Source organism: Tyto alba, unplaced genomic scaffold, assembly GCF_018691265.1.
Source record: "Tyto alba isolate M040663 unplaced genomic scaffold, T.alba_DEE_v4.0 Super-Scaffold_48, whole genome shotgun sequence".
In the NCBI taxonomy this organism is placed as follows: domain Eukaryota; kingdom Metazoa; phylum Chordata; class Aves; order Strigiformes; family Tytonidae; genus Tyto; species Tyto alba.
In genome coordinates, this window is record NW_024881324.1 from 13,572,802 (window position 1) to 13,716,980 (window position 144,179).

At 39.9% G+C, this 144,179-nt stretch overlaps 2 protein-coding genes and 1 long non-coding RNA gene across 11 annotated transcripts; 2 read left to right on the forward strand and 1 right to left on the reverse strand.

Moving 5' to 3' along the window:
* Nucleotides 1–16,109: 16,109 nt before the first annotated feature.
* ECI2 (enoyl-CoA delta isomerase 2) lies at nt 16,110–53,722 on the forward strand. 3 transcript variants are annotated; one of them, XM_042806853.1, is made up of 12 exons: nt 16,144–16,205; nt 32,776–32,831; nt 33,303–33,494; nt 37,002–37,164; nt 40,552–40,650; nt 42,293–42,484; nt 43,305–43,374; nt 45,191–45,293; nt 46,910–47,030; nt 50,107–50,196; nt 52,214–52,357; nt 53,176–53,722. In XM_042806853.1, the coding sequence occupies exons 3-12, from the start codon at nt 33,478–33,480 to the stop codon at nt 53,329–53,331; spliced, it is 1,155 nt and encodes a 384-aa protein (XP_042662787.1). In that variant the 5' UTR covers nt 16,144–16,205; nt 32,776–32,831; nt 33,303–33,477; the 3' UTR covers nt 53,332–53,722. The 3 variants fall into 3 exon arrangements, with proteins under 3 accessions (XP_042662786.1, XP_042662788.1, XP_042662787.1); XM_042806854.1 differs by lacking the exon at nt 33,303–33,494 and having other exon boundaries at nt 16,143–16,205; XM_042806852.1 differs by lacking the exons at nt 32,776–32,831; nt 33,303–33,494 and having other exon boundaries at nt 16,110–16,205.
* Nucleotides 53,723–68,064: 14,342 nt separating this feature from the next.
* PRPF4B (pre-mRNA processing factor 4B) lies at nt 68,065–93,722 on the reverse strand. 7 transcript variants are annotated; one of them, XM_042806670.1, is made up of 19 exons: nt 93,616–93,722; nt 89,014–90,207; nt 85,465–85,638; nt 85,045–85,200; nt 84,244–84,325; nt 82,453–82,663; nt 79,914–79,987; nt 78,369–78,459; nt 77,860–78,007; nt 76,478–76,615; nt 75,109–75,262; nt 74,028–74,142; nt 73,366–73,517; nt 72,800–72,886; nt 71,319–72,100; nt 70,760–70,805; nt 70,151–70,234; nt 69,286–69,331; nt 68,065–68,249 (listed from the first exon to the last, which is right to left on the reverse strand). In XM_042806670.1, the coding sequence occupies exons 1-15, from the start codon at nt 93,651–93,653 to the stop codon at nt 71,897–71,899; spliced, it is 3,018 nt and encodes a 1,005-aa protein (XP_042662604.1). In that variant the 5' UTR covers nt 93,654–93,722; the 3' UTR covers nt 68,065–68,249; nt 69,286–69,331; nt 70,151–70,234; nt 70,760–70,805; nt 71,319–71,896. The 7 variants fall into 7 exon arrangements, with proteins under 7 accessions (XP_042662604.1, XP_032847845.2, XP_042662601.1 ...); XM_032991954.2 differs by having other exon boundaries at nt 70,151–71,453; nt 71,823–72,100; XM_042806667.1 differs by having other exon boundaries at nt 68,065–69,331; nt 70,151–70,236.
* A 44-nt stretch (nt 93,723–93,766) lies between these two features.
* LOC116961335 lies at nt 93,767–117,826 on the forward strand. Its single transcript, XR_006166874.1, has 5 exons — nt 93,767–94,076; nt 94,530–95,674; nt 102,053–102,188; nt 113,228–113,352; nt 117,044–117,826. It is a non-coding gene; the product is annotated as an uncharacterized LOC116961335 (long non-coding RNA).
* Nucleotides 117,827–144,179: the final 26,353 nt, after the last annotated feature.

Sequence of the window (144,179 nt, forward strand, 5' to 3'; positions counted from 1 at the left end):
TTGTTTTTTTTTTGTTTGTTTGTTTGTTTTTTCTTTTTAATATATTGTATTCGATTATCTGTGCTGCTCCAGTAAAAAGAATACTGTTTTAACATCTTCCTTGTGCTCATTTTGCAATGCTTTACCACCAGGAGGAGCTGTAAGGTGCCTTGTAAGGAGGTAGAAAACTGGAAAATTTATCTTTGAACACAGGTAGCAAGCATTTGCTCCACACTCAGCCACTACTGAAACAAGTATTTCAGCCAACTGCTTACAACAACATTTATAATCAGATTACTCAGCAGGGCTGAAAATCAAAGCCTGTTGCCTCCTAAAATTATCCAATGTAGATCCTATTCTTTAAAAAAAACACTTTCAGGTTACTAATAAAAAGAGATAGCTATTATTCCTAGCTTCCACTTCTTCTCCCAAATGCAGGATGAGTGCAACTAACTGTTAGCACCCGGGTTCACACATAGTCATATGTGTGTGTGCGTGCAAAGGTCCCTTCTGTACAGGAGGTGGGTTTTTTTTCAAGCAGGCAAGTCTACCACAAGATGAAGCCTATACTAAACTGGCTGAGTTGTCTCCAGAGAAGAAGGGAAAACGGATTAGCATATATTACATTCTAATGTCTTCTAAAAATTTAGTGTACACATTATTTTTAAATCCCAGAGGGGAAATTAGTGAAGAATTTTGTTTGAAGCCTGTGGAATTTTATGTTATTTCCTGCTCAATTTTACAGCAGCTTTACTATTTCGTTATAGAGATGTAAAACACCAACAGCATACTGTGAACATGCTATTCAAAGCAACAGTCATAACAAATATTTTACAAGCCAACCATATTTTGAAATGTTTTAACTTTTTTCCTAACTCAGATTGACACATTATGAAGCAGAAAATGATGAGAAAATTACCACGATTTTTTCACCAATTAACAAGAAGTATATAAATTAAATAATACCACTATAGCCTTCTTTTTTTCATCTTATTTTCTGTGTTTCAGCATCTAGCCTTCTCTATCCTGAATTACATACTTCAGTCATTTGCTGGCATTTCTTCTGTCCCGACCTTTCCTTCTTATTATCTTCCTCCCAATGTACAAGCAGTAGAAATCAGTTCACTCTTCACGTCTGCTCATCCTTTTGCTTCTCTACTGCACGATGCTGTCTACCAGCATGACAACTGGTGCTAGTGACTGGTACGATCTGGACACCTATTTGCTAGGAATCAGAAGCAAGCTTGATCTAATTCCATCATATGCCTCTTTAGGACTGCATTTTACTTTGCAAAAGAAATCTCTAATTCCAAGCGCAACATGTTCAAATACACTATCCTGGGACATTCAGTCAATAACAAAGTTTCATTTTAATTGCAGGAACTTCACAATTTTGCTTTCAGTGATATAATGAACAGGATCATTTGGAGCACTGAGATGTTTTAGTAATAGCTTTCATCACTCATGCTCAGGGTCCCTATGCCCTCATATGAATTGGAGCTATGCGTAAAGAAGCTGCTGTCACAAATATAACTGCATACACCACGTACTCTTTCAACAAACTAACACTCTATTTTCTTTGTGTATTGCCAAAACAAATCCAAAATCCACAACAGATATATTTAGGGTCTCCAAAGATAAAGCAGTTCAAATCTTCAGAGAGTCATACTATGGCTCTGCACCTTCCAAATAAATAAAATGTCCATGTTAAGGCAAATAGCTGGAAAACATACTCCACACATGACTAAAAGCACGTTTTAGAGCTGTACAACTCCACTGTATATTGGAGGAAGATTGCCATCATCCTTTCCTCAACCAAACATTTCCACCATGAGAAAGAGAGTAAAATTCTACTGATTTACTGCAGAAACACTAAATTCTTTGTCAGGCATGGTTTTGCCCATTTAAGAATGAGGCAACGCTTATGGCTCACAGTGTTTATAGCACTGGTGGGATGCACAGATTGGGTGCATATGTGCAGGAAGGAGGCACTGTGTTTTTCAGGAAACTTTACCCAATCGTTTGAGAAACAGTCTTATTGGAACAAAACGGGTGACGTTAGACTGAAAGACGCTAACTTCTACCCTCAGCTATGCTAAATCCATTTCATGCAGCTTGGGCTTCCCTTTCGAGCAGAAGCAGTCTTGCCTTTCATTTCACCTACATCTCAAGGCCATTTACTGGTGATGCTCAGGCTCTCTCAATGGGAAATACGGTGCCTCAGGATTGACCCAGTTCATTCTGTAATCAACCTGGAGCCCAAGTTCTCTCCTCATTCACAGTCCCTGACTTCATTAGTGGTGCTCCTATGCAACAGAAAGGAAAGTAGCAATGGAGGGTCAGATTATTGCCAGATGGATATACACAGGTTAATGCTTTGGTCTCCATTGCAACTACACAATTTAAAGGTTTTCTCCATGATCTTAACAGCCAGAGATTTGCATCAAAACCAAAATATTCTAAAACCTAATTGGGAAAAGGCATTTTCATAAACACTGCCCTCTAAGAAAAGTATCTCCATAATGTAGATTACCCAGACTTAGATTATTATTGACTGAATTGCTTTAAAACCACTAGTAACACAGGGGCAAGTCTGAGGCTGGGGAGTGGGCAGGGGGGAAAGGGGAGTGCAAGAGAATAAAGACTGAGAGGGTAATTTGAGAAAAGGAAACAAGATAAAGGGAAGAAAAAGCTACAGGAAGAAAAGAGAGAAATCACTTAAGAGAATGAAAAGGGAAACTAGATTTTAATTATTGAGATTTGAAAATTTTGACGAAGTGTGGTAGTTTTTACTTGAATTGACTCTCAAGTTACAGGATTCTTCAAGAGGGGGGGCAGATTTCCTCTAGGAAAGTACTGCTATTATTCTAATGATTAATAGATCCCTTTATACGAGCTGCTTATCAACCCAGTGTAAAAAAATAAAGTTTTAAAACAAATGAAAGAAAACAGTCAGATTAGTTACACTTTAGTTCAGAGTAACATATCCCTAGTATGAAAGCATCTAGGTAGCAAACCTCATAAGACGCATATGATGTAGAGGCATTTTGATCCAATTCATAGAGATGTGGAACAAAGATGCATAGAGTTAGCTCAGTGTTTTAATTCCTGTTTGGCACAAAATTGGTTACCACAGAACTATCTATTATGATTCAAATTTTGGCCCTGAGTAGAAATAAACACTTTAGCACCTCTCTATTCAAAATAACTATTTTCTTCCTCACAGCTATATCATTCAACATTTATCTGGACTGAATTAATCTGCTTTTCTATCATTCAGTCACTCAATATAATGACGTCCTTCTGTATCTCTTTGCTGCTGGCATGCATCGTTCCTACTGTGAGTAACTCCATCAGGAGTTATCGGGTCAGTGGATGAGGGAAGAGCAGTGCATGCTATTTATCTTGACTACAGTAAGGCTTTTGACACTGTCAAAAAGTGTCAGAAAAGATTTCTAACATCCTCATATACAAACTGACAAAGCAGAGACTATATAAGTGAACAGTGGATTGACAACTGCGTGAGCTGCTGGACTCGAGTGGTTGTGATCAGCTGTGTGCAGCCCACCTGGAGGCCAGTCACTAGTGGGGCATGCCTAAGATGGATACTAAGATCCAGACCGTTTAACCTGGGTGACAGGACTGAGCACACCCTCAGCAAGTTTGCAGATAATACAAAACTGTGAGGAATAGCTGATACACCAGACAGTTGTGGTGCCAGTCAGAAGGACCTGGACAGGCTGGGATACCAGGCAGACAGGAATCCTATGAAGTTCAACAAGGTTCTGCACCTGGAACCACACACCAAAACACACTGGAGGCTAAGAGGCTGGAATGCAGTTTTGCAGAAGGGGACTTGGGGGTCCTGGTGGACAAGTTGTCCATGAGCCACGGATGTGTCCTTGTGGCAAAGGTGGCCAACAGCAAGTTGGGCTTGCCAGCAGGTTGAGGAAGATGAATCTTCCCCTCTACTCAGCACAGAGGAGACACATTCGGAGTTTGTGCCCAATTCTGGACTCCCCAGTACAAGAAAGACGTGGACATCCTGGAGAGAGGGTTCATTGTCCAAGATGACTTAAGGGTTTGGGGCATCAGACATACAAGGAGAGGCTGCGAGATTGTGGATAAGAGAAGCCTCAGGGGGATATTATCAAGGTGTGTGTTGGAGAATGGCTCAGAGACAAGGGTCCTGAGCCCACCGAGCAGCTGTACGATCAGAGCCTGCTCTAGGGGCTGATGCTGCCTCGCTGATGCTGGGCCTCACTAGGGTTTGCCTGCAGCTGCTCGCAGCTGCTGATACATGAGGAATGTCAAGGACGCTTCGGCCTTGTGTACCGTGGTGTGTCGAAAACAGGTTAAGGGGAATTAGAAATAGTGGCATGAGAAACTTAGTGTTATGAGAAGCTTGTGCTGTTAGCTAACTGCAAGTAGATGGACCGTGCGAATACGACCTTTAGAGCTTAAGCCAATCTGCTAGTGACTAGTAGGCATAATAATTAGCGTTGTCTGTATAAATATATGTACCCTGGACCAATAAAGTTAGTTGATGCTCTATCACCCACAGTGAACCCGTTTCGGTGTGTCGTTCCTCCGTTGCCCGCAGGTGTGTAAATATCTGATGGAAGATGTAAAGACAATGGAGCCAGACCTTTCTCAGTGCTGTCCAGTGACAGGACAAGTGGCAATGGACACAAAATGAAATACAGGAAATTCCATTTAAACATAAGAAAATATCTTTTTACTGTGACAGTGGAAAAACACTGGCACAGGTTCCCCAAAGAGCTTATGGAGTCTCCACCTTTGGAGATATTCAAAACCCAATTGAACATGGTCCTAAACAACCTACTCTAAATTTACTCTGCTTTGAGCAGGGCACTTGGACTAGATGATCTCTAGAGGTCCCTTCCAAACTTAACAATTCTATGACTCTTGTCATGGTTTGAGCCTGGTCAGCAACCAACCACTGCAGCTAATCACCCTCCCTTCCCGCTTCCCACCTGGGAATGGGGGAGGGGATTAGAGGGGTGAAGGGAAACTGGCAGGCTGAGATAGGAACAGTTTAATAATGGCAATAAAACGAGAACAATGATGATGATAGAAAAAAAATATATATAAACAGGCAATGCACAACGTAATTGCTCACCACCCGCTAACCAATCCCCAGCCCGTTCCTGCCCAGCGACCCCGAGATACCAAGATCCCACAATCACAATCCCAGAAGCGAGAGAGCTCCTTCCCAACCACCCCTCCTCTATATAGTGAGCATGACATTCCATGATATGGAATATTTCATTGGCCAATTAGGGTCTGGTGCTCTGTCTGTTCTCCCTCCCTGCTCCCTGTGCCCTTGCGCACGGGCAGGACATGGGGAATCGGAGAGTCCTTGAAGTCTCGGTAGCAGCTGAAAACATCAGTGTGCTACCAGCATTCTTCTCATACCAAACCCAAAGCTAAATCCAAAACACAGCACTCCTAGTCCCTGAAAAGGAATATTAACTGTATTTCAGCCCACACCAGGACAACTCTGTAGAAAAAACATGCCAAAAGAATACATCATATTTATCTGTGTCATTATGAATTCTATTATTTGTTAATAATTTCTATCAATCTCACATAAGGAAGAGATCTTTTTAATATATAATGACTAAAATTGCATTTCAAAACTGAAGTTGCCTTAAAGCAGAGACAATGCAAAGAAGAATTACAAAGGAAAGAAGTATGAGAGTAGTTTCCAAGAATATCATCAATGCCCCCAAAAAATCACTAGCTCACATTTAAAGAAGGGTGACCAGCCTCTGACACCTGAACTTTGCAAGCAGTTCAAGTGCAGCTCCTGCCATGGACCTACATCATACCCTTGCCAACAGACTTGTGGTGGCCTGGAGTCTGCTAAATCATCTAAGCCCCGGGCTGTGGGAGGAAGTGAATTAGCAGGAGCCAGTCTCCAAATCACACTGGGTCGTAGCCAAACGCCCTGCCGTGCTTACCTTTAACCCAGTTGTGATTTACTGCTAAAATTTCTTCTTTCCCTTGCTTGCTGATACCTGTCTTCTAGCTCTTAGCTATATGAAGATTTTGATACATGACTATAGTCATGGGAAGATCAATTATCCCTATACTAGAAGGCGATTCTTATACTTTTGGATAAATATATAGAAAATATTGATAATAATGTAAACAATAAGAATGAGAGAACATAATTTTAAAACAGCACTTAAATAAACCTATGCCAAGGCTGCTATGCTGCCAGCACACATGTATTTTATTTTGTTCAGCTGAACAGTCCCACTGAGATCAGCAAAAATAGAAAGCATGTTACAGTTCCACACCTTACAGAATTGATGACCTAGGAAAATTAATCAATCGGAAATGATGATCTATACAGCACAATTACAATCAAAAGGAAAGACTTTTTCAATGAAAAAGGCTTAACTGAGATCTAGTGAAAATTTTGATTTTTTTTTTTTTTTAAATGAACACAGCAATCCTTACCTGGAAGGAAAACAAATAACAGTTCTCTTGAACTTGCAAGCCAGGCCAGACCTGAAGCAGCTACTACCGCCTGACAACTTGTTGCCATGGCCTCCAGCCAGCCCAGATGTGACTAATTTAATTTGTCACAGGTGCAGCAGAAATCAGCCAGCAGGAGCCAGGGCAGTAGCCACCGGCAACCTGCAGAAACCAGCTATTCCCTGCAGGCAGGGAGCTTGAGGAAGTCAAGGCTGAGAGGACACATTTGCAGCTACCTCAAGGTACAAAATTGTCCGGTTATTTTTTCCATCTGCCTTATGATAATTTTATTGCTATTAAAATCAATATAAGAGGACAGCCTGTACACGACTTAAGTGTTGTGGAAACTGAAGAACACTAGTAAAGCAACACTTAATTTAATATTCTTTTGTAAGAGTTGTAGGCTCAAACCTAAGCCTCTCAAGGCCTGGCAGGGTGCTTTCACCTGTAGGTAATGTGCAAAAGATGGGGAAAAGCCTACTTTTTCTGCTTCATCCCTTCCCTTACCATTTCCTTTATTCCTCTGTTAAAATAAGAACAAGGTCTTTAAAATTGTCTTAAGAAATGAAGATAGGTACGTACCCTTGGGGGAAATCCTAGGGACTCCATCCCTCATTGGACGATCCTCCTGCCTGCAACCCTATGTCAGCTCTAGAGAGAAATGGGACTGAAAACGTCTCCCTGAACTTAGCAGTTCATGCTGGTGAGCTTTAGGCAGCTCCCTAAAAAGCAGATAAATTTTAATGTCATCCTTCTGAGGTCTTTTTCTCTTGTACAAGTGCATGGGAAATTACAAGTTGGGCAACAATAGGAGGCATTTCAATCCTTTTGAGGTATAGATCTCTTAAATAACATGAAAGCAAGTTATATGCCACTTTTGAATACTGAACCTATCAGCAGGTACATAGACTTGTATGTCACTGTGACTGTGGTTATAGAGACTGAAAAAACTGTGAATGTTTTAGAAGATCAGGGCCTAGAATTTATTGTGTTGGCTTTTTTATTTTTCCATCTAGTTAAAAATTTGTGGCAGTTCAGGCATATCTACATGAACCTTTGTTTCACTAAGAACCCTTGTTTCACTAACCTTTCCTAGTATCATGACGAGTGCACCTCAGAATCGATCCAGTTCTCAATGCAAAATTGAGGCTACAAAAATTATAATAATTTTATAATTATAAATTTATAAAAAGAAAAATAAATTATACAATGTAAATATTGTAATATTTTGTTCTGTACCTGCTAAATATGAAGCACCTGACATGCTGAGACCATTGCCTACCGCTTTGACCAGTGTTGTTACTGCTAAGTCTTGTCTCACTCATTCATATCTGTATGTTGTCTCTTGATTTACAGTCTTACAAGACTGTAAACCTTACTACTTTTGATGTGGAATGTCTTGTTTTCTGTCTGTACAAAACCTATCACTATGGGGCCTATGACTTGTGCTACCACAAGGCAAGTGTTAAACAATGAAGAAACAAAACTTGGGCCTATCAACCCTCCAGAAGAGACAAATGCTCCTCACAGTCCCCTTGAGAAATCCAGAGCTGTTCTGTACTAAGCTCAGACTAAACCACGTATATGTATTGACCATAAGGAGCAATTTAAGCATACACCTGAATAAATCCAAGAGTAATTAAAAAGCACCTAAATCCTAAGAAGTAAAACAAGTATGAGCACTGCTATCTGAAAATGTCAGCTGGAATGCCATTCCTCCTTGAAAAAAAAAAAATAAACACCTTAACCAGAAATTCACTATCATTCAAGACCATTGCAAAGTAATAAATACCAAATTGGCTGCATTCCAGTAGACCGCACTGCAGTGGATGAGCCCAAAACATTCTGACAAACATTCTTGCTGAAAAAAATCCAAAAGAATTCACAGTAATAATTATTATTTTTCACATACATTGTACATATTTTGGCTACCTAACTAAACCAAAACAACATTTCTACCAGAATGCAGGAGAGATGCTATCAAGGAAGGTGAATAGCCTGATGATATCCTGGTCTAGACAAAAGCAGAGAGAGATTAAGGGTTGTGGAGGTGCAATGTAGATATTAATAAATAATCATCACAGCACAGTATGAAATCTGTTTACTGAAGTGACGTTATTTTATGGTTTATTTAAAACTTTTGGGTTTTTTTCACTGTAGATTAACTGACTGAATGTATTACCTAAGGTCTATGTCAGGAAAGCATTGTAACAGATCTAGATGAGTAACTGTCCATCAGATTTTGGGGGAGAAAAGGTGATAGTGGCATACACAAAAGGTCAAAGTGACACAGATGCATTTTGCTACACTGCAAAGTTACAGCTTGAAAGAATGCCAGCAGTTAAACTTTGCTAGGAGACAATGTAATTACTTATGACCTCCTAAAAGATAATAAGAAGGTTGGAAAGGGGTCTGCCTTCCCTCAAAAGAGAAGGACATGACTATCTTAAAGAGATACATAAGGAAAGTGTTGAGGCGAATTTTGTCTTTACTGGAACAGACTTGCCCTACATGAAGAAAACCAAATCAGAAATCCTCCTTTAGCAAGAGGATATATTAAGTAAGTGCTGAAGTATTTTGGGAACATGCAGACAAAAACCATGTTGAATTACTTAGCAATCTAATTGAGACCATCCAGAAGAAAACTCTGCGCTTGAAAAATAAACCAGGCCTGCAAAGCAAATTACACACTGAGCAGCCAAAAGGCAACACGTTCATCCTGCAGTCTGGATGCTCACTGGGCCAAACTGGGATTGCTGAAGTGCTGGAGTTATAGGAGGTGCAGTCCAACACTGGTAAACCCAAGTCATATGGTTTAACTGCTTTATGTTTATGCTGCCCAGAATTCAGCAGCTTGGTAGGAGTTGTTAGATAGTTGATAAGGTTTTCACTAACGTTCATGTTGTTAAAGCCAGGCAGAGATTTACCCCAGTTAGACTGTGGTCACCATATGGAAAATGAGATATACTAACCTAGTGAAGGACCTAAGTCTTACTAGACATAGGGATGTAGTCCAAATATAAATGTTTCAGCAGTCATGCCATCTTGAATAGTGTCTATGCTCTGAGCTGTGTCAGCTTCACTGTTTTTATGGAGAGAGTAAATCAAAACGGGAAACTGGTCCAACTGATGGGTTTTCTTGGGTGGGTTATTTTTTAACTGGATCGGTTATCTGATATGGTTCACTGTCCACACAAATAAATACTGGTGTCTTCACAGCACAACGGGCTAAGCGAGGGTGCACACGAACGAGCAGAGGTAGAGATTGCTACCACTTATAATACTTCAAGGCCCAGAGAATCCCACACAGGAGAAGCATGTTTACTATGACAATTGCTTGACAGAAGGTGAAGCTCGTGATGCAGTCTTGCTTACTAGGACCATTAGTAGTCTCACTGTCCTCTGTCAGCCAAAAAAAATGTGTAGGGACCTAATACCTTCCAGTACTCCCCTGTCAACTTTCCTTTTAATGTGCTAATAGATGCACATTACTATCACTTTATAACTCAGTTCCTAGAGGAGCAAGCTAACAGCCCCATTTATACCTACTTATAGATATATTTTCTGAGATATAAGAGTAAAATGTTTTAGCAATATAAACAGCCCAAGACAGAAAGCATACCAAAGCCCTGAGAGGCTATGACAGAAAGCGAAACAAATCCCTCAGAGGCAATGTGTTTAATGCTTTAATGTCTTAAGCTGATGTAACAAAGCACTGCTGCTGAAAGAAGCAATCCTACTGTCTGTCAGGCTCCCTTACATCTCCCTCCTTGGCACCGACACGAGCCTGCATTCAGCTGTGTGATGAAAAGGATCAGGGGTTTGATCTGGGTCACAATTAACCTTTATTCATTTACTTACTTGGTTTTGCCTGGTTAATTATAAATCAGATCAATTCCCTGAACCGGTTCAATGCTTGGCCATGAAAACAGCTATGTTAGCAGAAAAGAAGGCATAGGAGTGAACCAGGAGGGCCCGAGAAAAATAGAAAGGCTGCTCCTTTCAGTAGCAGTGTTTGCTTCTCCTGGCTTAAAGTTTAAATGGTGAAATGATGGCCCAAAATACCTTCTTTTTTTTTTTTTTCCCCTGCTAAAATGAAAGTACAAAGAGTAGCAGTGCCAGCTCTTTGGAAAAAGGGTCTGACAAGCCCACAGCCAACACCTGCATTGTTTAATAGTTCAGGAAACTAAAAAGGGCTCCAGTTTAGGAAGATTTCAGTTCCTTTAATTGACAACAATTCTGTTGTTACTTGATTCATATTTAAAATAAGACTCCTGTGACCACATCTCCTGATTGAACTCCTGTCAATAATGTTTCTTTTCCAGGTGCTCTTAATGTGAAAAAATGATGCAACCCAACATACCACTTCAGATACGTTCAAACAGTACTTTCTCATTTCCTACATTTTGCAGATAATTTTTAAGTGGATATCTTGCTAGTCCTGGCAGATAGGATATGACATGTAACCTTTCATGAATAATTGTAGCACTTCAGAACAGCAGGATGAGAATGTACACATTCCATAGATTGCTATTAGAAGTTGCAAATCTACAACATATTTAAAAACATATAGGTCTTTCAAAAGTTAAATATAGAGATTTGCAGATTACCAGGTAAACCTCTACAAAATATCCTTGAGGTTGTTCTGTATGTTATTTTCTCAAAAAAAAAAAAAAAAAAAAAATTTCTATTTGTAACTGCACTTTTGTTTCTATTCTGGTTAAATAGCTTAAGAATAATATTCCTATGCAGTTTAAATGTTCAGTCAGCTGAGCAACCTGCTGAGGAAAGCACACCAATTTCTGAACACCAACACACTAGTTACAGAGAGAAGCCTCAAAACTAGATTACCAAATAGTTTGTTTACACATGCAACAGCGACCTATAAGAGCACCTAAGTGTTGGTGATAATAAAGACAAAAGTTATTATAACTACAGAGTACACAGCCTTCTCCTGTTTCTGAATACTGGAAGCAAATGGTAAATGACCAAAGTAATAGGAATCTGCTCATGTTCTACGTAAGTAAACCTGCACAGCACAGACACCTCCTGTAGCTGTATTGCAAAGGTATCAGAAAGATTGTACAGTGAAATACTGAGAGAAAATATTGAGACACACTACAGCACATAGGAGGACTAAGCAATAAAAAAACAATGGGACAGCTAACTTTATGACGCACTTGAGGCAAGTCTTTCAATAGCAGCAAAGTGCCTGGATAATGAGAGTACTTTCCAGACATGAGACTTAGCCCTTCACATCCTCATTTGTGAAAATATTTCAGTGAGGTAGGCCTAAACTTGTAGGACAGCACATATGTTTTTAATAAAAATGATATCTGTTGTTCAGCTTTACTGAATGCTGGAAGTTTTGGAATGATTCATACTTCAAAATGGAGGAGACTATGTTTTTTATTAGGTGAGGATAATCTGAAACTAGATGGGGTAAATTAATTTGCATTCATGGTCAAAGAACTGCAATGATTTGGAGTAACAAGGATGATTTTAGATGGAACATTACTGCAGAGTGCAAGAAGAGAGAGACTACTTAAGGCATGCACCAGGTGGTCAGTGGAGGTGATTACCGAGAATTGTGCACTAAGAACTCAGTATTTTAGATCTAGATTAAGGACAATGCTGCAAAAAGGCTATTCCTCCAGAATTACTGATCACGTGAGAATGAATCAGCAATCCAGCCAAGAAAAGCAGAGTAGAGCACTGTATAATTAGTTAGGTCCTGATTAGAGCTCATGTTTATATTTCTCTGTCAATAAAAATCTCTGCTTAAGTAAATGGGTCCAAGTCTAATTTCTTCTTGGGTGTCGGGAACTGTGTGTATCTTTCATGCTGAGGTAAGAACATGACCCACATAAACAGAGGTTTCTAAAACCAGGTTTACAAAGACATCAGATTAATGTCCTCTGGTAACATAGTGGTTTCGTACATTGTAGCAGAGAAACTATGAAACCCCTTCTCCCACGTCTGAAATGGCTTGTCATCATCAGTGCAAAAACCATGGTAATATCATCACACAAGTAAGTCCTGCAGGATTTATTGGACTGATTTGCAAGGGGAAGGTGAATAAATCATCAAGATAACTTTCTGTTAAATATGTATTAAAGTTCCCTGTAGTGGTAATGCAAAACCATTTGCCATGGAAATCAAATTCTGAATAATAAAGCACCCAACACATCTGCTTCCTGGATAAACAATTTCTATCAAAGAGAGAACAGCTGCCTTGTCATGGTAAAGGATGACAAATATTCAACTCCTTAATACTGAGTTCAGTTCAGTGACATTACAGAAAGCATATTTTAGAAAAATCTATGAGAAAAACTGTCAAATACTCGACATAAAAACTGCAAAAATTATTGCAAAGATGCAAGAATTATCATTACAGAAAAAAATAAAAAGATGATTGTGCTTGTCAGATTGTAGGATATTTTGCAATATTGAAGAAACTGGAGATGCAGATGATAAAGCGATCATCTTGATGTATCAGAATCAGCTCCTGTGATGTCAGCACCATTCCTCCCTTTTTATGCAAAAACAGTTTTTGTGTAAAAAGTGTTTGTTACGCAACACACTTTTTGTTCAGGCTTGTATCAACACGTCAAAGAACCTGCAATTATGCTGAAACACATAGCACGCAGGTTTACATTACAACAGCCAAACCACTTATTCTGCAACCAAAACATCAGCATCCAGTGGTCTGGAAACTTACCGCGTGATTTTGTGTTTTGTAATAAGGGCACAATAGTTTCTCTAGCATATACACAGCTTATAGTTATTACGACAGGACACATATGGTAAAATTCACATATGCACATATATGAAGGTCCAGAACGAAAGCACGTAACTTTTGTATAAAAGTGTGTAAGCCACATTTAAATCTCATCCTGTGAGGTATGTGTCACTGTTCCCACAAGATCCCACTTCCAGGAGTAAGAATACATTGCAAAGAATAAACAGTTAAAATCATGCTAAGAAAATAAGTAATATCACATATGTAAGGAAAAGGTAATACCATCAGTAGAATAGAAAGATGTTCATGTGACATTCTATTCACAAAATGCTTTTTTAATATTTTAGCTCACCTGAGCAGTCAAATGAATGATAAGTAGCTAAGTAGTTGAAAGGAAAACAACAGAATTAAAAAGAAGAAAGAGGGGAGGAGGACATCTGGAGGTATAGGTTTCTTGAAACAGACACATACAGCAAATTGCGCTTTTGTAGACACATGGATTGTGATATGTATCTTACACAGGTCATGAGAAAAAGAAGTCACTGTGGTTACTATTTCTCTATGCCCCTCTCTGGTGAGCTCTGAATACTGCTGGTGTCTGTATTTAATTTCTATAGCATGCAATCCATCTTTGACTGAAGGCAGAGATGCCTTTTTGCTGTCTTCAGGTAAAACTGGAAAATGTTCATTCATTCTCAGATGTTCCAGCGTGACTTTATTAAAAAAATAGACCTATCTAAATCCACATACATTCAACAGAAAGAAATTTAAAAACATAAAATCTAAGATACTAATCTCAGATACTCAACAGCAAAAACTTTCTGCAAGCAGTATACAGTGAGAAGGAAGTTCCCCAAAAAAGCACATCTGCTGTGCTTTGTATTCACCGGCATAGAGGCAATAGAAAACATACTGCAAGAGACTATTTTGCCTTTGAATTGAAATGGGTGAACTGGGTCTAATGGGTCTCTTTCATTACTGTTAGTTACCTTCAACTAAGCAAATATATAAAAGGTTCTTATGTTTTTAAGAGGATAATATTTTAAAGGCAAGGAGAATTCAGGAGAAGTGTGGTTTTTTTCCTCCACTTGTAGGTTCTAGACAGTAGCACAAAATGTGAAGCTGTACTATTCTGAATTAAAGGAAAGAATATGAGAATTTTACACAAAGATAAAAATGCAGCCAAGAAAAACCCTTCATCTTACCATTAATAATAAAATGCTAGAGAGGGCATTGTCATTAGGGACTTATTTGTCAAACAATAAATCTGGAACAACTTACTAAATGAGTTCTCTAGGGAATTCTCTGTAGATTCATTACAGTGGTGCTAACAATACCAAAAATAACAAAACTTTCTACTGATGTTCATTATATTATATTTCTGTAATTATTTTTCTGGCCTTTTCAAACTACAAGACTAAAACTGTTATATACACAAGGTTTCAGTAGAAAAAGAGTTGTTATTTGACAGAACAAATGCTAGCATTTTAGAGCCAAATTCTCCTTTCTTATTCGCAGAAAACCTCATTCCTCTATCTTAGAGCAAAATTTACTCCATAGTTTGGTTTTATGCATTCAAAATACTGTCTCTGTCTAACAAGGTACATACTTGAAAGCCATGAGTTTTGCTTGATTAGTGCTAAGTAAGGATATAGAACCACAACAGCATTTACTACAACACCTTTGGGAGGGTGCTTTCAAATTTTTCTGCAAACATGAATTAATTTCACCTCACAGCCCTGTGTAGCAGAGAAGGAAAATGCCATAAAGAGGCTAAAACACAAATAAATACATATTTTAAGTAGGTCAGCTCGAGGTGCAAACCAGTAAAGGTAGTGTCTGAAATTGGGAAATACTAGGCTTTTGGATGTTATCATAAGTAAAAGTCAAGGGGTATCAAGTTCGAAGATCACCTGTACTTGAAATCCATGGCTATGTTAGAAAAAGTCAGCTATGTGTGATTTGACCAGGTTCATGCATTACAACTGTCGCAGTACGGGGGAAGAAAAGTGCTAACAGCTGTGTACATTTTTTGAAAACTGTAACCAAACATTTAAGAAAGGAGAACCCCACATTTCATTAACGACTTTGAAACATGTATCCTTGAGGATAAGTCTTAAATGCATCTAGTTTTGGGGAGAGGGAAAAAAAAAATCAAACCACAAAATAAATCCAAAAAAACCCCACCCCAGGACTAGAAGGTGATTTTATTGGATGTATTTTGAAAGGAGACTGACAGAGTCGATTATCCGAATCATGAAGATCTTTCCAGCACTTAACACAGAAACTTCTTTCACAGAGCAGATAACGTTGACAAGGAAAAAATAAATGTGCCTCAGGAGCTGAAGCTGAAAGAGCAAAAGCTTAGCAATAAATAGCGACGTCTTTTAAGTTAGATAGGGCAGGTGCTAGTGTTTATTCCACCCTCACAGAGCGGCAGCCCTGCTGAGGTACAGACAGGCTGTTCAGCAGCTCGCCAGGTGATTCGTGTGGAAAAGTAACGACACAAAAAATTGTAAGAGCTAACTAGCTCTTACAAATGCAGAAATAGAAAGATAATACAGGTAATGGCTCTGATTAATAACGTGATACCCGTTACATGGCACTTGTGGGGGGGCTGAGCCGAGCCCATGTTTCACGTCTGTTTTCCGCAGGCTGCCCGTCAGTGCTTGCACGACAGCCCGGTTTGATTTCTGACGCACCCCACACCCCACACACCCCGTCCCGAAGGGCGTTTTCCAGGGCACGGCTTCAGACCGCTGCCGGGGACGGCTGAGGGGGATGCGCCGGGCGGCCGCCCCCGGCCAAGCTCCCGGGCGGGCAGCCGCCATCTCCTCAGCCGAGGGCGCGGCGGCGGCTCCGGCGGGGCGGGGTTTTACCGTCCCCTCCTCCCGCCCTCCACTTCCCCTGTTATGGCGGCCGCGACGCTGACCTTCGTCCGCAGGTTGTGCTGGCAGCCGCTCCGCGAAATAAGGTGAGCCCCGCTCCCCATCTGGGGGCCCTGGCGCCGTCCTGCCGCCGCTGCTGCGCGGTCTTCCCGCCCTCACCGCCGCCTCACTCCGCCGGGCCGCTCGCAGGGTCGGGGAAGGCCGGGGGGTGTAGGGGCCGTGGGTGTCCTGTCATCTTCTCTCCTGCTGTGGAAACCGGGTGCCCTCCGGCCTCTGCCGCTCGGTGACCTGTTAAGGCGCAGGAGGGGATACTGCTTTCCTTCTCAGGTGAGGGGAGATCACTTTCTGCTGGAGGGGGGGGGAACGCTTCCAGCCGTACCGGCCGCCTTGGAGGTGGTTGAACGCACTGTGGAGGTGGGAGACCTGCGTTTGTTACCTTCCTCAAACAGGGTGTCATGTTTCTGTCTCCTGCAGCAAGTGTTTAGGAACCAAAGAAGTTGTCGGTCAGGCGGGGGGGTACGACATCTGAACTCTGCTGAAATACAAAGAGGAATGTGTGATTTTGTGCTTTCTTGTGGTTTCCCCCCATCAGTCCCACAAAAGCTTAATTGTGCGTCCAATTTATTAAGTCTTCTTGCGAAGCTGCTCTAGTTTTCCAAATATTGATACAACAAACACCTCCTGGGGTGTGCCGCTATTACATGTTGGTTTTAAGCTGTTTTCCAATAAAGTGTCACATACAGTAGTGTGCACTGCGGCATCTGTGGTCCTCCAGCGTGAATTGGGCTGTGGGAGGCAGGAAGGATGGATTGAGTCCAGGCTGGGAGAGTTGTGGGTGTTCTGCCTGGAGAAGAAAAGGCTCCGGGGAGACCTTAGAGCGGCCTCCCAGTGCTTAAAGGGGGGACAGGAAAGGTGGGCAGGGACTCATTATTAGGGAGGGATAGGATGAGGGATAATGGTTTTAAACAGAAAGAGGGTAGATTTAGATTAGATACAAGGAAGAAATTCTTCCCTGTGCGGGTGGTGAGACACTGGCCCAGGGTGCCCAGAGGAGCTGTGGCTGCCCCCTCCCTGGAAGGGTTCAAGGCTGGGTCGGACGGGGCTGGGAGCACCCTGGTCTGGTGGAAGGGGTCCCTGCCCGTGGCAGGGGGATTGGAACTACATGATCTCGAAGGTCCCTTCCATTCCAAACCATTCTATAATTCACCGACTTGCAAGTAGAATTAGAATTGCAGGATTAACATTTTTATTAGAAGTAGTGAAATTGGAAGTTCCACTGTAAAATTGTTTCTGTATGAGTAGAATCACAAAGTGTGTCCGTTTGTAGAATTTCCTCTTGCAATCAAAACCAGCTTAATAAATACTCAAAGTATTTGGTGTGTTGCATATACTTGTTAAGCAAGTTCCTAAATAGAATAGTGAAGCAGACATCATCGTATCAATAGATTGAAGACCTGTGATACTCTGATTGTTAACATCATGAAGATTCAACTGTTATAATGCATGCTTTCATAAGTGAAATGCTTTTACTCAGGTATCCAAGTATCTCCATTAGGCATGAGTGCATCTTGACCAGAAAACTGTAATTGTTTATGCATGAAGTTACATTTTTTTCCCAAGGCTTTGTGATAAATTATTTAAAGTATGTACACTTTAAGATACAGTAAGAAACAAAGAGAATGCAAATTGTGTGATCAGCATGACTTCTGCCCTCATTTAAAAAAACCCCAACAAACTCTTTAGGCAAGCTTTCTACAGATAAATAATATTAATTCAATATAGCAAAGTTGTTACAATGAGAGTGAGGGAAAGCAATTCTAATTTGGAAAACATGTAGAAAACTGGCCTGCTGGACATGATTAGGCTAGTGGAGTCAGATACATTTGAAATAGCAAGACTCTGTATGAGAAATAAGGTCATAAATCAATTTTAATAATACATTAATGTTTTTAGTATATAATGAGATACAATACAGAAAAAAGGTGCACTTTTTTCAAGGGTGGAACACCAGACAGCAGGTGGTCTTTATTTTCTATATCGGCGGTATACTAACAGACTTATATCAAAGACACTGGCAGCCTTGCGGTGCTGATGAATTTAGGAAGCTTTTTTTGTAGTCTAAACTTGAAAAAAAGAGGTATATCTTTGGAGCATTGGGAGAGGAAGACTCATACAAATATAAGGGCAAAATGCAAGACTTCCTCTTACCTTATTGTTTGTTTGTGTTTTTTTTGTTTGTTTTGTTTTTTCCTAAGACATTCCTAGTACTTTCAGACATGGACTTGTGAGTTCCACAGGCTCTTCTCCCACATGCCCACGTCTTCTCCTGCCCTGTTGCAATATGTAGTTTTTCCAAGTTTGAATTTGAGGAGGGGGGTTGCTGACACAAATGCCACATCAGAAGAGTCCTACCGTGGCTGTACCCATTTGACAGTCTTTGCCTTCAGCTGCTTGAGATCGGAGGCCCCACCACTCTGCTGCTGTGGGGCCGTATCTGTGTTTAGGGCAGCTCAGACCACTGGGTGCAGAACGTTTGCTGCTGGGAAACCTGCATTCATGCTATCCTTGTTTCAGGGGTTTCCTTCAGGCTAGCTGTAGTATGATCCCATCACTGAATGCCTGTCAGCAGCTGGAGGACATCTGATTTTATGTAATTTAGAAGGGATTTAACTTGTATGGGCAAAGACAGCTCTGCAGCGCAAACGCAGGGGAATGGAGTTGGCAACAACTTAGAGGCTTGCTCCAAGAGTGCTCTCCTGGTCCAAACTAAGACAACAACATAGTCACACCCTGACTTCCAAGGGTATTCCTTGGTACAGTTACCTCAGCAACTTTAAAGGGGGTCAGATCTTATCAAAGACTAATCTTTCCATGAGCAGCTACTATCATTTCTCAGCAGCTCTGAAGAGTCTTTTTCAGAGGAGCGATATTAAATGCTGGTCTTTCTTTAAAATGGATTGAAAACCAGTTAATTTTCTCTTAAGATGTTGTGTTGTCCTCCTTTATGTGGCCTTGTTGGTCTTTGCCCATGCCTGGAATACTGCCTGCTTAAAGTAAATCTGTCTTTACCACAGTATCTGCTCTTCAGCTTGGCAAGCAGCAGTCTTAAGGGTTTGAGTTTTCTTCCATCCTGGCTCTTAAGCAGTGTTCCAAATCTCTTCTTGGCTTCCCTGCATCATCTCATGAGAAGACATCTGTGTGTTTACATCCCATCCACACGGCAGGGGCTCAGGTGCTATTAAGTCCCAGCACAATTCAGTCTGTGCAGCCCTTTTCTACTTCTGTCTGGGAACTGATTGAACCTGCTCCGTGAATTGCTTATCCTTTACTCGGTAGTGCAGTTGCATTCTTTGGTCATTATATCAAGGGCCTGTTGATACAGCAAAGCAGGGCATTATAATCCTTTCATCTCCTCCTTTTTCTGTCTCTGCAGACCTTACAGCTCTTTTCTGCTTTCCCTCCCACCATGTTAACTAAGCCAGTCAGATGTAAGGCCCTCGGAAAAGCCCAGGGGGTTTGTCTTTGCGTTGGAGCTATGTGCCTTATGAAGAAACTCCTCTGTTGAGGGTGGAATAAGAACTGATCTCTTGAAGTTGAGAGATTACTTCTGGCTGTGCTCTATGGCCTCTTTCAGGGAGAAGAGGCTCAGTATTCCAGGTCATTCCCTGAAAATACTCCTTTATTGCTGTTAACAGTCTCTCAACTGTGTTATAGGTTTTTGTTTGCTTGTTTTTACTATGTGAGGAGGATGTAAACAGTCTTCCACTGCTACAGGTACACAAGAAAGTTTCTTGCATTTGGGGATAATTGCAGATGTCAGCACACCCAGACTGTATGTAAGCCTGGCCTTGCAGAAAACCTCTCTGAGGCTACTGTCATCCTGGAGATGACCAAGAAGTTCAGTGGTATCCCTTCTTCTGTCCTGTTTCTTTTTTCAAGGTTTGGCCACAAGGAGCTAATCAGCCTCAGAGGAAGTCTGCTTTGTAGACCTGTAGTGGGAAATGCCTAGTCCTTTCTGTCAACCCTATTCAGATAGCTGTGAATGGGTATGGACATACAAATTTTAGTAGTTTTGTTCTGATACTCCCATGCCAGCTGAGCAAAAAGGACGCTATTGCCTCTTCACTTTTCACCCACTTCCCTGCTGCCAGGCCCTATTTTTGTATTGTAGCAGCTGCTTTCCTTTTCTTTCCTACTGTTCACTGTCACCCCTAATCCAATCCCCTTTTACAAGGAGGACTGGATTTTTGTAGTGTTGCTCTCAGGTAGTATATCAGACTGTATTCTTAAAAAACCCTGTTTACTAACACTCCTGAGTCTTCTGTGGGTCTGTACCAAAACCTCTGGTGCTGGCAGTAGAAGTTGCTTTTATGCAGAAAGTTTTATAAAACTTTTGCCCAGATGTTAGGTCTTGCCTGAGCTGGATATGGTTTCCCTCCTGATCTGAGTGTGACATAGGCAGCAGGTTCCTGCAGCCTCCTGAGCATCTGCCCACCAACTTCCCCACCTGCTAGCAGTTGGGTGGGAATGCAATCCGGCACGTTGGCATAGGAAATGTGTCCATGTACAGGGCTGTGTTTTATCCACAGAATAAAACATATACAGTGATCCTACACCAGAGATGCACTATGGAGTATGCTTTTTACTCCATGTTGCTGTCTTATGTGGGCTCTTGTGTTTTGGTTTCTGAGTCTCTTAAGTCATGCCTCTTGGTGCTGTGTCTCAGGCTTGGCTTGCTCAGCTGTTTGCTATTCCCTGTCCGCCAGCCAACATGGGTTTTTTCTGTCACAGATTTCTGTTTATCATCTCTTCTTGCCCTACAATGGAATCTGAAGGTCTCAGGTACTCGGTTCTGCTCCTCCTGCTCAAGAAACTGTGCTTGTCTTTTCAAACTTCCCTCCAGTACACCAGGCCTCTGGCTGTAGTTGATGATTGTGAGCCAAGTTGTCTTGCTCAGCCTTTGACTAACTGTGGACCACAGATCCTTGCCTGACCACCAGTAAAGCAAGCAGAGCATGTAAATGTCTTGATTTTAAATATTTTATTTTCTTTCAAGCTCAGTCTTTTCTGTCTTGGTGCAGGTCAATAAGAAGTTTAGAGACCTCATGATATTTCCCTTACCTTTTAAGTAGTAATAATTTTATCTTTATATTAAAAAAAAAAAAAAAGACCTTCTTTCCTTTTTTGAAACCTTGCCTGATTTGATTTTTGCAGTAACTTTTTGCAAATTACCGGTAAAATTAGCTTCCCTTAAACATGTGATTGTAAGGTAACTTTCAGTCTTTAAGAAAGTGTTTCATACTACCGATGAATCTTGAATTTCTCTTTTTCTTTAAGGTTTGGGATTCTGAAATATAGCCGTTAAACTCCTCCACTGTTTTTTGAATACTGAACCGAACTAGTCAATGGAAAATGACCAATTAAATCTAGTAATGGTAGGCGTTTTCTACAAATACTAATGTTAATTGCATGAGTTACTACATCTTGTTTACACATGCTGGTTTAGCAATATGTGGTAGTGGTGAAATGATTGAACAGCTGTCCAGAAAAACATCTTAATAAACTCATGTCCTTATTTAAGCACCCTCTTAAACTGTTTTGAACAGAAATACATGCAGCAGTTAAAATCAGCAAAATTAAATCTGGAGCAGCAAGCTCACTAACTCTAATTGAGCTGGATTTGACAGTTCACAGCTAATATCAAGCCGGGGTGTCTTGAAGTCTTGAAGTCAGGTTGGCTTGGAACGCAGCTTTCTGTTGTAGTTAATTTGCTTTGAAGCAGCAGTTCATTGAAGTCAGCATGACCTTGTCAGCTTTGCCTGCTTAGGTTGGTGATCACTAGGTGGTTCTCTAGTAGCTCTGCTGCCGAGTTCAAGAGAGTCTGATATAATGTTAATGCAAATAAGGTGGTGGTTAACTACACTTTTTGTCATTGAATTTTGCTGGGCTTGAACTGCCATTCTCTCCAAAGTGGGCTCTCTGATAGCTTCCACTTGACATGAGGAGCCGCAGTTATGTTCTGCCCTTGCTTTTTAAGATTTCTCTCCCCTTTAGAAGTTAGTTATGAGTTTCTTGAGGAGAATGTAAATGCATTTTCAAATGTTTGTTTGTTTGTTTGTTGAATTTAATATGGTGCTAGAAATTAATTTTGAACTTTTGCTAGGGTAGCAGATACGGTCTTTGAGTAATACCATTCTAAGAAACTACTTCTTTCTTTCTTCCCTTGTACTTCTCCTCCATGCAAATTATGTTCTGTCTGCAACTGCAGTCTAGTGAAAAGAGCATGCAAGCTATACTTCATTCTTGCATAGCAGTCCTCATGAGGATGGAAATTGGTCTATTTATTTCTAGCAAAATTTTTGGAACACTGCACATATGAAGAAATGAAAAACACTTGAATGTCAGGAATTCAGACTTCATAGTGCAAAACATGACATTCTACCTGGGCTTGATATGCAAACTTAATTCCCTGTAATGAACCTTGTTTACAGATAACTTCCATTTACAGTAATGCCAAAGTAGACCCCAGAGGTTCCACTGGTAGTTATCTTTGTTAGAGTGAACACATACAGAAGATTGAACCACTTATGTCAGTTTCTTCCTTTTTGCCACTTTATTGTTGTATTCAGCATAAGAATATTTGTAATTTTTTTCATATTTCCTGACTATTCTATTTTAAAATAATAATTTAAATGTTGATCAATGTTAAACGATCTGCTTAAAACTATTATATATTGATATTCAGTTCAGATTGGATGTTTCTTCGTTATTCTGATGTAGTTAATGGTTGAGCCTTGCTATTGTGATAAGCCTACTGATTACAGTGGGCATTATTCAAGTTCCCTTGAAATTCATTATAATAAAATTTAGACTGTAATCAGTAAACTCCAGTGAAAACTGAGCTAAAATTTTAAAGGTCTTGTTAAACCATCCTTTATTTCAGAGCGAAACAGAAACCATTGCCAAGTAATTCAGTACTAGATGATCTACCAGAAAAGAGGAAGGAAAAGCTCTCTTGGAATGGGTTCTGGAAGGCTTCTTTCTGCCGTCAAAACTGGGGCTTTAAGTCACTGCACAAGTGGTGCTATTTGTTTGGTTTTGGAGAGCTCTGTCAGTGATTAACAAGTAACAACTTGATAATTTGCTGACATCCTGGGTTTTAAATTATCCTGGCAGTTATCTTTCATCACTAAAAGCAATGATATTAAAGAAAAAAAAATCACTCTTACAGTTGTTAGAATTTTATCAGCTAGTGCTTTTAATATGAGCAGTGTTAAGTAATGCAGGTTAGCCAGCTGCAGAATGGAGACCATAAGCATTGTCAGTGAGCTAGTAACTTCTAAGCTGTTTTGTTCACTACCTACAGACACTTCATGTTAATACCTACAGAAAGGATAACAGCACTGGATAGCAGTAGATTCAGTAGGCAGACAGATTTAATTTGTGCTGAAATGCAGAGAGAACTTGTGTAATTTTTTATGTTCTTGTTTTGGTGTGTGTATGAAAGCTACCTTTTTTTTGTGAAAATGAGGAGTACTCCAAGTGGAAACTTCTGTAATACAATCAGTGAATGAAGTCTGTTTTAACTGAAGATTAAATGGAAATTATCACTGTATTGGATTGAAAAGAAGTAAATATGACTTTGCCCTCAGTGCTGTCTGACCACATAGTTCATAGTAGCTTTTTGTCCACAGTAGTGCAACGCCACATTTAAAACCAAACAAATTTTAAAAACTCAACCCCCATCCCTAAACTTCCTCCTATCTGAATATAGTAAGTAGAGTTCTTTTAACCTGATCACAGAAGCATCATCTTCTATTGGCATCTGACTCCCCAGAGGGGAAAAAGCTTTTTTCCCTTCCCAGTCCTCTTTCCTCTTATTGTTCTGCCAAAAGTAAGGTTAGGTTGGAGAAGCAAGCCATACAAGAGCTGTCCCTTGTAGGTCCTGATGTGATTCTTGACACTTTATGTATTTTTATCTGTAGCTAGGGTAGCTTGCAGGTGAACGTCTTTCCTTTTGGCAGAGGGCATATGTACCCACACTTCACCCCAGCCTGGTCTGTGATTGTCTGGGTGTCGTGGTTTGGGCCTGGTCGGCAGCCAACCACACTGCAGCAGCTCTCTCTCCCTTCCCCTCCGGCAATGAGAAGGGACAGAGAGCCAGGCTTGGGGTCCGAGATAGGACTGGGATGGGGAGAAAATTCCCCTTTATGGTCACGAGCAAAAGGCAGACTCGTTAGGGGAAGAAAAAAAGAACATACATTTATTACAGACACTAACAACACATAACAGAGTAGGACAGTGAGAAGCATTGCCACATCTTGAGAACACCTTCCCCCCACACCTCCCTTCTTCCCGGGCTCAGCTCTGCTCCCGATATCTCTACCTCCTCCCCCAGTGGCGCAGGGGCAGGGAATGGGGGGTGCAGTCAGCGCTGCCACTTCCCTTATCTTCGGTGAGGGGAGTGTCCGGAACTTGTTCCTCCTGCTCCATCGTGGTCCCCCTCTCACAGGAGACAGTCCTCCACAAACTTTCTCCGACATGAATTCCTCCCGTGGGCCGCAGCGTTCCCCACACTGCTCCGTCATGGGTCACTAACTTCCTCTGACTGGATTCCCTCCCACGGCTGCGGCCCTTCCTGAGCTGCTCCGGCATGGGACCCCCCCCCCCCATGCTGCAATCCTCCCAGCGCTGAATTACAGCAGTGGGGCTACCTTTTCCCATGAGACCCTGGCCTTCTTTGGGCACAGAACCTTGATCATCCGAGCAGGAGCCACAGGCCATAAATCAATGTCTGCTCCACCGTAGGTCTCTATGTGTGGCGGGGGGGGGGCCGCCCTGCCATCTCACCACAGGATGGGGTCTCTGCTCCGGCACACCTCCCCCCTCCTTTCTTCCTCCATTCCCCCACTGACCTTGGTGTTCACGCAGCTGCAGCAACTCCTCCTCACAAGTCCCACTGCCCGTCACCACGTCCCTTCTTAAATACGTTATCGCAGAGGCGCAGCCAATTGGCTCAGTTTTCCAAACAGAGGTGGAGCTGGGGGAGCTTCGAGAAGCTTCTCACAGGGGGCCACCCCGATAGCCCCCTCCCCTGCCACCAAAAAACTCCACCACTCACTCAACCCAGGACACTGGGCAATGGCAGAGGGGGGAACTTTGCTTTTTAGCAAGTGTTAACAATTTCAATGAGTTCATGGTGTACTTTGCTCTGTGAAAGATCTTTACTAATTTAGGCAGTCATTAGTTTGGGTGACTTTTTTTTTTTCCTGTCATGAACCTGCAGATTGATCTTTGAGTGGACTTCTGGCTACAAAGACTGGATGTGTGCATTTATCTCAGTCCTGTTTTTGTCCTTGAATGCAGATAGACTTACAGAGTGAGCCTGCCAGCTGAGAATTTAAACAGTCACAGTTCAATAGCAAATGTAGTCTTCTGACTGTCCTAGAGCAGATCATTCTGATTCCTCCCCTGAAACAGACTGAAGGCTTTCACATGAAGGCTGGAATAGCTATAGCTTCAAAGTCCGGTCTAGAGATGAACTGTTAAAGTTAGTGGGCCGCTTGTGTACTGCCTCAGTATAGCTAGCAGGTTAAATGTGTTTGTGTTGCACAAACTGGTTGAGGTTGGAAGAGACCTCTGGAGGTCATCTGATCCAACCCCCCTGCGCAGGCAGGGCCACCAGGAGCTGGTTGCCCAGGACTGTGTGTGGACAGCTTTTTAATATCTCCAAGGATGGAGACTCCACCACTCCCTGGGCAACCTGTGCCAGTGCTCGGTCACCCTCACAGTCAGAAAGTGTTTCCTGATGTTCAGAGGGAACCTCTCGTGTTTCAGTTTGTGCCCACTGCCTCTGGGCCTGTCACTGGGCACCACTGAAAGGAGCCTGGCTCTGTCTTTTTTACATCCTCCCTTTGGATATCTTTATACATTAATAAGACACCTCTGGGCGTCTTCTCTAGGCTGAACAGTCCCAGCACTCTCAGCCTCTCTTCCTATGTGGGATGCTCCAGTTCTTTAATCATCTTCATGAACTCTTTCCACTAAGTCTGTGTGTTTCTTGTACTGGGGAGCTCAGGGCTGGACACAGTAATCCACGTGTGGCCTCAGTAGTGCTGAGCAGAAGGGGTTCCATTTCTAATTGGGAATTTAAATTATTTCTTAAGGATTAGATTGTGCATATGGATTCCTTGCTGACTCTTTGGCCCTCCAAAAAAGTGGCTACTGTTCTTGTAGTAAGGTGCTCTGATAATATTTATTCTGAATATATGGTATAAGAGGTATATAACTTGTAGAATGCATAATAATTCTTAGCTAATCTGGTCTTTAGAAGCCAACCATTAAAATGAAGTAAAATTTGTATTTCAAATATGCTGTTATTTTATAATGATGACAAATGTGCTTGTAAAATGCGTACTGCTTCAAACACATCAATATAGCAAGCCTGCTCCTGAAACAAAAGAATCTTTCTGGTTGGTTTTGTGTTGTTTTTCTTAACTGCCACTAATATGCCAGATGAAACACACTTTTATTCTGGGGAAGAACTTCTAAGTTACTTTCCGAGACCAATACTTCCTCATGATCTCTACAATGATAGCGGAAGCCAGTGTGACTCTGTACATGTTGCATCCCCACTAATAACTGCCATGATCCAGTGTGAGACTCTGACCTCTGTCTTGAGAGCTGCAGCCTTCTAAATGCTGTGACTTAAGCTTTTTACAGTGTTTTAGTAAGATATGACTTGCAGCCCCCTGGAACGTTTGTAATTTTCATTTCTAAAAGTGACAAACATTCTCAGTCGTTTTTGTCATACGCAAGACTTATTAGTGTGTCACATCTACAAGCTTACCTGTTTCTCTGATAAAATTAAGAGCAAGGTATATTAAAGAGAGTATCTAAAGAGGAAGTTATCAGTTGGAAATTGATAAAACTTTCCAATAACATTGTTATTCTTAGCAGCTGTAAATTCTGCTATGACAGAAATATACTTACAAGTCTTAGATATATGTGAGAACTTTTAGCTCTAAACCCAAATCACCATCAGATGTTTGTTGAGTAAATTTGCCTGGGTCTTTACAGAACACCTGTAAGTTTGCCTGGTTGTAGGTGCTGGAAGTAGTGTCAAAACCAAGAGCAGTGTGCTACTTTGTGTTTAGAGCAAATTTGTTTAATTCTAAATTATCTGAAAGAATTCTGGATTTGGACAGGATAAGCTATTGACAAATACTGCCTTGTTATTGCTATATAGCTTGTTCAGTATTCTTTGTGTCCATCCCCATTGTGTCTAGGTGTGATAGATTTAGGAGAGGAAGAAAGCCTTGGACAAATTGTTTGTCATCTTTATCTGGTTCAGCTGAACTAGCAGGAGTGTCAGTAGGTTTTCTAATGCAGATGGGAGCTCCAGCAGCTAGTTGCATCCTTGTCAGAAACCTACCTACCTTGGCCAAAAGCCATTAACATCAAACTTTCTTGCTCTCCATACAGTCAGCAGGATTTGTCCCCAGAAGCCAAATAAAAATGGCTTTTTCCTTTCTCCATTAGCAGCAAAATCATTTTGAGTATTTTTCCATGATTGTTTTGTTAAGGTCACCTTGGATAAGGATGTAAAAAGAATCTATTTCAGTTTGTTGCTCTCCAGATACTACAATAAACTTTGAGTGCTTCTCAGCAAATACCACGTGGTTGAGTATTACAGCTCTGTATTTTTTCTGCTAACATTCATGTTTATAACTTACTTTTGAGTGTGTTCCAGAGGATATTTGTCTGTAAATCTTCCTTGTTGCAGAGATGTCTTACGTGAATGGAGGATGTACAGGAAATTCTCTCATGCTTTAGCCTTTCACCACATCAAGTTAACTTAAGTCCACTGGAGAGAGCTCTTGCAGAGATTTCAGGAGATGATCGCAGTTTCTTTCCAGGCAGCTGTAATGAGAGAATATTAACTATGCCTGTATAGAGCACAAAGAGCAGACCATTTCAGATCTTGGTGAATGGTAATCTAGATCTTTGATTTTTAGCTATTCTTTAATATTGAAAAAACCCTCAGACTATCAAGCACAGCTGAGCCACTTACACTAAACAACAGTGATTCAGCACTTCAATTTGCCAACGGACACATCATTATCTTCTAGTTTTTATATGTCAAAACAGTGTAGGAGTGTAAAATAGCAAAAGCTGATAAGGATTTGTATGCCAAACTTGTGTTTAGAACAACTATTGAAATGTTCTAACATAGAGGAGGAAATAATTTGACTTTAATTTCTTTCTATTTATTAAATCAGCATTAAGTGAATTGGTTATAGAGTATTTGCACTCACCTTTTGTGCTAGTTAGATGTATTGGAAATACCAGAACACTAGAAGCATCCCCATTACCTGATAGCAATACATTTTAGTTACTCCACACTAGCTACAGTACAATGAGGTACTGCCAGGGACTGTTGTTAGAGCAGGGAGGGACAGTTATTTTCTTACGTTTTTTAGGAAAACTGGAGTTCCGTCTACTGAGTCATCAACACTTACGTGTTATCACCACAGTTAATAAAACCTCGTATTTCCTCAAGCAAACCAAATGTATTGGTTTCTAGAGAATAACCTTGGTTCTGATAAGCCTTTCTTAGACTACTGGATTTTGATCTAAGAGGTGATGTGCTTGTTCAGTAGATCTCTTTGGTAGCCTGGCGAACAGCAGCATTGCTTTGCCAGACAGACATGCACGTTGGTTCTTGCTGCACAAATAAATAAAATTACTTTGGCTGCTAAGCTGATGTTGACCTGCTGTGACCTACTAACTTGGATTACTACTAACCTACTGCCATGGTGCATGTGAGCAGGTGATAGCAATGCAGGGTTTAGCAGTAAGCCTGTGAGATTCTGTGGGGAAAGTACAGACTGCACTACAGGCAGTAGTTACTGCAGGTTAGTTGACTTGTTGATCATAAGGTGTAAAAGCTGCTATCATGAAAAGTGTGAGTGTTTGGTTTTAATTCAAAGGAGCAACTCAGCTATTTACTGTGGTTCCTTCTTTTCTAGTTGCTAGATATTAGAAAATGTACCAGGTACTGAGATTTGAACAGGCAAAAGTTGTTAGAGGCAGTCTCTGCTTCTTCATCTTCTGAATGAAGACTGAATTTCATCTGCCCATGTTTGGAATTGTTTTAGTTTCAATTAATGGCAGAGGATCTTGAAACTGTTGCGATGGTTGTAGAAGCAGATGCAGGCTTTTTCTACATGACACCAGTTGCAAAGGAGGATGTTCATGTGTCAAATATGGTTATTCTACATTTCCCAGTATAAGAAAAGAAACTTGAAAGGACAGGACTAGAAATTAACAGCTGAAGTAATTTGACTTTAGTGTAAGAACTGTCAAGCTGAGGTTTCTTTAGTATGACACTCTCACTGCCTACTACACAACTCCTATTTGTAAGAAAGTCTGTCTGTACAACTTACAGAGATACGGCTTTCCATCTAAAAGTCTGACAAGATACTGTAACAGACATCATCTTTGTTTGATAGACAGCCATGAAAAACAAAATAGTTCTGCAGGGAGAAAAAACAAACCTGAAAAGAGTATATGGCAAGAAATAATATGTATAGTCAAATAATCTGAAATTCTTTGGGAGAAGCCTGTAACAGGATGGCATAAAGAAAGAGTTGCTTTGTTTCTACAGCCAGAAGAACCTCTGCCCAGAATTTCCATATTAATTAACCATCCACCCCACACACAGAAGTGTTTTGTTTTGTTTTGTTTTTTCCCAATGGCAAAGGAAGAATGATTGTTCCAAACATGCCGCAGGCTGCTCACTTCGCTCTAGTACTGTGAGGTGCCTCTTTTCCCAGTTTAGCTCTGGGTAGCTCGTATGGAGAAAATAACTGGAGGACTGAGAAGTATGGCAGAAATTTGACGTGAGCCCTCTCCACCTTCAGGTATACAGGGAAAGCTCTTACTCCGCTGTGTAAGTGCTTGGGCTATGTGAAAATTTATGAATCCTTTATGTTACATTATTGTGTAGATACATATTGGTTTGGATTCAGTAGTATATGGCATAATGAATGGTGATTTGGGCAACCTACACATTAAAACTTCTAATGATTTTTATGTTAACAGCATAGTAGCTTCCTCTCACTCAGCAAAATGAAACAAAGTATAACTTAAATTTATTGCATGCAAAAAACACTGCAAGTGAATATGGAAAACATAGTTTTCCTAGTTATCAAGAAAGCTGCAAAATAGTGGCACTGCTGATGCTTTGTTCATGGGTAACGAAAAAATGACAACCCTTCTTTTTCCTTTTATTAATTGCCTTTTTAGAGGTTCTGATATGGAGTCTTGAGGAGGAAAAATTAAGGGAAGTCGGTGTCTCAGGTTGAATTTCTTTTTCCAGATGGTCCACTTATTTTCTCACAGTTACAGTTTAAATACTGGTTTCTATTCCCCTCACATGCCTCATTTCCTAACACTTGCTGCAATTGCCAACAGTGGCAACCTTTCCCACTAGCTGTGCTCCTGTGTCCCTTGATGTAGCTGAATTAATGATCAAAGGTTGTTATTCCTTCTCCAGATCCCTTTCTCCTCTGTGGAGAAAAATCAGGATAATTTTGAGGGAAGATCAAAATGGGAGAAGTGCTACTGAAAGAAGGGGACTGAAGCCTGAGACTCTGCTTGGAGTGGGCATACTTCCTGACCAGGCACGAGCAGCCAAGGACTACTCTGGTCACCCCACCAGGGAGAGCTCGTGGTTCCCCTGCTGTGGATGTGTGTGTCCCAAGAGCTGGAGGACAAGGAGTGAGGAGGTCTCATTTGGTTGTTCCCCTTCTTGACTTCAGAGCGGCTTCTCAGAGCAGTGATTGCTGGTGCTGGAGCAGACCCAGTGAAGCTTTTGGGACAAGTTTTGGGCTCCTGAACCTTGTAGAAAAGTTGAGGCTGTGGCTGGTGCCTCAGAAACAGTGATGGGCTGAGCTGGGCAGTGTGTGCTGTCTTCTAGTTGCAGGGACTCTGGAGAGGCATGAAATCAGAAGATTGTTATAGGTTATAGCCAAACACTTGGTGCCTTGAGGTTTGTAGGAATTGATTGCTTTGTATCTTAACTAAAAGAAAACCCAAACAACCGGTACAATTCTTTCTACAGTAGCAGCAGCAAAACAGTATTTTGTTTTATTTTCTCTTAAAATGGAAAGAACATGAGCAGAAATATTGCCACTTTATGATTCTGTAATACCAGGTCTGTGTGAAATGGTGGTTTTAGCCCAGAGGGCAACTAAGCACTGCACCACGCAGCTGTTCACTGACTCTTTTCTCTCTCAGGAATGGGAAGGAGAATACGAAGCAAAATGGCTCAGGAATCCAGATGCAGACAGGGAAGGGTATTCACCCCTTATGGGCAAAAGACAGGCTGGGTAGGGGGAAGAATAAACCCATCATTTTAATTCAAATGCTAACAAAAGGCAACCCTTAACAGACAAGGTGGGGCAGTGAGAAGCACCAGTGCATCCAAATAACACCTCCCCTGCCCTTCCCTTCTTCCCAGGCTGAGCTCTGCTCCCCATCTCTTCCCCTCCTCCCCCAGCAGCACAGGGGCAGGGGATGGGGGTTACAGTCAGCTCGCGGCTCCTTTCTTCTCTGGAGGGGGATGAACACTGCACATTCCTCCCCTGTTTCACGGGGCTCCCCTCTCACTGGAGACAGTCCTCCATGAAACTTTTCCGGTGTGGGTCCTTCCCATGGGATCCAGCCATTTCTGAGGTGATCTGGCACGGGTCACCCCCACATGTTGCAGTCTTCCCAGCACTGAACTACACTGGGGACTGCTTCTCCCCTCAGAGTCCCAGCTTCCTTTATGTGCAGACGCCTGTCCTGGTGTGGGATCCTCCATAGGCTTCAGGTCGGCCTCTGCTTCACCATGGACCTCCATGGGTGGCAGGATGAGCGACCCTGCTGTCTCCCCACAGGATACAGGGGTCTCTGCTCTGACACACATCCCCACCTTCCTCCTCTTCCTTCCTTCCACTTACCTCAGTGTTAGTCCTTGTCGTAACCCCTCCTCACAAGTCCCTGCCCCCTCCCAGGTTCCCCTTCTTAAATATGTTATCGCGGGGGTGCAACCACTGTCACTAATTGGCTCGGCCCTGGCCAGATGCAGGTCTGACTTGGAGCCGGGGGAGCTTTCAAGAAGCTTCTCACAGGGTGTCACCGCTGTAGCCCCCTCCCCTGCTACCAAAAAAAACGCACCACAGAAACCCAGCACAAATGGCAAGGGACAGTTATCATGCTGCTTGCTGTTCTGCATGAGGAATGTATGGAAAGAGCAATGCAAAAGGTCCCAGTACCTTGGGATAGTTGGTGATCATGGCAAAGAAGAGAGGTCATATGCATTATCTGAAGTATTGCGCATAATGTACAAAAGGTATCCACATCTTCTATTAAACATGTTCCAGGATTTATCTGAGTGACAGTTTAATGTACTGCTTATTTCTGTCTGATAACACTTCCTATTCTTTTTTTTTTTCCCCTTGTGTCTCTAAAGCTAGTGACAATAACATGAAATGAGCATTTTCCAGTTCTGTCAGGAGTTTTAAACCCATGTGTTTCTAGCACCACCCGCTGCTTTTAATCCTAATAGGATTTTTAACTGCTTTTGTCTGTGCTTTTTTTCCCCAGGATCTACTAACGTTTAAAAGAAAACCTTTATTAAATAAATGGAAGATGGAGTTCAGGTATATCCATCCCTTTCTTTTGCTGAGCATGGCTGATGCTTCCTGTGCAAAAAGATCTTTTGGCTTCTGTTTAGTCTTAATGAGGAAACTGCTAAGTTGCTTTAAAAGTTAGAAAATGAACAGTCAGCGTTTTACAAAAAGTTTGCATTTTTAACTATGTAAAGTCCTTATGCAAGTGTCAGACCTACACTGTAATGAGGGGCTCTGTCTTTAACAGGCTTTGCAGTCTTTGCTTAACTGAGAAATTACTTTCAGTGTAAATCTTAATTAAGTGCCTTATGTTTGTATGTTTATCGGGAAAAGAGACATTTATGTGAACAAGTAGAATGAATGGGATGAGCTTACAAGGTATCCAGAATGACTGAATGGGAACAAAGAGATGTCAAAGGGAAGGGAACAAATATGAAATGATTGTTGGCCTGGATGTTTCAGGTTCAGGCAGTGATGCCCAGGATTTATTTCCTTTTTCAGAGTGTGCAGCTTGCAAAGTGCCAAGTGAATGATCCTGCAGGAGTGTGCAGGCATTTGTTGTGAACTTTGTGGCTGCTCCGCCAAGCTGTGACTCCTCTTGCTTCTCTCTCTCTGGTGGGAGCTGTTTTTTCACCTGGCTGGGGGAGGTTGCCAGGCCCTCACCACTCTTCCGTGGATGCCAGTACAACAAAGGTAACTTGTACCAGTGGGGCAGTGGTAGCTAATTACCTGCAAGGTGCAGGGCAGTAAAGAAGTGAAGGAAATCATTTAGCATTGTTGCAGTGAGTAGCTGAGAAGGGGGAATATGCAAGGGCTTTTGATTGCCTTTCCTAGGCTCCTCTCTCTGCTTGGTTTGAAACAAGTGCAGGTTCGACACTGGTAGTTTCTAGGTCAGGTTCCAGGTTCTCTGCCTGCCTTGTGTGGTTTCGGCAAAACCATCTGCAGTTTCAGTGAGGCTGCTAAAATGGGGCATGGATTTGCTCAGTGAGGGAGTAAGGAGGATTCAGTGTCACAGCAAGGGAGCAGCAGACGGCGGGAGTAAGTGGGCTACAGCAGCCTTCTCCTCCTCCTCAGTCTTTGGGGATGCGGCACAGCGTCACTGTGTGGCCCCAGAGGTGGCCGTGCTGCTGCATGAGCTGGCAGGTGGCGAGTCATCTCCTCACTCTTTGTGTGATCTGCTTGGGGTCAAGGAGCTCTGTTCCTGCTGTTGGGCATCTCTCTGAAGAATGAGGTACTGCTCAAGATTAATAAATTGTGAAATAATTTTTCCCTTGCGTTTTCATCTGTTGGTATTTCAGTAGAGAAAGAGTAGCAGTCAGTTTAGCCTTAGCGTGTTGAGTACTGGTGATCATCACTAATGTATAATAAATGTCCTCTGAGATCAGGTGGCAGAGAAAGGAGTGAATTGTAGATATCCTGAAGAGAACTGAGCTATAAGCAGCAAGGAAGAGAACTAGAGGCCTTTTCTTATAAACTTTGTGTAACTTAGCTGTTTAATTATTAAAAGTATAATCTCCTATTACAAAGCAGTAAGTAAGAAGGAAAAGAAGAGTGAAAGATGAAGTATTTGAAGTGAATAGATAATGTATTTACCCAAACAGTAAAACTGGATATAATGAAACAGCAAATGAATGTAGCTCCAAGTCTGAACTTACTGAAAGATCATTCTACTTTTCCCCGGTCAGATTTTTTTTTTTTTTTTAATACTCACCTAATTGTTTTGTCATCTTCTTCTAATTTGTCCACTTTAAATCCTTAATAAGGAAGAGCACTTGTGACCTGCTAAATGCCAAAACTCTTTCACCCTGAATATATGCGCGCACATACCTTCAGACTGTCTGCTATACCGTTCCCCTCTCCCCAGCTGCCTGTCCTTAACTCTTGTTAATTTGTGGTCACTATTAAATTGTATATAAAAGAGATTCTTAAAGCCTATTTATAACATTGACCATAGTGTCACATAGATGGAGTGAAGTCCAGATTGTCAAACATGTTGTAAACCCAAATCTCCCTTTTTAAACATTGAATTCACTTCAGTATAGTCACTGCCTGGACTGACAAAAAAAAAATTTGTACCAGATACACAGATCATCTTGGGAACAACAGCATTCAAGTAGTTCCAAAGATGGCTAGCAAAATTGGAGGGGGGAAAAAAAACCCAAAACAACCCAAAAGAAAACACTAGTCTTCTTCCTGTACTCTCATTTTCTTCTTCTTGTAAATATGACTTTTTAAAACATGTTTGGGCATAGGTTCTGAAAGCAAGTCTCATGTTATGTGACTCCAGCACAGATTAATCAAAGAAACTCAGTATTAAAAAACTTTCATCCATTTAGGTACACTTCTTCCTGTCAAAGGACTTTTATTGATGCTGGAGGTGAAATCCAAAAGTTGGCTAAATAGGCTCCCAGTTGGTTAAGGGATAAACTTATTAAACTGTGGCACAGTCTTCTGAACCCATCAGTTTGAATGTTAGTTAAACTGGCAAATGGTTAACCTGTGTCTGTCTGGATGCAATGCTGTGTTAATGTTAATAAAGCCCTACAGATGATCAGTTTAAATAAGAAGACTTTCTGTTCCTGCAGCCTTCTCTGATAGCCTATTCCATTTCGTAGTTTTCAGATAGACTTCTTTTTATTAGCATAAGATTTTGAAGCAGATTCTGGAATTCTTTCTTTTTGAAGGAATTTCTTTATTTAACAGAAAATGTTCTTTCTGTTTCTGTTGTTCATACTCAGTAGCCCCAAAATACCAGGAACTTAGATTTTATTAATACAGAAGGGCTGTAATAAGACATAAAACCAACAGATCTTACAAGGTTTTAGTTGTCTTGTAAAAATGTTTGTATCTGCATGAAATGAAAGAGTAATAAAGTTAATTGGACACAGTTGGCATTCTTAATACTTCCTGACTGCAACTTTTAGGCTTGCAACAGAAAATAAATTTTATTTAAGAAATAAGAACAGTGAGGATGTTTTTGAAGTAGGGAGTAGCATTTCTGTAAAATTCTCATTAGGTGTGTATAAAAAGGCATAATTTTCATGTTATGTATGATTTTTAAATGATGGTTCTAGAACGGAGATGTTAACAGATTAAATTAATGATTAAACATTCTATCAGTCTGCACTTGAGATAATCATTAATTTTTCAAATGTGACTAGTTATGAAATCTATCATATATGATGTTCTAACATGGCAGCTGTGTCTGTAAGTTAGAGCAGGGAAAGTTTGGGATTTTTTGTTCTTTTACTAAAATAGAGAAGGAATGTTGATACATAAACTGCTAACGTTCTAAAAATAGTAAAAATACTTAATGCATATTGCAATTTAACCAAATAAAGTTGAACTAACATGCTCTTGCCCTACTGAAACAGGCCAAAATTATTAGACTTCTTGGCTTTTGACTCCAAACTCTGTTGAAGTAGACCTGCTTTTACAAAGCATTATAGAGTTGGTTTAAGTTTGGTTCTTTGGAGTGGGGTTTGGCATTTTTTGGATAGAATCACCTTTTTTTTCTGGTAGAGAGTTCTCTCAGAATATTGTGACCAACTCTTTTTTTTCAATTGTCTACAGGCTGTTTTACAGCCAGTCCTTTTCAAAAGTACATTTTGAAATTAGCCTTCACTTATGCTACCCTAAGTGGAGAACCAGGCTTTCAGAATGAAACATTTCTAGATGGAAGCACAAACTTGAAAAGATCACAAAAAACAGACAAGCTGCATACTCATTTTAATTCATAGACGTATAAGGCTCTTAATATTGTATACAGAGATTTAAACCATTAATTAAAATGTTCTGTTTCTTACTTGTTTATCATGGACAGAACCTGTAGGGCTCTGATTTATTCCAGAAACAGCAAAACTTTAGTTTACTACTACTGCCATTTAGTGGTCGATCATCTGGTATATTACTGTATAGTTACTTTGTCATTTGGCAGCATTAAATCTGACACTTTACATACTATAGAGAGATAATGTTATATTCTCCAAAGGTTAATAGTGTTGTGGCTAAAGCAAACTTCTAAAGCAACTTTCTTGTAATTTTTAGTATCTTGCTTTTTGTTGTTGTTCTAATCAGTGCAAGTACAAATATTTAATGTTTTACATTTCCTTTAAATGTCTTTAAAAAGCAGCATATTTGTTTTTCCTCTAGTCTTACACAAAAACCAAGCAATGGGATTTTTTTTCCACTCACTGACAGGCAAGCACAAGCTGTTCGCATTCCATCAGTTTACCTGCACATGACTGCAGCCACCATGCAAGTCAGCCAGCAAGACTTTGAAAAGGCTCAAGAACAAGTGAAACTCTTGAAAAAGGATCCTGGGAATGAAACTAAGTTGAGGCTCTATGCTTTGTTTAAACAGGTAAGGCTTGACTTACTTTGTTTTGTAAGGGGCATTTATAAGCCAAGGGGATGGACCTGTAAAATATTTACTTAAAACAGGTGTTGTTCAGATGTATTGTATCTTAACAAGACCTTCATTCCAAGTGCTCAGATTCTGTTCTTGAAATGCCAGCCCCTCAAACCCTGCCTGAATTCTGAGGGAGGCCAAACCTATTTCATCTTATAAATCATGTTTTGAATAGAAACATTTATTCAAAGAAATAGAACCAATTTACATTAATTGTGTGATGCCTTTCATATAATGTAGCATATATTGATGCAGCTCTGGATAATGGCTTATGCCTAGGAAAAAAAGAGTATGACACCTGCTTCCTCTTAAATCTGTTGTAGCTACAGTCAGTCAGTTGGGTTTATAATATAATGGTGTTGACATTTAAAGGTTGATTTCTGCGTTTTTTTCCCTTTCTTTTTTTTTGTGTGGTTCTTGCAGTCATATTTTTTTGTTGTTGTTTTAATTCAAGGAACTGTTCTTCCACACTTTGAGTGAAGGTTATTCTTTACTACAGCATGGAAGGAGACCTTTGTAGAAATAGCTGCAAGTCCTTAGCAGGGTTTGTAGTGCTATTTGGGGAAGTATTTGTGGATCAAGATTAGCTGCAGGGGTCAGTACAGACTGTGGCTTGTTATATTAAAGAAGACAATCAATTGCTTCTTTAAATAAAAGCTTAGACAGTTGACTGTTCCGGGTAGCTCTACTAATTAATAATAATGAGCTCATAAATGTATTCTTTCTTTCTTTCTTACCTCCCGCTTGAAATATTTCTCTCCAGTAGTGTACTTTTCTTCAGGAAAACTGATCACAGAATATGGAATAGGGGCTCAAAAAAGCTGGTTAATATTCAAAGATCACCTCCTCCATGCTCGGGAGCAATGCATCCCAACAAAGTAGTAGTCAAGTAAAAACACCAGGAGGCCTACATGGATGAACAGTGAGCTCCTGAACAAGCTCAAATGCAAAATGAAGCCTACAGAGGGTGGAAGCAAGGACAGGCAACCTGGGAGAGGAATACAGAGAAACTCTCCAAGCAGCCAGGGATCAGGTTAGGAAGGCCAAAGGCCTGATAGAATTAAGTCTGGCCAGGGATGTTAAGGGCAACAAGAAAAGCTTCTGTAGGTATCTTGGTGAAAAAAAGGAAGACTAGGGAAAACGTGGGCAATCTCCAGAAGAAAACGGGAGACTTGATTACCCAGGACATGGAGAAGGCTGAGGTACTCAGTGACTTTATTTGTCAGTCTTCACTGGCAAGTGCTCCAGCCACACTGCCCATGACACAGAAGGCAAAGGCAGGGGCCTGGGAGAATGAAGAACCACCCACTGTAGGAGAAGATCAGGTCTGAGACCATCTAAGGAACCTGAAGGAGCACAAGTCCATGGGACCTGATGAGATGCATCCATGGCTCCTGAGGGAACCAACAGATGAAGCGGCTAAGCCGCTGTCCGTTATATTTGAGAAGTCCTGGCAGTCTGGAGAAGTTCCCGCTGACTGGAAAAGGGGAAACATAACCCACGTTTTTAAGGGAAAAAAGGAAGACCCAGGGAGCTACAGCCCAGTCAGTCTTACCTCTGTGCCTGGCAAGATCATGCAGCAGAATCTTCAGGAAACTATGCTAGGGCACATGGGAAATAAGGAGGTGATTGGTGACAGCTGACGTGGCTTCACTAAGGGCAAATCATGCCTGATGAATTTGGTGGCCTTCTATGAGGGGGTTACAGTGTCGGTGGATAAGGGAGGAGCAACTGATATCATCTACCTGGACTTGTGCAAAGCATTTGACACTGTCCTGCATGACAATCTTGTCCCTAAATTGGAGAGACATGGATTTGATGGATGGACCACTCGGTGGATAAGGAATTGTCTGGGTGGCTGCACTCAGTTGTGGTCTATGGCTCCATATCCAAGTGGAGAGCGGTGACGAGTGGCGTTCCTCAGGGGTTGGTGTTGGGACTGGCACTGTCTCACATCTTTGGTGACACGGACAGTGGGACTGAGTGCACCCTCAGCAAGTTTGCTGATGACATCAAATAGTGTGGTGTGGTCAACATGCTGGAGGGATACAATCCCGAGGGACCTGGACAGGCTTGAGAGGTGGGCCTGTGCAAAGCTCGTGAAATTTAACAAGGCCAAGTGCAAGGTCCTGCACATGGGTTGAGGCAATCCCAAGCACAAATACAGGCTGTGGGTGATGAGTGGACTGAGAGCAGACCTGCAGACAAGAACTTGGGGGTATTGCCAGATGGAAAAGTGACCACGACCCAGCAATGTGCGCTCACAGCCCAGAAAGCCAACCACGTCCTGGGCTGCATCGAGAGCAGTGTGGGCAGCAGGGCGAGGGAGGGGATCCTCCCCCTCTACTCCATTCTCATGACACCCCACCTGGAGTCCTGTGTCCAGCTCTGAGGGCCCCAACGTAAGAAGGACATGGACCTGTTGGAAAGCATCCCGAGGAGGACCATGGAGTTGCTCAGGGGGCTGGAGCACTTCCCTTGTGAGGCCAGGCTGAGAGAGTTGGGGGTGTTCAGCCTGGAGAAGAGAAGGCTCCGGGGAGATCTTAGAGCGGCTTCCCAGTGCTTAAAGGGGGTGCAGGAAAGGTGGGGAGGGACTCTTTTATCAGGGACTGTAGGGATAGGACCAGGGATAACAGTTTTAAACTGAAAGAGGGTTGATTTAGGCTAGATATAAGGAAGAAATTCTTCCTTGTGAGGGCAGTGAGGCACTGGCCCAGGGTGCCCAGAGAAGCTGTGGCTGCCCCCTCCCTGGAAGGGTTCAAGGCCAGGTTGGATGGGGCTTGGAGCAACCAGGACTGGTGGAAGGTGTCCCTGCCCATGGCAGGGAGGCTGAAACTAGATGATTTTAATGTCCCTTCCAACATAAACCAATCTATGATTCTATGATACTTCAGAATAACTTAGACTCTTGCAGTTAACTGGTCCCGTGTCCTTGCTCATACTAGGGCAAACGTAGAAGAAAGATCCAGCTTAATAGACCATATGCAATGTTTTTTTTTGTTCACACAGTTTACAAGTCTTTAACTTTCTTTTTAAGTATTAAACTACCACAGTTTTGAGATAGGAGAACTTAACATGCATGGGCATTTTGGAAACTAGTATCTTGTATTGGTTAGGTGCTCCTGAAAGCCCAGCACCAGATATTAGGAAATAGGAGACACTGAGAACTTCATGGTATGTGAACTGTCTGAATATTGCCTAACCACTAGATATTCCTTCTGTCTCAAGGTTGAATTCTGTATCCTGATGAGATAAATATTCCTAACAGTCATCTTTTCTACCAAGGCATTTAAACTTTAATCAGAAGTTTAAATAAGTTTTGTTTCACTTTCTTTTCAGGCTACTGAAGGTCCCTGCAATTCTCCAAAACCAGGTATGCTGGACTTTGTCAAGAAAGCCAAGTGGGATGCATGGAATTCTCTTGGCAATTTGTCTCAGGTGACAATACCTATAATTTCACTTAGATACTTTGTAGATTACTCTTTCTTGAAATGCCTGGTCTGTAAGTGAATGGCTGATGTCTAAACCTGTTATATGCTAGTTGAGCAACTACTTCAGACACCAGAATGGTTTGCACTGTATTCTACAGGCATTTCATTGCTTCAATGGTCAGAGTTTTTTTCTACTGTGTAAGCTTAGTTCTACATTATTACTACCAGCTTGTACCAGTGTAAGATATCTTACATATGTGCTGACTTTTATTAAAAATAGTGTTTCTCACACGTTTTATTCTGCTCTTCCTTTTAAGAAAGATGGCTTGAGATTCTCATTTCTTAAAACAAAGAGCAAATTTGTGAATCCAGCATATTGATAACTTTCTCATTTTAACAAGTCAGTGCCTTATGCCACTGACTAAAAGATGAGAAGGAAGTGATGTATTTAGAGCCTCTCTTCTTTCTTTCTCAGTATATCTTAGCATCTTTAATACCTTTCATAACTTTTAGAGAAATCTTTACTTCAAGTGAAGCGAGCAGGAAGAATATAGATTCAAAGATACATAAGTGGGGTTTTTTCATGCAGGCTGTAGGAAGTCTGACATCACATACGGCTACCACAGTTTCTTCAGCTACTATTAAAAGAAAGAAACACAAGCTTTGCAAACCAGCTGTGTCACTGCTCCATTAGGCCTGCTGTTCAGGAATAGTTTCTGTGGTCAGTCAAAGATGTTACTTAATATAGAGAGGGTTTTTTTGCATTTTTTTTCTTTTAAAAGATGACATGCTTGCATAATTTCATGAACATAATATATTCTTGTCCTGCTTTGGGGTTTTGGGGCTGTGTTTGTTTTTTTGTTTGGTTGTTTGGTTGGTTTTTTTTTTTTTGAGATTACTCTGCAGCTTTTAGAATAGCCAAGGAACACTTAAGGAAAAGAATCTGCTCTTGAAGTTATGGTGGAGAGGGAATAGACAATTTCATGTGCTATAGATTAGAGATTATAGAATTGTTCAAAGTGTATTATCCTTTCAAGAAAATAGGTTGTAATAATAAAGAATTTACAATTCTTTTAAATCACTGCTTGCTGTAGAAATAGGAAGGCAAGAGTCTAGACTTTTGCATGTCATGTTTGTGCTAATGGAAAACTAGTGTTTTCAAGCAATTTTGAAATGCCCTAGACCCATTTCAGCACTCCTATTTTCAGCAATACATGTTCCAAAATAAAAACTTTTATTTTGTTGGAGAGATGTCCAACTGGAAAGCAGAGACAAAGGATCCATAGAAATGTGCAAATGCTGGACATATGACAAAGGTCCCCCTGGTAATCTTAGGTGTGGATGGGGGTACTTCTCCAACAAAATAAATGTCATCATCCCAGCCCGTATGCACTTTTATTTTGTGGATCCATTACTGCTGCTTTCCAGATGACCTTAAGCATGACCTGCAGTTATCCTCTCTTGTTATCCTAATTAGAATGCTAATTGATTTTTTTTTCCCTTTGATACTGAAGCACAGTTCCCTTCCCACTTTTCCTCCATCCCATTTTATGAATAACATAACAAACTGATTTCCATTACAACCTTGATAATCTTGTGTGATTTCTACACACACACATACACCGCCCCGCCCTTTTCTTTCATTACAGGATAATGCCAGACAGAAATATGCTGAACTTGTCTCAAGTCTGGTCGCTGCAGAATCTGCTGGCCAGAAGACAGATGCTTCTCCAGAAGAGAGCACACATGATGGCTATGAAACAATACTAGTTACCACCAAAAACAATATCACAAAGATAATGTTTAACCGGCCTGATAAGAAAAACGCCATCAACCACAAGGTAAAGAAATCAACTTGGAGGATTCATGATTTTTACTTTTCTGGGTAAGCTACTTAAGTTTTTGAAGAATCATTACTACAGGTTTAGCAGAACTGACTGAAGCATGGTGGTCTGAATTTTATGAGGGCTTAGTATCTTGACTCTGATGACAACCTAAGGAATAAATAACAAGTACAAAATGAAAGCATTCAGCTAAAATTATACTGATGGGGATTTTCTGTGTCTTTTGTTTTTTTTTTCAAACTCACAGGATTAAGGTCTGCACTAAACTAAAATGGCAAACTGCAGGAAGACTAGCCTGTTTTGTGGAGACAAGATTTGACTGTAGCCTTATGTATAACCAAGCATGTGTGCAAGCTGCTTTGGCTCAGCCCCGTTGTGTTGTATGTCTAGAGAGTCTTCTGGTTCCCATAGCTGTCTTCATGAGTAAATCTGTCGTGTTGGAAATGTGATCATCCTGTTTCACAACTGCAAAGATACAAGAACAGGGACTTCACCCCACTGCTGCTAATTCTTTAATATATTATTTTGCCCACTTAAACTACTTCTCAGGTTTTAAAATTAGCTGTTTCTAGTTAAGGTCTATTTTCCAAAGGACCTTATTTTGTCCTTCAGTTTGCATCAGAAGTCTTGAGTATTGCATGTGTCTATGGTCAGAAATACCTTACATGTAATACTTAACTTTCTGTGGATGCAAATTTTTTTCATACTTAAAAGGATCATAGCTAATCTGTCTCAAGTTCCTTGTCAGTGTGAAACTCCTTTTTATGATCTTCTGCAGCATCACATTTGTACTTTGTTGATTTTTCCTCTTATGCAGATGTACAGAGAAATTATGAAAGCGCTTGAAGAAGCTGGAAAAGATGATTCAACCATAGCAGTTATTACTGGTACTACATTTCATATGCTTCTCAGATTTGTTTTATATTATGCTGAAGTACAGTACTGACATGAACTCTCTCTACCTGTACTTAGACTAAGATAGAATTGTATAAGTGAGGAAATTCTTTCCTCTAGCATAGACCAAAGATTGTTTCAAAGTGTTTTGGCAATATTCTTTCAAAGTTGTGTTTCAAATTCTTTAGCAAACTTGCTGTTACATCAAAGCACTTTTCTGAGATGAGAAGATAGATGTGGAATACTCTGAAGGGCTTTATTACTTTTGAGTCGCTGATGTATTTACTCCACAGTGTCTTCACTACTGCTTTTGAAGTGCATTGGTATGGGTTTAGTTACCCTTCAAATCCTGCACTGACATGGCCAGTCAAGGGTTTACACTGCATATTTACCTATGGTCATTGGAAAAAACTTTGTCAATTTTTTTTTTTTTTTTTTTTTCCTATGGCTGCCGTAGGAAAGGATTGGCCAGGCAAGCTGCAACCTGGCATAGCTGTATACATCCCAGTCACCAGTTGGGCACAGCTGGATGACTGCAGCAACAGTGTGAAAGGGCAGCCCAAACTCCTGCTGCCTTTGAAGTCTAGCTGCTCTGGGAACATGTCATTTGGATTCCCCAGAGGACCCTTTGGTCTGTGTCTGATGCTGGCTGAAGAATGGGGTGGGAGGGACATAATGGCTGAGGGCAAGTGGTGCCTCTCTGGCCTGCTCTCAGTGCAGATAGGTGTAGTTTAGGAAATTAGCCAAAGACTGAGCTTTGACTGGCGGCTAAGTAGTGTGGATGCAAGGTGAATTTAGGCTTAAGCCCATTTACTCATTAATTATGAGGTAATTGTGTATGTATTCTTCTGCACTGTTTTCTTTACCAGCACCTTGTATTCCCAGGATGCTGAATTTCCTTTCAATAGCAATGACTAGGCACAACAACCCTTACAAAATGAGAAGAGTCATTCACACAGCCAGAACATCTGACGCCTGTATAGCTAGGAGTAAATAGCAAACGCCCCTGCGCAAACCTGTTCCATTTTACGTAGTTAGTAAGACCACTGCAGAGTGAAGTAATGGATGTGCTAACCAGTGAAAGGTCCCATCCTGTGCATGTCCTAGTGGAATGATTTAGACAATTAAATAATGCAGTCTAGCTTTTAAATACTCTTTGCTTTTTTGATGGTGCCTCAGACTGTCTTATACATTCACTAACAGGTTGTCTGTTTCTTATTGAAGAGTGCATCTTTCAGTACAGTGATTTCAGTGCAGTGCTGTCAGTCTTATCCTTAGAATACTATGCCTGTTACTTAATTGGTCATAAAAAAGGTGAAACTTCTACCATGTATTAAATAAGTTATTCTGTCTACTTTTGATTCCTTCATGAGTTTGAAAGGGGATGAAGGGAGGTGCATAAACTTATGTTTCCATTTTCCTGTTTTTTTAAAAAAAAAAAAAAAACCAAACCTCACTGTGAATGATTAAAACCTGAGCAAGTAGGCAGAAAAAGAAATAAAATGATTTTTTTTTTTCCATGTGACACTGTTACAGGAAAAAAAAATATTATTTCCCCCTCAGATATTTCAAATTTAATATTCTTTGGCTTTTTACCCATTGTTTTTCAGAGAATTGTCAGTCAAAACTTATTTTTAAACCATAGATGTCCTTTAAGGTAGTGTGTATATTTTGAGACAATCCTTCTAATTACTTAATAATGTTAGATACTTAGAATTAAATTATTTTGAACATGTAATAAATGAAAGCTTCTCTTCTCTTACCTACTCAGAAACTGTTAGTGCATTTAGTCATCTGTGTTCTCTGCAGGAAATGGAGACTACTATAGTAGTGGAAATGACCTGAATAATTTTGCTAATATCCAGCCTGGTGAAATGGAAAAGATGGCAAAAGATGGAGAAGTATTACTTAAGTAAAACATCTTGGTTTCAGATATGTATAAGTTACTATAATGGGTAAAATACAATTTGCAGACGTTGTTAGAAAACACAACAGCAGGTACCCAGTTATGCTATGATATATCCATTTAGATGATTGTGTCTAAGAGCTCACCATGTGCATAAACACAAATATCATGTGGGAGAAGTAGTATTAATTGTATGAAATAAGTGAAGAAATTAGATGAATAATAGAAATCTTTTTCATTACAGTGATGCTAAAGACTCAATTTTATTTTTTAGTCCCCAAAGTACATATAAATATAATGACAAAAACATGATTTTGAAAAAAATGTGGTTTTTTTGATATCCAACAGTGTCTACACTAGCAGGAGATGCCAAAATACCTTCGTTGTCAGACTTCTTTAGAGACTAGGTGTAATGGACTTGTTCAAAGTAACCCAGGAATTCTGAGATCTTGGTTGCATCTTGGAGTCTGAATCTACCTGTTCAACTAAGGCCAAGGAAATCAGTAGCATTATCTGACACAGTGGCTGAAATGTTGGTTTGGTTTTCTGGTTGTTTTTTGGGGTTTTTTTTGGACAAACAATATGTTTCTTTCTTCCCTATTTAGCAGATTTTGTCTTCTCTTTTACTTCTGTATGTGACAGTTACTTCTGAGAGATGCTTGCGAGTTGGATTACTCCCTCAAGCACTTGCAATTGATGGAAGTTTTAAATACGCAGAAAAGCAAACAATGTTTCTGATTTATGAGATGAACTCTGAGTACTCAGTTTGCAGCTTTTACTTAGGCAAGCTGTCTGTGGATCACAGTTGCCCCTACAAAGTGATAATGATGCAGTCCGAATCTGTTGCAGAGATGTTATTCAGTGGTATCTGGCAAGTGTTCCAGCCTGCAGTGTTTTGTAGGGTATTGGACACAATGCAGTCTCACGTGTACTTTATGGTCTTTCATCTCACTTTTGTGAGAAGACTGTATTTGCTGTGCTGTTCCTATTACACAACCACAGTGCTTCATTACAGCTGATGCACAGAGATGCCAGAGAAGTGGAGTTCATACATCACTGTTCACTTTTGAAAGACATTATATTTTGAGGAGGTGTTTTACACTTCTTGGATGGAGAAGTAGCTGTCAAATGAAACGCAATGCTGTTTCTCAAACCCGTTCAGAACAGCACTAGGAAATTCAATGTTGTAGTAGCATCACAATTTTGGTGCCTGCTGGGGCTTCACTGCAGAACAGCCTGTGAAGGGAATGGAAATCCCATGGGTGGGATTGGAGTGGATGTATAGGCAGATGGACCGGCAGGGCAAGAAACTTCTTGTTAGTGAGCTGTATCCAGTAACTGTAGCTGAAGAGAACAGCACTTTCGTGACTTGATTGCAGGAACTAGGAAAGCTGTGCTGACGTGTACATGTTTGATTCTTAGGTGGTAAGGAAATACAGGTATTTCAAATAGTTCTTTTCTTTGTCAGCACTCATTTGGGAAGAGGTCAAAACCATATGCTACATAGAATCTAGCTCATCATTTCTGTTACGGAGTATCTAATTGCGTGTTTTGAAAGTTGCTTATATTTGCTGAAAAAGGCTAGGATGTGTCTCTTACATTCCGTTTTTCCTTCTCTCTAGAGAGTTTGTGGGTCATTTTATTGATTTTCCTAAACCGCTAATTGCAGTGGTGAATGGCCCGGCTGTTGGAATCTGTGTAACAGTCCTTGGACTGTGTGATACTGTCTATGCTTCGGACAGAGTAAGTACATTACGTAGCTGATCCTAAGGCAGTCTTCAAGCCTCTTTATGTAGCAAATATTACTTGGTTTGGGGTAATCTGACAGAAAAGAACACACAAATGTAAAGTCTTCTTATATTATGTCAAGGAACACCTATATTAATTACCAGCACAGGGGTTTGTCAGCCAGTGGTTAACATGCATGGAATTTTCCTCCTGTAGTTATGGTTACCAAGCTACTGACTCCAGTTTAGAAACTCTTTACTGTATCAGTGGGTACAGTGAACAGTAGCTGAAGTGAAATGATGGTTGTAGGGTTCCTTTCAGGTGTGGGATGGGGAGCAGAAGATTGTTATGGAATGGAAGTGCAGATACTGGCATTTTATCTAACCTGTGTTCCAAGGTAACTTTGGAAAAGCTTTGATCTATTCAACTTAAGATTTCTTTTAAGGTAACTTGCCAAATACATAACCAAAAACTATATTGAGGCACAGCATTGCATCCCATTATATGGCTTATTTTTCATGTTCTCTGCTGTTCATTTGTATAAGGTTATTAAACAGATACAGAACTTAACCCAAAGTCTGAATTTTAGGCAAGCTTTGACTCCTGCTTCAGCACTGTGTCAGGTTTTTCCTCAAAGCTGCTGCTGGATTGGGTTTGTCACTGTGAGACTTGGGAAAATTGAGCTGTAAGGGACCAACTCAGTCAGCTTGCCCCATTACAGGATCAGCTGGGACCATGTCACTCCTGTCATGCTTGTATGATGTGCATGATTTATTCAGTCTTCTCCAGTCCCTAGATCTCTTCTTTTACTAGAAAATTGTTGGATTCTCACTCTTCATCCCCTCCCATCTGATCTTTTTATGCTGCAGGGTGAACCTATTGTTTCTTGTTCCTGAATTTAAAGAACAGCCTATTTTCATCTACCCTTACAATAGCCATAAGTGTGCTTAGCCATCAGTGTACTTAGACTGTTAGATATACCTCAGGTTTACATCCACTCTCTCCATTGTTCCTTTTTTTGAGCTAAACAGCTGCAATTCATTCAGTTTTTGCTCATGTGGCCTGCAGTCACATTCCTCTGGACGACTCCTAGCTGTTCTGTCTCTTTCAAGCAAACTGGACACATTGCTCCAGCTCATGTCTTACTGATGCAAAGTAGAGCAGAAGAACTTTTCCACATTCTGCTGATTGTATTTCTGTTTGACATCCCACAAGGTTATTTGATTTACATACTTGTGATCTGCTGTAACACCTGCATTCCTTACTGTAGAGTTGTCAGTTAAACAGTTGCTCCTATTATATACTGTATACCAAGTTATTCCTGCCAAACTTTAACTTGTCCATTTAAAATAGTGTTTTCTTACTCGTATCTCTCCATTTTAAGACTATTTTGAATTCTAATCACTTCCCCCCCTTGGCATAATATCTCCTTACAGCCATAAGTTAGTATAGATTTAGTTGAAGTTTAATCCAAATAAGTAATAAGTGTTTTGTCCTGTTACGATTATCCTTCTTTCTTGAATGGTTTGAGAATCATACTTGGAACTTCCTTTTACTAGTCATATACATATTGTATCATTGGTAAATGTATTTTATTTTTTCATTTCTATTTTTTTAATCTCTGCATGCTTATATTAGTTTCATACTCAGTTGTCTGATGTAGTTTTCACTTTGTGTACTGGATTTAAAGTCAGTGCCAAGCTCATGATTTAGCTCAGACAATCTGTTAGTACCTTCCTACCTGCACTGGAACAACTTTTGCTTGTGCTCTTGGTAACAGTTCCTTGAGGATTTCTGTAAGGTCTAAATTAGCCTTTCACTTAAGTTAGTCCTCTTCAAGTTAACAGAAGCCTTCTCAAAGGTGGTTGTTCTCTGTTCTTCCCTTTCCAGGATTGTGAACTCCCATGCAGTATGGTCATTTTCAGCCAAATTATTACTTGATTTCACATTCTCCAGTAGCTTGGTTGGAGTGCTTAGGCATTGACTGCCTACTCCAGAAGTGGCCAGCTTTGCTATGCCCAGGATTTGATTTTATTCTCAGCCAGGTATCCCTAGAGCAGATCATTACCAGCCACTTTTACGGGACACTGCACAGCCCAGTCTGACAACAGATCAGCATTTTGGGAAGTCAGTTAACGTTGCCTCCTGCACTGCATTTTGCTCTAGTTCTTGGGGCACCAGTTTGTACCCCTGGTATAGTTAATCTCCTCTTGCTTAAGCATGACTGATGCTAGCCTGTATCCTGGCAGCTGTTGTTTAGTCTTTTCTTACAATGATATAAATGTCACTTTCTTGCTAGGAAGTCTATTGATTTCTCTTACTGTATGGCCATCTGTTGGACAATAAGAGATGGTTACCTTCTGTTACACTGAAAGCCGCGTTGGCAACTTCTGCACTCTTTGCATGTTGGTTCATATTTTTAAATGAAGATAAAGGCAAGCATTTTGTCTTCCTTGCTTAAAGTTGACATGAGTTGTCAAAACATAAAGTTCTGTGGTTCAGTTCTAATGTGCAGTTAGGGTATTGTTTTATATGATCCCATGGTTCACTTTTGCTACAGGTTCTTTTTATATTTGCATAAAATTTGAGGAAAGAAGATTCAGTGAATTGAATTTTTCAGGAGTAGAATAAACTCAGTGTGCGTTCAGAAAGCAAAATGGTATTTACCTCCTGAGTTACTTGGGCAATATATTTAATAACTTTTGGAGCAGATGTGTACGAACATCCTTTCTGTAAAGATTTGGCACATGCAAATTAGTTTCTCTAAGTACTGTGTTCAAATAAAGTAACTTCATCAATGGGGTTGTTATAAGCGAATTGAATTATACAGGCAAAGTTAGCTCTTGGGTGCATTGAGAAGATGAAGCAGAGTTACCACATGGTGTTTAAAGCCTATTATGGTAACAGTTCAGATGTATTTCTGGTGTACTCTGTCACAGTAAAAGCTTTAAAATGAAAACTAAATCCTAGTGCCTTAGTCCTGTGTTCTGTTGTGAGGTTTGCTTTGGTTTGTCCTTTTTTTGTTGTTGTTGTTTTTCTTTGTTTTATTTGTTTTTTGTTGTTGTTTTTGTTTTTTTTTTTTTTTCCCTAGGCTACATTTCACAGCCCATTTAGTCAACTTGGACAGAGCCCAGAAGGATGTTCCTCTTACCTGTTTCCCAAAATTATGGGCTTTGCCAAGGTAAGAATGTCTGCACTGTATGTGGGATCATCTGACCTTTGTGTGTTGGTATCTTTCAATTGTAAGAGCAGGCACAGTCACAGCAGGAGTCCTCAAAGGAAGCTTCTGTTCATATCTTTTGCTCCAAAGATCAAGAAGTGTAATGACAGTGTCAGCACAGGCACCGTAACAGAGTAGGGACCACTTCTAAAGCCATACTGTTATACTGATGAAGGTTTTCTTTCTCCTGGCTTCCTCTACCTTCTTGAGACAATTTCTATATGGCAGAAGGTTGTATCTTTCTTCCAGCAGTGGGAGGGAATGATGTAAAGAAGGGTTAAAGAAAGGAAATAAGAGCAGTTGTAAGAAATGTCTTGGTTGGCTGCCTTTATCAGTCAAGGGAGCAAGGGTTGAAGGGCTTCTGCCAACCCTGTGGGAAACTTTTATTCAGCCATTGCTCCAATTGTGGACATGAAGCAATCCATTTATGTGTGTACCTCCAGACCTTTTGTGTTATCTGTTTTTTTCCTGATATATATTGGTCTTCTGTCCATACTCTTACTTTCTCTGTCCACTGTAGGAATAAGGAAGCTAGATAACTGAAAAAAAGGAGGGACAGTGGAATCTAAAGTTTCTTTTCTTGGAACAGCATAATTCCCTTTCTACTTCTTTTGATATCCCATAGAAAAAAATCTGGATAGTATCAAATAAGTATTTGATATTACTGCCTGTGTTAATATAATGTATTTTTGTTGAGCAGGGTTTAAATCTGTAAGGAGTAGTGCAAGCACTTCATAAACATTCAGGTATCAAGGGTAGGCTGTTCAGTGTGATACAGCCTACTGGTATATGTTCTAGAAATCTGGGAGCCACTGCAGGAAGCTAACACATTTATGATGAGGTAATTTCAGGTGACCAACCTTGGAGCTCTGCTCAAAAAGACATGCAGGCTTTGAGTGAACAGTAGGAGCTGGAGGCCACTCACTAGTGGTGTAGCCCAGGGGTTGATACTGGGTCTAATACTTATTTGAGCTCTTCACTATGGCTTGGGTGATGGGACTGAGTACACCTTCAGCAGATGATACAAAACTGAGAGGAATGATTGATGCATGGGATGCATTGCCATTCAAAGGGAGCTGGACAGGCTGGAGAATTGGAGAATCTCATAGACTTCAGCAAAGGAAAAGGCAAAGTCCTTTACCTGGGAAGAAATAATCCCACACATCAGTGCATGCAGGGGGCTTGCTGGCTGGGAAGCAGCTTTGCAGAGAAGGACCTGTGCATCATGGTGGACAACAAAGTGGCCCATGAGCCAGCAACGCACCCTTGCAGCAAAGAATGCCAACGCTGTCCTGGCTGGCGTTAGACAGAGCGTTGCCAGGAGGTTGTGGGAGGTGATTCTTCCTCTCTGCTCAAGGCTGGTGAGACCACAGCTGGAATGCTGTGTTCGGGTCTGGGTTCTGGCTAAGAGAGACGTGGACATATTGGAGCAGGCCCAGCAAAGAGCCACAAAGTTGATAAAGGCTCTGGAGCGTACAACATATGAGAAAAGGCTGAGAGAGCTGGGACTGCTGATATACCTGATGGGAGAGTGTAAACATGATGGAGACAGGTTCTTGTCAGTGGTGCCCAGTGACAAGACAAGGAGATACAAATTGAAACACAGGAAATTCCATCTGAATGTAAAAAAATAACTTTATAGTGAGGGTGGTGACACATGGGAACAGGTTGTGCAGAGATGCTTCTCCAAGTCTTCATACTTGGAGAAGTGTCTTTATCCTTGGAGATACTCAAAACCCAACAGGGCACAGTCCTGGGCAGCCTGCTCCAGATGACACTGCTTGAGCAGAGTGTCGGAACTACACAGTATCTGGAAGTCCCTTCCAGCTTCATCTGTTCTGTGATTCTGTGTTCTTTAGAGGGCAGGCATTAATGAGCAAGAGTAAAATAAATGTGACTTGGAAGCTTATACCTTTCCTGTCATATTACTCAAGTCTTGTGTCTTATTGAATCACGCTTTCTGCTTTTCTTTATATAGGCAAATGAGATTTTGCTTTTCAATAAAAAGCTGACTGCAGCAGAAGCCTGCGCCTGGGGACTTGTGACTGAAGTCTTCCCTGACAGCACTTTTCAGAAGGAAGTTTGGGCAAGATTAGAAGCTTATGCAACCCTCCCAAAAAATGTCAGTATTTTAGATCTTTCTCCACCTTGTAAGCCTGTAGCATTCCCAATACACCTACCAAAACCTATCCTGTTACTTGGTTTCACTTCATCCTTAATTGAAATAACAAGACTTAATATATCTTCCTTCAAGCACAGATCTGTTCATATCCTTCTGATGCTGGGAAATGGGTACCTCTCTTCTACCCAGGCTGAATCCAAGATAGTGAACTGTACACAGAGATTCAGTGGCTGAAAAACCTTAAAAATTAATTAATCCACCTGCAGTCTCTATGTGTGTGCCTTGGATGCCTTCTCTTAGATTTTTACTTTGGCAGTACTTTAGGTTTATGAGCCTTACCACTGGTTCTACAGTATTAATTGTACTGTGTGCACTGTGGGTGCTCAAGTTGATGCTGGGTGGCTTTACTTTTTGCTGAATTCAGTGATCCTGCTCACCAGTTTAGGTGTTGCAAAACTACTTGAGACACAATGGTATTCTGTTACATCGGACAAGAGGAGACGCTCGTGCCAACTGCTGATAACGTAGGTTGCGTTTGGCACTGCAGACAGTTGAACAGGTTTCGCTTTTTATCCCCATCTACTCTGATTGCAAGCACTTAGTGGACTGCTGTTTCGCTTTCTATGAACCTCCTCCACCCTATTAGCAGACTTAGTAATTAAATGCAATATTTACTTCCAGCAAAAAGGTTAACTAAAAGCTAAAAAGTACGATGTTGACACACAAATTCAGAGTTGTATTAATTGTGCTGTTTTCTGAAACATTAAATGAGGGTATAGAAAGCATAACTTCCTAATGTACCTGTCTTTCTCCTCCAGTCCTTGACAGTGTCAAAGCAACTGTTACGAAGTGTGGAAAAGGAGAAGCTCCATGCAGTCAACAATAAAGAGTGTGAAGTCCTGAGGGAGAGGTGGTTATCTGATGAATGTATAAATGCTATTGCCAGCTTCTTTCAGAAGAAAGCAAAACTCTGATCTTCACCAGCAGAATAATTCACCTTCTGGCAATAGCTTAATCTGCCCTTACTGTTCCAAACTTTCTCTTCAAATAATAATTCTTACACCTTTTGATGGAGTATATTTCTGTTCTGAGTACTAGGTTAAAACTGGTTCGTAAAATTAATACAATGTTATGTGCCTTGGATCCATTATGGATATTTCGGTTGGCGAAAAAAGGTTCATTGTTCTGTAGGCAGCAGTGATGTTTCTGAATAATACTTAAGCAGATGGTCTTCCAAAAGAAGCAACAGATTCAATAGCACCATATTTTGATAGCTCTTCAATAAATGTCTTATGAGTGAGTATATTATTCATTGGTGGGGAAGGAAATACGGTGTTAATGAAAAAAATAAATAGAAATATTTAATTACTGTTGTGCTGATTCTTATTCCTTCTGTTAAACATCCTCAGAAAGAAGGAAAGTAGTTCCTGGAGGTATATTAATATAATTGTCTTACAGAAAGTATTCACTTGACTAACTTGAAAATTCTCAGAGCTGCTTGTTGTGAGCTTTAAGGTTCTAGTCTTAAATATTTAATAATAATAATAATAATAATAATTCATATTGCCCTTTTTCTATGAAAAATTTCGTTAAAGATAATATGACATAATATGTAGCCATTCTGGAGTTAAATTAACCAAACAATTATTTTTCAACAGAAAATTTCTCCACTCTTCACGGATGTCTTTGGGTGGAGAGTGTACCAGGCACTGCAGAGGATAGGGTCAGGCTGCTGGAAGTAGGAAGGCATTTAACTCATGACAACAAAAGGAAATCATGGAGAAGCAGCAGTTACTCAACCAGAAAAGCCTCTCAATGACAAGGAGCTGATTGTTGTAAAAAAAAAACAAAACCCAAAACACAAACCAACAACAACAAAACCCCAAACTTTAATTTCTGTGCTCTAGACTCTGTTCCTCAAGAGCAGTGACAGTGAGAAACCCAAAAGGCAGCACTCCAGTCCTGGCCCCGCGTGCTCAGGCAGGTATGTACATAACAGCAGGGGCGCGGCGAGTGCAGCAGAGGTTGAGGTGGATGCTGGTTTCTTGTCTGGGAGTGAGTGCCAGAGCACCAGGGCTTGGCATGAGGCTTGGAGCTGCTGGAGCAAAGCACAAAAATGGATGGCTTTGGGTACCATCAGCACCCCTTGACTGAGTCTTGGGGTGCTGCTGCTGCTGGAAAGTTGCCTGTGCCCAGGCAGCATGGACATGCAGGATGGCTGCTTGGCCGTGGTGCCGCTGCCTCACAGGGCAGACAGGTATTTAAGTCCAGTCTTTGCCTCCGACATGCTACCTGGCCATTGAGATTTGACTACGGAGAAAGAAAAAGAGAAATGGGATCAGAGAAAAAGAGAACAGGAAGCAGGGGTAGTCATCACTCATCAAATTGAACTGCTGTAGCATAGCTGCTAAGAAGTACCAAATGGATTTAGAGTCCTCCTTAACCCTCTGTGGGAGTCTTGCTGGTAATCCTGCGTGGCAGCAAACCAACTCTGCTGTCATACAGGATGGCAGGAGCAGGGCCCACAGAAACAGGAGGAGAATGAAGTGGCAGAGGGGTACATGGGAGAAGGAGAGAGTAAAACTGCCAGGGAGGTCTGAGACTTGGATCCAGTTCATGGGAGAGGGAGACCAAAATAATTTCCTGTTACCATAAAATAACATGGAAAAGAGCTGGGGAGAGTACACTTCCAGCACATGTGAAACAGCCAAGGGGCAGCCAGGCTCTTCCCCCTTCCCTCCCAGCACCCAGAGAGGGGATCCAGCTCCAGGCCCCACAGTGTGCTGTAGCCTAGCAGCGGCAGGTGGGGGAAGCCAACAGCCCTGCACAGGTGCTGCTGTGGTGTCAGGAATGGCTGAGGCCCAGGGGGTGGTGGTAGGAGAGGCAGTGAGAGAAGAAGCTGGCGTAGAGACCTGGGTGGGAGCCATGTGCTCAGGGCTGCCGGGGCACCTGAGCTGTGTGAGGCGGTGGCCGCCGCCATCCCTCCTGGGGATGTCCCTGCTGTGGCCGGGACAGCACAAAGCTCAGCGCTGGCTGCAAAATGGTGGCAGTTGTGTGGGACAAGGAGGAGGTTGGGAGCTGTGGCCCTGGACTGGGGCAGTGTCGTGGTTTGAGCCTGGTCGGCAGCCAAACACCACGCAGCTGCTCTCTCTCCCTTCTGGCAATGAGAAGGGACAGAGAGCCAGGCTTGGGGTTCGAGATAGGACCAGGAATGGCAAATCACCCATTATGGTCACAGGCAAAAGGCAAACTCGTTAGGGGAAGAAAAAACATACATTTATTATAGACACAACACTTAACAGAGTGGGACAGTGAGAAGCATTGCTGCATCTTGAGAACACCTTCCCCCCCACCCCTCCCTTCTTCCCGGGCTCAGCTCTGCTCCCGATATCTACCTCCTCCCCACAGCGGCGCAGGGGCAGGGAATGGGGGGTGCAGTCAGTGCTGCCTCTTCTTCCATCTTCAGTGGGGGGAGCTTCTGGAACTTGTTCCTCCTGCTCCAGCGTGGTCCCCCTCTCACAGGAGACAGTCCTCCACAAACTTTCTTCAACATGAGTCCCTCCCACGGGCCACAGCATTCCCCACACTGCTCTGGTGTGCGTCACCAACTTTCTCCAACTGGATTCCCTCCCACGGCTGCAGCCCTTCCTGAGCTGCTGCGGCGTGGGACACCCCCCCCCCCATGCTGCAATCCTCCCAGTGCTGAACTACAACAGCAGGGGCTACCTTTTCCCATGAGACCCCGGCCTTCTTTGGGCACAGCACCTTGATCAACCAGGCAAAAAACACAGGCCATAAATCAGTGTCTGCTCCACCGTAGATCTTCATGGGTGGCAGGGGGGGCTGCCCTGCCGTCTCACCACAGGATACAGGGGGGTCTCTGCTCTGGCACACCTCCCCCCTCCTTTCTTCCTCCGTTCCTCCACTGACCTTGGTGTTCACGCAGCTGCCACAACTCCTCCTCACAAGTCTGACTCCTCCTCACCACGCCCCTTCTTAAATACGTTATCGCAGAGGCGCAGCCGATTGGCTCAATTTCCCAAACAGAAGTGGAGCTGACTTGGAGCTGGGGGAGCTTCGAGAAGCTTCTCACAGCGGGCTGCCCCGATAGCCCCCTCCCCTGCCACCAAAAAACCCCACCACTCACTCAACCCAGGACAGGCAGCACTGGAGACATGCCTTCAGGAGCCAGGGGTGAACCGTGGCTTTGTCTTGACAAGGCATTTGTGGCTCCTGTGCTTTTTTACTTTTTCACTGTGCTTATATAAGGCTCAGTCCCTGAAACGCTTTCTGTGGGTCATTTATGGCGCGGTGGTGGCGGCCATTGTTGGTGTACCCAGGGATAAACTGTAGTTGTTCAATCTTTTGAAAGCTCTTTACCAGTGATAATGTTTAGCAGATTAAGTAGTGCATCAGCTATGTTATCAAGCACATTTTCTGTGTGTGAGACATGTTTGTTTTCCTCAAGAAAAAATGCAGCCATTAATAATTTGTTGATGGATGAAATAGCAGAAATGGTGGATGCCAGCATATCACTTACAGCAATGGGAAATGAACCATTAGTGATTTTGTAATGAGTTAGATCTGTTGAAGTATTTATTTTTTTTCCTATTCTGACTCTCCAATGAATCAACGTTGCTTTGAGGGAATGGTGCTCCTGGGTGTTTTTAGCTAACTTTTAGAAAGGCAAATCATTGCCTCAGATCTCTAACAAAGTTCACTTCATAACTATTTTTGTTCACAAAACATTTGTTTCTGCCTAGCAGCATCTTTAGTCATTTTTACACATTCTATAGATGTCTGGTATTAAGAAGAACAAAACAAGTCTGATGAATCGCTTCAAACAATTTCTTTTTACTCTGTACATCCAATTAGCAATTTTGGATAATTTCTTTTGAAATACAGTTGCTTTTAAGTTACATTTATTATAATACGATCATGAGAACTACATCAAATGTTCCCTATGTTCCCTTTAAGGTATTACCTTAAAGGATGATGTATGTCTTGCTAACACGGAGGTGCAGTGTACAATATGATTCAGATCACGCTTTGCACAATTACACATGTGCTTAATAACCTGCCTCCATGTTTGTGTAGAGTGACAGGTAAATAATCAAATGTATCACACAGAAATGCCAGTGGCAAGATATCTGAACATAGTTTTGGAAAATAAGGTGTTCTAAGCTTACACCAGATATAAGGCCTGCAGCATTCATTGATTATATTCATTATAGTTACTGTTAATACACCTGTTTGACTAAAAGTAGCTTTGCAACCAGCAGTTAAAAACCCAAAGTCTGTCAAAACCACAAAACTCTGCATGTAAGGCCACTGTGAAACATTAATGATACACTTCATCTTTTTATCCTTAATGATTCAGGACATTGGGGCTGCATCACAATGCTACCTTTTGTGTTTCTGACACTGAATTTGTAATTCAGTTGTAATTACCCTGTAACAGTTCTGCTGTGTTAAAGCGCCTCTCCCTTACTCCATCTGAATGTGAACACATCCATGAAAGTAATGCAGTAGATCTCATGTCTAAACAAGGACTTCTACATTTTTCTGTTGTGGTTTGAATTTATGATGAAAAAGTAAACCATGGCCATTCTTGAAAGGCTTCCTCCATTTATAACCTTTCCTAGATACTGATGGACAGCTATGCACATGATATAATCTTCTTGTAGTAACTGAACAAAGTATTTTCTTGGACGATCAGTTTTCCTGTTTAATTTGCAACTGAGCAAACTTTAAAATGCATTCCATATTGCCTGTAACAGGTGAAATGTAGTATGAATACGTTTCAGCCCTAAGTAGGTGGAATAGGTCTAGAATGCAACATCTACAGCCTGGGCGGGGGGAGTGGGGGGAAACAAAACCAAATCCTTTTGTGGCTTATTAACCACTTCTCCATTCGATATAATCAAGATGCGTACAGTTGAAAGCAGTCTCTATAGAGTGTTTCACATGATATTTAATGCTTTAATTCAGTAGTTGCAGTGGAACACACCTGTGATAGCACTTCAGCAGCTTCTGGCAGAGGTGGTTATGCAGCACGAGACAACGACTAACAGAAGTGGCAGCAAAGCCTGCAGAGCTTTGGAAGGCAATCAGTTCAGGGTTTGCAGAGGGCTGGAGCAAAAAGGCTAAGATGGCTGCGTCATATTGTCTGAAACTTTGGGATTAAAATATAAATCTGTACTGCTGCAAATTCAGTAGTAGCTACTCTCGGGATCGAAGGGGGCTTTTCTCCTCTTCTGACAGAGAACACCCAGACTCTCCTCAGGCCTCCTGTCATTGCCACCCACCGGCCAGGCTGGGCGCTGGTGGGAGGCTGGTGAGGACCTCCTGGCTATTAGTCTGCCGGAGGTGAGTAGAGGTGAGGAGTGTCCTTTGGAGGAGTGCAGGTCAGCGCGCTGCTGCTGAGGGGTTGCAGCCCAGTGTTTGTCCCTGCGCGAATCCTGCGCCTGTCCCAGGGGTGCCCTCAGCTCCCCGCTCCACGCTGGGATGCTCTTTTCTGCAAACCTCCTGAACCAGCACTTCTGCTGAGTGCAAAGTTTACACGCACCTATATTATGTTACAGATATAGGGTGCTCAGAATATAAACAGAACAAGGTTTGTAGGAAGATATCCTTTATTAGAGTGGTTAGTGTAGTGTAAAAAGTTGAAAATTTTTCTGGCACATAGTTCTTTCTTCTGTCCTTAAAAGCAGACCTCTTTTCTCTGGCTGTGGTAGCTAGTTTTATAGAAGTTATTTCTCCCTACCTAAAATCCCTGTCTTTTTCAAAGTCAGACACAACATTTGAAGTATGTTGTCAAAAGCCCAGTTCAGCTCACTGAAACTGACAAATACATTCTTATAACAGGTTAAAACGTTCTAGTAAAAGATCAAAGAAAAGAAGTAAGTGATAATTTCTGAGAAATGTTTTCACATGTACTATATCCCAAGTTGGTTTGTTCTCTTTGCAGGACTCTTGCAGACTTCCAGTGGACCTATCTCTAGATTTGAGGTCATCTGAAAACAAGTGTAGCACAACGCAGGTGGGCTTTATTGGCCAAATATGTTAGGTATCATGTTTTATTTCTTATTTCTTGTCCTTATTCTGAAACACATTTCTGATATTTAAACAAAACTGTTTTCCTTACTTTAGCTAGCTCAAAATATCAGCAACAAAAGACTGTTCCATTCCTGGAAAAAGACACATAAAGAAGGCAAAATTGCTATGAGGAGATAAAATAATGTTTTAATAATTATATCAAATTAAATTAAGTAGTTAATGTCTTAGCCACCCAGCCAAGCTGAACAGGTGAGAGTAATGCATGCAAAGACATGTTAGCACTCTGTGGAATTACGTATCAACAGGTAATTTTCAGTTTATATATTTTCTATTTGGAGTGCTCAAAGGGCTTTTGTTAATGGACCTAGATTTGTTTTCATTAAAGTTAAGGAAGGGCACAAGGGAGGTAACAAACAGTACGTTCAAGTAAAAGCCTTTAGTCTCTTCTAGAGCATGTTGGTTTGTACTATAGTTATACCCTGAGGATGTTTGTAGATATTTAATATACAATTCATTAACTCCATTATTAGTGTAATTTCTTTGGTAGATTTTCTGTGTACCCTGTCTGATGGTGGTTTTCATTATTAAAGGAGTAATATACAGCAGAGATGAAGATTTTTGATTGGCTGTTTTTCTTTTATTGGTACTGGACTTTCTCTTCCAGTTTAGTTAAGACCCTAGAACTGTAAGACCCACATCAGTACTTTCAACTGCAAACACTATTTCTTATGCGCCGCATTTTCTAATGTATAGGAAATGTTTATGCAGATTGAAAACTTCAACCTGAACTTTGAATAATTCACTTACCTTGTTTTCCCTAAATGTATATGTAAATAAACTGGTGGTATCTCCAGTTTGTATCCCTCATGATAATATATGTTCACCTTAATTAACCATTTGTGATGGGTAGGGTTTAATATTTTTTCAACCAGTAAAATATCTATTGCAAATGTATTTTTTTTTTTAACCTGGTATTTTAAATAAAAGTAGTATGACTAATCTTACAGATATGAAACAAGGAATTCTTTACCTGCTTTTGTGAAGGTTAATTTAAAAATCTGGGAAATACTTGCATAGATAATTCCATGGAGTTTATAACAACATACCTAAAAGAATGTAATGAAACAATCTGTAAATTGTTACAATTTGCATTGACTGAAGGGATATTTTTCTGTCTCACAGCACTGCTAAATATTGTTCCATTTCTTTTTGACGTCTAAAGTGATTAGATTTGAGTAATGTTTAAAAACTTTAAAAAAAAAAAATCTATATGAGCAACAAAAGGACGGAAGCTAACTTTGATCATAATATTCCATTAGCCCTGATCTTCTAAATATGCGTGACTTTACCTTTCTTCTGTGGTACAAGGACAGAATGCTAAGCTTTTTTATCAAGGTCTACTATTGTACAAGGAGAAGTAGCAGAAGGTACAGTTAAGTACATAAAGCTAGTGGAGAGAGTTTCTTGGAAATCTCCTCCCTACTGTGCAGTAATAAAACAGAACAAAACATAGTCTGTATTTGTCAAGGACAAACAATATCAAACTGATCTGATTTCCTTCATTACTGTGGCTGGCTCGGTGTGTAAGTGAACAGTGGTGAATGTAATTTAAAGTTTAGTAAGATTTTTGTGCTATTCTGCTATGCAGCTGCCGTAAACAATTCCAGGAATTGTGATCTAGATTAAATCACAGTTGTGGAGTGTTAGAATTGGCCAAAACACTCCACTAGGCAGTAGTCATCAGGTTACCAAAGTGAGAGGGCAAAGACTGGTATCTGACAGGAGTTTATTCTGGTGTTGCTTTTGCTCAGTACGTTCATGAATGAATTGGATGTCAGAAGAGAACATTATATTATGAAATATGTGGCTAACCCCAAGTTTCAGGGTCATCTTGGTGAGTTGGATTGTTCAGGTTCAACAGGCTGAACTTCAGGAAAGCACCTTTCCATTCATGCTACTGCTGCTGCTGAATTTTCTCATGATGATCCTTCTGATGATTAGATTATCTTTTAGTGATGCTGAGATTAGATACCCCAAGAACTGTCCTAATTGCTCTCAAATGGTTACTTCAGAAATATTTCAATAGTGATTATCTTATTTTAACAAAACCTTAAGTATGTTAGTTTGAAATCTAGTTCTCACTAATCTACCCATCGAGGGATGACAAAATCTGCCATGTAGGTAAGAACCCAAACTAGATGCAAATCCACTTCTGTTTGTTAATCACTTCCCTTTCCTTTTCCCCTTCATAGTTCTTCATCTCTGAGAACGTGCTCTTCCTTTGTGCTTGTTGGAAAACATATAGAAAGGCACGTCTAATGAGGTGGAGTGGGGAATTGTCCCAAGTTTTGCTACTCTGTGCTGTAGCGAGCAGAGAGCACACTGGTAAGTTCTTGAAGGGTTTTTCATAGGCATTTGTAAGATTTTTGTAAACTACATATTTCAAAAGATTTAGGAAGAACCTTTGTGAGATTGCACTTGCCATTACAGGACATTCCTGTAGCAGTTGCACCATCTGACTCTATAGGAAATCAAGAAAGGAGTTAAAATATCTTTGATTGTCTCTGCTGGAGTCAACTGGAAACTAGGAGATGGTGGTTTCTGTCAGTCTCTCCTTCCCTACACCATAAAACCTCGTGGAAGACCGGTGGTTTAAGCAGTTCTCAGTGAAGGCAGATAACATTTTACTTCTGTGATGGATGATAAACCAAGAAACAATTCAAAGTTTTTAAAACTCCTTTCACTTGCATTTTGTGCAAAATCAGCTTAAAACAAACCAGTTTCCATTGTGTCTTTCCAGCTTTTTTTACCATTCCTATTGAAGATAAACATCTTGATATTGCTGTATTTTCTTATTCAGGGCAGTATCTTAACACAGGTATTCATCACAGGGCACAAGGCTTCTCCTGGTTATGGGGACAAAGGAGTTTTGAGCTAGAATACTTTCTAAAACAAAACCAGACTGCTCTGGTTTTTGTTATTTTTGCCCAGTATCTAGCTTTGTTAGAGCAGTTTGGATAGTTTTTAATTCCTAACATTGCACCACATACTCTGAACAAGACTGTGCTTTGCTCTTACATGGAGGGTCAGCTGGAAAGAAGCAGGGGAACTTGGTGGTAGTTTGTTACCTGGTTTGATGTCTTGGTCAATGCTAGCGTTTGCTTCGTTCTGTAACTGGTGTCTTAGAAAAGGAAAAATACATACCATAGTGTGAACCCTGGGGGAACGGTACAGAAGAGGCCCTCTCCTCCCTCAGCCTCCCCCTGGCCTGAGGAGCATAAGAAGCTAAACTGAGTGTGCACCTTCTTGTGGGAACCTAGAATAAAACTTGGAAGCCTGTTCCACAGTGTTGGTTTCAGACTCTGGAGCTGAACGTGGCTTGTGTAGACTACAAGAATGAATGTTTCTTTTGGGAATACCCATTTTCATGTAGAAGATAAAGAACGCAGGGTAACTTTTTTTAAAATAAAATCCACATTGCGTTTTTTTGGCAGTAGAGTGGATGAGTCACAAGTTGAATATGTAACACCCTGAAAAGACAAACAGTAGATGGGTAACTCAGCATGACATTCAGCTTTTGATATTTTAATAAAACCAGCAGTCTTGCATTTATACTTGAGTAAGGGAAGCAGAGTTGGTTTTTAGTTGCTTGTAGGCACTAAAAACCACTCTGAGCTGTTAGTCTGCGTTTATTACGTGCTTAAACTAGCAGCAAATTCCAAATAAATCTAGAGGAGTACTGCTTTCCTTCTTATGACAGGGGATATCAACCCTTAGCGTAGAGAGTACAATGACGGTCAAGATTTTTACTGGATTCAGCAGGGCCACTATTTCACCTTTAGTACGTTTTCTTCCTCTAAATGGAACCTCCGCTTTATTTCTGTCCTTTTTTTCCTTCCTCGGACACATCAGTAAGTCTCCAGTGGAAGCTCCAGCTCGCATGATAATTCTTAAACTTCTTTGCTGCCAATCATGCAGTGGGAGGTCACATCTATGAATACCGAACAGCATCTTACACCAGTCTTGGTGACCGTAACTTTGAGGTTGCGAGAAGAGCTGAGTGAGAGCCTGGTTCAGCAGCAGAGCAAGAGGAAGAAGATCTCCTCGCGGCCACGGGGCTCAAGTTGAACGCTGCGGGCGCCTCAGAGCCCTCTGGAGCGTCGCGCGAGGCTCTAACGTCTCTCACAGCTGACCTGCCAGTGCCACCTACTCTTCCTTATACCATTGCATATGAACAATACAGGGCCAAAACATCTTCAGAAAGAGCTTGGTAAGAAGTAAGCTTTTGTCTTGTCAAAAGGGTAGAATCTTTCTCTTGCCATGGCAAAGCTGAAATGCACTTGGACCGAAAAGCATTGATTTCTTGAATTCCTACTTGTTGTGAGTCTCAGTTAGCACTGCTGGTTTAGGGTAGTTTATAAGTTAAGTCACTAAGTGTTTTCTTACTGCTTAGAAATGATGGGTAATACCTCACTGGAATTGAACACAACTGTGTTATTAAAACAAACAACCAAACAAAAAAACCACACACACACAAAAAAAACCCAAACAAACTCCAAATTTCATTAATTTTATGTGCCAGGATCTTGAGACATCTTGTACAACCTCTTTACAAAACTAGACAGCACATAGCTCTCTTCCAATGGATTTATCCTTGTTACAATTACAGCTTCTTTTCAAATAGTCATAAAATAGTAATAAAATGTAGCACATAGGGTGCTTGTTAATTGCAATTGTATTACTTGGCAAAAATACATAGAAACAGTGTAAAAGTGGTGGTAGGACTTAGATACCTCTCTGGACCACGCTCCAACTGCACAAAACTGGTGTGGGCTGAAAGCCTTTCAGACTCCAGCAGAATTACTCATCTTTTACCTTGGTATAAATAGAATAATCTGTGAAATAGCTTACTGGTAGCTTGACTGTTGCCCAAGACAGAATGGTGGGTGGCCTTGTGAATCAAATATGTGTGTGATTTAAGTAGGTGCATTTATCCTTCTCTCAGAATGGAGCACTACAGCATCTTCCCGTGGACTCTCAGATTTTGGAGGATGATGACTATTCCAGGAAAACCTCCTTAAACTTTTAAGACTAAATTACATACTTGGATTCATCTTTTTGTCTGTAAGAGGGTTGTTTCCATTAAGTATGTGTTTAGACTGCATTTATTTCTTGGTCTGTGTACAGGAGCTTCCCACACATGAATTTTGCTAGTTTTGGTCACTTTAAAACTCATCTGTTGCTTCAGGCACACGGGTCTTCTGTGAGATGTCGTAAATCGCTCTTAATTGAATATAAGCATTACTGTGTAATTTACCACATGGTAAGAGAATTTCTGGATTAGTTTTAAAGAAGAAGAACATTAAGAAAAAAGCATGTTGAGCTAGGCGTTATTTGGGATCCTCCTGTAAACATAGCTGAATTTTTTGCTAAGCCTTTCTGAACAAAAATAGTTTAATTACTTGCAAATAGGAACAGACTTGGTATGTTAGCTTTAATGAGCTAGAAGAGCAATTTGGGCCAGGCTATGAAATCACCTGTTTCCTATCCTGTCAGAATGCCGGGATGTTCTGTAAAGGGGCAGGGAATTCCAAGCCTAAATTTGGTCTGCCAGATTTATTTAATTTAGGCCTCTTAGGGGAAGAAAATGGATAGGCATTGCGGGTGTTTCAGATTTCACTTAACTCCCAGAAAGAGCAACTCAACCGCCATTTCCCTGCAGGTGGGAGACCTCTCAAAGGAAGAGCGATTGCAGGCAGCCCTCTTGCTCAGCCGCGATGAGAAATCTTCATTCAAGAGGCTGAAGGAGCTGGTGCCTTTACTGGATTCAGCCAGCTGGCTTAACCTGTCTGGATATTAAATCCAGACTAAATTTTGTAAAACTGTGTATGGAGCAATGTGTGTTACCTTTCCAGATGCCTCACAGATACATGAGTAAGCATGGAATGAATGGGAGCTGGGCTTTAGTTGAGCAAAACTTTGTTCTTCCCTATGGAAAGTCTGCAGCCCAAACGTAGGGCTCGTCTATACAGAGTATCTCATCCGGCTGTTTTTAGGATGAGCTTTATTTTAACATAGGAGGTAGATTTGTAGAATGTCTGAGCTTTAGGTTTATTTAGATAAGGTAAAGCTCCTTTATATGTAGCATGTGAAGTTCAGCTTCCTCATTTGAGAATAAGGAGCAGAAAGAATACAGACACATGCACAGCTTGGCGAGTGCGACAGCTCGAAGTCACCAAGAGTATTTGCAGAAGAAACTTGTTTTCAATACAAAACATCAATATTCGTTCTGCTGCTCCTACTTGTAATGTGTTCAGCACCATTCTTACTCTTTGCTGGAGTTCAGCTCGAATTCAGTGAAACGCAGGAAGAATATTCTCCCATTTATGCTAATTGAGGTTTTTACACTTTGGGTGAGAATTGTGAGGACAGTGAGGTATGGGACTTATGAAGGGGTAAGACTTAAACATTTGTATTACTTTAGAACCAAAACCTCATTCATTGCAAGGAACTTAGCATAAAAATCAATGCTGCTAGTAAACGAGCCTTTACAAATGACAAAAAAAAAAAAAAAAAACCAAAAAAACCAAAACAACCTAAAAAAATCATAGCAGTCCTCTCCAAGCTATAGGTCATCTGATCTTGTTGCCCCACGCTCGAAGCGGGACCGGCTGCAGAGGTAAATTAGGTTGCTTGGCATCGCATCTTGTTCACTGCTGACTGCCTCCAAGGATGGAAATTTCACAGCCCGAGTAACCTGGTCAGTCCAAGCTGCTGGCCTCCCAGTACAGCACCATAATTTCCAGCAGCCTACAAGGCAGGCTGTCTCCTCACAGTGTTTTTCTTCTGTTGTTATTTGCAGAAGAAGCTGTGCCAATCCGTCTTTAGACCCTTATCCCACAGTCAGGATGCAAGGAAGGAAGCGGCTGTATTTCCAGCTTGTGCTAACTAAAAAACCCCACATTAGCTGGGGAGTTTTGCAAGGGGCAGAGTTAAGAGCAGCTGTGGAACTGTTAGACAAGTGGATGTGCAGAATGTCAAGATCAGAGGATTACCGTTTGTTCTGCTTAGGCAGCAGCTGTTCTAAGGTGGTTACCAGTCTTCCCATCAACGCAGAAATTCACCCACATCCTCTAAGAAATCGTACTTCTGGCCGGGAAGGTATCAGATTCTATGATAAATCTACCTACTCAAAGGGACAGGTCTGTTGTAGCTGCAGGTCTGAGCAGGCTTGCAAAGACTTGCAGAGCATGCCAAAGAGCCAGTTTAACCGTCAGTGAAAAAGATCCCGCTCCTGTCACCACGCGGGGTTTGGGCTTTGGCACGTTACCGGCAAGCAGAGTGCTTGCTTTTCGGAAGAGGACTGCTTTGCCCCTTGCGACCGCCGAGGCAGCTTGGGGCGGGGGCACCCCCGGCTCCACGTGCTGCCGAGGGGAGCGCTGGCAGGGAAGGCGCCCCCCCCCCCCCCCCCCCGGGCAGCACTGCCGAGCTTTCTTCACCGGGCCGCGCCTGCAGACACCGCCTCCCGCCCCGCAGCCTCCCCTGCCAACGCCGGGCTCCTCTTACAGCCCCGAGGACCTTCCCTGCTTGGTAGTCTGGGTAGCAGCTACCCGGCCCATTCTTTCCGGAGGGTGCACTGCGGGTGCCCTCCCTTACCCCCGCCTGGCTCCTTCCTCCAAGAGCACAAAGCCACAGCTGTTGCGCTCTCACTTGAAAAGTAACACGTTGGAGACTGAACCCCGACCAGCTACAGAGGAGACGCTGGCTGTAGCAGCAGCTACCCCCTGGGTTATGCCCTGTGTAGTTCTACCCACTCCTAAGTAGCTTTACATTATTTCTCATTAACTTAAACTGAACACTGAATCTTTGTAAATATTCTTCTATTTTCACTATCTTATGAATAATTACCTCGTACCTACTTTATAGGAAGATCTGGGCCACAATCATCAAAATCAGTGTTTATGAGGAAATAACTGAGACAATGAAGAACTTACAAGGTGTATCATGGACAGAAGGGCCAAGTTTTTTATTTAGAGAAAGTAATTATTTGTCCTAAGTTTAAATGAAGTTTTAAAGTATGGAGATGAACAAAACTGAGACGTAAAAGTCTAGGAGACATGTTTGGTAGTCGCACTTCTGTGTGCACAGGGTGAGTGTAACGAATACACTTACATTAATAATTCAATACATAATTTACAAGTTAAGAAGTGAATATACACACTCCATCCCACTTCACTGTGATGCTTCTCCCATTTGACTAGCCTTGGGCTTTCTATTATGATCTATAGAAATATCTGGCTTCCCTTCACTGTAATACAATGTAATTCTTTCATCCCCTGACTCACACGGGCTCGCACCTCCCTACAAAAGATTTAAAAAGCCGTGGGGAAAATCAAAGTGAAATCCAGATGAATTCTTTGGCGCTGACAGGGCTTCTGGAACCGGGAGAGAGGCAACTTAAAAGACAGCAGCAGCTCCATTTTACACATATTCGGAAATACTTTTTCACAGATTCTTTAACACCTCTGATACCTCAGCAGACAACCCCATTCAAAGAGCTACAGTTTGGATTTAGTGTATTTAAAAGTTGTTCCCCTAGCAGCTTTGCACTATGACGTTTCTAAACATGACAGAAGACAGGATGCAAGTAAGTTTTAAGCGTACTTTATTAATTTCAAGCAACTGCCACTTCCCAACATCTTCCACCCGAGTTACAATTTTACACACACTGTAGCAGATGGTTCTATCTCCAGCAGTATCACAGACTGGTCTGCCTTCTGTTTACGGGTCAATATACACATAAAGCTTCTTCAGAGGTTTAATGCCACTTACCCTATGTATGGAGATAAAGTATTATTAAAAAGGTTTTTTAAAGGAATCATTATATTCTATCAAAAGGTCTTAAGCAGTTTTTAATTTTTAAATTATAGTAGTATGCACCAAGGTAATAAAAACACATTCTAACTGCATAGGGCTGGCATCTTGATTTTTTCTGAACGCTTGGCAATCTAAGCACGTTAAATGTGAAGCTCCTTGTCACCATGAAGGAGGAGGAAACAGAAATTAGCACAGCAGATTGAGCCAAACTTTCTGCGTGTAGCCCCTCAGGTGAAGATACAAATTACACCTTCGCAAAGAGGAGGACAAGATAAATTATCCTCCCTCTTAGATCAGCTCAGAAACGGTTCTACACCAACACTCCCTCGCACAGCTGCTCCGTTTGCACTGAGCTGCGGCTGCTGGAATGCAGCTCACTGCAGGGGTGCTACCTCTCCTCAGAGCTACTGGGACAGGTACTGCCTCCCACTGGAGAGGTTCCGTAACCCTGTCAAAAAGTCCTCAACTCCAGAGGCTGCTGAAGCCAGAGCTAGAGGTGTCCTGTTGTTGCCAACAAGAAGCACTGGACGGCGGACTGAAATCCACCTGTCCCGAGGGGCCCCTGTCAGCTGGTCTCTGCATCAACAATCAGATCTGACAGAATCAAAATAAACAACGAACCTGCTGAAGTTACATCTGCTTAAGTATTTACTGGTTAACACACACGTATTTTAACCAAATACAACGGCAGATTTTTTCCTAAATTTCATAGGTTTTGTACTGATCTTTCTATCATTTTAAGAAAACTGCATCTGAACAGTAATGCTTATTTACCTACATTTAATCACAGTAAAAAAAAAAAAAAAAATATCTCTTCAACCAGAAATGAAAGAGACACGTCTATGTAACAAATTCTAATACAGTAAGTATGTTTCAGGAATTAATCAGTACTGCAGCAGTGATAATCAATTCTAAATTGGAATGCTGGAAACCAAAAGATTAAGACAGAACTACACGAAGAGTATTTTTCATATCTTTTATAGGACAGAAACCTTTGTTCATGTCTTCTGGTAGCCATCATCTTCTTTTGAGCTGCACCTACAACACAAAGAACAAGTAAACGAGCAACTTTATGCTTCTCCAGAATAGCTTAAAACAGTTCTGTAGGCATTAAGGGGCATCTTTTCTACTGCTTTGTTTCTGTATCACCAACTCATTTCATTGTTCTATATTCCTACTTTAAGGATAAAGTACAAAGCAACAGAAAGAATAGGCTATTACTACATCTGTGTAAAATTGCCCTCAGAAGTGCTGCCTAGGTTGTAAAAGTGCAAGTTACTTTCTGTATTTAACTATCAAGTAACTAGGATTTCATTAAAGCTTTTTTTTTTTATTATCTCCTGTATGAACAAGATACCTTAATATGTGGAAATAAGGAGAGATTATTTTTTTATTAAGATTTTTTACAATATAAATTGCGAAGAGACAGGTTGAAGGTTCCAAATAGGCATACAAAACCACCCATCTCCTGCTTGTTTTCGTAGTTAGTTCATTACATCTCCTCGGTGGGGTATTCCCCACCAGCAGAATGACTGCTTTGTGTCATTTTTCCATTCTTGAGTGCACTAAGAGTGCATGACTGTTGCCATTATGTACCTAGATGGATACAAAAACCCTTCTTAGTTCAAAGAAGTATTATAAAGTATGTGAAACCAGTGGGGTTTTCACAGCTTGTCAGAATATATTAATAAAAATGAAGAGCTGAACCTCTTAACATTGTCAAAGAGAACACTAAAGCAGCAGTATGGACCTGAAAAGTTTGATTCTGTTTTCCTCACCCTGTATAACCAACTCAAATGTTTCAAGCTCTTTTAACTTGTTGCTAAATGTTTATCTACACATGCTGTCAGAAATAACCTTGTTAGGAAGGTGAAGTTGGTGTCTCAGCAAATCAGACCCATGGAGTAGGCGTTGAGTGGCCTGTGACTCGCTTTCCTTTTTCTCTTTCAGCACCATCAAAAGGAAAAGTGAGAAAAACAGCACAAACATTAGTTAAAGCCTGAATTTAATCCCATGTCCTATAGGAATAATTTCATTACAATGAAAGCAGACAGACAGTATCTGTAGGGTTTTTTGCTTTGCTTTTGTTTAAGCAGTGATAATTATATATCTAATTAACATAGCCTACAGCTCTCCCAAAGATCATAATGTTTAATAATCCCTTTAATTAAATGATTAATAGGAAATGCAGGGGTGGTTCTTATGAATTACCTGATTTACCATCACTGAAGACAGATTCTTTTAAAAATGGCTACAAATGCCTTGTTCACAAAAGACTTTATTATCTAATGATGCATACTGAAAACATACAGAAATCTGCATGGTCCACTTTACATGCAGCAGAACAATCTTCACTTTACAATAAGTAAGTGTCAACTGTTTTATGCAAGAGACAACACTTTAAAGTCACATTTCTTAAAGAAAAGCTTCATTTACAAAAGAAATAAAAGGTAAAGAAGCAATTACCGCTTTTAAAAAGCAGCTGCTTTGTTCAAGAGTGGAAGGTTTATGCCTGTATTGAAAGACAACATGATCACAAATAATGAAAACAATGAACAAATGAAACACTTTTAGCATAAAGCAGTACACTTTCAAAATGACATACAAATAGTTAAAAATTTCCTTATGTTGTCTATCTATCCTTTAGATATAAGGTCTTTCGAATGAGATCCCAACATATGTAATTACTAAATGAAAACTCTTCTGTAAGTATTGGTTCTATGTCATAGTGAACTGTATTTAACAAAATGTATACAAAGTCTATAGCAAGTTGATTAAAAAAATTAAAGTAATAAGAAACAGTACACTGAAGGCGCTCTATCCATCAAGTGCGCACTCTCAAGGTTTTAAATGTGATGAACAGAACAGAAGTTGTAACTATGCCACGGTTGCAATGCCAGAAAATAAAACAGGATCATTTATCAAACATGCAGGGAATTCTGCCACAACGCTATTGTCTCTCATTTGTCAGTTGTTCCAGTAAAATAACAGCTTAAACACCGGTGATGTTGATGGGTTAGCTTACCTTCAGTGTACTGAAAGTTGTACACAACCTGCTTTAAAAGAGGAGACCATCCCTGCGGGCAGGCTCAAGAAGGAACAGACCCCCTTCGGCACTGACTACACCAAGGGCATGCTGCTGTGGCCTGCACACACACACCTAGGAAAATGTGAATATAAACAGCATTTATGCTGGCCATTTTTTAAAGACAAAAATGAAGCCAAGTCTGCTAAAAACAAATCAACCACCCAGTATTACTGCTCTTTTTTTTTTTTTTCTTTTTTTTTTTTTCTTTTTTATAACAGATGCTTTTTTTCTTTTTATAATATATACGAACTGCAACCATATACATTAGCATTGTACTTCTGTGCAGTCTTGGCAATTAAAACAGTTCTACAGTGAAAATTTTCACATAAGACACAAAACAGAATTACTCTAACATTTCTAAAAGAAATATCAGCCTTGATGTTAATTCAAATGTATCATTTCTTCCTCAACTTTGCAGGGGAAATATTTATGTTTATATACATTAATAACTGCTGTGAAATTTCTTCAGTCTTTGTATCTTAATTACTCAAACCCTTTGAACTTCTTCATCTGGTTTAAATTTTTTCCTGGATGAAGGCGTGCTGCAGAGCCTGGTTGATGCTAATCCGTTTAGCTGGGTCTAACATTAGAATCTGGTCCAACAAGTCCTTTAGCTGGTGTACTTTTTTACGCTGGTCTTCCGGGAGTCGTTGGCACCCAATCAAGTCTGCTAACAGGTCCTTGGTTGGATTAATGGTGCTCATAACAGTAACTTTCTCCTACAAATACAAAAAACGGCAACCTTGTAGAGCGGAAGTAACGCACAAAAGCCCTATCCCTCTCACAGAAACTTCAGCAGCAACTTTTCCGCAGGGTTCTCTCACACCTGACCAGCAACGCCCCTCCGCATCATCCGGCCTCCGAACTCCTCACGCAGGCACGGGGGAAGAGTGGAAGTAACGTGGCCAGGGGTAGGCCAGGCTGCATCTTGCGCCAACAGCAGGTGCGTACCTGAACCTAACATCCCAGCGCACCGAGACCATCAAAATCCCACGTGGAAAGTTCCCATGTCCGCCCCCGAATTCTGTGTTGCTTGATAAATACGCTATGCTAAAATGATACAGAAAGTCACAGTGACCTTCTACAGCACAAGCACATCGTACTGAAGTCGGACACCCTTCTCTAAAGTAGAGGCAGAATTTCTTTTATTAGTGATTTAAGGATAATTATGTGGAGATACTCTGTACACCTACCAAGATTAAACTTAAGAGTTCTCTTAAACGCGTTCCTAAACCACAGGAAAAAAATCTGTTGGCCGTTTGTAACTATGTAAGCTGTCCATTGTGCTGCAAAAGGACATTCTAATAGTTTATAAAAATGCAATTTTTGATTAAGATGTCAAGATACGTTTGAAAGACCGTAATAGTAGGAAAGCTTGGGAAAAAACCAATAGGTTAGTTGACACATAAAGGACTTACCCTTTCTGTCACTTTATCTACTTCTATATACATAAAGTTGAGATTTTGATCAAAGTGCTGATCTTTGAACACACCTTTTCGAATCATCTGGAAAACGAGGGAGAGGCAAATGTTTCAGGCAAGTTCTCAGTCTCTTACAGCTTCCACAATTAGCATCAATGTCTACTAACTTATTGGAACATGAATAATTTAATACTAATGAAAAATATATCAAAAGAACAGTAAGAAATGTCTAGATTGAATACAAGAAAAATAACAGTTCAAACCAGTTGAAAAAGAACACAGGATCTTCCATTGACTTACGTATTTTTTTCAGGTCAGTGCTTAGAAGGTTTCTGCTTTCACTTTATACTTAGTCTATGAAAAAGAAGCTGTATACTTTCACTTCATAAGATTTTAAATCAATATAAATTATACAGTCAGAGCGATGCCTGATATTTACTTGCTGTTAAGAGAAGATGTATATGATAAGAAACAGAATTCAGGGAGAAAAAAGAAAGTGTGTTCTAACGTTCATTACAGCAGTTTCAGAAATTAATTAGAAATCATACACTTATTTTTCTTACCTTGTTTGGCATCTTTCCTTTGAGATCCATGGCTAGTTTCAACATATGGTTATTGGTTTTGCCAGGAAAGAGTATTTTTCCTGTATAAAGTTCATATAATGTGCAGCCTACAGACCACATATCTATACCATAGTCATAGATTTTTCCTATAACTGAAACAGAGCAATTTCAGTTAATTCCATAAAGGCAGTCTTAAACGATGTAATATCACAAAAAACAGACAGATGAAAAAATTCTGATATGTAAACTGTATTGGTGCTCCTTCTCTTAGGAATATGAAGTCACCATAAAAGAAGGATGCAAACCTTTCAACTTTTACAGTATCCCTACTTTAGAAAGGGAGGTTTTTACCTAATGCCCAAACCAATTAGCACAAATTAAGTTAGTAAAAAACAAGAAGTCAGAACAATACCTCCAAATTAAAACATAACTATAACCAAGCAGAATGACTGCTCCCTGTCCTCACTGAGCTGACCACCAACATACATGAGGAGTCACACAAGCATGCTTTCAAAGTCTGAATTTTTGACTGTCATCATATTTCCAGAGTGATGTTTTGCTAAGACCAAACAGAGAGTAAATTCAAGTCAAATTCTCATTTGCTAGTACTGGTGTATCCTGCTACTGCTCATGGTACGTGTAGCCAACCCAAATGTACTTACTGATTTCTGGAGCTCGATAAAATCTACTAACTAGATATGGTGTGATGTCATTATCTGCAACATGCGAAGCTGATCCGAAATCGCAAAGCTTTAATATCGTTTTAGACTCATTCACCTGAAAGTTAAACATAAATGTCCATTAGCACTATTTGTAGACAGACTCGCCAGTAGCACGGTGGAAGTGACAATACGTTTAAGTCAGAGATTAAGAAAAACATTCAGCCTTTAAATTGGAAGTTCTTCCCATATTTCAATCTTTCCTCTCTGTATTCTAAAGAAACTGTAAAATTTTATTAAATTGAAAGTGACAGTTCGTGTCTTCAGATCCTACAAAATACACAAAAGGTCAGTTTCACATACTCTTCCCTTACCAAACTATCCTTGGTGGACCTGGATTTCATTCCAGATACTGAAACTGTATTGCTTTAGTCTTCCAACTCTAGTATCCAGAGTACCACTCATAAAACAGCATTATTATTCACTTATCTCACACTCACATAATAAATTTTACTGCTGTGATGGCAAGAACATTTTAAATAAAATACAAATCTGAGTTTGTTACAGGGATGACCACCAAGAAAACCAAAGGAAACGTGTTTGATTCCTCTGATGTCGCTCTCGCGCCCTGCTAACCAGAATGTTTAATGGAAACAAAAGAGAAAAAAGGCATTAAGGACTTTTCCCCATTATCTGATTCAATAAACAAAATCTCCATCCAGACTCAGATAACCTACTTCCATTTTGCAGAAAGCGAGAACATTTTTCAGCTACTGATGGAAAAACTCCTGAGATTTCTCCTAAGAAAGGATACTGTCTGTCTTTGGAAGATCTGCTTTCTATAAAGATACAAGTGGATGCATGTTGGTTTGAGAAAGACTGTACTAAATAAAAGTTTTTATTTAGATGCCATATTATATTTCTTACTTCCTATTTGTACCATGATAGCATTCTATATCAAAATGTGAACCCTCAACATTTTCAGTTAATTTTGACTTGACCTAAACTAACAGAATATTAATTTCAAAAATTTAGTTTTACACTATAGACTGTGCAAAGTAAGTTTCAATTATTTATTACTTACCAAAATATTATCTGGTTTAATATCTGCATGTAAGATATTGCATCTTTTAAGAAGTTTTAAAGCCAGGAACAACTGCTGGCTGTAGGAACGCACAGCTTTAATATGGAGTCCAACATCTTTCCCATACTTCTTCAACACCTCTCGTAAATTCATACTGTTAAGAGAAAGGAGAAATAAAAAAAAAAAAAAAGAACTTAAAAACATTGTGGCCTCCTAAACTGTAAGACAAACTTGAGCAAGCTGCTTGGCTTTAGACATTTTTGGAGAAAATCGGCATTCAGCTTAACATAAGTAACGCTCTGTTAGCTCCAGCAAGGAAAGAAAAATGCTGGTCAATCAGATCTGTCCTATACTGTATAATAACTAGACTGGACTTACTTAGTCCAGAACGCATTTTTAATCAAGATCAGTTTGAGAGGATTTATTTGCACATGAACAGCATTTTCTCAACAACTGCAAAGCCTTTGTAATCATTTTCTTCAGAAATAAATAAATATGTAAGTATGCAAAAGATACAAGTTGAGGAACAGATTTTTTTGTGACTGAAAGCAGCAGATAAAAAGACCACAATTCCAGGACAAAAAAAAAAATCACTGGATATAAATAATGTGCAAGTGTGTTATAAAGAGACAGTTCAGCACAAGAAAATAATTCGTTGTATGCCGTTCTAAGGAAAGCATAATAGTAATTTCATAAAATTTGCATTGCTTCAGCATATTACTTATCTTCACCTCAAATACAGCGACAATTAAAACATGACATAGACAGAAAATTTAGGCTATGAACAACTGGAGCTTCTCAGCAGGAATGGGAACTAATGCAGTTAATATATCCAGATCTACCATAAAACAGTGTCTACAATTAGCCTGTCAATAGAGCTTAATTATTTAAAGAAAAAGTGAGCATACAAAGAAAACCCTAGAACAATTTTATTCCCTAGACTGTTGTGAATGTTTTCTTCATAGAATATACAGCATTTTCTGAACCTCTCTGGGAATGCATTCTTAATCCAAACCCTTAAAATAAAGAATTACAAAAACTACTAAAAATATTGTCACACACCCCACACCCCACCCCCCACCCCCCGCAAAATTAAGATCTGGTGAGATGTCCATCTCTAATAATATATTATTTTGTTTCAAATATCGTCCAGGCAGAAGGTTCACAATGTGGCTTTAAGTAAATCAGAAATAGTACAGTAGTGTGTGGATTTGTGCTTCCAGGTAATTTTTTTTTTTTTTTAATTTTCTTGTATTCTTAAATCTCGGCAATAGACAAGGTATCGAATCAGTAGCCAAAACCAGAAAGGTAAAGATCACTCAACAGTATTTTACTTTTTACAGAGAACCCCATACATTTGTCATCTTACCTGAGTGGCTCAAATACCAGACAGAGATGTTGTTTATGGTAGAAATGCCTGAACAACCGTAGACAATGAAACTTGTCATCAGGATCTGCATCATTGAGCTTCTTCAAAAATTCCAGTTCTTTTAAGCCAGTTTTTTGCCTGAAAACAAAGAAATGTGATTATAAAACAAAATCAGTGAAATTCTAATACTTTTTTTAAATCTAGACGTTCACTTGCACAGTTTTAATTATCCAGAAATGAGAAGTGTCTTGTCATTACTTAATGTACCACGGCTTCAGAAAAACCAACAGTGGTTTGCAGTCAGTGTCTACACATTGGTTAAGTTTATTTAACTCTCTGATCTTCACTGTGCCTTTGTAACCTACTCATCCTTTCCTCCTCCCTCCCAGTTGCATGTAAAGCTAAAATTAATCTCCTCCTGTAACACTACACTTTAGTTTCAAACAACACTTGAGAAGTTTACTGTTTTTTAAAAAAAAGTACTTAACCACATACATTAATAAAAAAAGCCTTAAGCTAAATGGACTGTAGAGTCAAGTACACACCCAATCTGATTATCTACACAACATTCCAAAATGAAATGGCTTGTCACCCCCTCCCCTCTCTTTTTCTTAAAAACTTTTCTAGATACCTATTTATATAACTCAAAATAATCCAGTTATACACACAGAAATCAATATTTAAAACTTCCAAGGTAAAAAACATGGAAAAGATTTGCATTTAAGTTGTCTTTAGTGGAAGAGGACATAATATATGACTGTAGAAATACTGCAACAGATATTGAAAATTAATGTCATAGACAAGTCCTCACATAATGTAGTTTAATAGATCATACTTGTTAACCTGCACTCATTCTGACAGACCTATTTTTTTCCTTTTATTTCAACAGGGAGAGTCCCATCCCTTTCTATATATCCTATATACATGCCGAGACATTGTATATACAAAACCAATTAGTGTACAGAGGTCTTTTTGTGAGTTGCAGATGATCTATTAGGATCCAACCCATAGCCTGCCAAACCGATTTGGTCCAACAAAAGAAAATCTTTACAGTTCACGACTCCTGTTTCAGAAATGCTAGGGCTGGGCAGGCCTCCTAATTAACTGCAACCTTGCTTCTTGCTACCACTGTTCCCTGCAGTTTTGCAAATGAGAAAGTGCCTGATGAAAATGCAAGTACCCTTCTCCTGCGATAGCTGTAAAGAAGTGTGGATACATAGTCCTCAAGCGCTTCCCATTATCTGGCTCATATTAGCAGAAAAGGCAGGAATCACAGCTGTAATCTGTTACTTCACTTGAAACAAAGGGAGATTCAAATCACATCATGAAAACTTCCAACCGTTACATATGCTTTATTATTATTAAACAAAAACATTACTTACATAAGTTCATTGTTCCTGATGATTTTAACCGCTACTTCTTGGTTTGCTCTTGCCATGTCCCTGGCTCGCACTACGTTACTGAAGACTCCCTGACCAGTGTAACCATAGACATTGTAACGTTTATCTAGAACTTCACCTATATTAACACCTGAAGGATAAAATCAAGCAATTTCAAGTTATGAGGGATGTAAACAATTGAACTTTTTATGAAAAATAAACCATTCTGTGTAATTCAGAAAAACAGGATAATCACTTCATTTCACTGTACAATGTTTTATATCCCCTAGCTTTGTGGAACTTACGGGGAACAAACTGATTCTGTAAGTCTGGAGTCTCTTCATAAGGGAGGTTAAAACCTGCCTGCCCATTTCATCCATGACATTGCACACTCAGTGAGGGCACGGTGGTACGTTTACATTACAATAACGTTTCAGTACTTCTACATGAGAATCTTTTCCATTCAGCACCCTCATGCTAGCTCTCCTTGCAAAGCAACAAACACAACTTACGGTAATAGCCTTCTGCATCAGTCCAGTTATCCCTGAGATTGGGGTTTTCTTTGAAGTCTTTTCCAAACCCAGCAGCCCTTAGACGAGCACTCTGAAATAAAAAGATAAGTAACAGCTTTGCTTGTGTGATCTGTTTTACCTTGACGTTTACTAACCAAAAAGCCCTTTTTTCCTACTGAAACACTGTTCCTCTCCACAGTACACACACACTTATCTTGCAGGAGAGAGAAACTACTGAACACAAAATGCTATCTACGTACCAGTATGTAAGGACTGATGCAAGGAAAGAGGATGAGAACAACCAAAAGTATTATTAAAACATAAACGGGCAAAGTTTCACTTATTACCCACAAAGAACTTATACAAGTCATGTTAGAATGCACATTTTGGACCATCTGAATACAACTGTTTACTTACAATAGGTTTGGAGTAAAAAAGCTTCGTAATTTATGAAGAAAATATAACTGTTTAAGCCTTGAATTTCTGTTCATTCAGTGCCGCTTCACAGATTTCATACTATTAGACTTACGATCATAAAATTACTACAACTGCTGTTGACATCTCTTAACAGATTTGGCAATATATTATCACAAAATTAAATCTATGAGTAGTAAAGAATATCTTCAAATGAACAACAGTTTCTGGAAGGGGGAATTGCTCACTTACAAGACATATAAATCCCTACTAGTAACTTCAAAATTTTTAAAAACACACCTCCCTCACACTATCTTTCAAGTATTTATATTTTTCCAGGTCAAGGGGATTTTGATTTTTAAAAATTTTATTACCACCAGTGTTACTGGTGTGACACCACGGGAGCCTTTTTTCACCAATACTTCTGTCGTAACTAATACATTATAAATGCCATAAACCAAAATTAACTGGAGAATTTTTAAGAAAATTGTTGCATTGACTCATTTCTCAGTGATCTGCATGAGCAACAACAAGGTAAATTTACAGAAAATGGCAAGGAAGGTCTCAAAACTAGTCACTGGACTGCCAATCCTTACAGGCCACTTCAGCACATTTAGAGAAAAGCTGCTGGAATAGAGCAAAAGAAAACCAAGAAATATATCTCTTCATCAAAAAAAAAAAACCCACCCCACCAAACCAACCACCAGATTACTCCAACACAGCATCATTAGCAAATTAAAATATCTTACACAGACACTTTGTAATTAACCATACATGAGCCTCTGAAAAAAGCACATACTTAGAACAGCTCAGTATGGTAACATTAATGTAAAGTTTAACTTATAAAGAGGCTTGTCACCATGTGCCATTACAGGCCCTATTCAAACAGGAGGTGAATTCCCAGTTGCTTACTCTGGTGAAAGTCTCACTAATTTCAGCAGGTTTTCTTTGACTGAAAGACTAATTAAGAACTACTTTGCCTTGGCTGATCAAAAGATTCAGAACATACTATCCACTCAGTTACACATGCTTTTACAAATCAAAGTTCCCACAAACCTCAAGTGACAGAAGCTCTCTAACAAAAATCAAGCAAAAAAAAATTCATACGTTTCATCTCCAAGAATTACCTACATCAAAGTAAGCAGCGAACATATCATCTGATTCTGTGAACATATCAGGAGCTAGCAGTTTCTTCTGAGCTGAACCTTAAAATGAAATTTAGATTACTCAACATGAAAAAGATGACAAACTAATAACTTTGTTACCAGTATAATTCATGACTTTGTATCTTTACAACACAACCTAAGATCAGTATGTTGGCAAACAGGTAGCTCTACTAACGTTTCTAGCAAATACCATTTTACATTCTAGAAATACAAAACTCAGATTGGTTAAGTTCTTCAAAGCACTCAAAAATGTGTATCTCCTTGAAAAATTAAGTATAATAGCTTTCAAATAATTCACACAGCAGAAAGAAAAAAGTACATACTTACATGATCCCTACAGATAATAACTATATATATGTATAAAAAGAAATACAAAATGACTGTGTGTGTGTGTATATATATAGATTTAAAAATACAGACAAGTTTTCAATATACAAGTTCAGGGTTTTCTGCTAATCACAAGGTATTTTACTGAAAAGCAAAGTTGTGAAGCTGAGAAGTTGTTTCTTTGGAAAATGTTTTCTTCAACCCTGTTGAAAAGCAGCTCATGTGTAGCTTTTAGTCAAAGGCAATGTTAACGATTATGTTTAAGAGAAACATTTTTAATATGGGCAAGATTATCCCTTTCTCACCTTTTAATCATCTTTAAAGTCCCAAAGACATTTTACTTGGTTGATAAGATAAAAGCAAAGAAATATAAATTAAGTACACGTTAGTGAAAGCAAGTAAACTTCAAACTATTTCATAACACACATTATGGTAGCATCCCTGCATGACACAGTAAATCACAGACACTCCCTTTAGGGTAATAAGCAATGGATTAAAATAAGCAGTGAACCTCAGATGCTCCAGGTCTCGTGATGCATATAGCCAAGCACTTTCATACAAAACTAGAACTGAAATTGTCTGACAGCATCAAAAACTCTCATCCATCATGCTGACACCGTTGTTTCGACATACAGACCCGTCACCTGACACTATGGGGAGACAAGTTACACCTCTGTTTCACGATGTAGACCCTTCTAGCAAATTTTCTTTTTAGTTCCAGATACTTACACTTGCACTGGGTTACAATGAGTTATTAACTAGTTTCTTAGCAACTTACTATCCTGGACCTGTACAAGGTCAGGATATGAATAAAAAAATGGCTCTTAGAAAGAAAGATGATCCACTGCTTCCATCTGTTGTTATAGCCACCTTCAAACCAGAATCCTACCAATCTATGAAAATTCCCAGATTTGAGCATAACTGAACTATTTTTAAAAACAAATCTTTTTCATATCTTAGAAATGTCTATGTACTGAACAGTTATATTTTCATGTACTTTAGTGGACAAAATTAGAAAGCAGTACATACCTCAACGAAAATGGAAAAGGGTATTGTCTGTTACACATATGAAGACCAAGTCTAAATTTGAGGTATGCAAATAAGGAAAAAGTGCCTAAGACAGTTCTTTCCACCTACATTGCAGGGGAATGGTCTGAAAACATACTGCTCAAGGGAACCCCAGGACAAAGTACAGAGCAGTACACCAGTCCCAAAGAGATGCAGCTTTATTACTTCAAAGAGAAGCAACCACTAGAAGATAGCATATTTAGCCCTCAAGGATACAACTAGCACATGACGTGAAATACAAGCTAACTGTCCAATATATCCTGAGGGGTTGGGCAGGTTTCACAGCCCTTGTTAAACAGTGTGCTGTTGCAATTAAACTGTAAAGAGAAATTGAAGTAGTTAAAACTAGCTCAAATATGACCACACAGCAAATAGACACACCTTTGCCTACTTGGAAGATGTACAGGAATCCACTTCCAAATGACAAACAAAACAAAACAAAGCAGATTGTCATTATTACAGGGTGCACTGGGAGATGCTCTATGTTCTTTTTGCCACAGCAGGCAGGTTTTATATCAAGTTGTATCTGATTTCAGTATTGCTGTACAATACATTATGTGCAGAGAGGAAGAGGAGGAAATAGCCATTTCTTCAAGAAGTTATGCCACCAAAATGGATTCACTAGCAATGACTTTCAAAAGCCTTAATCATTCTAAATGACTAGACCCACCTATATTCTTCTGGCACAGTGGCTTTGACTAAAAAAAAAAGCGATAAAAGGGGCATGGTTCCTAACCCACTCCGAAATAAAGACTAGGACTATATTAAGCTTCTAAGAAAACAACATGCATAAGTGAAAAGAAAAATCTGGAAGTTAAAAAGGGTGATTCTTAGCTATAAAGACAGACATCATAATTTCCTCTTACGAATATATAGCACAGATTGTGTTAAGACTGAACAGAAATATAGAGAACATGTTCGATTCATATCATCCTCCTTAACGAGCGAGCTTTACTTTAATGTTATAAGTACCATAATAATCATGGAAACACTCTCAAATTCTGTCTGAAAAGTCAATTTACTTCCAAGGCTGGAAGTATATAAGGCAACTAAGCAAAATGTCTGAGCTTTCATAAATTGCATTATAAAGTGAGATTTCAGATTCTTACCATTGTTCTGTTCAACTGTCATGAGGTTGTGCTTGGCTTTCACTGACGCCTCAAACGTGTCCACATTTTCCCGTTCGTACTCCTTAACATCAGCAGCTACTCTTTCTAGGATGTCGTCTGGTGAATTTGAGCGACTACGCGTGCTACTTTGAGGACTGCTTGGTTCAGATGGTACAGATATATTACTGTCTTCTGTCTGGCCTTTGTATTTCTAAAAAGAAATTTAATTATTAATCTCACCATCACAGTTTATCACAATTAAAACATTTTTATACTCGCCCTTTCAATAGTTTGTGTTAAACCTTAATCTTTGCTTTCATAATCACCTATACCTCTAAAGGCAACAGATTATGTGCATAATGGGATAGCACTTTTGACAACTCATTTTGCCACACGCACCACAGCCCAGGCCATAAAATAAGACTGAAAAATTAATCTGTGTTCTTTAGGCTTTTACATTTCTGTAAAAAGTGATTTTTATTGAAGATTAACTACTCTGTTGTGCGTGACAAAATGTCAGTAGCGATAGATTTACTACTAAATCATTCTGGCACACAAGTATTGAAATAAAGTCTTTCAGGAAAAATTAACGATTTTGGATCTTACATACTATAATCTTTCTCATTTTTATTACTGTTATGGTACAGAAAAGTGATTTTTAAATTCAGGCTTTTTATTTGAATTGCAAATCCCGTTTATTCATTCTTTTTGAAAAATTTCAGATATATTATAAAAGTTCAAGACAACACCTTTACAAATTTTTTTTCTTTAATGTAAGTAGTATGAAATTATGCAAATGTCACTTCCTCTCCCAAAAGATAAACATCAAAATTAATAAATGGTGATACCACTCAGTTATCAAGGTTGAACTATTCGATAATACAAGCAGAGGTTTGCCATTTAGGGAATGAAACTCTGGAATTTGCTTCTGGACATAGACCAACAACAGGCGTAACCGGCCTTTAAAAATAATTTACTTTATACGGTTTTGCTCAGTCACAGTTCTGAGGGATTTTACAATGGGGTTTGCATAAAAGTCAAATGGTGAACAGTATTTTTAGTGCCACTTAAAATAAGCAGCACATTATAACTGGTGTTCTTATACCTAGATATTAAGTAAATATGCTGCAGTGTTTTGCCTACTATTTATCTAACAGTGTGCCAAATCCCAACTTTAAAAAAAGACACCTGACTTGTGCTGTAGAATCACATCCCTTTTGGCCACAGCTCCCTTTCAGGGGTCTGAGTTACGTATTACCTGTCACCACTGTAACTTTCTTACCAGGAATAAGTAGTTCATGGGAACTCACATATGTAACTAAATACACTATCTACATTCGTGAAGGGGGAACCCATGTCAGTGGCTTTATGAAGTTTTGGAAATGGAGAAGGACAGCTTCTACTTGAAGAGAACTGACCAGTTAGGTTATAACTGATAGGTAACTTAATGCTATATTGATGTTATGATATCAACGATACAGCTACAAAGAAGACCTACAGATTAGGATAATTGAAGAACATTTTTAACATGTAGTAGGACTGCCAGAAAATTTCTAACTAGCACATAAATGACTCACAGAAGAGTCACTTCAGTCTTAAAAGTGATGCTGCTGCAATGGAATTATAAAGCTTAACTGCAACTAACATTCACAATAAATGAATTGGAAAGAATATAGTAATAGTATTTACTATCATAATGTAGTAATAGGACAATAGCCTTCCTTTATCACAACATCTTACATGAAAAACAAAATTAGTTTCTGTAACCCACATGATAATATAACCACGTACCTGAACAATTGCTTGCCTCTGTAATCTTCTTTGTCTTATCTCTGCTTCTTCATCCTCTTCTTCCAAGTCAAAGTCTTCAAGACTATAAAAATTGAATTATTGTTTATACAACATCATAAATGTAAGATTATCTACTGAATTTTATCAAATGCAGTTCTCTGGTGTAGAAAGCACACAATATATTAAACAATAGCTGTTCAGCTGACAGCAAAGGTGTATTAAATCCCAGTGTGTATATTTACATCTCCTTACAGAGAAAACTTCTCTTTTGGTATCCCTTTGGGACTTTGTGTATTTCATTTTTAACTGCAACCCATTAACAATAACTGTTTTTAAAGAGAAATACCAAACAAAAAAACTTGTTGATTTTCATTCCAGCATCACTCTTCCGAAGAATGTATACTCTTGTGCAATTTGATAAAGTAGGTATTTAGCAAATCTAAAAACAATTTGCAGGTAGCAATTAATCCTTTCAGCTATTACAGTTTTTCCTCAAGCAATAAGCCTGAGGAAACAGACCAAATATTTTCACAAGATACCGATCAAGCTGAATTTAGAAACGTAACAATATCTCATCCCCTCAGGTCTGACCACTAGCCGACATGTCTTGATATTTCTTGCATACTCCAAAGTTTTCCAGATCACCCCAAAAGTAATTTGACAAGATCACAAGTACTAAAACAGTTAAGGTTTTAGGTGAGAACTCAAAAAATGTATTGTGAAGATAAATGTCAGTTCATTCTCAGTATCAGTGGATATGTATTTTTAGATAATCAGTGCAAGTTAGAAATTAATCCTTACTTTTCATCTGACGAAGACTCCTGTTCAGCTTTCATACCCTCAGACAGACTACCTTTAAATTTGTCTTCTTTAACTTTGCTTCTGCTCCTACGTCTATGGCCACCACGTGACCTGGACCTCCTCCGAAGGCGAGATCTACTTCTTCGACCTCTATCCCTGGTAACAGTGAAAGGGGTTTGGGTTTTGATCAGGTTTGGTTTTTTGAAGAAAAGGAGGAAAATCTATTCATAAAACATAAAGATACATAATGACTCCATATAATAAAATGAATTAATTAATGGAGGACAAAATTTTTTCAACTATGCTAGCACATATAAATGTGAACAAAAAAATGCATTGTCTTTTTACACATAAAGATAGAAACCTTTATTCTTTTAGTAATATTTTACAAAATGTATTTAAAATGCAGCGTGTCTTTACCTCCTCCGAGGAGACCTACTCCGCCTTCTTGGAGATCGGCTGCGTCGAAGGGGTGAACGAGACCTCCTTCTGATGGGGGACCGAGACCTCCTTCTGGACGGGGACCATCTACTGGGTGGGCTAACATCTTTTGATCTTTCACGTCTAGACAAAATATCATCTCTGGTCCGCGTTCTTAAAACAGAAGAAGAGAATGGTAGTAAAATCAGGAGCAAGCTGAAAACAAAAATCACAATTTCCTCTAGAAGCTCACTTTAAAATCTTACTGCAGGTGAGGGACCACCAGATGGGCTTCTGAGGGAGGGACGGGTAAGTACGCTGCAGAGCTGGCTGCCCTTCCTGCGTGTGTCTCCCCACCCCGGGGAAATACGTGCCCATACATGGGTCTAGTTCAGGGCGACTCTGGAAATGAAGCTTGTTAATTACTACCACAAAGCTCAGAGAGGTTTTAAAACAAAGCTTATGTTTAGGGCTTACACAAATAGTGGCCTGTTTTTGTGTTTACCAGAAACATTATTTAAACAATAAATACAACCCAGAAACTGTTTCTTGAGAATTTTCTCAGCAACTTTACAACACAGTATTGAAATTTAGGACCATGCCACTCCACAGCAATTACTTCAATGTCTATTTCAATTTGGGCACTAGATCTGGACAGCTTCAACATTTCACACATTCTAATACAGCAGCTGAAAACTAAAATTCTCAATGAACTTGTAAACTAACCCTTCTCAAATTAAAAAATAACTCAAGTTTGACACTATATACTATTCCAAATGTGTTCATTCTTGTCTACACAGATTCACAACTATTCAAGAAAAAAAAATCCTTGATGAGACAACTACATTAAAAAGCTTAATTGCATTCCATGACAGCAAGACTTCAATGAAAAACTGGACAGGATTGAAGTTAAAAATATTTAAAAATTATTCTAATGAGGCTGCAACAGACCTTCTTGGAAAATATTTCCACACCATTGTTCAAAGAAAATGTTGCCACTCTATTTCTCCCCTCCCCCCCCCCCCCCCCCCCCCTTTTTTTTTTAAATCAAATTGGGACAAGTTATTGTAGGTGTTATATCTCATCAATGAACAAAATCTCTTGGGTCTGAAAGACTAATTTACCCATTCTGTAATAGTTTTTTGTTTGTTTTGAGACTGCTATATCAGCTTCAGTTACCTTAACCACGTATAATGACCAGGCATACATAACTGATGCAAAATAGTAAGCAGTGGGACAGAAGACAAATTTATGCACATGCAGAAGTACTAGCAGTTTCTACAAGAAATTACTGTAGACTCAAATGCTGGAATAGGCTGATCCCATTAACCCACTTAATTTATATTATATTCTCATGAACAGTATTACAAAAAAAGTCACAGGATGAACTGACAGTTCCAGGTTTCCTGGCTAACAAAGTGGTTTTGCTGCCAAAAGAGCTGTTTTTAAAAAAAAAAAAATAAAAAAAAAAAAAAAAAAATCACTCCAGGATCACAGGTATGAGCTAAAAAGTAGAAGCTGACTAAAAATTCATAGTAACATCGTACAATGAGTAACTTCAGTCAAAGACTGGAGAAGTATCTTACGTGGTTTGAACATGGGAAACAAGCTTGAAAAATAAAATTACTGGGAATATTAGGTTAGAACTGTTTGTTAAAGCTCCTGAAATTCTCTGGCAGCCTCAGTAATAACAGGTAGTTAAAACTTCAACATAGTTGGAGTTCGTTCAGGATGTCCCATAAAGAAAGATTATTCCTGCTGACTCGAAAACGCTTCCAGCAGAAAATACTTCTTGGTAGTCCCCCACTCGCATGCTGCTCATCGTGGTGTTACAAAAGTATGAATTTGATAGCAAAATTCTAGACACACGCATCCCTTGAAATAATGTCTAGACAACTAATTCAAACTGACTACAATTCAAGCTGTCATGAGAAATGAAAATTGAAAGATGCAAAATACTAAGGAAGAAAAGTCAGGTACTACCACAGAATGGTTTGGGTTGGAAGGGACCCTAAAGATCATCCAGTCCCAGCCCCCTGCCACAGGCAGGGACACCTTCCACCAGCCCAGGTTGCTCCAAGCCCTGTCCAACCTGGCCTTGAACCCTTCCAGGGAGGGGGCAGCCACAGCTTCTCTGAGCACCCTGGGCCAGTGTCTCACCAGAGGCTTCTCTTCTCCAAGCTGAACAACCCCAACTCTCTCAGCCTGGCCTCATCAGGGAGGTTCTCCAGACCCCAATCATCTTCGTGGCCTCCTCAGGAGCCGCTCCAACAGGTCCATGCCCTTCTTAGGCTGGGGGACCCAGAGCTGGACACAGGACTCCAGGTGGGGTCATGCTGATACATTCCTGATTCACCAGAAAGCAGTCAGATAAACTGCTAGCGCTTACAATACTTGCTTAATCTGGTTAACACCACTGGGGCCATCCTCCAAAGTACCTGCTGTATTGCTAAGCAGTAGTACAGACGAATAAGCTGATAATGCGTCTGTAGCAGATACGCCATGCTTGCAACCAGAGTAACCTTCAGTGATGCAGCCAGAAAGACTTTCACATTTATTACGTGCTTATTTACTGAGCTAGATCTTTGTGGTTCCAATGCACAATTTTAAATTAAGAACAAAGAAGTATGAATTCTCGAATGGGTGGAGCTAAACCCCATGATAAAAAGTTTTAAATTATTCATTATACAAAAGTAATGCTGAACTCCTCTGCCTGCCGAGCTTCTTACATTTAATTAATTAGCTTCCAAAAATGTATATACTTATATTGTTGTCTGCTTGGGAACTTACTATCCAGACCTTAACAGCTTCAGAGAAGGATATGCAAGTAATTGTTGTCTCACAGTTTATATTACATTTCAAGGTAACTGCTTTCATAGGCTAAATTGTCTTTTTTAAAAAATGCCAAGACTAAAAATACATTACAAAGATTTTAGTCTTTCTCCTTCAAGTGTATGCAAAATATGGTAAAGATACACTACAGACCAATAACAAAGCAGTACTACCATGCCTCTAGCAAATGAAAAATATGTTTAAGAAAAAAATGACTGGGAGAAGGACATCTTGATATAAAAGATTTTCGTACATTCACACATGCTGGCTCTATCAGGGTTTTTTCTGAGGGGGAAAAGGGGTTAATTACCCACTTTTAGCCAACACTGATATTTAAGAGTGAAAGGGACTCTCACTCCACAGAAATTCTTGAAAGCAACAGAACTATTAACTAAGAAACAAAATAGAAGCCGAATTCTGAATCCGAGCATGTGACAAAAAGGAGAACCTGAGCTACAAAACTTTTTCCCACTAATGGTGTGAGCAGCAAATAACTCAGGACTTTAACAACCAAAGCTGAATTTGCATGTCTGACAGCTGGGGGGAGTATTTTTAAAAAACTGAATAGATACAAAGTAAGCTCATAATATAATGCCCAACCTGATTACCTTTCTTAATAGCTCTCTTCAGAATAAAACAAAGAGATGAACACCAAACTAGAAGACAGTTCATCCTGTAATGCATTTCTGCAATGGTTCATTGCCATCTTTAAGTTACCTGGGAGAGGAAAGACGCCTCCTTTCTGATTCTCTTCTTTTCCTTTCTGCAGACCTACTCCTCACTCTTCTAACCGGAGACCGGGTTCGAGAGGGGGATTTACTCTGTTTAGATCTACGATCATTAAAGAGAGGGGATCTGCTTCTTCTTGACTTTTCACGTTGTTTGGGAGATAAGCTTCTTCCTTTTGGGCTACGGCCAGGTCGTCTAGGGGACCTGTTTTCTTTCCCTGAAGAAGCATCTTTTGAAGGAGATTTAATTGGCTTTTTTTCTTTGTCAGTCTCTGATCTCCTAGGTTTTCTATCTTTGGACCGTGATCTTCTATCTTTGGATTTGCTTCGTAGTTCTGTTGGAGATTTAGATTTTCTGCCACGATCTCTGCTTTTGTTTTCATTTACAACCGGAGACTTCCTGCGATCTCTTGATTTACTTTTATCATCAGCCTTATTTCTGTCCTCTGGGGGAGACTTAGACTTTCTGTTTTTCTCCTGAGATCGCCTTTTAAGCATTGGAGACCTAGATTTCCTTGTCTGATCTTGAGACTTACTTCTCTTATAAGGGCTTTTGGATTTCCTCCTCTCTTTTGACTTGCTTCTAGTTGTCTTCTCTTTGATTCCATCAACTCCTAGCTTGCCTTTCTTTTTGTCAGATCTGTGCCTAGTCCTTTCTTTTGATTCACTCTTACTTCCTTTCTTGGAACTAGTTTTATTGTCCACAGGTTCTAATTTCCCCTTAGTGTTTGACTTAGCTGTAGGTCTCGTTCCATTTCGCACTTTTTCATTGATCTCCCCCTCTTCTTCAGATCCTGACTCATAACCTTGTAATATTAAACCCATCCCAGACTGCACTTTTCCTTCCATTAATTCATTTTCAAGTTCAGCTTTCAATAATGCTCTTTGTTTCTCCAAGTCTTCCAGAGGAGCTAAAAAATCAATTTTAGTTCTTTTAGCTGGTCCATCTTCTTTGTCAGAGGTATCAGCTACCTCTTTCCGTTTATGTTTCTTATGTTTGTGTCTGTGTTTATGTTTTTTGTCCTTATCTTCTTCTGAAGAATGTTTATGTTTCTTATGTTTACTTCGGTGTTTGTGTTTCTTTTTTTTGTGTCGGCTGTGTTTGTTCTGAGGTTGGTCTGCCTCTGATACTTCGCCATTTTCTTCATTTACACTTCTCTCAGATGCATCAGCATCTTCAACCCTGCAAAAAATAAAAACTACAGATCAGTACTATCAACTCACTGCAGTATTTAATCCTGTGTTGACAGTCTTTTTTACAATAGAAACTAACTGACATTTAATGACCTACCTTTGGGAGAATTAAAAATGTACGACTAATGTAACTAAGTTAGGATAGCAGATACACTTCCTCATGAACAGAGAGCTATGACTGCAAAAGAAATACTATGGAAGGAAGCTACAGCAAATGCATTAACAAAACAAAACGTGTGGGTGAAATCAATGCTTATGCTTTTAGGTTCAATACTTACAATATCTGTTAACAGTAGACAAAAGTGCTGCATATTTATGCATCCTGTCAGTTCATCATCTATCTTACCGCTGCTCCAGCCTGATGCCTAGCCCAAGCCTTTTTAAAGTATTTTCAAATGGCAGAACACAGTTGTGCTCCAAAGATCAAAACTTATTTCAAGGGATGACACTGACCACTTAATGAAATCATCTTGCAAAATCTCACAGAGTTGACTGAAATTTCTTTCTGTAAGTGCATGCACCCGTTTGAAAATCAAAAGCTGTTCTTATCATGCATTTATATTATTTATGCAACACAGGGCACACCACTAAGGAACAGGATAAATTAAGTAAGTCTAATATCAGAAAAGCTTTCTGATAGTATACAGCAGACTACCAGCTTCCCAAGAAAAAAGCGGTAATCTTCAAACCTGTCAAATGGCATTGGCCAAAAGGCAGAAAATAAGCCTACAGTAGGTTATCAAAACAATAAAGTGCTTAGTTTCCTCCGGGAAGAAAAAAAATAATTTCAATTAGCTAATCACAGCAACCAGCAATGTAAACAGTGAACTTCAAAAATTTTAAAATTCAGTCCTGATGTTATACACTTACTTATATCACCTTCCTTAGACGCTGAAACTGGCTTACCAGTAGGTTTTTTACAGTGTTTAGCAAGTATCTCCTGATCTCCTTCAGAACATCACTTAAGTTACAGTCTGTGGCAAGACAAACATTTGCCTTTTGAAATATGTTGCTAAATATTATAGATACCAGAGTTCACCTTTCTACAAATTCATCCCACCTAAACTACAGTTTCGGAATTTACTAGCTAACACTTTAGTAACTTAAATATAGCTCTTTCTGTATCCCGAGCCTCATTCACTGAAAAGAAATTCCCTAACCACGATGGGTAGGAACGGTGGGGGAATGCACATAGAAATGTAGAAATATCTTCCGACCTCTACTAGTTTCATAAGAGAGTTGTTTCTGAAGAATATGATCAATGATCCAATAGAAAAAACATATCAGAGGTATTCTAAGTCAGGCCTAAAGGATGGCATTTCACTATAAATTCTATTAGTGTCTTCCTAATTAAGGATAAGATCTTCAAACAGTGTGGCTACTGATTCTCTCCTGCTTGAGTTAATGCAAATTCTAGAACTGGTAAATAATCTGGACTTTTCTGCCACATACACTAAAATTATTTGCTAAAACCATTAACACTTTATTGCTCTGAGATTAGAAACTTCCTAAGGGAACAGACTGTTTTAGTTAACAATATGCAATATTCAGACATAAGTCAGAACGCTGTATGGTTTTCTTCAACATTTTTACCACTACTTCGGCTTACTCAAAGCACACAGAAAGAAGGGTGTTTTTATTAATGGCTTCTTCCTGACACTCCACACCATTACAACAGAATATCAGAAAGGTGACGAACCACCCTAAAATGAGTTTGGTCTACGTTGCATTTAGCACAAAAGACACAAAAAAGAAAGAAAAAGTATTAGAAGTTTTTCAACTTGGATTTTCAATCACTCCAGACAGCTAACACAACTGCCAGCTTTCTTTGCATTTGTACCTCAACTATGAAATTATATTCACTTCATTACTCTGCATGAAATATTTCAGAGTTTCTTCATGTACAGGAATCTGTTTATTTCCAATAATTCCTTCAAAACATGGATAAACTTTTACGTCATTTAAATGCTTCAGAGGTGTAATGACATGGATGAGAAACCTTTTAAGAAGATGGCTTCACAGAGGAACCATGACATGACCTTGTTACAGCCCCACTTTTCCTTACTTTTGAATTCAAGAAGAACGATAGGAAGTTCATGAAGATTTGTCAAAAGATTTCAGCTACATTTGGGCTTCCTGTCATCAGTTTTTACCTTACTACTCTTAGTTAGGTTTCTCTATATACACTACTAAACTCTCTTCTGTATGTGTTTTATACAGTTCACGTGTACTTCCACTGCTTTTCCTCACCTGTTTTCTACTCTAAAGATTAACTAATAAAAAAAACAACCCTCAAATCACAACTTTTTAAGGCAGAAAAAAAATACATAAAGCAGTTTATATGGCTAAAATACTTATGTAGTGAAAAGGAGCAATAAAGCGAGTAGGTTGTCAACTCTGAGCAAAAGTTCTGGAGAAGAAAGCGTTCACGAGCTCGTGAGCGTTGACAAACCTAAATCTCACGACGCTAACCGGGGTGCCAGGGAAACGCACCCCGGGAGCCCCGCTCCGGCGGAGAGGCGGCAGTTCGCTCTTCGCTTCCCACCGGGAGCCGGGAGTTGCCAGTCATTTCGAGGGCTGAAAGGAGGGGCTGGCGGCAACAAATCGTGTTTTTTCGCTTCCACCAGGCACAACGGCACTTTTTTTTTTTTTTTTTTTTTTTTTTTTTTATAACGCGAGAGCGCCCCGGCGGGCACTCGGGGGAGGGGGGCTCGCCGCCGCCGCGGCGGCAGGCGGAGGGGCTCGCACCGAGGCACCCGCTGGCCCGGCTCCGGCCCCAGAACCGCGGTGGCGGCGTCGGATCCCGGGGAGCTCCGGGCCCGGTTTTGCTTCAGGGGTGCCCAAGCGCCGCCAGGCACCCACCCGGAGCGGGGGGGTGGGGGGGCAGCGGCCTCAAAACCACGCCGAGGAAGGGCATAACACCCCCCTTCACCCACACCACCCGCCCGCTTCCTGCCGCCGCAGGCCCGCTTCCCCGGTGAGGGGCGGCGGGAACGGGGCGGGAGGAGCCGCCCCCCCCGAGGCGGGAAGGCGCACGCGGAACTGAGGACACGCGCCTGCAGGTCCCGGCTCCGCTTCCCCTCCCCCCGCCCCCCCTTCCTCCTCCTCCTCCTCCTCCCGCGCGCCCTTCCCCGTCCCCCTCACCGCCGGGAGGCCCCGTCCTTCCCCCCCTCCCCTCCCCGCCCCGGTGAGCGGCAGGGCGGCCCCTACAGCAACCCGGAGCGGCCGCTTCCCCCCCCCCCCCACATCTCCTTCGCCACCTCCACCCGGTGCCGTTTCTCCGTCCTTCCCGCTTCCCCCCGCCCCGCCGCCTCATCCCGCGCTTTATCCCTCCGCCTCCCTCCCCCCAACCCCGGAGGCGCCATGGCGAGAGGGAGCCTCCCAGCCAGTCTCTTACTCGGGCGCTCGCAGCTCGGGTTCCGCCGCGGCGGCCATTTTGAACTTCCAAACTCCTTCGCTGCCGCTGAGGGAGACGCGGGGCCGCGGCGCACGCGCGCGCGGAGGCGCGGGGGGAGGGAGGGGGGGGGCAGCCGGAAGTGAACCGCGGGCCCCTGTCAGGGAGCGGGGCGGTAGCTCCGCCCCCGAGTCCCCTCAGCGGCGGCGGGAGCGGGGGCGAGCGGGGCCGCTGCCTCTATCGCAGCTGCTGCCGCCGCCGCCGCCGCCGGGTGAGGCGGAGCGAGGGTTGGGGGGGGGGGTGGCGGCTACGGTCGGCCCCGACACCTGCCTTTGCAGCGACGCCCCTTCATCTCCCGCGGCCCCGGGCGTCTCCTCAGAGAAACTCGCCGCTTCCCGCCGCTCAGCGGTGGGGGAAGGTCTCCAGGCGTCTCGGCACGGCAGGCACCCGGCGCGTCTTGTAAGGTGTTGCGCCCGTTAATTTGCTCTCCCGGGCTCCGTCTGGAACCGAGCCGCAGGGGAAGGGTCGGCGGGACTTGGGCTGCCTTGAGGGAACACGCTGGTAAACGGTTGTTGGACCGGAGGCCTCCGTGTGTTAGCGGTGCAGGTTTCTCACCAGCGTTCCTTGCTTTCAGGTTAATACATCTTGTCTCTTGACAGGAACTGTTGTAAATTTAACACGAAAATCGCTGTAATATTATTAATCTGTAGTTAAATGTAAACAGGTGATTTGAGTAATCATTTATGGCATCATTTTCCTCAGGGAAAAATCCTCACTTCTTTCAGATAGTCTTAAAATTTGCGTACATCCCTAGGAATGGAATCTGAATCTAGATTTCATTGTGGCCAAGAGTTTTGATAAAAGACATTTGAAATCATAAAGTGGATTTTAACTGTTTTGTTTATTGTCTTTTGTAGATTTATCTGCCAGAAACCACGGGAAATTAATGAATTTAAATATAAATACCAATGTGTTCTGTCAATGGACCTGTATCGCCCCAAGGAAATCACATATCCCCGTTATATGCTGCTGAGCTTGAGGGATTTGAAGCCCGGATTGCCAGCCTGGTGGAAATGCTTCTGGTGGAGGTATTACAGGTGCAAGCTCTGCCAGTTCCCGAGCAGTGTCAAAATTAAGATCAGGACACATCTGGCTCATATGCATGAAACAGATATGGCATGTCGAATTTCAGGCTGTCCTAAAATGGACCAAGATACAAGTGAGTCATATAGCATGGGAGATGAAGCTGACCAAGAAAATAAAGAAAACGAATGAAAATCTTGGAAAAAAAAGCCTGTCTTATTACCTGTATATTAGATGTCTCAAAATATCAGTCCTCACTGCTGTGACATGAGCCCAAGCCATCAGAGCAGTAATCCTCATGCCTCTCACTCCTGTGAAGTGAACACCTTATTTGGAGAAGCAGCAGCTTGTTTGCAGCTTGAGGAGCCTTGTTCTGTTGTGCTGGCTTCTCTTTCATATTCCAAGAGCAAAGATCAAGAAGCAGCCCAGCGTGTGCCGCTTGGCCTCTGTCATGTTTCCAGTGTTAGAAGTCAGACCTTAGTTGGGGAGGTAAAAACACTTAAAGCTGAGTCAAGGTGTAAAAATTACAAAAATCAGAGGAAAGCTACATGTGGCAATAAAGGGTCAGCTCATCCTGTGAAGGATGCTTGCGCCTTAAAGCTGGCTTCTGACAGAGCTCAGCATTTCTGCAATGTGTGCAGCATTGCACTGAAGCTGAAAGATGCTCATAAAATCCATGACAAGAGTCATGATGTCGATCGTGACTTCAGATGTGTTTATTGTGTGTGACTGAGTGGGACTTAATGGAAAATCATTTAAAATCACACAAGAGGATAAAAGAAACCTACTGGTGCCTCATCTGAGAAGGTGTTTTTATGTCACAATGAGCCTGGAAGATGCACAGAAACAGCCATTGGAGGAAACCATCTCTTTCAGTGCACAATATATTCATAATCTTTTGAATTTGAATGGATAAGAAATCTTCGTGTAGCTTGCCGTTATCAGGATATGTTTAAATGTCTACACAGTGATTTTACCAGTAAGTCAGATTTTAATTTTTATTCTCATATAATTGCTTCAGCTATAAACTTTTCAGTGCACATAACTTTATTTGATCAGTGCAAAATTTATCAGAGAGTTTCAGCATGAGCTGTAAATTCTGTCATGAGATGCTACAGGAAAACATCTTCATAACAGTTTAAACAAAGAAAATAAAAGAATTGCAGAATTTCTAAAAAGCGGTGTAAGTGTTCACTTTTTGTTGATGTTCATTCTGTAAAATCCTGTCTCATATTGTGGATTCTGAATGTTTCTAGGAGTAGTTGACCATCATATTCCAATGATTTTAATATCACTAGCTTTTTAGTGGCTCTGGAGCATTACTGTAAAGGTACTTTTAGCAAGGTTAATGCTTTTTATCTTTAAGTTTTGTGTCACTGATAATGGCTAAATATTATCTCCGTTTATAAATGGAGGACCTTGGCAGAGTAGCATAATCTGTGTCTCTTAAATCATGAAAGGACATAATTCTGGTATTCTAGTGCGGTTCTCCTTTGCATTGACTACAAATGTTGCTTTTGTACCAATTGTACTTTATTTGAGCAAAGAGGGAAAAACGTAAAAATGTTCCTCCTGTTACTATTGGCAAGTGTTTTGCCCTTAATAAAGCTGTGCATTTAGTGCTTACCTTCAAGTCTGTAGGTAAAATCTTGAAAGATTTGTGTACAAATGCATTTTTCTGTTTAACCATGTGGTGTTGCAGGTGATGCCAGTGACTGATTGATTTTAGCAAAGCTTCCATGGCTGCTACTTCTAATAAAGACCAAATTCTTCCTGTCTGGGTTGAACTATGGATTTGGTTCTGATTGTTCAGTAAGGCCAGTGCAAACCCAGGAAATTTCTGTGAAATAAGATGATGGCTCACAGGAGTGCTCTGGAGTTTGTGGCAGTGATCAGATAAGAAAACAGGCTGTGTTAGGAGTATCAGGGAATGTGGAATAACAGGGTTTCCTGTGATTGTAGCCAGGCAGAGCATTGCATCTGTGTTGCAGTGTAGGTTTTGAAGGGTCTAGATTAGACTGTGTGTTGTGCAGTCTAATTTTGAAGTTGTCTTTGTCTTTGGGATAGGTGGGGTGGTTCTGAGTTTTTACTGATTAAAGGGGCAGGAGATAGAATTTTTGTAGAAGGTTATTGCAGAACTTCTGCAGGAAAAGTTACTTTAAAAAGAGTCATTTTTAGAACTAACAGCAAAATTCGTATCCTGTTTACTTCACAACAACAGGCAGTGTCTCCACTTAATTGTATGTAACTGTAAGCTGACAGGGCTGCAGTCCAGTCTAAAGTTTTTCTCTGAGAAATTAGGAAGGAGAGCACATAGAAAGACAGCTGAAATTCACAGTGTTTCAAAATAGAGAAGACATACCAGAGGGGAAAGATTTGTGAGTGTTTATACAAAGTTTTTTTAAGTCAAAGGAGAACTCTTTTATATTGACAAGTTATAAATTGTCTTTTGAATGAGTACTTTCCTTTCTTTTTGGGGAGGAGGGAAGGTGAAATCTATCTGCCTTACAACTGTAGTAAGAAAATAACCTGCGACTAGGTTTTCTGTGATACTTTTTTGACAATTTCCATGGCATCTGGGGACAGTGAATTTTGAAGAGGATAACTTACCATTCACTGTTATATGCAGAAAGTTTACTTAATTTTAGCTTTGTGTTGAACATTTTAGTAGGTTAAATACTTAGCAACTTTTTAAGCTATTGATAGTATTACAGAATTGTAAATATTTTATATTTGTTTTGAATATTGTTTGCGTTTTTGTGATAAATGTGAGCAAATGAAGCCTTTCTAAGTATCTATTTAACACTGTGCTAATTTCTATACATTTTTGAGGTGAAGAAGAAACATTAAAGAAATTTTGAGAAGTCTTCAGCTTCCTAGTACATCTCAGATGTTTCACTCCATTAAAGTATTACTCTAACATTAAAGTATTACTCTAACATTAGAGAGAACTGTTGTCTGCCAATTTATTGTGCTTGTGGAGGTGATTCAATGGGTGTATGTTTGCAATGGGGATAGTTTTTGAAATAAGTTTTAATTGTGGCTTCTTAGCACTAAACTTGTGTTTAACTTAGTGTCAAGTTTTAGCTGTAACTGCTAGCATTATTTGCTACAGTATGCTTGTTATAGCTTGTAACCTACATGAAAGCCTAACTGGTTAGTGGAAAAAAATGTACAAATTACTGAAACACTCTTTGGTAGGGTATACTAACGTTTCTTCTTAATTTCTTATTTAGTACAAAGTTATCAACTTGTCACACTGAGAGATTCTTGTATGTGATTATGCAAGGTTATTTGTTGTTTACTTGTCTAAATGAAAACAGTTCTCACTATACAGGCTATGCAAATATTGACAGTTTACCATCTGCATCAGAGTTAAAGACCTGAAAGACTAAGCATGCTGCTTGTCATCATTTTTGGTCTTTGAATCTTAAACCTTAAAAAAGAGCCCAGAAGTTGCTACAAAGTTGGGTGATTTTCTTTTTTTATATTAAAGCCTTTACAGGAAAGAGTTAGTGGTGTTGATTGCATTTCCCATTAAACAGAAATCTTCTATGCAAGACCCGCAACCACCAAGCAGCACCTTCTCCAGAACAAATTTAGACTGTCAGCAGGTGTGCTTAGAAGAAAATGGACAAGTAAAGTGTATGACATCTCACCACTAAAAATAAGTCTTTGAAGCTTGGGTATTTTGATGTTTCCTAAGTATCTGTTCCTTCAATATATTTCATATGCTCCATAAGTCATATCACAGTAACTCCACTGTAAGTATTTGTTTTGCTAACTCACTTTAAATTGTGGTTTGGAATCTTCGAGTACTGCTTGTTATCCTGACTTTTTTTTTTTTTTTTTTTTGTTCTGTTTTGACATTGGAGGAGAGGAGTGCATTGAGAATTCTTAGAGCTGAGCAAACCTTGCTTTTGCTGCCAGAGCCCCCATGGTCAAATTGTGTCTTCATAATTAAAAATTGCTCTTTCTTCTGAACTACTGTGCATCTTGGCCAAATTCAGCCTTACATTGTTTAAATAAGCACAAACCACTTTAAAACTACATTGGCGTTAAGTTTTAATTTCTTTGTTAATAATTGTTTAATGTGGAGCAATGTATTTCTTCTATTTTAAATGAATGTATTTAATCCGATTTTAACCTGTTATAACAAACTGTGGCTTTTAATACAGCTAAGGAATGGGTTAAGGTCTACAAGTATCTGCGCAGCCATGGTTATAGTTTCAAACTGCACCCATGTACTAGATGTGAGAGAGACTTTTTTTCCAAATGTAGGTGGATTTTTCTGGTTTTGTGTTTTGTTTTGTTTTTGTTTTTTTTTTTTTTATTATTATTATTCCCACCTCCCTTCCTTCAGTAAGTCTCTCTTACTTTTTTTTTCAACTGCTTAAAGTTCAACACATGCTTTGTAAATACTGTAAATGTACTGGATTTCTGATGAAATGTTTTATTTCTGTCTGCTTTCATAGAATGGAGGTGAATTTACTAAATATTTGCTTAATGCAAGTGCATGTACATTTGTTTTAATTAGTGGAAGAAGGCTTTAAAATTCATTAAACTAGATTAAAACTGTGGTTTGAAGGGGGCTAAAAGGATTAGGGACTTCTTGCAGTTTGCCTGAAGGCACTAAACAAGGATGCCCATCTTCAAAGGCTGTTGGCAGTGGGTTGTAGCAGCTGCATGGAGCTCACAGCTGAGCAGCTGTTTAAATAGGTAGAGGAGAAAAAGATGTCAACGCCACTCAATGCAGGGAATCTAGATGCAGGACATGAAATGCTTGGGGTTTATATATTTTTTGAATGTTAATTTAAGTTTCTGATGGGCTTATTTTGGCAATTGATAATTGCTTGGTTGGATAACCAGTTGTTGTGTTTAAAAGGAAGTTAAGTTAGTAGCAGCAAGTTTATCTTCCTTCATCAGTCTTGCTCCATTTTAATCAGTGAGAGCTTTATTTCCATGTGCAATAGGTAGTGATTCTTGCTTCATACAAGGAAGACTCTATTACCTCACAGTTTTTTTGTGGGGCTTTTTGTTATTAAACTGTACCCTTCACTTGGGAGTTGGGGGCTCCTGTACTGCTTGAAACATCCAAGCTGAAGGATGCTTCATGTCTGAAGCTTTTCTCACTTTAGCTTTTTGTCAGTGTGACTGGAATAACACCAAAATTGTAACACTTTGAATGGTGGCCAGCCAGATTCAATCTACATTTCAGATCTTTTTTGGACCAAGTTTGGTCTCTTTCTGGTTCCTTTTTGGACATTTAATGATGTCAGAAGTGCATGTTGCAGTTAATACTGTTAGCAGTTCCACTTCTTCAGACCTTGACCTACAAAGTCCTAGACTTATGGTTAGAACAGAGCTGCGTGGAGAAGCTTGTCCCTGCGTCTCTGATTTCTGACTGCTGTTTTGCGTTAATCTCGTTAACTAAAGCAGGGTGAATCTGGTGGGGAAATGTATAGTAGTCCATCAATCAATATCTTTTTACTTTAGTTCCAACAAATGTGCAATAATCATGGCTAACTTCAATGCTTCTTAAATTCTAAAGCTACTTTCAAAGGACTTTATCCAGCTTTGTCTCTTGCAGAGTGAAGAAAAGGCCAGGATGGGGGGGGGAGCTGTGCATTCTTACACCATCAAATTTTATTTTGTAATTTATCTTTTAATAGTGGTAGAGGCTATACGTCTGTAGCAGCAGTTCCTTTTCATCCTGATATATACTTTCCCCAGGAGGGCTCCTTCCTCTGAAAACAGAATTTCAATCAATGCATAACATATGCCTGCATGTCTGTGACTTCTGTATTTTAACTGCATACTTCATATTTAGTGTTATAAAACAGCACTTCATTTTTTTTTTTACTCCTCTAGATGCTTTCCTTTGTTACGAATGTTGTTGCTTGTTTAAAAGATACATTTTCAATTGCTATCCTGTCTTGCTTATTTGTTTATTTGAACTGTGGTGGCTGAAATTTCTCCTGTTGTTCTTTGCCTCCAGCTGATACTTTTCTTTCAAAAACAGATCAATCAGAATGGTTCAACCAATTTTCTACAATGCATATCAGGGAAAAATTTATGTTCATAATGTTTTCAAGTGGAACCAGTAAGACTGTGGATACCTTTTATTTAAAAAGCCCTAATAGTCCATGACTTGCAGGAGAGGTCTAAGCCTCTTTCAGATGGTGCCTTCTGTTAGAATAGATGAAAGGCATGCTCCTGATGCAAAAGCCTGTCGAGATTTGGCCTCTTCACAGCCTCTGGAAAATGCAGTGAACAGTGAAGATACCTTACTGCAGGAAGCTAACTGTGATGGACTGTTTTAGGGAGGCTGGGACAGGAATCAAGTTTTCTTTGGTGCCTGGCTGCAAAGGTTTCTAATTCTTTCACAGAGAGCATATAAAAAGAGTTGGGTACTAAAGACCAGTGGGTCTGGAAAACCTGCGAGAAGTTGCTAGAGGACATGATGAGATAACGAGATGAACTTGAGCAGGATTTGGCACGTTAGGAAAACTGCTACTGGGACAGGGCATAGTGGGCAGAGAAAAAAACAGTGGAGAGTCTCAGAGAATGGAAATAACTTGGGCAACAGGGTGACTTGAAGTGAACAGAAAGGATTTAGAGTGTCAGACATTGTGAACCAGCATTAAACTAACAGGGTACATAATCACTTCTATTTACTATTGCTGTCATTACTCAAATGGCAATTAGCTCAAGCATCAGAAGTTTCTTGTATGTCTAAGGGTTTCAGCAATGCCAGTTTGTCCAAATATAATTCTCCATTGTGAAATCTGGAATTTATATTTTAACTTCTTAGGTATTGTGTTTCAAAAAATAAAGCCTAAAATATGTTTAACATGTTTTTAAAAACCCACAAAAAAGTAAAGAAAACTTGCAATAAAGTTTGCAACGTCAAACACTCATTTTCTGTGTGAGTTGGGTACACTTGCAAAATCTTCAATTGCCTGACTTGACTGTGTACAGTTCCCCCCCCTGCCCCATAATTTTTCCAAAATTCAGTGTGCTGAATGAGTAGTGCTTCATTAGCCTGGATTTATTGTTTAGTGAGCGCGGAGTATATACACACAAAGCAATGAAATTTAAAGTTACCAAGGCAACTTTAATTTTGGCAATTCCTAATTTTTATTTCTTGGCTTAGCAACCTTAATGAACTGGGATTTTTCTTGGTTTTTAATATAGGATTTATTTTGTGTTGTGGGAAATATGTTGGGAATCTACCTTAACATAAATTACCAAAAATGCCATTGTCCTTATCAGTATGAGCTGTATGTTCTTAGTTACTAGATTTTGAGACCATACAGTACATTGCTGTATAAAAGTTCACATATCTCTTCCTTAGGTCCTGTGACATCTAGACCCTTTAGGGTCACTGGTTTCAGCTCCATCATGACATCCTAACATAGATTGTGTTGGTGTTGATGTACTGACCACTGAACCACACTGGAGAAGTTGGTGTACACTGAATGGAGGATCAGGTAAGTGTTTATTCATAATGCTGTCTGGAATATGCCATCTCAAAAAAGCATAAGAGACTTAAACATTTTTTTTTTTCATCTGTAAATGGTCATAAAATTGGCATCCTCCGTTCTCCCCCAGTCATTAGAGGCTCCATAATCCAGCAGTGTTTGTAATCTGATGCTTGCTGTGCCATCACATTAAAAGGAATAGGCAATTTAATAATTAAGGTTTGATGACACTGGGTGAGAAAAATGTCTATTCTTCTTTTTTATTTCCTGTAAAAAGCAGTGTGTTGAACTGTTTCTCATTACTCTGTTCTTGCTGGGAGCATTTGATACATATTGCTTAAATTGATGGATTTTCCAAGTCACCTTCAGAGCTGGTGCAACTGTTGTGAGACTGATTCATTTCTGTAACAGTTAACATCAACTTTTATGTCTTGTTTGTAGCCTTGAGGGAGAGGGGGTGTGTGAAAAGAGAATTTCTGGTACTTTGTTGCTAAAATAATTAACCCGTACAAAAGCAGTAATATGCAAACTATGCCAGGACCAAAAAGATTGGGTCAAATTAAGTGATTCTGTGCCAAATGATATTTTCTATGGTTGAAAGTATTCCACTTACTCTGAAGCAAATACTGTCTATCTTCTCGATCATTTAACAGGCTTATTTAATTTTTTTCTTAGTCTTACAAAATATGCTATATATTTAAAAGTGTATCCAGCACTGTGGTTTTTAAGCTTGTATTTTAGGTTGGAAATGGCTGTCACTTCACTGATCTTGGTATTAGTCTTAACAATGTAATTAGAATTTTATGCTATTTTAACAACAGCATAAGAAAGGAAACTTAATATTTGGATATTCCTAACATAATAAAAATAAATCAATTCCTTGCAGCATAATAGCTATATTATGTAAATATGTTGCTTGTTCTTTATCTACATGTATAATGATCGTTGGAAGTCTGGCTGAGGAAACATTGAAAAAACAACTATTCAAAATGTGCATTGTTAGATAAAGCTTTTGTATGATAAACACGTAATCTGGTAAACCCATGGATTCAGGTCAAGTGAGATACCTGAAAATCATGTTTATTCTTCCTGTTTTGTCACCTTTAAAAAACAGGGATATTTACTCTGTTTGACATGCTTGCCACCACAACAGTGACTTTCCAAATGCTGTAATTTTTATTATTATAATTTGTTGCTTATCTAATTTTGTTTTTCTCTTCCTTTGTAATGAGCAGCACTGTGGCAATTTTAGAATGAAAGTGTGCATCCAAGGATTATAATCTGTACTTCTAAAGAGGGTGTGAATGGCAGTTAAATATTGCTGTAAGTCATCTGCCTATTCATTGTATTTATTACATGTGTAAAAGTAAAAGAGATCAGTTCTTTCCTCAACATTAACTGTATTTAACAACTGGGATCTAAATCTGTCCTACAGTTGGGAAAAAAAAAAAAAAGACCAACAACACAAAACAACCAAAAAACCAAACCCAAACAAGCGGCTTGTCTAGCTTTTTTGAGAAGCTGTTTTTCCCCTTTGTGCGTGTGTTTCACAAACAGGAGAGAGAATGATCAGCAAGGTTTTTTTCTCTGTTAGTGGACTGAATTATGAGGGTTACACTATTTCAAAAGTCCCTCTACAACTTTGTCTTTCACCTGAAAGTATCTTCTCTCAAATTCTGAATGGTAATGTAAAATATTGGTTGATACTGTATTTTGTGTTTCTTTTTGAATTAGTTAACTGATTTCTTAATTGACAATCCAGCGAAGAGTTGAAAGAGCATATGGAAAATTACAAAACTACTGCACCCCTTCTGTCTTCATTTTGGGATCAAGTATTCAAAACTAAATGTCAGGTAAATAAACGTCACAAACAAATCCATCAGACAAAAAAAAAAGGAAGGAGAGGAAGAGAAGAAGGAAAGCTGAAGATAATCCTGTGTGCTCCAACACACAAGCAATTAGAAAGAACGACTCAAGTTAATTTACATGCAGTATTTAGAGTAGGTATGATCTACATTATAGCAAAACTTGCCATTTTGCTCGTTATGCTCCAAGTGCTTCTGCAGATCTTCATTTCAGAACAGTTGATAATGTGGCACATTTATTCACTTACTTATTTTTACAAGAAAGTTGCCAACAGATAGCCTGAACAAAAATGAGGTACCCTATTCAAATAGCTCTCTTCTACTTGGTTTGTCATATTATCAGTCTTTTGAATAAAGTAAGCAGGTGCTGGTCAAGAGGTGCTTCTAAAGGTTTTCTCTTACATTTTGTTGTGAGCAATAATGAAGGAGAGCCACTGAGATGTGCTCTTTGAAGAGCCAAGAGATGTGCTCTGAGACTTCTTTGAATTCTGTGCGTAAACTAGATGAAAGAATGTGACAATGTAAAGCTTACTTTGCGGTCATGGCTATATTTCTAAGAGGCATAGTTACTGAAGCACCAGTTTTATCAGTTGTCCTGGTTTCGGCTGAGATAGAGCTAATTTTCCTTCTTAGTAGCTAGAATAGAGCTGTGTTTTGGATTCAGTGTGGGATTTGATATGGGAAGAATGTTGATAATGCACTGATGTTTTTGGTTGCTGCGAAGAAATCAAGGACTTTTCATCTTCCCATGTCCTGCTAATGTGCAGGTGTACATGAAGCTGGGAGGGAGCAGAGCCAGAGCAAGGGGCCCAAATTGGCCAATGAAATTTTCCAGATCATATAACAATATGTTCTGTATATAGATGTGAGCTCTGGTTCTTCCAAGATTGCGGTTTCGGGATTTTCCCTCCTCTGGGATTGCTGGCTGGGCATTGGTCAGTGGGCATTGACCAGTAGCATTGTGCGTCACTCCTATATTTTATTACTGCTGTTGTTATTATTATTTCAATTTTTATTTACTTTCTATTATTAAATTGGTTTTATCTCAGCCTATGAGTCTCCTTACCTTTACCCCTCCGATTCTCTGCCCTATCCCCTGGGGCAGGGAAGGATGAGCAAGTGGCTGTGTGGTGTTCGGCTGCCGGCTGGGTTTAACCAACAACATCAGTTAATACAAAATTTCATTTATCTGCAGTTGTAAGAGTTAACACTAAGGCTTTGTTTGACCTCTTTCAGAGAGAATTGGAGAAGGCATTTGATGCTTTCCTGTTATTCAGAAAAGATCTTTTTTTCTTTCATAAAGGTGACAGTAATCTCTGGTAGCTACCCATCCATGAGTTGACACTGCACAATATTCTAATGATAGCTTTTCTAGTGTCTAGGTAGAGAAGTTAGTGTACATTCTGTTTCTCTACACTTCCTTTAAGTATGTGAGTTTGGTTTTGGGGGTGTTTTTTTTGTTGTTTTCTATGACCATACATCTGTCTGTTAGATTATTAGAAAACCTTTTCACAATAGACACCTTCAGTTTAACTAGAGAAATCACTTTCTGACTTCTACAGTTGTGTATTATAATTAATTAATTTAAATTGTCAAAGTTTTTTCCCCAAATACCTTCTTTACCCTGCTGTTTTTGAGGACTGAACTGTCTATACCAAATCTGGATTTCCTGGTTTGATGATGTTGTTGCTCCCATGGAAGGAAACAAATACATGGTTTAGTAGCTCCATGAAATCAGTGTAATAAACAGAAAGAAAAAAAAGGAATTTGGGTTTGGATAGTGAAAGGCCTGGTCACTTGTAATGAACTAGCAGCTTTGCTAGTAGGTAGGGTAGATGGATGTGCTGAGCATCTGTTGTTTGTTGTTTTGTTGTTTTTTTTTTTTTTTATTTTTAAATTAAGTAGTCAGTTAGTAAACCTTGTCATAGATAAAACACAGTTCATTCATTACAGATTCACAAAGCAGGTAGACAGATTGCTGCCACGTTCACAACATGCTATTTTGAAATAACTTGTCTCATTTTTAAAGATGGAGAAGTACAAGGTTAAGCACTTATACATCATCATATCATTACAACAGTTATTTTTGAACCAGCGGAGTATGGCAATCCAAATGTAGTCTGAGGTTACACATGGAATGTGTCATTATCTGATGCATGCATTACCTCTCTGTTTTGGAAGTAAAAAGAACATTTATGGACTGGGTCTCTGGAGCTCTCTCTGGAACGTTGCTTGTAATTACTGCAGAGATTAATAATTTACTTGAACTTTTCATACCTAGTTCTGACTTGAGTTTTGCCGTGCTGCCTGTACAGCAAAACAAACTTCATAATAACACTGTTTCTTCCTTACAGCCTCATTGAAGGGCAAAGTAATGAAACTAGCAATTAGCCATGATACCAGCCTGTGGCCGCCTCTTATTTCTTTCCCCTAAAGGCCCTGACCCCACGGCAGAACAGAATCTGTTGCAAATTGCAGCCGGGCCAGTGCTGTGTCCCGCAGCGTGGGGTGAATAGCTGATGGCAGAGCGGTGGGAGGATAACGCTGCTGCTCTGGCTGCAGCTCCAAACGCACGGTCTGTGCAGCTGCGCAGAGCTTCAGAGTGCCAAAGTAGCCTCATTTTCTCTTCTTCCTCGAATCATCTCTTATTACACCTAGATTAACAGAATAATTTGGGAAATATGTTTTAGAGTCTATTGATACTTCAAAACTTGAAAAATTGCCTTTGAACTGAAAAGGATCTGCTGTCACAAGGGTGAGTTATCAGTGTAGGTAACAGTATGCAGGGAACAGCTATTTCCCTGGCTGTCTTGTGGTGCATTTTTGTTTGTTTTGTTTTTCCCCAGATGGGGGCAGCAAATGAACAACATCACTGGTTTTGCTTTTTCAAATGCTTTTTCAGTGTTCCTCTTTGCCTGTAATCCTCAATGTAGACTACCTACTGATGTTAAGAGTTTAAAATTACAATTTCTACCTACTGTATTCACTACAAGGATAGCTGGAATGTATGAATTGTAAGTCTTCATTCTTTTCAGTATTAGACAGTAGAATTTATTTAGTAAAATCTATTTCAAGTTTATAAAAAAGGCTTTTCTATATGAAGGTTTAAGATTTTTATGACTGTGGCATTAGATGTGTGTATAATTGAAAGGATAAAATAGCCAAACAGCCAAACCCCATGACATTGTTAGTTAATGCCAACTAAGTCTTGCTTAACATTCTTCAAATATTTATTTTTTGTATGTCAAGTTAAATTAACGTAATGTTACAATTCAAAATAATGTTCTCATAACCATTTTTCTCCCATCAGAAAATAAAACTGAGAATACGCTAATATGGTGATGCTTTTCATTCACATATTAATTAATCCGTTTATGTACAAAGATGGCTTGTGCATTTTGCTGACAATGCATGCGAGTTGAAGGCATCAATTCACAGGGAATACTAGGGATACTAAACAATATAACTAAATTTTATTGCCTCATTTCAGCAATGAAGTACAGTTTTATCATCTAAAATTTTATGGAGGCATACCATATTATTGATCTGGAGTATAGGGGTTTTTATGGCTATATGGGAAAACACTGATTAATAGCTACTATTGAGAATTTCTTGAAAGTGTGTGGCCATAATTCTCTTTAAGTTACAGATCAAGTAGTTATCACAAAGCCACAGAGAGAGGGCAGTCTAACCTTTTCAGTTGCTGAGTTTTATCCAGTAGTTTGTATAAAGAAGGGAAAATCATAGTGGCAACTGTATCAGCTGCCTATAATCAGTGTTCAAAAGCTAACTGGGAAGAACGGAACTGATTCCTAACAAGACTGATTTATTGATAGTCTTGCCTGTTTCATTAAAATCGTGTGTGTTATAATGCATGTGGGACCTTCATAGAGCCTAAAACTTGATCAAGAGTGCTCAAGACATTTTGGTCTTAATGAGTTGAAATTTCCTGCTGTTTTAAATACACCTTAATTATATCTGAAGGATAAAAGGTTAAATCATCCATATTGAAATTCCAGGTTCCTTTGGACTTTCACTCTTTAGCCTTAGAAGATTGAACCCACCCTCCTAGTAACGTTATTCTTTCCTTTCTCTTTAAAGAAAAAAGAGTACATCAGTATTTGTGGGGAGTTTGCATAAGATAGACACTGCCTGCAACGTTGTCAGAGTTCTGAAATCTGCATTTGAAGCTATTAAATGTGCTGGAAATAGGCAGCTATGCTTACACCTTTTTTAAGAAGTAACTCAAATAGCTAGAAAATCCAAAGAGTTCTCCTTTTCTACAAAGCATTTAATCCCCTAACAAAGGAAGGTGGTTCCGTTATGTCATTGCGAAAGACATATCCTTTCAAAGCATAAAATTTAATACTGATTTCAATGAGTAGAAATGGTAACAAAGAACACTTTCCTAGTCTGTGAATCAGCACGTTATATCTCTGAACTACTATGCTTGTATTGGATTCACAAAGGTGTTACGGAAATTAGTCTCTGCATTTTTGGTCTCTGCTTCATAGCTCTAAAAAAGTTCTGTCTGTCCTGTAGAACAAATCTAAATCTTGGACAATTTTTTTGTGGTGATGGTTTTTCCTCTTGAAAGATCACAAATGTTTAGGGAAGAGGGGAAAAATTATTTCACAGAGTTATTCAGAATGACATGGTTTGCCTTTCAGAGTTGGATTTCATCTTGAAGCCTGCTGTTTAAAGCCCAGATTTTTCTATATAGGCCCTTGGTTCTACGGAGATCACTTTTTTAGCTTTCACACCTCCTATGCATCGAACACTTCAGCAACTCCCCTGAGTACTTGAGTTCCCTCATGCAAGTTAAGGGCTTTTATTCTTTGAGCAATGCAAGCTTTATTTCTCTGGTGCAAGAAAGTGTTAATCCACACAAATAATTGAGGATTAAATTCCCTTTTGCATCTTTCTTGTTTTGAATACTGTTGCATAAAATAACACCTGTATGAGTCACTCTTAATTAAGAATTAGCAGGGACACTTTTACCAGTAGAAGTCTTGAGTATAATATAAAATAATTTCATCGTTTTATAAAATACTTTGTTTTCAAAATAGCAGGACTTTAATTACCTTCACAAATGTGTCCTGAAAATAGCTGTGTTTTCATTACAGAGTGTTTAAAGAATGACTAATCCTGTTTATTACATCTAAGGTGAATGTACTGCATGTATTTGGAAATAGTATTTGCTTAGTAATTAATTATTTACAGGTGTGATTTGAAAGGATGTTGTTTCCTTTTGCTGAGTGCTGATCAATGATCTGGATAGAGATTTGAGCACCTTTTAAACCTCCAGTAGGTGACTTCCACAGGACAAGGATTTAAAAGTTCTTCCATGCTTACTTTTTCCTTTTGAAATTGTGTGTTAAGGATGTGACTTTACAACATTATAGACTTGCATTTCAGTTTGTGAACAGCCAGTGTTTCCTCCCTTGTTGCTGAGTTTTGAGGAACTTTAAGTGCTTGAGACATAGAGTTAAATAGTTTTGAGGGATTCTAAGCATGGTACAGGGAAGAACCTGGAAAATCAAGGAATTTGGAACAGCAGACCTGTGATGTGTGTAGGCCTTTTCAAATGTTTTACAATTTTATTCCCTGGGAATCCCCTCTTTATATATAAGCTTACATATAATTTTCCTACACATTATTTTTCCTTTTAAATCACTTCCACTTGTAGACCTGAAAAAGTAGCAGGTCATGCAGTAGAGAGGTAGAATCTGTCTTTTCTAGAAATCTTTTGTCTGGATTAAAAACTTAGGTGGACCATTCAGACATCAAAATACAACAGTCCAATATGATCATGTTGCATTATGCAATATTAGCTGCGAGTAAATTACTTCAGAAGTATGTCATTCTGGGAATATGAATAAATAATTGAAAGATAATAAAATAATAAATGAAGTTTTTGATTGTAGACAGATCTGATAGGAATCTTTGTGTTTTCATCTGTCCCATAGATGAGATATCAATCATTCCTAACTAATAGCCTTAAATACCCCTGATAAAAGGCATTAAAAGCCTAAATTAACACAGTAACTGAGAAATGTCATCCCTTCAGACCGTTTACACAGGAAGAATAGATGTTGATTTTCCATCTGTGACAAGGTTCATTTCCTTTCTGTCATGAAGTGTTCTTATAGTTAGCTCTGCAGAAACGCCTGGGAACACGTGTTGCCATCAAAGGCTTCCACTGCCAGCCCTGCGAGTGCGAAACAGGGCTCAAGGTCTCTCTGATACAGCAGATCAAAATGCATACAGGTGGATCACATGTATGTCTCCTCTATGGTACCGCTTAGGTAAGGAAAAAAAGTACTCTACAGTTGAATGTTGTGTAAGAGTGATTCTTTTGTGACGTGAAAAGGATTTCTAGAGAAAAGGTGTGTATTTTACCTACTGGTGGTTCTCCCTCTTACACTGAGTATGCAAAAACCAAACACTGCGATCCTGATTTAACAAAACAGGCAAATTTTTAACGGAGATGTTTTTTATGGCATTTAGGGATATTGCTCTTTAAGGATATATTTGATCCTGGTTTAGGATTTATATTCAGAAGACACCTATGTAAAGGTATAGATACTGCAAAGACAAGGACAGCTTCTGTCCCTGGCTTGCATGTCTTTGCTAGTCCAGAGGGATGTGGACTACAAGCAATTCATAAGTTTTGGGGTTTTTTTCTGTACTGATACTCTGTGGCTCAGAAAGAATGGCAATGTCTTCTCAACTTTTTGAACTAATTTGTACATATTGGCATATTTCAAGATTTTTAATATAATAGGTTGTTGTTCATGCATGTTGGCTACATTCCCTTTAATTTTCTGGAAAGCTTCCTGCTTCGGTTTTCCATTGTAAAGTTTAATGTTGAACCTCTATCAAAGGCCCAGTCTCAAAGGCCCAAACCCCCAGACTGATGCTCTGGGGTTTTTTCTGTCTCAGTCAAGTGATTTGTTTACATAGACTTTGCGTTGCCATGGTTATATTAAGTCCATCATTCTGCCAAAAAAGACACTTGTATGAGAAGTTCTGAATTACATAGAAGAACGTACTTTGTAGCACTGTCTGCTTGGAACTGTTGGATCTGTTCCATCTTGTTGGTATTTAAGAAGTAAAGCCTTTCTCCTTTCTTCTGAGCTGAGCGTTTTACAGGATTAGAAAAAAAGTTTAACTGGATGAATAAGATGGTAACATGCTATATCGCATTAATGGCCCTCTGAAACCTGCTACTTGATGTGTGCAGTGAGTGGGTGGACAGGACAGTGGGGAGCCAATTAACTGCTTGTGATAATATTTAAATAAATCAGCTTGCGGAGAACTCATCCTGTAGGACCTGGCAGCGCAGTGAATAGGGAATATCCGCCTTTGTCCACACTGGCAAAATTAACTTTTCAGCGAGCTGGAGAAATGAAATACTCTTGCAGTGGTTTGGCAGGAACGCGGCGCACCGACACTTGGGCGACGTGGGTGGTGCTCCATCCCGCAGCGCTGGAGCCGTGGCATCGCGCGCGGCGGCGGCGGGGAGGAGACAGATGTCTGGCAGGAGCCAGAGGTGTGAAGGGGGCTGATAGACGTCTCACGCTACTGGGACAGATGGCTCTCAATCTCTGTGGTAGCAAGTGTGCCATGTCTTCAAAGACAGACATTTGCTCTATTAAATATTCTTAGCTTATGTCGAAGGCAACTGACAGGGCTTCAAAAGGTACAGGAAAAGGAGAGTGATACGCAAAGGAGAGATAACTGACTTCTCCTAGGAGGCTGACCAGGCAGTGTGGCTGGGTGCTGTTAATGATGTTCAAGTGCATTAGTAGACAAGTGACCAAAACCACACGAAATAAATGAAACTTGTACAAGAAACAAAGACAGTAAGTCACTGTCTAGAAGAAGGATTGCAAATCCAGAACTGTCTCCGTGTTCTGCTGCTGACCTGCTATGTAACCTACAGCAAACACATGTAATGAGTTTCAGGAAGCTGCTTATTATCTATGAAGTTGCAATTTATTATCTAGATATCCAGCCATTGACAACTGCTCCTGATAATGTCATCAGCCTCTTCCTGTTTGCCTCCCCATTGTCAGTTGGGAGTAAACATAAACAATACTTTCATTTACACATCATGCTGATTGTGATGCCCCTTCATTAATTCTTAAAAGGTAACAGTAATAAAACTGGAACTGGAGAGTTACTTTTAGTAATGTTGGCATGAAATGCTGTCTTGAGGAGAATTATTACTATACGAGGTTTGGTGTTAGGACTTAGAATCTTAAAATATGTTAACATTATTTTTAACCAAAATGTATTTATTTGGTTGGTTTGTGTTTTTATTTTTGGCTGCAAAAATTAAAACATGTTTGTCTATTTGAGGGTTGGACCAAATGACCTCCAGAGGTCTCATTCAACCTTGACCATTCTGTGATTCTGTTTCTTTTATTTTTTAAATCTGTGGTTTCTTTCTGGTTAGATTCTTTTCAGGTTCTCCACTGTGAGGCTAATATTTCAGAATTTTCATACATCAGAAAAACGTGAAGATAAGTACTGTAAATTAGAAATTGTCAGTGGGAATGTAGATGAAAGGGGAGGCCAGTCCTTTAAGAATGTACCTCTCAGTTTTTTTGTTATTGAAGTCATTGTTTTCCTTTGTGTTTGTGACCTAAATGTTGTCCTTGCTGTCTTTACAGAAAATTCTTTGTGTTTACTTCATTAAGTTAAAATGGTTTTCCCTTAACGTAATTTCCTTTTGCTTCTTGAAAATTTCCTGTTCTGCTACATTTCCTCTTCCTAGGGGATTATTTTGGTGGTGTTTTTTTTTTTTTGGTTTGTTTGTTTTTAATTGGTGACATAGAGTGCGCTGAAAGTTGATCCTCTGAACTTTGATTCAGAAGAAAGCTCAAAACTAAATTTGGGAATGGTTCTGGCCAGTTTTTCTTGATTAGACTTATGGTGGAAATTTTGATGCAGTAGGTCTCCTACTGGTAAAACAGACTGTAACCTTTAACTGCCTACACCATTATCTAGGATCATGCTTCATTAGCAACAAGATCATGTGAAAGATATGCTGTGGCTTTGAAGATGTGCTGTAAATGCTAATCCACTGATATTCTTGTGAATTTCCCAGACACACACTTTGTGTTCCCATAGAAGATAATGCATCCTTCATATTTGCTTTCCATTTCCTGGTAGGTTAAAAGCCTTTCAAAATGTGAGATCTGCTCTTATACCTCCATTGATACAAGCTCTCTGCAGCAGCACTTCTGAACACGTGCTAGTGAGAGGCCCTACAAATGTTGACTCTGTTCATATAGTTGGTAAGTGTAAATAATCCCTCTGTTTGACAAATGCTTTAAATCTGTTGGCTTTTAAAAAACACCACTGCCACCCCACACACACACACTTTAAAGTTTGCTCTCCTACCCATTAATAAAAGCCAAGTCAAGCATTTAATTATATTCCTGTTGTGAGCTTGGCTCTATGAAGGCTTTTTTGTTTAAAGGGATCGCTTTCTAGCCCCTCTTTATAGCTCTTTCTGTATACAGGTACTACATGACTGTGCTGGAAGATGTATGGAACACTAAAGTGATAAATACAAAGATATCCAGTAGAAGGTGGTGGTAGTGTCTGTGTTTGCGTGTGAAGTGGTACTGGGACAAATGGAAGTGACTTGTATAAAAAATAAAAATGTGTTCTTCGCTAACTGTATGCCTTAACGTGCTGTATTAGGTGTACTGTGTTGCTTTGTCATGCTGATTTTGTCTGCAGCTTTGCTTGTAGTGTTTTGATTCCACCCTCCCGCCTGCCCCTGCCGACTGAGGAAATGATCACATTTCTGACAGTGCGAGCACATTTCATTTTGCAGTGTTGGCAGAGTGCATCATGTGATGAGTGGGAGCATTAGGTAGTCTTAGTAAAGCCCAAGTACATGTTGAAAATATGTACTTAGCAGCCTTAGAGGCTGTTTAAATGTTAAATTCTTGTGTGTTTAAACTCTGTATGCTAAATGATGTAGTGTTTGCTTTGGGTTTTTTTAGACTCAAAAGGTCTAAGCTAAGCTAAGCTAATGCCCACAGGTCACTTGGTGATATATTCAGTGGTTGGTGCAGTGGCGACTTGATTAGTTTTGGTTTGTTACTTAGGTGGTGGAAAGATTAATTTGATGTTTATCTGCCATAATAAAGATAATTCTGATTACAAAACTAGTGCTCCTTTTGGAGAGTCTTTTGATGCCATAATTAGATTCTGGAAATGTATCTATCAAAAGTGGTAAGATACCTTGAGCTTCAGGTAAATTCCTTCTTCACTGAGAGCTTTTCAGTATCTGCTAACGGAATAACAGGGAATAAGATTTTTTCCTAATTTTTGTGGTGGCTATGTAAAAATGCAGAAAAGTAAGTATTATGCAAATGTTGTAACAAAGCTGACCTTGTTCCAAATATAGATAATTGTTTGCAGATACTTACTTTATAGGAAGTATCATGTATGTCCTAACACATAAGCAAGAGAAAATAGTGGTTGGAATGGTAGTGGTGAACTCCACAGACTACAGAGTGGAACACTGGTAACCTATTACTCTTTATGCATTACTGTAATAGGCACAAGAAATCCAGTTTCCTCTCCTATCAGAGAAGCTTTAGTTACAAGATATAGCTAAGCATGACAGGACTGTCATTGAGTCCTGTACTACTAAAAAATCTATTTTGTAATGAACTGTTCTGTAATACCTGTCATAGTATTTTGTCTTTTTTTTTTTGCAGTATTACTTTACAAGCGTATACTTCTTAATTTATTTGTAACAAGTGAGCCCTACTTACAAGGATCAAAGATTTTGTTGCTTGCAAATTAACAATGTGCCGCCTTCCACCAGCCTGCTTTACTATGTTAGATACACGTTAGCCATCATTATGTAGGCACCTGCATGCTTAACTTTTGCTGTGGAACTAGTTCCACTGAAGTTAATAGAATGCTCTTCAGTAAGTTAAAAACTTGTTATAAAATGAGAGTCTATGGGATCGGGAAGTGAGTGTTTTAACCAGTGTCTGTAAGAGTAAACAATAACACTGGCTGAAAGTATCCTTTTCTTGCATGTAAAATCTATGCTTACAGAATATTTAGTTCCTGTCTGCATAGTGGTAATTGCAAATGCCTGCGTAGTGTTCCAGACCTAAACAGTTTGGATGTTTGAAACTGCCACTTGTGAAGCAGTTTGCCTGAATTGGGTAAATACAGCTAAGGGTTTTTTTTTTTTATTAAGTAATCTATTTCAGATCTGTAATAGTCTTAAGATTTTTAAGCAGAGTAGAATGTAACACCCTCTATTTCCAAAATTGCATCAAAAATACAACAAAATGAGGAATATGGAAGAAGAAGAAAAAGTGAAAATAAAACCCCAAACACAACTACCCTTGTCCAGTCTCCAGGCTTAAATTTTACACCCACATAGAATCCACAGACTGATTCAGTGGGCTGTATTCAAAAGTGAGGTGCAAAGGTAGAAATCACACATGAGCACACAGATTGGAGTAGCTTTGCAGTCAGTCAAAGACTGCAAGAGGATTTCCTGAAAGTTACACGTTCCTGATGATTATACAGATAGGGATTTGTAGGGTTCTGTGGTGCTTTAATAAGAGTGTATGGGAAAATATTTAATCTTGTGTGTAAATCTTAGCTTGAAAACACAAGTTTTTCTATGCCTGTGTAATAAAATATTTTCTCACATGCCAGATCAACCAATTACATTTTCTGTTAGGTGTGAGGGAAAAGGAGGGTTAAGTTATGCTGTTACGATTAAGCATACTGTAAGAAAGTCTCGAGTCTTTTGCTTCTTGTAGCCATATAAATAATGCCATCACCTAAGTACCATAACCCTGAATATAGAAAACCTGTAGATATTTGCAGCACCAACCATGAGTTTTGTAAACTGGTATGGTATATACATGGCGAAGTCTAAGAATGAATTTAAGCCAATTTAGCTGGTTGTTTAATCTGACCTCTCTGTGGATCCCCTTCTGTACTCAGTAGAGAATGATGGGCATTCCCACAGGACATCTTAATATCATGTGAGACATTACTTAAATGTGTGGGCTAATTCGCCCCCACTAGAGTAACATACTGCCTGCCTACAGTTAACTTTACAGAGGGAATCTAGAAAACAATATGCCTGTTGGCTAACCTTATATGGAGTTAATCCTACTGTAGATGATTGTTTTAATTTCCTAGCTCATAGGGCTGCAAATAGTTGTCAAAATAAACAGATCCTCAATATCTGTTTAAGGGAAACTTTAAATTCAGATAACCTTACATTACAAATTGTTTAGTTTTGAAATCTGATTGTATGCTGTTAGATAACAAGCGGTGAGACTAACCCACAAGTCTCAGTCTGGGTTCCCTTACAGCCTGTATATGGTTGTATTCTAGGTTGGCCTTATTCAGGGAAAGTGCTAAAACCCAAAGGTTTAGATCCTAGATTTGGTATTCCCTGAATCTGAAAGAATTGAGGTTTTGATTAGGACCAGATGATAATTCCACTGTCTCAGGGCAGGATTTAGACCCATGGTAAGTAAGTATGTAGCAGACCTCACATTTTAATATAGAATAAATCCTTGACAGTAACTGACTTATGGTTAAACTCTTTTATTTTGAGGTATATCACTCTGTCGTAATGCAAAATAGGTAGAATGAAATGACAAATTAAAAAAATAGTGAAAGGAGTCCTCTTTCTTGTGTCAGTGAGACACACCTTAGCTCTAGAAATCCTCGCTTGGGAGTACAGGTGGCTGTAAGTGAAATTATTGGGCTGTGAGTTAGGAGAGCTGTGTTCTGGTCTAGCCCTACCACTGGGCAGATCCATGACATCTTGCTGGGGATGGGTCATGCCCTGACCTACTGTTTGGCTATTTTGGACTTGTGCACACTCCAGCTGTAGAAGACTGACTGCCTGTGCTTGTGCAGTGCTCACTGCTACTGATGGTACTAATGACTGATGCATTTTTAATTTTTTTACAGCACTAAGAAGAAGAGCTTGGACCTTCCCATATGCTGTCACACTGGTGAGGGATTTGGCTGTAGTTTCTGCTGCTATTCTTCTCCAAAAACACATTAAGAAATAATCACCTGGGTTCAGGAACCTCATTAACCAATTCTCAGCCCACCTTTACCTTCAAACCACTTCCTGTGGAACATTAGGTTCTTCACGCTTAAACTTCCACTAGAGTATGCTGGCAAATAAAGAATCTGTTGGCATTGTCAGACTTTTGTGCTGAAAGCCATGGGCTATCTGGAAGAAGAGAAGAAATGGTCCTTATGTGGCAATTAGAAGCACTTAGAATGGTCTTCCCCAAAAGCTCTCTGTGCGTTATGGTACAGGTTGTGACTCTGGTTTGCTGAGAGGAGCACATAGCTTGGTGTTGCGCAGAGAGTGGACATGTTGATTTCTGTTCTGGTTACCTCTTGCTAATATATTCTGCTTGCTTACAAATGAAGAGTTTGACATTTCAAGGCAGAATCTGTTGAAATGTACCAAAGCTGACAGTGAACCCTACAGGTTGTTTCTGTACTACATCTCCCATTTTTAATACAAGTCTCTATAAAACAGTAAACGATTCAAGAAAATCTACTGATGCCGTAGCACTCATGGTAAAAAAAAAAAAAAAATCACTACATTTCTTCATGGTTATTTTTAATAACAAAATGTGTCTATTACCAAAAGCTAGTCCAATGTTGAGGTAAAAATATAAACTATTGAAATATGACATCAAATAAACTTGACTTGAAGATTCAGTGGTTAAATACATCTGTACTTTATTTAGCCTAATAGAAATTGCTCACTTAAAAATAAATATTAAATTGGAAGAATGGAATGCTTTCTAATTTTAGGCTGTTAGAGGACTGGTTTTACTCTAAGACTCCACTTTTATTCTTTGATTGTGGTGGTTTTGTGGAGTCTGTTGTTAGCTATGGGTGTTACTCAGGAAATGTAACTCTTGCTAAAAATAAAAAGCCTAACATCACAGCTTCCTACCAGACAGAATCAAATAGTGGCTGAAGTGTGCTTACACTGTTCTCTTAAACATAATTGTAAAGAATATTTTACTTCAACAGGATAGAAGTTTCCCTTCAGGTAAGTTTTAGATTTCTTGATTTACAGGAAAATATTAGTAAAAGAGTTATGTGGAGAGTAGCTACTGGCAAATTGTAGGTAGAATCTTTATTAAAGAATTAAAGAGAAACTTGATTCAGAGAAGAAGATTCTTACACTATTAGAAACTGATGAGCATCACAGACTTCATCTTCCTGTTGTACAGTAGGAATAGGAAAGGTTGGAAACACATACCAAACATAAACACTCGGTTCCTCTGCATCTGAAACTATAATAGTTGGACATTTGCAACTGAGCACATACATAATTACTAACGGGAAGTATTTTCTTTCCTTAATACAGTATATACTGCAGCTTTTGAACTTGTTTGTACAATAGTCTGATGGTTCTTTAACTTGAAATTGCTTGAATGGCAAGTACTTTAACAGCAGTACTTTACTCTGAAGGATTCCAGCAGCTTTTTACTAACTTTGCATTGGGGAAATATTTTGATCCTTGTTGATGTTAGGCCCAGAGGACGTTGCCTTAACATGTTGGCTGTTTAATAGCATTTAGAGGTAGCAAAAGATGTGAACTGCAGAGGGGATGTAGATATGTGGAATTTAATTAATGAAACTGGAATTCAGCCAAAACTCACATCAACAATCCCAATCTTGCAAAAAGTGCAAGAGGACTTCTAATAGTTGGTAAGTGAACTGAGCTTTCGTTTTGATGTCACCTTGACAATTGTGGTGTAAGCAATCTAATACCTACTTTTCTAGGGAATTTATTCCGTAATGTTGTGAAAGATGGTCTGTACCACTTACTAAATTAATAGTAATTACAAGAGATTACTTCTGGCAGCATTCTGTCCTGTTTTCACGTCTTTCATATAAGCACAAAGCTCAACTTTAGCATTTGAGAACAGGCAAACATACAGCTTGGAGTAGCAGAGCTGCAGGCGTAGCATGGTGCAGTTGCATGCCCACTAGAATTTTTAATGTGCTGATTTTTTTTTTCCCCCTGTTGTTAATGCAGGCTGTATAATAGGATTGATAAGTTAATTAGGAATGGGATCTTGGATATAAAATAAGTGCTTTATTTCTTTTTTGTGTTTTTATTAGTCTACTGTAAGTGGGCAGAAATACTCAGCATTAAAATACTCAGCATTAGATGGTTTACTGAAAAAACTGACTGCTGATAGCAGTTTTTATACATATAAGGTATGATTTACACAGCCAAATTCTAATCTGTTCTTTATACTAGCCTCAGGCAGTACAGTAATTCTGTAGTAAAGTGAAGGCTTTTGGTATGCCCTTGTATGTAATCTTTCATTATGAGTATGACACAGTCTATCAGAAATACTTCCTTGCTCTCTAGAAAAGAATAAAATTTAGATACAGAAAATAATAATCTTGGCATGTTTCTTGTTTGTTGTGTATGACACCTTGGAATACTAGCCTTTTATAAAAAGTCCACATACTCATCATTCAGAAGTAGCTATTAATGGAGGACTAAAGTGATTATCATATAAAACTATCATGTATAAATATGAAATATTTTAAATCTAGTTAGATCAGTAAAAAACTTGTTTCTAGTTCAACTGTCACATATATTACAAATCTTCCAAGTCTACTTCCGGCTCCAAGCACAATTTTTCTAGGACTATCTGAGTGAGTATTATTTGTTTTCTTCCCGGGTAAACCAGTAAAGTGATGTGTGTGTGGTTTTTTGAGTGTCAATTTATGCGAGTCCAGGGGAAACTGAGGTAGGTTTTCTGTGTGGCTGTCACAAAGCTGTTAAATGAACTGTGCTTCCTCTTGAACAAACTGTGCCTTACGTTCCTTTTCCTTCTTACTTCCCTTTGCTGTCAGGAAAGACCTTTCATAGAGCCGTAATTCCACAGAGTGCAGCCTCAGCGTAGGTTAGGGGCTGTTACAGAGTTGACAAAGGACTCTTTGTCTTGTTATATTCAGGCAAAGGTTCTACTGCTATAAATAATGCATGTTGTAATTGGAAACTGCAGATGGAAATATCAGTCTCTATAGGCTTGTTGATTTTGATATAATCTGTTAGGGGCAGGTTTTGCTTACATGCTGAACACCCAGCACATTCCCCAAAGTTGTAGTTGGTTGTTTTTATTAGTATTACCTGCCCTAGTGAGTTCCTTCCCATAAATTAAGACAAATGTCATATTTAACTAATCATCTGGGAATTTCTATCACCATGTATTATGACATTTGCCTAAAAAACTGTTATAAGACTGGGTACCCACTGATGTTAAGAGTTCTAGATTCCATTTTCCTTGGTCAGTATTAATAGGATTGTGCACAGTACCTACTGCAAGTAAATTTAACTATTAGTAGGAGATGAGTTTAAAAGCAGATAATAAAGATAGTTGCTTCCTGCCCGATTTCCCTGGGCTTAATCACACTGTGCCTGATGTTAGCCACGGGTTTAGGCTTGCATGTACAATTACTGTGGCTAAGCAGATACCTGACTAATTCATGAAGCTGGAACACTAATCACATCTAAGCAGCTGAGCACAACTTGTTGTACTGTTTTAATTAAATTGGTTTAAAACCACACCTTAAGGCTGCTTCTAAATGTAACATTTTACCAATTTCAGTAAGGTGTCTGACAGTTATCTAAGTGGAGCATAAATGTGTGAATACAAATCTCTGTGAAGGCTATTAATTGCTTTGGGCTAGACTGATTTTTTTCACTTTAATTTGGATCATTTCTGTTTGCATGCATCAACCAATCTTGTTTTAAATTCATTTAGCAGTGTCAAGATGAATTTTGCACAGTTTTTCAGTAGTTTATTAAAGTAGTAAATGAGCCCTTCCAACTTGCAGAACTGTAGAAAAAAGGGGAAACAGATGAGGGTGGCCCAATGTCATTTTATTGCTGTCCAGTTTGGGTACCGTAATCTCTTGCTGTATGTGGGCAAGCCTGAGTAACATATACCTAGAATGCTTCTAAGAAGTGGAATTTAGGTTTAAAATAGGTTTTAAATGTGTAGAACTCCTAAGCAATGTGGAATCCTTCCAGAAGTGACTGAAGGCTGATTTCAGAAAAATACTGTAGGAACACCGGACCCCGAGCTTTGAGTGCCTAGAGCAACCCAGTGTCCCAGCGTGGGTTTGTATTGGGCTACGGGTGAGCTGGGTACCTCGGAGCCCAGTCCAGAAGATGCTGACATTGAGCAGGGAGCCTTCAAGTTAAGAGGCAAGGCTGAATGTAGGATTGAGTTTTACCCCTAATCTTCAGATTTGGGTACCTCCAGCTGGTCATGATTCACTCATGAACTCTTCCCTCCTTGTTTGGTGGCTGGAGTTCGCTTTGACAAAACACAGTCAGAGAAAGTCGTGGTGTCCCCACTTTGGTTTATTTGCGTGTGTGTAGATATCGTGTGGCAGTTCAGATCACTCCTTTGCACAGGAGGACAGGGTTTCATACTCTGTGTTTTCCAAGAGGGTGCAGAAGGGTAAAACCTTTTGGAAATGCGGTTTGTCAGATGCTCTTTTGAAAGTATTATTTAAGCATGAGGAGACCAGGTTTCTAAGCTCTATTCAGAGACTGTTTAAATCTTCTGTATTAACTGGAACAGGGTTTAGGTCTGTCATGGTTTAATCCTTGCCAGCAGCGTAACATGGGGCTCAAACCCACAACCCTGAGATTAAGGGTCTCAAGAGGGGTCTACTGAAACCAGGACAAGGTCTAATCTTTCCATGTAGCCCATCTTAAGTGCTACGTTGTATAGACATTCTCTTCTTTTTCTGTTGGCTAATTAATACTGAATTAGTCTATGTGCGTAGCAGTGGTTTCAGATGTTTTTCTAGCTTTATGGTCAGAGCCTCCTTTCTTTAGGGGTGGTGGAGATATCATCAGGCAGAAGAGGTTTTTTGAATTTTTTTTTTCACTGAGGTTACAAAGCAAGTCAGGGGCAGAAGTTAGATAGGGAAAAATAGTTCTGTCTCATGCATCAGTCTTTTCAAATACACCTGTCCTTTTTAGGATGATAGTAAAAATAGAGAAGAAAGGTAACTTCCTTCCCTTCTTCCCATAGAAGATTCTTGTGGAAACAAATGCGAGATAGCTAATAAAACTAAAAGGGCAGGAAGGAGAAGTCTGACTCAGATGGAAATTCTCAAACCTGATTTTTGTTGGAGGACCAATAGTTAAAGCATTAACTCTTACGTTCTGCAAGGTAGTGCCGTGTATTAGTATGTTATTCTTTTGCTGATCACAACTAAACGGGGCTTAGTGATATGCATGATGGATGTCCTTAGATTGCATTGTTTGAAAGCATCTTGAATAATTTTTCAAGGTTATTGAAAACCTTAATCAATGTTTTTAACTTGACATTCCTCTTTTCAAAGGTCATTCTGCATATAACAGGAAATGCAAAAGGCCAACAGAAATAAACTGGCTACAAACACAGCAGCAGTGTTGGCAGAAAATATCTCAAAAACATTTATAGATTATGTTTCCTTATTTACGATATATTGATTATTTTCACAATGAGCAGCTGCCTGTGGACTCTTAGAGGAAGCGTGTGCTAAGAGACGGCATGTGAAGATGAACCAACAGACGTGGGTAGGTGAAAGCTCCACACTGTAAACTGATATTCAGCATTTGAGTCATTGTCTTGATAACTCCACAGGCAGTGAGTAGTACGGGCATACAGCAGTGACAAACCACTACAGCTCAGGGAGAAGGAAGCTCTTTTTGTGTCCCTAATCAGGCATATTCAAAGGAATGCCCATGAGGTGTGCTGACTGCATCTAATTGGTGTTAATTTATTCTGGTCTGAATTGTACTGATTAATAGCTGTTAGCAGGAGCAGAGGAATTTTCCTCTTTATAGGTGGGGCTCAGAGCCTTGTCAATTCAAGTCTTGCTGGAGAACAGTGTGCTGCTATAATTATTAGTAATTCTTATCCCTGGGGAAAGGAATCTTTTATGTCATAAGGAATACTTTGGCCAGAGTTTTATTCCTCTTGCCAGTATGGGTTGGCAAGAAATTGTGGCTTCTTGTCCCGTCTGTGTCTCCAGTGGCCCTGCCACTGGGGTTATGTGCACCAGCAGCTCTTGTCCAGTGTGAGATTGCACAGGGGGCCATTCCCAGGTTTTTGCTACTGACACACTTGCTGTCTCTCTTTGGCCTCTAGTTTTTAGGGGTGGGTGTGTCCAGTGTTAGCGTTACAGGATTAGAAAATGCCACACAATGGTAAATAGCTGCCTTATGTTTATTGTCATTAGTCTTTGTTCATACACAAATACAAGGAAACAACAACCTAGTACAATCTTTTTACATACTAAGAAAGCATCTCTTCCTCAGTGATAGTTGCTGTGACTGGCTCAAGGTGTTTGATTGCTGTCTGAATTTCGGAAATGATGTCTTGGTGATTGGAATGCCTTTTCTTCCTTGCCAGCTGCTGTGTGGAGGTGCAGCAGTTCCATTTTCATGTGGCAGCTTTAATTTCTATTTCCTTAACAGAAAGTGAGCGATGCAGCCCACCTTTCACAGGATGCAATTAAACCTGCCTTAGTCACTGCTGGAGGAGCAGGCAGAATCAGGTCATTTAATAGAAACTGTCTCTAATAAAGGACAAACGTGTTCTATTAAAGATTTGGGGAAATATCTTCGGGCCAAAACCCTGGTTCCTAGGGATGGACTTTGCATGGCCTTCCTTCTGTTGTGCTTTCCGTCCTGTAGATGATAGATATCATTAAATGCTGGTACCAACCCTTTTATTGAGAGTGAAGCTAGGATTTCATGTGCCATGTCTGCAGGCAATGGCTTTACTCCCCACCCTGCTTAAAGGGGTCATGCTGGCTGCTACTAAATTCTCCCAACCAGATCTTGTATTAATTTTGAACTCTCCTGGAGCCAGATGTGTGATTAATCTTTCCAAACTTTAGTAGCCTAAGAAGTCATGCTTTCTGTCTAAAATTAGGCACTTGGATTCCTTCTAGAACCAATGGAGGCAGTATTTATTTCCTGGGAGTAATTAATCCCACCCTAATTGGGAGTGGTGGGGTAGCAAGGTGATTGCTTCCTAGATGTAGCCACAGCAGGAAATGTTCTAATAGCCGGCAGCTCTGCTCTCTGCAAACCCAATGTTGTGACAGGATCTGTTAAGGCATCTCTTTCCAGGTTAGATTTTCAATAAAATGAAATGCTGTCAATAGTCAAACTGGTTATTAAAACTCCTTTCAGGATCTGTCTGAAAATTGCAATGGCATTTTAAAAAGACCAGTCCCTGCAGTCTGGTGCTGAATGTGGAATTCAGATGAGTATGAAAAGCAATATTGTCCATCGTGTTTTTCTCTACTGTGTTTTAGAGAGCTCCTCAGACTAAAATTGGTGCAAGACCCCTACTATATGACAGATTTGGAGAATAAGTAACACACTAATACAGATTTTAAGGCCAAATGAGATTATCAGAGCAACGTCTCCCAGGTAGAATACAGACCATGATTAGCTCAGAAGATAAATTATCAGTAGCCATAGCACAAAATTGCTTTTGTGATATTCTCACTTAAGCAATTTAATGAACAGCAAAACTAATGAAGCCTTGTTTCCAAAGCGTGTGTATGTGTGTCTCGCCTTCTCCCATGTGGATTCTCTGGTGACTAATGCTGTGGCCCATTCCTCTGTGGGGAATAAGAGATCCTCTCTCTTTTGTCTATTTTCACAAATTATTTAAGGGTTTAGTATTTTAGAAACCTACCTCTGTTACAGTTGGTTAAAATGTGCTCCAGAATTACTAAGAGGCAGTGGACAGACCCATGTCTATATAGAGCACAAAGACACGTGTTTTATTTTTGTAGGAAACTTGGCAACAAATTTAGAGTGAGGGGCATGGTGTGATGTGTTGAGAAAAGACTGATTTCAAAGTGCAGTTGGCCCCAAAAAGCACAGAAAGGTGCCTGTGTCAGATCTCATGCCTCGCCTGTTCTCTGTGGTCCATTCCACAGAACATCTGTGTGCCAGCTCCCGCTACACAAGAGGTGGCTTGTGTTTTATGAAAATATTGTATCATTTAAAACCAAAAAGAAATGTACTGCTTCTGTTCATAATCTGTCTCAGCAATGTGTCACAGTTAAAATGTTGCTTATTTAATTTCAAATCTTGTGTTGTTGTTTTTAATTTTAATTTTTTACTATTGATTCTTGCAGTGCATTTCTCTGCTAGGTTAGACAACCCTCTGAGACCAGACATTTTTCACCATGAAGCTGTGTGTGTGCGCCATAATTGGATGATTTTTGATTTAGTTTTTCTATAAACGAAGCACACTGAACTCTTTAGGCGCTTTAGTGCATGTTCTCTAGTCTTCATATTACTCTGGCTCTTCACTCTCTAACTGCAATCAGTGTGGTCAAGAAACAATTTATAAATGACTTGTCAGATTCTGTCTATAGTATGCTTTCTGGCTGACACAGAACCTGCAGAAAGAGAGCAATATCCTGTTTCCCATCTGCTTTGCACAATAAAAACATATGATAATGTAAGAATGGCAACATCAACTGTTTTTTTTTTTCTTTTTTTTTTTTTTTTCCGATGTGGCTGTGAAGATGCTAGTTCAGTACAAGCTGTAAAACCAGCTAATTTATGAAGTTGCATGTTTATAATATTTACATTTAGTTTTCCTTTTACAACTCTTGCATTCATTAGCAAGCATTTGTTGAACCATGCTGTTCCTTTGAGATCCTCAAATGCCCTGCTCAAAGCCAAGCAGTGTGTGCATTCATGAAGATGTTGGCCTTTCACAACATGTTTCCATTTTTCTCTCTATGAAGATCCAATTTAAATTTGTTATTCCCAGCTGTTTCTTTCTGTGGTATATTTCTTCTCATGTGATTAGTAATCCTGATTGATTCAACTCCTTGCCCTGCACAGGAAAAGCATCAGGGCTGTTCTGTTATGTTAACTTGTCTGGCAAACTAGCATCACAAAGGATTTAAAACCATAAGCAGAAAGAGCATGTGTTTGACCAGATTTTGCTCTTTTAAAAATGCCCTCTGAAGTAGTAATTTATTTATTTTTTAACTACAATAATAAACAAATGTGGTTAAGTTTACAGTTTGTCTCAGTTTTACTCAGAGTGGTCATCCCATTGTGTTTTTCTTGGGTAAATACTTGCACTGGTTTTGTTTGCTTGCTCCTCTCTGATGCATGAGGGTGTCATCTCACTGACTGCTGAACCCTCTTGCTCAGGAACAGTGACTGTTCCATGCAGACACAGCGATATGCTTAATCCTTAGTCTCTGCGGATGATCAATAGATTCAAGTTAACCATTTCACTTTATGGCTAAACATTAATTATGCAGAGTGTACTACTGTCCTTTTCTTAGAAACATTTTAACCTTTTGCATTCAGTGATTAAGTGCTGGCAGGTCATTTTTTCCTGTGCTGCTGCAGAACAAAGTTAAGCTTTGCTGGCTTCAGCTGTGCCTCTAGCTGGGTGATGAGTTGTATGGGTTTAAGAAGACGCTACTGACAAAATGGATGGGCTGAAAATCAGATTCTTTTGTTGTTACAAACCAGCCAGGCTAGAATGAAATGGCAGTGGTTCAAGCACATGCTAGACAGAGCATATGTTCCTTATAGTGAAATGAAGTGGTGTTGTGTATCTGTATTGCTGAGCATAAGGACAACAGCTCCAGCTTGCAGAACTCTGGCAGGAGTCCTACACAGAAGAAATGTACTCTTACTGCATCCTTTAGAAGCCATTTAGGAGTGAAGCCAGTGTCTGTTCCTGCCTGTCTCATGCTAAAGCAAGATGTACTAGGAAAACACACCTGATATAAAGAACTGGACATCATTAATATATTCCAAGTATATATGTAACTGAGTTCTAAAATGGTCAGCTAAAATTGTCACAAAACTATCGCTTCTGAAATACAGGACCGCAAAGGATCTTTGGGGTCATTGAGTCTCATCCCTGCTCTCCCAATAATTAAATGAATTCTGATGAATTTATCAAATTCCATGTTGAGAGTTGTCATTTTCCCACCCTATTGGAAACCTGCTACAGAGCTCTGATTCACTCCTACTTTAAAGTCACCTTCTAATTTACAAATTCTAGACTTACTTTCTATATTTTGATGCCTGTTTGCATTTGCTCTTAGAGCTCTTCTTTCCGTCCAAGGTGCTTCTTTAGCAAATGCTTTTCTAGAGAGTGTGCTCTCTGATGCAGAGCTTGTAAGCAGCCAGAAGCAACAGGAACACTTCTGTGATGTCTGGTGAACCAGTGTTTTGGGGGAGTCTTCCTTTATGAACTGTGCTTGACACCTTAAAAATGATGCTAAGTTCAAGAAAAGGCCAGTCTTAAGAATGTGTTTACATTAACTTTAAACACATTACTCTGGATTGGAAACATGTTGTTTCCACCTAGGGTTCTCAGAGTATTTTTTAGATTATCACTGTAATGGTGAGGGAAAATAATAATGGGAACGGTCAAATCAAAAGTTGCAGATCTGCAAGAGATCTTCAGTGAAGAAGAAATGAGGGACTCCTCACTAAGGATGTGTCAGCCTGTGGGCTTTTGTGGACTCTTGGCTGAGTAAAAACAAAAACACAGGGACCTAAGACAGCTAATTGTAGAAGTTTAGATGCCAGCAAGGAGCAGCTGATTTGTCACTTTTCTAAAACTATAAATTCTGTACTAGAACACTGCTGGTAGTGGGGGGATAGGGGTGCAGTGTCAGAAATATGAATGTAACTGTTAAGTCAGCTGCTTGAGTGCAGTGCAATTTATTGAGGAATTTCTGGCTTAAGGTGCGTCGTCTGTGTCCCAGACTGTCCTTAAGTGAAATGCTGTCTGCCTGTGTTGCTGGACATTGAAAACTTGCTCTAGAAGGTTGTCCCTGTTGTTTTACTTGAACGTTAATATTGAAACTAATGGGAGCTTAATTTTAGTCTACCCTTAAAATTTTACTGGTTTCCAATTTAAGTCACTTAAAATCTAACTCCACAACTGTGTGTTCGGCCTGGGGTACCAGTACCTTGGCTCTTGTCCAGATGGCATAATGAGGGTGAGGTGGGGTAACATGCAGTGGCAGAAATCAAGGTGAAAACCACATGCCTTTATCTTTTCCAGACAAGGCATTCTTCAGGTTGTTAACTAAGGCTGATGCTTCTTCAATGTTTCTTCTTACTGTAGAGAAATCCTCAATGAACAGCAAACATCTTGCTCTCATCTGAGAGCTTCGTTTCTGTACTTCACTGCTGGCTACATGGGGGTGCCACTAACAGCATTTGAGATTATTGAGAGAGATGGCCAGTTGCTTTGTGGCTGGGAGAGGAGTTTGAGATGACCAGTGGAGTTTGAGTAAAAGTGCTGGTTGAAGAGCTAGCTGTTGACGCTTTAGAGCTGTGTAGTAGAAACAGCAGTTATTCCAGTGTGCAAGCATTGAGCGAGCCAGATCATCCTCAGGTAGATTTGCTGGAAGGCTGTGGGTTTTCTCCTTGTCAGGAAAACAAACTCAAATCTTTTAAAGGCATATCATTCCAGATTTACAATTTGCATGACCTTAAGGGGGTAACTGTAGCACACCTGAATTTGTAAATCTCTAACTATCCAGGAGGATAGTTCTAGAATCTCACCCTTTTCACAAATCCCACTGTCTTTTATGTGATGCTCTAACTAAATCAGAACAGAGATAAAAACAAATAAGCCCTGCCGTGACTCAGGCGTGAGTAAGACAATGACAGCTCAGTCGTATGCTGAAGCAAATTGCTCAGACTGTGGGAAGCATAACTCTATACACCCATCGTCACCCATCCCCACACCTTGTCTTTCACCCTTGGGAGCTTCCTCTGCTCATTTCAGGTCATGATATTAGCTCTGGTGCTGTGATATGCACACTGAGTAGCATTACGCATGTCAGATAGAAGGGAAATCTCACAGGTTCGCTTTGGCTTTGCCTTCTAACTTACACATTCCTGGGCTTGGTTATGATGTCATTTGCTAAAAAGCAGAGGGAATTAAGCCATTAGCAATAAGTCATTTCGTTTTTTTTTTTTTTGTTTTTTTGTTTTTTTTTCCATGAAATGCTTTCGCACTGTTGGGCAGAGCGTTGGCTCTGTATTGACCCTGCCTGAAATTGTATATTGTGCTGGCTGCCATCCAGGAAAGGAAAGAACAATTTAACCACCTCTTCATTCAGTGACAACTGAAAAAAATTGGGAACTACTAAGCAAGTCTGGGAAGTGTGTGGGGCATGTGGCTTAGTGGTTTCCTCAGTGCTGACAATGAATCTAATGGACCAGTTTCATCCTAACACTGTGTGTATGTGGCAGAAGTAGTAGGAAGCCCACAGAATCAGAAGCTAATGTATACCCCAAACTTTGATACTGATGAGTCTCTCAAGAGAGTATGAGAAATACAGTACAGCTAGAAGGAGGCTTGGAACTGTGAGAAACAGCATTGTGTTGTGCAGTTTGACTTGCACTGTGTAAGTCAGTATGGGTTTTTGAGGTCAGGTCTGCAGCTGGTATAAATCATGACAGTGAAAAGAAGTGTTGATGCAAATTTCGCTCGTAATCTTTAATTCATTTTTCTAAATCACATGGCAACTGCAAAGCAATTTGTCTTCATTAGCATGAGGCAAAAATCCTAAACAGTTGGATAATTGAAGTTAAAAAAAAAAAAACAACACATCTTCAGATGAAGATGTTACTTAGGTCCAGCTGCAAACCACCTAACCCAATCACCCTAATGGAAAGTAGTTCAGAATTCAACATCACTAGCACCAAACACTGCAGCAGCATTTGATTTAAAGGCAAGTTGTCTTCTGCTCTTGCACTGGTGTAAATGTGGGCCATATCCAAAATAATTAGTGGGCATGCGCTGTTTCTGCTTTAGTGGAAGTGAAGAGACTGATGGTCTTCATTGGGGTGTCTGGGCCTCTTCCACAGAATCCCTGTTCCCTCTCTAATAAGGGATGGTGCCAGGTTAGGATGGTTATTTATAAATCCCTTTACATGTTGTAAATATAGCTGTGCTGTTCGATGTGAACAAAATCACTTTGGAGAACCACAGAGCAGGGAGAGCTGCAGCTAGATCTATGTTGCAGACTTCTGTTGGCACAGCAGTATCAGCCGGGGATGTGAAAAGGTGTGATCTCTGGCTGGTGGAGCCAGGCTAGGAAAATCAAAACAAACGCAGTTACATCAATGTAACTATTAGATAGTTACAGGGTGACTTTCAGTAGGGCTGCCAAATACAGTGGTTCTGCTGCTCTTAAGTCATATCCACACTAGGGATGCTCTGCTGGCTGCATAGGCTGAAATAGTGACTCCAGCAAAAGGTCCTGTTAGTATAGATCAGATACATATCTTCTAAGACCTGCCTTCTTTATCACAGCAGTTAATAATTAGCAAGCTTGAGGCAAATGGGGGATCTGAGTTTTTCAGCAAACTGTGGAAGACAGGTTAAAGCTGCCAAAACCACCCTATGTGACATGGCACTTGTGAAGCAGTAATTATAGTTCCCCACTTTGCAAGCATGACATGGAAAAAAAAATTGTGCTTTACTCATAAGCCAGTAGGGTGGTTTTTTTTGTTGTTTGTTTGTTTTTTGGTTTTTTTTTTTTTTTTTGGTGGTAATTGTTGTCAAGAGTTACAAAAATACATGATGTATAATACTAAGGGAAGTAGAAATATTTTTCAGGGATTTAAAAGCATAATAGAGTATTTGATTTTGCATGATGAAGGAGAAGCAATACTGCATCTTATCTGGATAGAAATGTTTACCCTCTGAGCTAACTCCCAGTGGTTTTGGAGCCCATCCGTGAAGGCAGTCCTAAAACCATATACCTCCGTGGGAACAGCAGATGCTTCATATCTAACAGAGCTCTTTTCTCCCTCCCCTTCCTTATCTATGGAGCCTTTCTCCTGGTCTGGAAAAAGCACTGGTGATCTTTTGCCTGGTTAAAAATAAATAGGATTAGAGAAATGAATAATAAATAGGTCTAATAATAATATTAAATAAGCAAGCTGTTCTCCTGGAGGGGGGAAAAAAAAAAAAAAAAGAAAAAGAAAATCTAACTACTTCTAGCTATTTGCTTTATTTTAGTAACATGATTTGTAGTAATGCTTCCAGCACAGAGATTCTTAGAGAGTTATAACTCTTCTGCTCTGTAATTTGTTGTGGTTTTGGACAATCTAGGCACTGACACCAATGGCAGAATGGGGAAAGTGGGACAAATTCATTCTTATGTGTACACTAGCACTTGCATTAATCTTTAGTTTATATGTGCCTGGAAGGATTCACATCCCTCCCCTTCAAGTATGGCCTCCATGTGTCTGGGATTTGTTACATTCCAGTCAACACAGCATAAATCCTTATTAGATAGTCCATAATGATTCTTACTATTCAGCTAGGGCATGTATTGATGACTGTAGCCATTTACTAGTAGAATTTGAGACAGGCTTCTACTGAAACATAATAAAGCAAGCTTTGAATTTTTAATATCTCTTAGTGCAATAAGCTAGTTTTATTAATTCTGCCCTGTCACACTGACTTCTTAAGGCATCTCCCTGAATATGTTGCCAAATTAAGATATTGCAGTGAAAAATATCAGAAGAGAAGGAAGAAAGCTTTAAAGCAAAAGGGCAAGAGAAAGAAGTTTCTGTAGGTGTGATCTGAAATGGGGCTGAGAACTAGTGAAGCAGAGTACCACCAGGAGAACTGCTGCAGTCCACACTGCTGGGAAGGGCTGTGGTGGAACAGCTGGTTCTGGGAGGCAAATGCAGAAACCTTGAGGCTCTGTTGCTCTGCAACACATCTGGGACACTCAAACCCATTTTTAATGACGTGAATGCAAAAGGATGGAAAATGAGGCTCAGCAGTTAGTTTTAGTGTAATACTGTAAATGATCCTAGAGCTTGATCAAGCGATGTGGTGAGCATTCTCCAATATCATCCAGTAAAAGCAGGCAAGGAAAGTGAACTTTTTGCAGATGGCCTCCCACAGATCATCCACTGCGTGTCCAAATATGTCACAGGAAAGCACACCAGCTAATAACATTTAAGGTAAGCAGTAGCAAGAATATGAGCTCCTCTCACTCATCCGAAACTGTCATCTCTGCTATGTTTTAAAAAGAATCTCTAGAATTTCTACCATACATCTCTTAAGGAGATAACCTTTTGGGGGGATGAATTCTTGTTTTACCCTTCACATTTTCTATTTGCTGTTACAAAGTCTTCTGAGAGCCAGTGGAAAGTGATTTTGAAATAGTTCGTTATGGAGCGTCCACTGTGGTTTAGCATCTGTTGTGTTGCTGATCAGATTAGCGCCACTGAACTGTTTTGCACACTTATCACAGGAGGTGAACAAGCAGACTTCCAGAGAGTGAGGAAGATCTTTACACTTTAAAAAAACAAATTCTGATTCTGTCAGACAGGCTTTGAGGAAAATGTTACAACTCCACATGCTTACTGAGGAGAGGGCTTTAGTGCTTGAAAACTCCAAACTTTCACCTGAATCTTAACCAGTGGATCAGTGTGGTTGTGATGCTGCATTTAGTAAGCTCTGGAGAAAAGAATAGTTTTGATAGCTATTATGTGATTTGGCCTGCATCATAAATATGTCTTTAATTCACAGTTTATTCATAAACAACTGAAAATGTGTAAATGTATTAGGTTGAATTTGTTTCCTTCCTGGCATGAAAAACCCAACCAACCAGGCCCTTTCCCCCAGATAGCACTGATTTGTGGGGGAATGAGCTTGGGACCTTAACCCTTCAAAAGAGATGGGTGTTTTGATATCCAAGTTCTATTATTTCAAATAACTTTTCAAGTTGCAGATCTCTTTATTTACTGTTGAAGTCTCTAAAATCTGATTTCCAGATGGCAGCCTAGTAAGTCCTCTTATCACCAAACATACTCCCTCCCTTCTTATTGATGGAAAGACTTAAGAACAGTTTTACTCTGAAAATATAAAGTACAGGCAGGAATAACTGCCTACCTTGGACAGAAAGGGAAGTTTTATGTGAGGATGAGAAGGTGAGAAATTTTACTGCATCAAGCGAAAGAAAGTACAGGATTTAAAACTAGTAGCAGGAAAAGCTTTTTGTGAAAGAAGTACCAAAGCTTGTGCTGATCTGACATGATGAGAAAACCTGACTGGCTCACCTGGAAATGGAAAGCACTGCTAAAGAAAGTTGAGGAGGCCACTCCAGTTTACTGGCTTTCAAGGTACAAGATCTGTCAAGATGTTTGCGCTATTCTTGCAGCATTTGGATGTGCATATTTATTTAAGAGGTATAATGTAGTCCTTGAACTATTCTGGTTGGAGGAACTCTGTCGTTCTCGTTAGCCTGAGAAATGGGTAATGCAAGACAGAGGCAGACCAAATACAGCCGACTTTCTGAACGGCCCCTGATGGTTCATTCATATAATTCAGTAACCTTGGTATAATTGCTCTTCTGGGGTTCTCCTTGGAGGGCTATTCCTGATGCATCATAACTCACCTAACCAGCTGCAATAGTTTGAGAGCATCCAGTGTGGCTGTGCAGGCCCAGTGGCAGGTGCATCTTGGAGGTTCTTGTTAGCTTCTGTAAGTTTGCGTTAGCAAAACTCTATTCCTTGGTGTTCACAGTCACTCTAGCAGCCCTGCTTCCAAACTCTGGCTTTACAGTCGGTGAAGCAGGATGCCAGGCTTCAACTCCATCAGGTCATGGCAGCAAGATAGTCCCCATCAGAGCAGACCAATTGTCACACCACATCTATGTGAAGCGTTTGCTCGGGTGTTGATGCACTGGGATAAGTACGGTGGTGGACAGAAAGGCAGGGTAGGTGTAATTCTGAGACCTTGCTGACCTGCATCTGTCGGCAGGTAAGCAGGTAATGTTCTACCAACACAAAACAGCACAGGAGGAGACTCTGCAACATAGAGCAACAGCAATCCGGTCTTAACAGTCTTTGGTTTTCCCAACTCTCACTTTTGGTTAACTGGAACAGAAAGTTGTATGAATAGCATCTCACTGTGTCTTCTTATCTTAATAAATTTTAGGTAGCATGCAGCAACAAATTTACTTCCTGACCTGAAATGCAATGTGAATTATCACCTGGGAACAGTGGGATTTAAAGTAGTTCAGTTTCAAGCTCAGGCTTTCTGAACCAAGGCTTTTGGGAGTGAGACACACTTGCCTCTACAGCCAGCAAAGCCTGGAGGGTCTCAAAGAGATTAGGAGCTGCTGCAGCTTTGCTCCTATTCTCTCTTATCTTCATTTCCTGCCCAAGTTGATGCCATTAGTACAGTTGCAGAGTGGTGCAACATAATGTAGTTTTGAGTATTCTGGGCTTCATTTCCCATCAGTCCTCTTTTTGCTTATTTCTGGTGAACCTGTAACAACCTGTGGATCAGAAACAATTCCAGAGTAGACAGGGAGCAGCTGCTAAGTGAGGTACATGTGTAAGTACACCATCAGTGGTAGCAGAACGGCGATGGTGCCTCTACTGTCAGACTGTTTGCCACTTTGAAGGGGCCTATTCCCCTTTTCTACTACACATAGCACAGTTTTGGGGACCCCACTGCAGGTAATACATTTTCTAGAAAGAAAGTTGGTTTACAGCTTACAGTGGTCAATGCTGAGGCACATAGTATTAAATCCCAACCTGTGAAGTGACAGGCACATCCTCAAAATGTACAAGTCCTCTGCCTCTCTATGGAGCTCTTTATGCCTTGCAGACATGCCCAGTGCTTAATAGCTGTAGAGTGATAGAACTATGCTAAAAGATCAAATTCTTCGAGGTACTTAATGCTATGCAGTGTATATTAAATTACACTTTCTCTGGGTTTAATGCAGATTTTTTTGCAGTGTTTTTGCTCTTTGCTATTACTTATTTGTTTAAAAAAAATGCAAGGAGGGGGGAATGTAGACTTTCCATTTTGAAAACTAGGAACGGTCAAAGTGTTGTTTGCTGAAATGTGGGAAATGAATATTCTGTTCTGGGCCAGTTTGTTTTGGCATCTGGGAGGATGCAAGTCCTCAGCTGGTTGCTAAGCATCATTTCACGCTCTTCAGATAGTCTAATCCAGTGTTTCCTTCGTTGGCTCATACTTGTCCCACTTGTTCTTAGTACATCAACAGGTTTTTTTTCCTTCTCTTTGGAAGTTTAGCAGTTTTTGAAGAAGAAAGAAAAAAATGCTTGATTTTTTTTTTCCTTCAGGAAATAAAAACAAAACCAAACTACCTTTTTAGTATTTTTCTACTGATATTTGATCTCAAAAAGCAACAATGGAAACATGTTTGACAGAAACCAAGGCCCTGAGTAAGGAAAACATTCTTTAGTGCTTTGAATTTTTAGCTTCTGATTGTAACTGGACTTGCAGCTCATTGGCATAAGCCTGAAATTAAGCATAGGCTTGAATTTTTTACTGGACTGCTATCTCTGTGTAGTTGGTATGTCTTTTGGTGCTAGGAAGAAACAGGTTCTCAGAGGATTGAATTAACAGTCTCAAAAATCTCTTTCTTTTGCATATACTGTTATTGGTCATACAATAAACCAAGTTGTCTCTGCATTTCATTAGCTTTGCCCATGCATGCGTACATAAATAGTATGGCAATGCCTGTTGAATAGACAGTCTCTCAGTACTCTGTTGTGTTTGCACATGCATGCATAAGAATGTTGCATTTTAATATATAGAGGCTCATGTTACGTGGTCTGTGATGAAGTTTGTGGAAGTAAGCAAGCTTCCTGGAGTGTCCTATCTCATGCTGCCAATGACCTTGTCTCACTATTTGTCTGCAGTGGGCAAAGAGGTTTGGCTTTCCAGACCAAACAGTCTTGTTTTACATGATGGGATTTTTGTATTAAAATTAATCTGCCCTCTTTCCTGGACCTTTCTACTTTCCTTGTTTTTTAAAAAAATGTTTTCCTCCCTTTGCTATGTGTGTTATAGTTCATTTTTTTTCACTTATACCCATCATTTTAATTCTATAGAAAGAAGTGTTTGGGTGGGACAAAATGACACAGATCTGTGCAGCAAAGTGTTTGCAAGATAAGTATCAATGTGACACCCAGAACCACAAAGAAATTAAATGTTTTTTTAAGTGTTACTGGATTTCCAGACATCATTTCTGTGGAGTGAACAAGACCAGGTTCTTCTGGATTAAACAGCACATGATCAAATTATTAAGTTTATCATCGTGTACAGTGCAGTGGAAACGTGAATAAAAATCATGTTGGGATTCTTAATGTGGATTTCTGTGTAGGAAAAAGAGACAGGTGGTACTTACAAGTGTGAACTAGTAATAAAAAGCTACATAATATGTACTTACTTGCACATACGTTAAAAAACTGTGTAATGGAGAACACAGGTGATGGAGGTAACCATCAGTGTAAGATAATGCTGAATAAAAAGTTTACAGCTTCCCATGAAGTGAATGTGCTTTGTCTGTGAAGTGAATGAGATCTCCCTCCTGCTCTAGTCTGGAGATGGTTGTGGGGTGGTGGTGACCTTCCTTGTCTGTGTGATAGTGCGAGGTGCTATCTGTGGAGAATTAGATCAGTGCTGCCTTATTCAGGTCAGGTTTTATTCAGGTTCCAGTTTAAATACTTGTCACAGCAGAGGAAAGTATTTTATTGAACTGCTCAACCTGAATTCTTTTCCCAGACATCCCTGCAGACCGGCACTGCCACTCTCCCTCAGCTTTCCTCCGCATCCCCCCTCCCCGTGGGGTGTTCCTGTTTCTCCCCCCGGCAGGGCTGGTTATGCTGGCTCCTCTGTAGAAGCATGTGCTGATGCTTTCCGAAGTCAGTGGGCATCTGCTTATTTAATCAAATTATTATCAAAGCAAACCCTCATCTCCGGCAATTGCAGTGCTTCCTCTAGCCAGTGGGGAAAACATTAACATCTGATCTGGCAGGTTTTGGGTACCATCTGCCCAGCCAGGCTGTCAGAAAGCATGGCTTGATAACCCAGCCAGTGTTGTTTGAGGATAAAGCGTGGGTAAATATGAGCAGAACATAGGGGTTGCTTCTTCATCCTCAGCTATTGCTCTAAGATGCTTCCAGCTGAAATGGAAAAATCTTAGAAACCAAAGTAAATACAGCAGGGAGTGGTGACTCTCCACATTTCCTCTCACCAGCCCCACCATTTTTATGAAGACACTGTTCCTGGAGGGGAGCTACCAGGTAAATCCTGGCCTCTGCTTGGGGTGGCCAGGTAAAGCCCAGGGTAATGCCGTGGGCAGATAAGTCAAGAGGTAAGGCTAGACTGACCAGACCTGAACTGATGCTCTAGAATTGGAAGCTGCCATGACCATTCATCAGTTTCCCCTGAAACAGAATTCTTGAAACCATTTGGGTTTGAAGTGCTCACAAAATTAGACTTCATCTGCCTGTAGAGAGGCGGGGTGGGGAAAAGATCAACGGTTTTGATTATTTCTCTGCTCCACAATTCTGCGTTATGCATTATTCATGGCATCAGTGTGTAGTACTGCTGACATTTGTCATTGCTGGTTTCATTATATGTAAATGTGTGAGCCCCTTTTCTAGACACTACATGAGACTTTTTTACATTACATGAAAGTGAATGTGTAATTAACAGTGTACCAGTGAAACCAGTGCGTACTTGGCCTATAATAACAGGAATCTGTTCATCTCTAATAGCATTTTCAGTTCATCACACACACCGTATCTCCTTGGGATATGAGTAATAACCTTGCCTTTCTTGAGTCAGATTCAAATGGTGCTTTTTTTTCCTTATTGCTGCAAAAGGACTCTGAATACTGTTGTACACAGTAATTTAAGCTACCCCTGTTAAGATATTGCTGGCCTCTGCTGGTACATAAACCTCTGCAACATCGGGCTTTCATTAGCCATAAGTATGAGAATTAAGCTCAGAATGTGGTTATCCTGATATATCTCTGGAATATGGCCATTGAGAGCCACAGCCTGACTGCAGATGTTGGGTTGTACCTGGGGTGATGGAGAGAGCACGCCTTGGGAAATGAGTCAAGGCAACTGGTACCCTGTGAATAAGGCCCCTAGATTTATGTGTAAATAAGAGAGGATTTTGGCTCCAGAATGCCAAATGATGCTCAGGGGATGGTGCTTTCATTGCATTTATTTTAAGAAAAATCTGCTGTTGGAGCAGGCGCAATTTAACTCTTATTATGCTCACTGAAATATTCCCTGCTGGAATATTATTCAGAGGCTTATTATCCCCGTATAAAGCTCTTCATTTATTTAAAGTTTCTTAGGTTAAAACCTCACATATTAAAGAAATTATTATAACAAGTACTTTTTATATTTCAGAGTTTGCCTAACCTTTCAAACAAACAAAAAGATATTTCTCTTTTCCCTGCCTCTTTTTCTTTAGGTCCATGTTCACCCTTCCAACACAGTGCTAGGATAAACAGGTTCTGTTTGCAGCTCTTTGCAGGAAGAGTGGGGGAAGAGGGAAAAAATGGTTTATACAAATTGTTGTTACTTCAGTATGGAGAAAAAATACCACTGTGTCTTGCCTGAGAATCTTTGTGGAGCCACTGCAGTCTGTCAGGGACTGAAGGGGAGATGTGGACTCAGCCAGACATGCTTTGCAGGAGTCTTTTCTCCCCTCAGCCTGTTGTTTCTGCAAGCTCAGCAGTAAAGGAAGTAAGAACAAGGAAATTTAAATGTATGCTTTTAAAATCATCCATTGTATACTATCTTCTAGCCTGCCATGGCTGTACCAGAAGGCAAAGCTTCCCCAGAATATTTGCAGAAGTTGTTCAAAACCCTTTTTTTCACCCTCTCTCAGTTGGAATTTTAATTTTGGCTAAAAAGGGATTTATCACTAAAAATTAAAATGTTTCATTCAGAAGTCTTTACAGCAGAAAATTTTTTTGTTTGTTAAATTAAAACCAAACCATTTTACTCCAGAAACCCTTTCCTTGCCTTGCTTAAAGTCTCCATGGAAAATAATTTGGGATTTTTTGGTCTTTTTTTTTTTTTTTTTTCCCCACCCCTAAACTAGACTCTTAGGAATATTCTTTTGTTGTTAAAATATTTTAGCAAATGAAGCCTTCCGTAATCTGTGATTTCATCTCGTTACCTCTGCACACAGCGTAACCTCAGCAGTACTCAGAAGCCGTTCATTGTACTGAAACCAGACTGAACCCTGCTGTAACTCCTGCAACTCACTGCGTGAATTTGCCCTCTGAAATCTCCAAGGCAATTTAGCAAACCTCATTTGCAGAAGGGACCAGGTGAGAAGTTGTTGCAGTTCTAAGTAATGTCATTCAACTTTCCAGATGAGAAGGCACTGTTGATCCTCTTGTTCTGCAGCAGGATTTTCAGTGTTGTGGAGATCAGGCATGTGAAGGTCACACACACCCCACTTCATCTGTGTGGTTTTTACCTCCGGAAACAAGAACTTCTCAAAAAAGGCATGATTGTTTTTGCCACTTATGCCTTGAAAAAGCTGCCATTATGTAGTAAATTACAGTGTTTATATCTGGGTTTGGGACCTTGAACAAAAATAGAGAGTTTTCTTAATCCTGTTTGTCAGAGGCTAAGATTAAGTGTAGATGATCCACTAAAACAAAAATTGAAAGGGTGTCTGGATTTGATCCTAGCTTGACAGAAGTGCTGAACTAAAGATGAAGCTATTCACTCTCAAAGCTGAGCCAGCGATTCTCCTGGAAACCGTTATGGCTAACGATAAATTCTGTAGAAATCCTTAATGTATGAAAATGTAGTACGGACAACATCCAGAGAGATATTAATGAAGCCAAGCAGAATTCCTAGACGTTTCTGGCACTGTTGCACAGAGAAGTCTTTGTGGTGTTGTGAATAAAAAGTATTTAACCCCTGGCAAAAGCAGTTTGCAAGTACCGTACATTTCAGAGTAGATGATGGCTTTACAACGTGGCAAAGGGAGAAACTGTGGCATTCCACCCACCGTAACCCTGGATATTCTCTGGGGCTCGGGTAGCACATCTGGGACTCCTGAGGCATCTTTTGCACTGTAGCCTGATGCCATTGCTGGGAGCAAGCTCCGGCCACGTGTGGAGCCTGGGTTTACAGGGTGCAGCTAGAAGAATGAGTGCAGCTGTATTAGTTGTGTCTTTTATCAGAGGAAAGGGAGGGCAACGATCGGACTACATGAGTTCAGAGGGAACTGGGCTAAAGATCATAGGTCAGATTGCTGTCATTAGTAGTAGAAGTCTGGGACTGGAATTGTGTATGTGCAAAATAATATGCATATTTTATAAGATAAAGAAACTCCAAGAAAAATATGGCATATGCACTGATTCTTTTGCCTAATGTGAAAAGGAGCGCTGTACTACTTGTACTCTTTCCATTTAAAACGGCACATCAGAATGAAGCCATGAGCTAGCCAATTTATACCAAGGAGAAAAATGAGAGATGGAAAGAAGGCAGGATTTTTGTAAAAGTTTTTCGGTGTAGAAATTTAAAAAACAGCACTGTTTAGATACCTCTGGGCTGTTGCAGGCTGCTCAGGCTGAAGTGAAGGAAGCTTCATAAGATTAGTTCTAGTAGAGAGTGGGTTTTGCCATGCCTGACTGTAGTGGAAATCGATCTCAAAAATTTATAGTGTCTGTCTCAGGATTCAGATCTGTGCTTGACATATAGGAAGAGCCTGGACAGTTAAAGGAGGCTTCAGAGGTGACAAGTGTGTTGAGAGCTTTAAAGCCATTTGGATCAGCTGTAGAAGTACAGAAGTCTTCTGCTCAAAGCATTTGAGAAACATAACAGGAAAAGGTACGTGAATAACTGTTTTAAGAGTTTACAACTGAAATTCACACATCTGTGACAGAGAAGAAAATATGTTCCTTGCTTATAGCTGGAACTGTTAAAGCCTTATGGTCAGCAAATGCTGAAATGCAGTTTATTTTATTGCCTCTGGAAGTGATCACTGTGATCAGCAATATGTAGCCTTACTCCCAGCAGGAGAGGGAAATGCTTTTTCTGCTTTGAAAAATTCAAGAGTTGACTTCAAAACAAGTTGTTGTACATCTATTGCTATGCAGGAGTCAGAATTTGGCTACAGCATGCTCTGTAAAAAGCCTCAGATACATTTTCTGTGATGCTCTAGAAATCTTTCTTTCCCAGAAAAAACTAGTAGTGAACAAAAGTGGAACAATACAGACAGACCGTATATAACAGTGCTGCCAAAATAGTTCCCTGTTCTAGCCTGGGAGAGGAGCAGAAGGACAAAAGAGGGTTCAAATCCATGCAAACCTATCAGCCAGGCCTGGATCACTGCCTTTTCTGTTTCTTCCTGCCAAGTGTAGAAACAGATCCTTACTTACATTTAGGTATTGGGGAATAGATGTACTAAGCAAATCGTAGTGATAATGTGCCTGCTTTGACATGTACAATCTTTGGAAAAGGACTTTCTTCCTGAAAATTGTATGATGTTCTGTCCTGTGCCCCAGATTTCTCTACCCCAAAAGTCAAGCTAGAAGTCTCCAAGCAAAATCAAATTCATAAACAAACCTCTTCCCTCATGAAATGCCACTCCAAGCATGGTTCCTACCCCTCAAAGAAGGCCACTGCCATCATTCTTTATTGGGCACTGACATGATTTGAAAGTCTTTGAACGGCACTTTTCTGTTTAACTCTCTTTTATTTTTATCTGCTGCTGGGCTCTTTCATTATCTGTGGCTCTGGTCTCGCTCATCTCCATTCAATTTATTTTGTGGTTTTGAGAACTGCAGTACTTAACGCTGAAAGCTGCAAAGGCCGATAACGAATTACAAATCCTTTCAGTAAATTCCTCTGAAATAAGCGCAGTGCTTGAGAAAGGTCCTGAGCAGGCAGGACCGGGACCCAAAGTCTCTTCCTGCTGTACTTGGGTAGGAGGCTCTACCAAGGCAGTGTTCCCCTTATTTTAGCAAGGTGCTCCCTTGCATGTGGCTGACTTGATAGGACATGGCCACAGAGCTTGCCATGCCTGGCTGCCGTTCTTGGCTCTACGCAAGAGCCGGCTGCTCTGCCTACCTGTGCCTCGTCTTCCCCTGCAGAGTGGGGACGGCGCTGCCAGCCGCCGTTCCGTGCCTTTGGAAACCGCTCTGAAGGCAAAGGGAGGGCGGCTGGACAGTTATCCCAGACCCACAGGCAAACAGCAGTTTGCGTATGTGTGGACTCCTGTCTCATTACTCAGCCTTCACATGAACCACTGGTAGCTCTGAGAAAGCCTGTCTCTGACCATATTGTATAATTCATACAATATTCTATGTCACTGGCTAATAAATGTATTTACATACTGGAGCATGGATGCACCTGGCCAGTACTGGACTCCATGAATTGAGTTGTTGCTTTTTCGTTACCCTAGAAATACATGGTGAAATATCCTTTAAATGACAGGAAAATGTTAAAATTGTTATCTTCTAGCATGCTTCGGAGTAAAAATTGATTAACTAGTAGCCAGAGCAGTGCAAGGCAGACCTGCTTCTGAGTATTGCTATTAATTATATAGTAGCATTTATTAATAATTGATATTGCTTTTGTAGATGGGCATAGGGGCTTGAGGCTGGTTAAATGTGCCTAAGGATCTCTACAACGAGGGGTTGAAATTGGCAGGAGCTGCACTTGGGGATCAGCACAAATGCGGTCCCACAGTTTCTTGTCGTTTCTGACAGTGAAGCGATTGTGGGGCGGGAAGGGGAAACACAACCACAGCTGGAATTTTCCCTCCTGCGCTCTGCTGCCTCCCTCGCCGTGCCACGCAGGAAAACCGCAAAGCTCTTGAGCTGACACAGTTACTGTAGAAGCAAGTACTGGGTGCAGCAGCATCCCCGAGGTTGCTCTGTGAGGGTGAATTTCCCAATGTGCCACAGCAACAGCCGAGCTGGGATGTGCCAGCAAGAGGGACGGTGAGCTGCTGGGGGAGGGCAGCGAGCACCAGACGAACAGGGCAGCCTCTGGGACAGGGAAAAGGGTAACCCTAGTGCTTTAGTTAATAGAATTACAGTCCCAGCTTTTTCACTTGTGAGTGTTGATTTCTTTTTGCCTGACCCTTTGGGACTGGAAGAGAGCCCAAGCCAAAATCCCATTTACAAGCACTGTCCACTCTTACTCTCTTAGTGTCTGGATGGAAAGAGCTTGCATCTCAGCTGTTGTGGAAGTGATGCCTCCAGAACTCATTGCGGTTTGGGTCTATTTCTACATTGTTTTTAGCAGCCATTAGATTTGCTGAGGGTCTGAGCTATAGAAAAACCAAGGTTAGTGTAGTACTTTGAAATTTGAACGGTGAGAATGAGAGGTAAATCCAGACGTGTTCTGGTTGTCTCTAATAAACACAAAAAATACCCAGGGAATCCCACTCAAGCACAGAATTCAACCCCCTGAGCAGTTTCTTGTGGCCTTTTGTTTTAGATGATGACTTTTATCCATGTTTGGTTAAAGTTCCTTAACAGTTTAAGTTACCTGTTTCCTTCGAGAAATTTAATGGCTTTGCGAAACTGTCTTAAATGCATGACAACTCTTAAAGTTTCTGTTCCTCTTCCTCTGTAAGGTTCAGTGATTTTTAACATTACGGAATACTAGAAAAGGTCACTGCGGACTTCACTAATCACATATATCAAATATTCAACATCCTTTCTTCCTGGAAGGAACTGACTAGAACATCCTTCAAGTTAGACTGGATAAATAATGAGGGCATTGCTTCTATTTTTCATGAGTCAATATAATAATGTGTCAAAAGATAAATATGCTCTATGTAAAAAGTTTTATTGCTTGTGCTACAGGGGATTTATTACTTCACTAATAATAATATTTAACAGATCTATATGCTATTTTATACTTGCATTAAGTGAAATAAAATGGCAGTGCAATGATGACAGTGTTTTGCAGGGCTACAAGACAACTGTGCCATAAGAAGGTCTGAGGTAACAATTATAATGAGACATCAATTAATGCGTGTACCACTATTAGAGGGGGGATTGGAGGCAGGAAACACGTATTACAAAAAATCACTTAAAGGCTTACACAGTCTAAGTTTCAGGCAGAACCTGAAGAAGGTAGCCTAGAATACAGGTGTTATTTCTGGGTATATCCTTTCATGGAGCTATGGAGTTGTTTTCA

Excerpts from the sequence above, each read along its gene's own strand:
- ECI2 (XM_042806852.1), top strand. The coding sequence starts at position 16,144 with ATGGCGGCCGCGACGCTGACCTTCGTCCGCAGGTTGTGCTGGCAGCCG. Across the intron at positions 40,651-42,292 it reads CTCTTGGCAATTTGTCTCAG|GATAATGCCAGACAGAAATA; the intron begins GTGACAATACCT and ends CTTTCATTACAG. Across the intron at positions 50,197-52,213 it reads AAATTATGGGCTTTGCCAAG|GCAAATGAGATTTTGCTTTT; the intron begins GTAAGAATGTCT and ends TTCTTTATATAG.
- PRPF4B (XM_032991954.2), bottom strand. The coding sequence starts at position 93,653 with ATGGCCGCCGCGGCGGAACCCGAGCTGCGAGCGCCCGA. Across the intron at positions 78,008-78,368 it reads TGATGCAGAAGGCTATTACC|GTGTTAATATAGGTGAAGTT; the intron begins GTAAGTTGTGTT and ends TTTATCCTTCAG. Across the intron at positions 76,616-77,859 it reads ATCAGGAACAATGAACTTAT|GCAAAAAACTGGCTTAAAAG; the intron begins GTAAGTAATGTT and ends CTTTGTTTTCAG.